The sequence below is a fragment of the Callithrix jacchus genome, chromosome 13, assembly GCF_049354715.1.
Source record: "Callithrix jacchus isolate 240 chromosome 13, calJac240_pri, whole genome shotgun sequence".
NCBI classification, from domain to species: domain Eukaryota; kingdom Metazoa; phylum Chordata; class Mammalia; order Primates; family Cebidae; genus Callithrix; species Callithrix jacchus.
This window is the reverse complement of record NC_133514.1, coordinates 97,312,993-97,434,888: the sequence shown is the minus strand read 5'-3', so window position 1 is coordinate 97,434,888 and position 121,896 is coordinate 97,312,993. Positions and strand designations below refer to the sequence as shown.

General features: G+C 39.2%; 1 protein-coding gene, 1 non-coding gene and 1 pseudogene across 3 annotated transcripts; all 3 read left to right on the top strand.

The window, feature by feature from the left end:
* The first annotated feature begins 10,328 nt into the window (after window positions 1-10,328).
* On the top strand, window positions 10,329-79,995 carry MBD2 (methyl-CpG binding domain protein 2). 2 transcript variants are annotated; one of them, XM_002757252.7, is made up of 7 exons: window positions 10,329-10,947; window positions 28,260-28,419; window positions 43,682-43,819; window positions 65,734-65,824; window positions 67,190-67,367; window positions 71,712-71,850; window positions 76,304-79,995. In XM_002757252.7, the coding sequence occupies exons 1-6, from the start codon at window positions 10,397-10,399 to the stop codon at window positions 71,836-71,838; spliced, it is 1,245 nt and encodes a 414-aa protein (XP_002757298.3). In that variant the 5' UTR covers window positions 10,329-10,396; the 3' UTR covers window positions 71,839-71,850; window positions 76,304-79,995. The 2 variants fall into 2 exon arrangements, with proteins under 2 accessions (XP_002757298.3, XP_035127010.1); XM_035271119.3 differs by lacking the exons at window positions 43,682-43,819; window positions 65,734-65,824; window positions 67,190-67,367; window positions 71,712-71,850; window positions 76,304-79,995 and adding an exon at window positions 30,664-39,105.
* Window positions 13,158-13,286, top strand: LOC118147066 (small nucleolar RNA SNORA30/SNORA37 family). Its single transcript, XR_004733237.1, has one exon. It is a non-coding gene; the product is annotated as a small nucleolar RNA SNORA30/SNORA37 family (small nucleolar RNA).
* Window positions 79,996-116,090: 36,095 nt separating the features above from the next.
* LOC100411114 (ferritin light chain pseudogene) lies at window positions 116,091-116,617 on the top strand (annotated as a pseudogene).
* The last annotated feature ends 5,279 nt before the right edge of the window (window positions 116,618-121,896 follow it).

The following is a 121,896-nucleotide window of genomic DNA, read 5'->3' as shown; positions in this document are numbered from 1 at the left end:
GCGCCTGCCTGCCTAATGCATTGTTTCTTTGCCTTGTAGCTTTCAGTATTGTTGAGAAATTCAATGATATTCTTACTGTCAACCCTTTACATCTGAATTATCTTGTCTCTGAAGCTTTTAAGGCCTTTTCTTGTGATGTTCTGAAGTCTTATTATACTGCATGTAGGAGTGGGACTGAATTTTTCTTCATCATGCTGGCTTCTCAGTGGGCCTTTCAATTTGGAGGACTCATGTTATGAAAAATTCCTTAATTAGAAAAAAAATAATTTCTCTATGTTATGTCTGTTATTTGTTTCTGGAATGTCTGTTGTTTCTGGACCTCATAGTTTGATCTCTTTTTCACCTTACATCTTTTTCTGGGAGATTTTCTTAACTTAATTTTCTAATATTTCTATTGATTTTTTTTTAAAAAATACACTATTATCATTACATTTCTAAAAGCTTTTCCTTATCTGGTCTGGTTCATCCTAAATAATCTTCCGAGTATGTTAATCTCTGAATAATATTATATTATCAGATTTTAAAAAGCTTCTTCAATTCCCGTTGTTGCCTCTGTTTGTTCCAAAGTTATTATTATTATTATTATTATTTGCTGTTTTTTTTTCTCTTGTTCTGCTTTTCCATGTTAACGGCTTTCTTCAAATGCCTGGATATCCTGGCTGCCATATTAAAGAGTGAAACACAGGAAAGCTGTTTGGAAGCTCTTTAAAATGTCTTGAAGGAATAGGGAAATGGTACAATATATAGAAAGCAGGGCTTTTATGTACCTAGAAAAAAACTTGGGGATAAATGCTGAGTGCTGAAAAGTTAGTGTCCTCCAAGAAAACTCTACCTCATATAAAATGGTGGAAGAAACAAGATAGGAAGTAACCAATGCGATCACGCCGACCTGCTCAAGTGTTTGAAAAGTGATCAGCCGAAGGACTTTATCTCTTTAAGACAGAGTGAGAAGGCACAGTAAGAACCAAAGAATGGGACGGTCTAATCAAAATGATAGTGACAGAAAACATTTTGAAGTGAGTTAAGAACAGGATGTTGTGCTGAGGAATCTGGTGATGATACCATAATGTTAGTGCAAGAAAGAGAAGTTAGCAGCCTGCACATTCTGCTATTTCTATGGGGCTGAAAATGATCTGCTCTCTGCTTACGGAAATAAGAGCAGCACCAAAGTATCTATGAGTAAAAGGAATGTTCGAATTTGACATCCTGATTGTTTCTCTTATTTCTACAATCCAGTTATCTGAGCAAGGGATATGCAAAAGGTGCCATCTGTACAACCCAATCCCCCTCCAATTCAGCTGTATCTTGGAAGAGTAAATAACACATACTCTAAAGTCATATTTCTTTGGCAAAGAAAACATGTATTATCATGATGGTCACAAAAGACTCATTTAAAATAAGTATGTTCAGAGATCAACTCCTTATTTTAACTGTTTCATAATAAAACAAGGTTAGGCAAAAACTAGACCTGAATAAAATTATATTTCTTTTTTTGTTTGAGACGGAGTTTCGCTCTTGTGACCCAGTCTGGAGTGCAATGGCACAATCTCGGCTCACCGCAACCTCCGCCTCCTGGGTTCAGGCAATTCTCCTGCCTCAGCCTCCCGAGTAGCTGGGATTACAGGCACGCACCACCATGCCCAGCTAATTTTTTGTATTTTTAGTAGAGACAGGGTCTCACCATGTTGACCAAGATGGTCTCAATCTCTTGACCTCATGATCCACCTGCCTCGGCCTCCCAAAGTGCTGGGATTAAAAGGCTTGAGCCACCGCGCCCCGCCAAATTATATTTCTTTTAGATCACATTACTGACTTTGTTGTGCTACCACTATCTTTACAATACGTGTCCCAATGAAATCTCTAAACTTGTTTCACTTTACTGAAATATTATGGCAATGTCTTGTCCTTCTATCTTTTTGGGCCACTTAGATTTTATAATCTGGTATTCTAAATTTAGTATTAATTCATCTGAATATTTTCCTAACTTCTCAAAAAAAAAACCCAACTCTTTAATATGTAATTTTTTAAAATTTCTTTTAAAATTGTTGTGGGTATTTAGTAGGAACATATATTTATGGGGTAACATATGATTTTGAAACCACATTTAAAGAAACAGTTTTAGCACTCACAAATGATATTACTATTAGAGGGGAGTGTCACCTTTCTACTCTTGTTTTTAAACAGTGTTTTTTTTCTTCTCTTCACATTTCTGATCCCTTTCCCCAATCCCCTGAAGAGCTAGAATAAATGGTGAATTTGGAAAGAACAGGAGTTCAGCTCCTTCCTCTCTTTTCTTCCTTTTTTGGCATTTTCCTGCCTGCTTAGCACATTTGTTCTTGGTTATTCTTGTCCATGTTACAAAATGTAAGAGTAAAGGCAAGACCCCAAGAGGTGGATGGAGAGACTGTCGACAGTATAGTTGTAGCTGGGTAGGTTAGGCCATTAAATTTTGGAATTCAGTGACAAGCCCATTCATCTTTCACACATGCTCTAAGCAACACTTTCTCATGATGGGGTTATTTTGGATGTCACTTTTCTCATTCCTTTTCTTGTTTCTTAATAGTTTCACTACTCAAGAGGGACAGAGGGGTACTAGTTTTGGGGCCTCCTCGAGACCTCAACAGTAGCCAATGAGTGTAACCTTTCACCTGGAAAACTGCTGTAGAGTATCTATAGCATATATAGGATGATCTCCCCAATGCTGCATAAGCCATGTTCTCATCGGAGGGCAAGGGTGAGTTTCTGTGGCTAAAGCTGAGAAGTAGGTGACACTGACCGGGGGAAGCAGGCAGAATAAGCAGAAAAGGCACCTAAAGATGGAACCTGGAAGAACAGATCATTTGAGAAACTATCCAAGAAAAAAGGTATACCAAGGAGAACTGGAAAGTAATAGAAGGAGAATCAGAAGAGTATAATGTCTCATCAGCCAAGGAGAGAAAGAATTTCAAGATGGGTCACCAGAGACACTTACACTTACTAATTTCTCAGAAATCTCATTGCATAGAAAGAAAGAATTTGATGGGGAGACTGCAAATTAGGGAACTTTTTCAAGGAAAAAATTACTAAGGACTCTATTTCACAGCATTGAGTTTAATAATAATAATTACTATTATTTTGAGGCAGGGTCTCAACTCTTGTTGCCCAGGCTGGAGTTCAGTGGCACCATCTTAGGTCACTGCAGGCTTGACTCCCTAGGCTTAAGCAAGTCTCCTGCCTCAGCCTACTGAGTAGGTGGGACTGCAGGCAAGCACCACCATGCCTAACTAATTACTTTGTTTTATTTTTAGTAATGACTAGGTCTCACTATGTTGCCCATGCTGGCCTTGAGTCTTGCACTCCTGAACAGAAGCAATCCTCCCGCCTCGGCCTCTCATGCATGTAATTATATGCATGAACCACCATGCCCAACCTGTGTTATATTATTGTTCTGATGTTACATAAATATGTGAAAGCATAAAACTCATTTTAACCTCATTATGTTTATGGCTCTTATGTAATTATAAAAATTAAGTAAATTTTTAAGTTAAATACAAGTGAAATTATTAAACAGTAGTCAAGGCAAATCGTTTTTATAGATGATTATTTTCCCAGAAACCGAATTATTGATCCCAAAGTGATGATACAAATTGACACTAGCCAAAGAGTTTGGGTTTTGGCCTATAGATGCCACTGTGTTCTTTAGGTGACTAAGTTTTCCCACCACTTTTCTCTGATGGAATGATAGGAAACTTTCATTCAATGTGGCTGAAGTTACTTGGTCTTCATCTGCACAAACTCATTATTTGCATATTATGTTGGCATCTGTTCCTTTATTGTTAGTCAATGTCATTCAAAGTAGCACTGCTTGTTACCAACTAGATCAAGCTGGGGCAGTGAAATAAGGAAACATGACTCAGATACCAGATGATTATGCAGACAGCCCATTGTATGCTTATGTTGTGGCTTAAAAGAAAATAAAAACATTATTATTGCAATGAAAATTTCATGCTAAAATTTTGTGGTAGGGAATTGGCAAACAGAGTCCATCTGTGGATCTCAGTTGGAGAAATACTGATCAAGGCTCTCCTTCCCCATACCTGTTACTCTATTCAGAAAAGAGGATAGCTGCTCTGAAATGATCAAGTTCGTAGGTAATTTATTGGGCCATACCTTCTGGAGCTGGAGCTCGCATTGTGCCTAGCAAGGAGATTAGAGTCCAAGGGACTGCTGCTCCTAAGGGAAAGCCTACTAACCACTCTCCCCCGATCTGTCTCTTTATATTTCTCTCTTGCTTCCTCTTTTACTTTTTGCAATCTCTCTCTCTCTCTCTTTTGTATTTTGAGACAGAGTCTCACTCTGTCGCCAGAGCTGGAGTGCAGTGGTGCAATCTTGGCTCACTGCAACCTCTGCCTCCTGGGTTCAAGTGATCCTCCCTGCCTCAGCCTCCCTAGTAGCTGAGATTATAGGTGTGTGCCACCACGCTCAGCTAATTTTATTTTTTTTGTAATTTTAGTAGAGATGGGGTTTTGCCATGTTGGCTAGGCTGGTCTCTAACTCCTGACCTTGTGATTCACCCGCCTTGGCCTCCCAAGGTGCTGGGATTACAGGCATGAGTCACCGCGCCCTGCCTACTCTTTGCAATCTCTTACACCAAGGTCTCAAGTTTGGGAGCTGCCTGAATTCCAGCAAGATTTAAACAATCCATTAAAGGAAGAAATTTTAACAGCAAAGAATGCTTTCTGCCACACGTATCCAAAAACTAAACCTGGTTTAATCAAACATGGTCTTTCTAATATAAGAAAAAGTCTGGAGATAAATAGTTGCAATACAGTTCAGCTGCTCAGTAATGTCATTCAGCTCTCCATTTTCTGGCTCTGCTATTTTTAGGATGCTGGCCTTTTCGTGTTCTTTGCTTCATAGTTGCAAGACGGCTGTCACAGCTTCAGAAATCATGCCCATGTTCTAGCAGGAACAAAGGAAAATGGGAGCTGCTGATCATGTCTTCTTTATTTTTTTATGTATTTATTTTTGAGGTGGAGTTTCGCTCTTGTTGCCCAGGCTGGAGAGCAATGGCATGTTCTCGACCCACTGCAACCTCTACCTCTCAGGTTCAAGCAATTCTCCTGCCTCAGCCTCTTGAGTAGCTGGGACTACAGGCACCCACCACCATGCTAGGCTAATTTTTTGTATTTTTTAGTAGATATGGGTTTTCACCACATGCGCCTGGCTGGTCTCAAACTCCTGACCTTAGGTGATTCACCTGCTTTGCCTTCCCAAAGTGCTAGGATTATAGGTGTGAGCCACTGTGCTCAGCCCCTTTTTATTTATTTATTTATTAGATAAAGAAGTAAATACCTTCCCATAGTCACTCTTGCTTCTCTCCTGTTCTTGCCTAAGGAGATTGGGAGAGTAAGTATTTATACTTCCTAGTTACTATAGAGAAGGTGGACAAGGGAAACTCAGATTGATAATGGGTGTTTGATTTTGCCAACCAGTGTGTCTGCCACAGATGGTGACAGAGAAAGTTGCTGGGTCACTGTTGTTCCAATCCCCCACCCAGAGGACAGACTTCCAAGCTATGCAGAAGGATATGTGGCAATAACAACAGATGCCTGGAGGGAAGAATTATATGGAATTGTGATTAACTTGTTGGGCAGTCTGGAGGTAGGTAACGATTTGGGATATAAAGTCTGAAAGCGTTTCAGAACAAGATCACCGGACCAAATTATGAACCCTCTATTAGTTTTTAAACTGTGCTCAGAAGCACTACAGATTAGGGATCCATTGGAAATGAGCAAAGCCATAAAGAAAATACTCCGAGAACTTTGTAGATGCTTCCAAAATAAACAAAAAGATATGAGACATGTGAATATATATAACTTAGACTGTTAGGAGGAGTCAAATTATTTGAAGCCAAATGAGCGGAAACATGAATGCAGATAAGTATTTTAATCCAGAAATAGTTTTTTAGAAGTAGTATTTTTGTGATTATCTTCTATGATGTATATTCTACAATATTTTTGAGGATATTATATTACATATAATATTTTATGATTGTCTTATAATCAAACATTATATTTGTAAAAGGAATTTAAGCCTCATTTTTAATTAAGATAAAGTTAAATTCTGGTTGTCTACCCAAAGTTAAATTATTAGAGGTCAGGCGCAGTGGCTCACACCTGTAATCTCTGCACTTTGGCAGGCTGAGGAGGGCGGATTACCTGAGGTCAGGAGTTTGAGACCAGCCTGACCAACATGGAGAAACCCTGTCTCTACTAAAAATACAAAATTAGCTGGGCGTGGTGGTGCATGCCTGTAATCCCAGCTACTCAGGAGGCTGAGGCAGGAGAACCTCTTGAACCTGGGAGGCGGTGGTTGTGGTAAGCCAAGATCCTGCCATTGTGCTCCAGCCTGGGCAACAAGAGTGAAACTCCGTCTCAAAAAAAAAAAAGTTGAAAATCACTGTTCAGCCTACTAAGTGGTATCCGAGGGCTCTAAAACCTAAAGATCATTTTTTGTCAAGTGGTTGTGTTTTGTTTTTTGGGTTTTTTCTGTGGGGGGAGGGGTCGTTAAATAAGCATGTCTCTATTCTTTAATCCCAAACATTTACTTATGACAAATGTAACAACTGACAGAAATTTAAAAAACACCAGATATGCCGGGCGCAGTGGCTCAAGCCTGTAATCCCAGCACTTTGGGAGGCCGAGGCAGGCAGATCACGAGGTCAAGAGATCAAGACCATCCTGGCCAACATGGTGAAACCCTGTCTCTATTAAAAAAAAAAAAAAAAAAACCACCAGATACTTCTTAAATGATTTTCCTTGGTTCAAAATTTATCCCTTCTTGTTTTCTCTTGCTTTTCAAGTAATTAACTCTTCTCTTTCTAGTTTGAACTATTCAGTGCAAGATTCCTCTGTAGCCTTTCCAAGTGGAATGTTATAAAAACAAACAAACAAACCTTTATTTATATTATGCCAGCTGGGGTGTCAGAGCCCTGGCATCAGAAAATGGTTGGCTCACGGGTCATGGGGTAGTAAGAATTTACAGAAGACAGTATGGGTTTGAAATACAGTTTTATTATAAAGAAAATACAGTGCAGAAGAGTGCAGTGGGGCGCCTCAGCAAGAGAGGACTGAGTGGATTGTAGGCCATGATAAATGATAACACTTTTAGGCATTTTGGTTCCTTAATGTCAGCAAGGGTTGCACAATGAGTTTTGACATGCATACATCAGAGATGTACAGAAATTCTAGTTACTTACTAGTTACTTACAGAAATTTTTGGGAAAGATGCCTGGAACCAGATGCCAGGTTTAGATAATAGGGGAGTCTAATTACCTCTAAATTCCTCACATAAGTATTTTGCCTCTGGATGGCCTGCTTGATGGTCACCAGGTGATTTCTACCCTCCTTATACTACAAGCACTTGCAGTTGAAAGTGTCATTTGGCCTCCTGACATGCTGTGCTTGGGAATTAGGTGAGAACAGTAGTTCGGCCAACCTAATGAATCATAAAACCTGTTAATTAGTGCTGGAAAATGTCCCCCCACACCTGCATTGTGCCCTAACTCCTATGTAAGTCTCGATAAATTCTGACCTTACTGTTTTGGAGTCTAAGAGAAAAAAACCTAATGTCCCTGTTATCCCTTGACTCAAAAACGCTCATTGAAAAAAGTAAGGTTTTCCAATATTTGAAACCTTCTTCTGGCTGGGTGTGGAGGCTCAATGCTGTAATTCTAGCGCTTTGGGAGGTGGGGTGGTAGGATTTCTTGAGCCTAGGAGTTTGAGATCAGCCTGGGCAATAGGTAAGACTCCCATCTCCACCAAAAAAAAAAAAAAAAAAAAAAATCAACCATCCAAACAAAAACCAAAAAAACAAAGAACAAAAACAAATGAAAAACAAAAACAAAACACCTTCTTTTATTGAGTATTTCATCACACTCAAAGATTTAAATGCAGGTTATATATTTGACAAAAGACATAATTCTCAAAATCAGTCTTACAGCCTAATAGTCTTTGAAGATTTATTCCCTGAATTTCTTCTATTTTCAAAATAAAAATCCAAATTAACACCTCTCTTAAAAACAACTTTTTCTTTAATGGCTTAACTTCATTCAGCTTTGCCTGGTAAACAAGGGAAAATTAAAGAATGAATCATCTTCTAGGGGTGACAGCTGGTGTTTTAACGCCTGCCTTTACACCTAAGAGGCAGAGATCAAAAGTGGTTGCATCTCTGTTGTTCATTTAGTGGTCCAGATTTCATACATAATCCTCTCTTGCTTTTGTCTTTCACTTTTTCTAAGAGATAAGCTGGCAAAGCTTCTCCATTGTAAGAGAGACAAAATCGAAGATTTGGTCACAGCTTTACTACCTGAGGAAAACAATGTGCTATGCTTCTTGGAGGAATAATATAAAATGCCTTTTCCTAGAATTATAAAAGGGTTGTTATTTGTCCAGTATTTAAAGAGGAACTAAGGGGTCTGTCTCTCAGCTATGTAGCATCTATTATTAACACTTTTAGGTATCAATCTAGTCCCCTTTAGAATTTATCTTTGACTCGGAATATTTTTTTCTTTTAGTGGAAATAAGTAAATGCATTTATTTTTATTTAGAAATATATATTTCTTTTACTTTGCTCTATGGTATCCCAGTAGAAAAATTCAAGTGCAACCAAAAAGCTTTTGAAATGTCTAAATGAGGGAACATTAAACTACCTCTTCTGGGATTTAGCAAATGGAATCTGGTAGTAGAAATCAAAATAGTGACCCTAAAATCCTATGATTTATTTCTTTAAGCATGCTTTTATATCCATTATATCATTTGATCTACAGCCTTATTAGCACAACATGAAAAGGTAGAATTTTCCAAAAGTGTATTTGTTCCCATCTGTTGTCTCAGCTACCTGTCTCAATTACTGTTTCTACTGAGATTTTTTTGCTCATGTTTACACTTTATTTTCAATTATGTGTGAAAATCACTCTCTTACATCATACAAACTTTAATCTCATTTTTTCCCTTTTATTCCTTCAATAGAACCTTAAGTATTGGCATTCCTCAAGATTCAGTTCTTGATCCTCTTTCCTTTTATTATTACTAACCATGCAGGCTCTTGCTTGGAGAGCTTACTTGCAGGGTCTCCTTCAATTGTCACTTTCACAAATGACTTCTAAATGAATGTCTCCAGTACTGACCTCGCTCCTCAGAACTCATTTCTAGATGAATTTTTAGATTCACATTTCAGAATTTCTCATACAAAGCCATAATTTAGTGTCTTTCAACTAAAGTACATTAAAAGACTAAAGTCAGGTTTAGAGACAGACAAGTTTGTGTGTATGAGTTAATGTTTGCATCTATTGCAAAGACAAACCAGAGATTAATTTTAGATTTTTGTTTCTTTAATCAACCTTTTCTATACATTAAACTTGGTCCTCAGTTTTTAGATCATATGAATATAGAAAACCAACATAGTATCATCAAGCTGATAAAAATGTAGTTTACATTTTTCAATCATCCAAACATTTCATAATGTATTATCCTGAATTTCAATAGCATACTTCTATAAATGTTCAACAACTTATAGAAAATATGCATTTCTAAAATTCAAATCAGTTTCCTTAATTGATTTGCTATTATGCTTTAAAATCACTCTTGAGTGAGTTGGCAGACCGAAATGAATCTCACATAGTTTCCTAAAGGCTTGTGACAGTGGCTTAGGTTGGATTTTCAATATAAGGGAATATTTGCCAAATAAAAGGCCATTGATTTTTGTATTAGACAAAGACATCTGGAAATTTCTAGATGGATTTAGGGATTTTGGTCATTCTAAGGAGAATCTAGAGGTAAGCCCCATCTGCCTCACGGGTAGATTCCAAGTTACCACTTCCCTTCCTACATCCTTACAAGATTCCAGGAGAATATGTCAATGGCTCTGAAGCCAGGCTCAGGAGGGCACTGGTATTCAGCGAATGGGACACTTTGCTTCATTCCTTCAATATAAGCTCCCCTGAAAGCTTTGTGCAGAGGCGGGAAAAGGGGCTATCATCCCCTTAAGTGAATAGCCGAGTTAGTGAGTATAAAATATAAGATCTATTTTGCTTGTTATTCATTAATTGGGAAGCAAACAGGTAAAATCACGTAATAGTGGGGGTTACGCCCGCCCCGTTGGGGGACCGGGCCGGAAAACAGCGGCAAGGGGCGTGGCCCCGAGGAGGCGGAGACAAGATGGCTGCCCAAAGGCTTGGAGGACCTAAGAGGCGGTGGCCGGGGCCACGCCCCGGGCAGGAGGGCCGCTCTGTGCGCGCCCGCTCTATGATGCTTGCGCGCGTCCCCCGCGCGCCGCGCTGCGGGCGGGGCGGGTCTCCGGGATTCCAAGGGCTCGGTTACGGAAGAAGCGCAGCGCCGGCTGGGGAGGGGGCTGGATGCGCGCGCACCCGGGGGGAGGCCGCTGCTGCCCGGAGCAGGAGGAGGGGGAGAGCGCGGCGGGCGGCAGCGGCGCTGGCGGCGACTCCGCCATAGAGCAGGGGGGCCAGGGCAGCGCGCTCGCCCCGTCCCCGGTGAGCGGCGTGCGCAGGGAAGGCGCTCGGGGCGGCGGCCGTGGCCGGGGGCGGTGGAAGCAGGCGGGCCGGGGCGGCGGCGTCTGTGGCCGTGGCCGGGGCCGGGGCCGTGGCCGGGGACGGGGCCGGGGCCGGGGCCGGGGCCGCGGCCGTCCCCCGAGTGGCGGCAGCGGCCTTGGCGGCGACGGCGGCGGCTGCGGCGTCGGCGTCGGCGGCAGCAGCGGTGGCGGCGGCGCCCCCCGGCGGGAGCCGGTCCCTTTCCCGTCGGGGAGCGCGGGGCCGGGGCCCAGGGGACCCCGGGCCACGGAGAGCGGGAAGAGGATGGACTGCCCGGCCCTCCCCCCCGGATGGAAGAAGGAGGAAGTGATCCGAAAATCTGGGCTCAGTGCTGGCAAGAGCGATGTCTACTACTTCAGGTACCTCCCTAGGGGCGGGGAGGGGGTGGCGGGGTCAGGCCGGGGTCAGGGGTCAAGAGCGGGCCTGGGTAGGGGATGCCAGGATGAGAGCTGCGGCCCAGGGGGCATGATGTGGCAAGGACAGGCTGGCGTGGTGGTGGAAGGTGGCTGAACCCTTGAGTGAGAGTTGACCCCAGTGGGGTGGGAGGCAGTGTCAAAGGTGGAGGCCCGCGGGAGGGCATCTTAAGTGGAAGGCGTCAGGGGAAGATGGTTTGTGAAGAAAGGGTTACCCTGGCAGGGATGGTTAATCCACTGAAGGGTTAAAAGGAGGTGTAATTCATCGAAACTATAAAACCCAGTCACTGTTGGCTCCTGTCCCAGCCTGTCCCAGATTCATCATCACAAGTGTTTAATCATGCACATGTGGAAGAATTAGCTATCTACGGTAACAAGGTTTCATTTACTTCATCCAAGAAAGTATTGTATAAAGCTGCTATTTGGAATGCCTGGTGTTTTTGGAACTTCCTTGGTGTTGCAGAGTATACTCTTTTGAAGCTGGCATACTGTACTAAGTTTTTAGACTTTTAGACCAAAATTTGCTCCCCAGGAAACATTCGTCAATGTTCTTACACCTGGGGAGGGTGTGATACTGGCATCTAGTGGGTAGAGGCCAGAGATGCTGCCACATGTTCGATAATACAAAGGAGAGCTCCCACAACAAAGACTGATCTGGCCCAAAATGTTACCTGTACTGAGGTTGAGACATCCTATTTTAAATGATTCAAGGTTTTTCACCTTAATCTTGTAATCCTGCGGACATGCTGTTCATGTCTCCCTCCCACCCCCGCAGACGGAGTCTCGCACTGTCGGCAGGACTGGAGTGCAATGGCGCGATCTCTGTTTACTGCAACCTCTGCCTCCCAGGTTCAAGCGATTCTCCTGCCTCAGCCTCCTGAATAGCTGGAATTAGAGGTGTCTGCCATCATGCCTGGCTAATTTTTTGTACTTTTAGTGGAGACGGGGTTTCACTATGTTGGCCAGACTGGTCTTGAACTCCTGACCTCGTGATCCGCCTGCCTCGGCCTCCTAAAGTGCTGAGATTACAGGCGTGAGCCACCTCACCCGGCTCCCAGGTGGGACTTTTAGAATTTTTTTTTTTTTAAATGGAGTGTCACTCTGTCACCCAGGCTGGAGTGCAATGGCGTCGTCTCGGCTCACTGCAACCTCTGCCTCCCGGGTTCAAGTGATTCTCCTGCCTCAGCCTCCCGAGTAGCTGGGACTACAGGTGTGTGCCACCACGCCTAGCTATTTTTTTGTATTTTTAGTAGAGATGGAGTTTCACTATGTTGGCCAGGCTGGTCTTGAACTCCTGACCTCGTGATTCTTCCACCTCAGCCTCCCAAAGTGCTGGAATTACAGGTGTGAACCACCTTGCCGGGCCTTCATGTCTTTAGTTTGTGTGACCCGGTAAGCTCAAGAAAGCTCAAGAAAGTGCCTATGGGTATCAATACCCGTGGACTTTGAAACAAATTTACTAAATTTTGTAATAAGCCATCCCATTGATAGAAGACAATATAAACTTGTATTCAGTGGTTTGGAAATACAGTTTGTGGACTGATTGAAGCATTTTTTCAGGGAATGTTTATGGGTATTGGAGACAATTGTCAGTCATTTAGCCATTGTAATAATGTTATGAAGGATTTCCTGTCCTCTTCAAGTAGTTCTGGGAAAATGCGTCTCTACACATACAATGCTTATGAACTAAGAATACTTTTAACTAGATTGAAAAGGTTAAAGAAATATACGTACCCATATATACATATGCACACACAGGAATGTGATCACTGCTGCTGCAGCCTTTAAATATGAACACATTCCTGATGGTTGCCATATATGGATGAGTAAGTAGTTTTAGTAAATTCACCTCAAGTAAAAAAAGAAAAGTGATGTTTCATTTTAACTTAGTTTTCCACTTGATCTAAGACCCTCATCTTGAAACCTCATATGATAAAATGGAAAACTTATTTTCAATATAGTAATGATAATCGCCTGTGGTCCCAGCTACTCAGGAGGCTGGGGTGAGAGAATTTCTTGAGTCCAGGAGTTCAGGCTGCAGTGACCTGGGTGATAGAGTGAAACCCCATCTATTTAAAGAAAAAAAAGAAAAAGTGTGATAATCTTGTTTTGTATTTCCTCATCAAATATTTGATTTAATGGCAAGAAAATTATTGTGAGCACTTTCACAGGTCCTCCCTCAGGCTGTGGGGCCAGGATTTGGTAGCTGGTGCTGAGAGAAAGCCTTTGATGGCATCCTTGCCCTGGGACTGTGCCAGTGGCAGCTGTCACTCAATGGGACATTTTCTCCTGATAAAATATTAAAAAAAAAAAAAAAAAAAGTTACTGTGGTTAAAAAAGATGAGTCCTCTCAAGTTCATTAGTTTCATTTACTGCTGTTCACAGTTGTTCATATTTTGGTATCTTTCATTACCAGCATTCTGTTTTCTTTCTAAGCAGGCAGTCTGCATAACCTTTGAACTATGTGCTGATGTCTTGTAGGCAATTATATTTGACAAGACTGTTCTGTGTCTGTGATTGAACTCCTTGAGGAATAGATGACTAGTGTGTTCTCAGTAGAGCATCTTAAACTTTGAATTTTACTCGCTGTGGCAGTTCTCCTGGGATATGGTTTGTTTGGTTTGGGAATGATGTATTTTTCAAGCTAACTTTGGCGATTGCAAAACTTTTTGTTTGTTTATTTTCCTCGTCATAGTTGGAAAAGTTATTTCAGGAAGTCAGATTGTTGCAGTGCTCATTTGGATTTGTGGCCACTTAACATTTTCTTGAATGTGTTTTAAATTTTTTGATGTTACATTTTTTAAACAGTATTTTATGTTAGAAAAACGGGTATGATCAATTTCAAACAAACTTTCTAAACAAATTCATCTTAAGGCAGTCGCAAGCCACTATAGGTAGTTACTCCCTAAAATTAAAGTCTTTTTCTGGGACATTGGAGCATGATTTGCCTTTTACTTGTTTATGTAAAATGGAAAGGACACATTGAACAGATTTGTGCCACACCTGTTTAGTTCAGGGCCAAATGGAGCATTGTCTGCTGTTTATTAACTATCTACAAAGGCTTAGTTACTTTACAGGATTGTTAACACCCAGTCTTGGTTTTCTTCTGAAAGGTTGCATTCTGAAGCAGTAACATATACTTAGCATAATATGATAATTGTGATATGATAGTTACTTTGACATCTGACTGTAGCTTTCTGTGATGAATGATAGGCAGTCACTTATTGTAAAGGAAGACAGATTATTTTTCAGCCTACAGTGTCACTGCTTTACGTATTAGTGTCCCTGTATACACTCCATCCTTTAAAAATTCCAGTAGTTCACAGAACACCCACTATCTGCTAGTAGGTGGGTTAAGAGTTAATTTTCCCGTTGGTAATGTGAACACCTGCACCCAGTTGTTCACACAGATTCTAATAATGCTAACCCCTGAATTAGCCTGCCCCTGGGGAGATTAATTTAAACAAATCTGTGTCTGTTAATGTAGGGTGTGGCAGACACTTACTAATTGGACTGAAATTAAGCTCATCGAGAAAGCCTCAAATTTTGGTAGTTTTTTGGCTGCTTTTTTGAAACTGCCAAGTTCTAATAGGAAGAAGGCGTGCCCTTAGTTGCCAGTTAAGCAATAGAATTATGCCTTCTGTCAGGATTACTGATAGTGTTGTGGCAGTTCATATGCTATCCAATGTGTTTGTTTAAAAGGGTGTGGCTTGATTATATCCATTGATATATTTTCTGAAAAAGTTTGTTCCATCATTTGAACCCATTATTTGAACAATAATTTTCTAACTTGTCTACTTGACTCCTGTCATTTCTAGTTTCTTGCATAACATTTGCTGATTGATATTTTTGAAATATTTTCTTCTTCACAGGGTCTTCTTTTAGTTTCCCTCTCTTGCCCTTTTAAAAAATCAAGTATAAATTTGTTCAATTCTAGTCTCCCTTCCTTCCTCCCTCCCTCCTTCCTTCCTTCCTTCCTTTTTCCTCTCTAAAAAAATTCTTTTTACTTTAATATATATTTATATAGACAGTGTCTCACTGTGTTGCACAGGCTGGTCTTGAACTCCCGGGCTTAAGCAATCTTCCCACCTTAACCTCCCAGAGTGTTGGGATTACAGGCATGAGCCACCGTGCCCACTAGAGTTCTAGATTCTTGGTTATAACTGGGGTTAAAGAACTTGGTAATGGTAAACTATAACAGCTGCTGCCATAATATATCATCTGATTGGATATTGGAAACATGTTTTTGACACTTCTGAAAAAAGAAAAAGGTATACTGGGACCAGAGAATTAAAATAATCAAAGGGAGAGATGCATGATGAGAGACTAAAAAGATTTTACTGGCTGAGTGTGGTGGGTCATGCCAGAAATTCCAGCACTTTGGAAGGCTCAGGCAGGTGGATTGCCTGAACCCAGGAGTTTAAGACCAGCCTGGGCAACATGGGGAAATCCCATCTTTACAAAAAATAAAAAAGAAATTAGCTGGGCATGGTGACACACGCCTGTAATCCCAGCTATTCCAGGAGGCTGAGAGGGGAAGACAACCTGAGGACAACGAAATTCCAGGAAGATCGAGGGTTTGTCAATTGGTATTACAACTGACATTTTGTAAAACAAGCCTTAAAATGACTTCTTAATTTTTGCTTTATTTCTGTTACCTGTGGTGGTGTATTGGGATAAAATTGGTTGAGATATTTTATTAATAAAGCTACACATTTTCTAGTTTCTTTCATCACCTATGTGAAGGTACTGCAGAAAGCCCTTTTTCTGGGATTTTGAATATTAGCGATACAGTGAAAATGGTAAATAGGAGGCTCATAGTACATAGACACAAGTGAGAAATCAGCGTTTGAATTTCATTGACTGTAATATAGGCTATAGTAGTGTAGGGTCTTCTGTGCCTTAATTCTATGTGTATTTGTGTTAAACAGCTCTCAAAATTTTGGCAGCTATCAGCATTATTTTGCTAAATGCTTTACATGAATTATCATATTGGATTCTTATAACTGTATGAGACATAGGTACAGTTATCTCCATTTTACAGATGGGGAGTTGGCAGAGGGAAATAGCGTGCTTGGGGTTGTACAACTAGTAAGTGCAAAGTTACAGTCCTGAAGCAGGTGGTTTAACCGCAGAACTAACCACCGTGCTCTGTTGCATGACATAGAGATTCCTACTTGTATTCTCAAATATTGCAACACCTCATGTCTAATCTACTTTATTGGGCTTAGTGTGCCATTAAAATAATGTGATTATTTACTATTGCATTTGTATCCTGAAGGTGTCAAAGGGTAAATTCTAAATCCTATCTGGTAGTGAAGCTATTGTACCAAAGAATGACCCTCCAGCTTTATATAATCCTGGAGGGGAAAGAAATATAATAAATCTACATAATTAAAGCAGTATTGTTCTGATTAATAAAAGTGATCAATTTGTTAAAAAAAATTCTCTCTTTGATAAATGTTCAACCTAAGATTAACCCTGTTATTTCTCAGATATTGAGGCTTGAAATACAGTTGAATAATACCCTAAAGATCAGTTTAAAAAATCTCTAGTTGGAGAAAGAAATCCAATATTTCTTAAGAGCTTCTTGCATATTTCAAAGTTTGGGCTTGCTTTTAGTCTTTTCTCTTGATGTTTCGTGATTGACGCCTGCATCCAGAAATGGAAGACATAGGTGTGGTGGAGATTGTGCTCTGATACATCTTCCTTAGCTGTACCATCACGTATTTTTGTGAGATGCTAGAGGAATTTTTGTTAGGGTGCAGCATTGTCATCTGTCCTACATTTGATTTTTAGAAGCTGACATGCAAAGTCTCACCTGCCGCAACACCCACAATTACCTATTAGAGTAAATAGTATGTATTAGAGAAAATACATAGCTCAAAGGAACTGATGCATATACATTCTAAAAATAATCAACAGAAATTGGTAGGTTTTTTTTCACATTGCTTTTAAAATTTTAATAATGAGATAGTTTTTTTCATAATTTAGTTTTAATGGAATTTTAAAGGAAGTGATGCTTTTTTGAATTTGTTTTTTAGATCCTATAATGGGGCCTATAGAAATTCATAACTTTTACTCATATTTAAAATCTTCTCAAGACTTGCATGATGAATTAGAAATAAATTATTAACTCTTCATGGATTTAGTGTTTGGCTTGGAATGTTAATATGTCTAATAGCTGTTATGTATTGATCTTTCATTGTTCTTTGCCATTTCCAGTAAGAAATGATTAGGAAAATGTTGTAAAATGATGTTTTACTTACTTTTATCAGAACTTCTAAAAACTAAAACTTCCCAAGGAAGGAGAATATAAATATGGAATACAATGAAGTTTGTATAATACCTGCAGATTTCATGATTTCATCCTGTATTCTTTCTCAGTATAATACAAATTCAAACTCATTTGTTTGGGATCTTGATGTATATAAGCTCTATGTGAATATCAGTAATAAAATTTAAAATTATATTTTGAAATTGAACACTTAGCATTTTTCAGGAATAATCGAGTGTTTTACAGATGTGAGGAAGAAGAACTTATCCCCTTTTATTTTATTTTATTTTTGAGATGGAGTTTTGCTCTTTTTGCCCAGGCTGGAGTGCAGTGGCATGATCTTGGCTCACTGCAACCTCTGCCTCCCAGGTTCAAGTGATTCTCCAGTCTCCCCAGTAGCTGGGATTACCGGCACATGCCACCATGCCTGGCTAATTCTGTATTTTTAATAAAGATGGGATTTCACCATGCTGGCCAGGCTGGTCTCAAACTCCTCACTCAGGTGATCCGCCTGTCTTGTCCTCCCAAAATGCTGAGCATTACAGGTGTGAGCCACCACGCCTGGCCCATCATCCCCTTTTCAAGATTTTTTTTTGAATGTTGTATCTTGTTACTCTTTTCTTTTGTTATTTTTACACTGGAAGAATGCATATATAAGCAAGGATGAATGCCCTTAAAATTCTTTTTAACAGGCATTCATCACTTTTAAAAAGCCTTTCCTAGAGTCCCCTAGCAGAAATGGGAAACTCCTATGGCATTTGAGTATAATTCTGTTAACTCTTACCACATTTGCTTTAAGAAATAGTTGGTAAGTCTTTGTTGCACATGAGATTCTGAACCTCCTCAAGGTCAGGAGCTGCGTCTAATTCATTTTTGAATCTTCAGTATCCAGCACAGTCCCTGGTATCACATGGAACATTTTAAATAAATCCTTGCTAATTGAAGCAAATAGTAAATTTCTCTATTAATTCAAAAACCTGTGGTTAATGCTGGCTGTAGCAGTAGGCTTGACTGCCCTTGTAGGGGCTGTTTTGTGTCCCCTACAATTACCAGCATCCTACCTTGCACTAAATCAGGTATAAAAATATTGAATAGCTGAGTAAATGTAATTTTTTTCCTCAGACTTGTGTATATGTAGTGTTGATATATATATATAAAACCTCTAGGCTTTTAGATCAATGATTTATAGGACTTTTGATTTCATTTTTAATATTAAATAATTTTATATTTGCCTGAAAAACATCTATCTTCAGAAATTGCTCTTGTATCATCTTGGGAGGCTGTGTGTCTACCTAATTTTAACTAATTTATTTTTTTATTTGGCTACAAGTGTGAAGTGTTTATTATAGTATCTTGAAACTAGAGTGATCTGTATTAAAAAAGAAGAAAAATGAAGTAAAAGTAGACATATAAAAGACATGTTGCAACTTTTTAGCACCAGATTCCTGAGTCATAAACTTACCCTTCAAGTTACCATGACAGTTTCTAAGTGCTTTCTCTACCCTTGCAGACTTATTCGAAGACCAGTAAGGTTGCGCACAGAACACACTTTGGTTGTCCTGGTTTAGAATAAAGAATGAGGACTTCTCAGTTGAAAGATTGGGGCTTATATCTTGCTTTACTGTGTTGATCTTGGATGGATAAGTTTTTGTAAGCCTTTGTTTCCTCAACTGTAAATCTAGTGTAAGAATTCTACCTTGTGGAATTGTTTTGGAATTAAATGTGTTTACCGTGTGTGATGGTTAGTAGCTCAGTAACATGTTAGCTCCTTTCTTTTCATTTAATTAGTTAGCCAATAGAAATAGAAGCACATGCTTGGTAATTATGTGAAGGTTTACTGTATTTTGTCTATTTTAAAATATGATTAGGGCAGACCTTAGATTATAAAGGTTTCTCAAAGTTTTAAAAACATATTATACATAGGTCAGGTATGGTGCACATACCTGAAATCACAGCACTTTGGGAGGCTGAAGCAGGTTGAGGATTGCTTGAGGCAAGAATTTGAGACCAGCCTGGCTAACATACTGAGACTCTTGACTCTACAAAAAATTTTTTAATATTATCTGGGCATGTTAGCCTGAGCGTGTACTCCTAGCTACTCTGGAGGCCGAGGAGTTGCTCCACTGCAGTCCAGCCTGGCCGACAGAGTGAGACCCTGTGTCTAAACATACACACACACTCACATACTTACATCCTCTCTCTCTCTCTCTCTCTCTCTCTCTCTCTCTCTCTCTTTCTCTTTCTCACATGGGTTATAAAAGTAACCCATGCTCAGTCAGAAAGTTGGGAAAATATAGAAGAGTATAGTGAAGTAATGACAGTCATTATTATAGTCTAAAAGAGAACTGTTTTATCAGGCAATGTTGGTTGTTAAAAAAAAGAGAGAGAGAACCACTGTTAATTTTGACATAGTAGCTTTCAGTCTGGCTTTGGGGCATATTTGTCTAAGTATATATTAACGTGTGTGTATATATATTTGTAAGATATATATGTGGGGTTATATATATGTATACATACACAGATACCTACATACACACACTTTTAATTATGGAAAAGTTCAAACATATGCAAAAATAGATGGAAAAATATAATGAATCCCTGTATAGTCATCATCCAGTTTCAACAGTTACCAGCTCTTGGCCAGTCTTGTTTTATCTATATTCACCCCTTCCCCCTAGTTATATTTTGAAATAATTCCCAAACATACTTAATATCTGACAGTTTCGTAGCAGCGTCCAGTCCCCAATTCAACCAAAGTAACCAGTATTTTTCTTTTTTCCTTTCTTAGAAAACAAATGCCTTAAGGATGAGATTAGGTAGAATTCAACATATATTCATTTTTCACATTTTAGTGGCATACCCTTGTTTTTAATTTTTTTTTTTTTAAACAAAATGATACAGAGCTCTAGTCCCCAACCTTTTTGGCACCAGGGTGCAGTTTTGTGGAAGACGGTTTTTCCACAGTTTGGGGTGGGGGCAGGGGAGAATGGTTTTAGAATGAATCTGATCCACCTCTGATCATCAGGCATTAGTTTAGATTCTCATAAGGAGCACACAACCTAGGTCCCTTGCATGTGCAGTTCACAGTAGGGTTCATGCTCCTATGAGAATCTAAAGCTGCTGCTGATCTGACAGGAGGAAGAGCTTGGGCCATAATGCTCATCTCCTGTTGTGCCACCTGGTTCCTATCAGGCTATAGTTAGTGGCCAGGGCTTGGGCATCCCTGACAGAGAGATGATATTAGCTACAGTAATTTAGTGTGATACATTTTTTTTCTTATTCATACTTTGAAAATAATTCTCCACCCTGCCTCCCTTCCCCACTGCCAAGAAATTTTTTTTTTTTTTTTTGAGGCAGGGTCTTGCTCTGTTCCCCAGGCTGGAGTACAATGATGTGATCATGGCTCACTGTAGCCTCCACCTCCCAGGCTCAAGCAGTCCTCTCACCTCAGCCTTCTGAGTAGCTAGGACTATAGGCATGTGCCACCGTGCTCAGCTAAATTTTGTGTTTTTTGTAGAGACTGAGTTTCACCTTTGTGCCCAGGCTGGTCTTGAACTCCTGGCTTAAGTGACCACCTGCCTCAGCCTCCCAAAGTACTGGGATTACAGCAGTGAGCCACTGTGCATGGCCAGCAAATTCTTTAATGCTCAAATTTACTTGCCCAGAGTCTTGATATATTTTTTTAAATCTTTCCTATTTTCAGGGGATATCTTCAGCTAGCATACTTAATGTTTAAACAAAATATTGAAATTTTCTTACATACACACAAAAGTAGTGGGAACTCCCCAGCTTAAACAATTTGCCAACACATGGTCAATCTTATTTCATTTCTATCTCAATTTTCTACTCCTGACCCAACCTTCATTATTTGAAGCAAATCTGACATCACCTAAGTTCATTCATAAATAAGTATTCACTATGCTATTTGCAAAGATTTAACTTGTGAAAATTTTCTGCCAATGCAGAACTAAATATTTCAAAGCTAGAATAAGGCCAACAGGCAGTTCATGATTATTTGCCTATCATAGGCAATAATTACTATGTGGGTCAGAGGAAGGAAAATTCCTATTACTGGCTTCTGTGAAGGCTTTTTGGAAGAGGTAGTAAATAAGGTGGACTGGTATTTCTGGGCTCTTGGAGACTGGGGCTCATGCATTATGCACTGAGTAAAAGATGTGGTTCTTGCAAAGAACTGTAGAAGCCATTTGGCCTACTCAGAGTGACTAAACCAATATGGCTGGAGCAATGGTCACTAGGTAAGAGGAGTGGAAAGTAGGGTTGAAAGGTTAAGAGCAGGCCATATGAAAAAGGATCTAAAACACAGGCCTAAGATGTTTGGCTGTCTTTTTTGCTAATGGGGTAAAAGTTCACTGAAGACTGTTAAGCCAGAGCTGTGGTCAAAATGTTTTAGGAAGGGCTATGTGAATAGTGTAGACTGCAAAGAGACTAGCAAGGAGAAAATCAGTTAGGTTATCATGGTGATTTAGACCTAAGGTGATGGGAGACTTGATTAGGGCAGTGGCAATGGAAAGGAAAGCTGAGTTTAAAGGTGATCACTTAGGAAGTGATCAGACATGGAAGATATGATAAGAGTAGATAAAATCTATCAGGGACAAGCTGTAGAGAAGGGATGAGGATGGTGCCTTGTAGGACTACAAGGCCTATTTAAAGATTAAGGGGAGAGGAGTTAGGTAGATCTCTCTCTCTCTCTCTCTCTCTCTTTCTAGTAGCAGTGATATACATTCTTTTAATTTGGTGTGTTTCTGATTGTTTTGTATCTAAGTGCAAAAACGATAATTCTGATTTCATGTTTTTAGTCTCAGCTGAAATTTTGAAGAAAATTGTTAGGGAAATGTTTCTTTGAATACTTAATCTTGTAAGAAGTAAGCATTAACTTTTAAAGAGATTTTAAAAAAATAGAAAGTTGGCAGGGTGCAGTGGCTCATGTCCGTAATCCCAGCACTTTGGGAGGGAGGCTGAGGCGGGTGGATCACGAGGTCAAGAAATTGAGACCAACCTGGTCAACATGGTGAAACCCTGTTTCTACTAAAAATACAAAACTTAGCTGGGCGTGTGCATGTGTCTCAGGTGGCCGAGACAGGAGAATCGCTTGAACCTGGGAGGCAGAGGTTGCAGTGAACTGAGATCATACCACTGCACTCCAGCCTGGCAACAGAGTGAGACTCTGTCTCAAAAAAAATAAAAATAAAAATAAATTAAAAGTTGATGTTTCTTTAGTCTCAACATTTCCAGTGCTGTAGCTTACAGAATTTTTGGTGTAGAGATTTTTATGATTCCCCTCAAAGTATTTCCTGATACTGATGGGAAATGATATGCCTCTGAACATGCTGTTTAGCTGTCTAGCTGGCCATCTGCCATCTGTGATACACCTTGTCAATCACAGGCCATTTCATCTTATTCCACCCTGGTGACTGCTGCCCCACAGTTCTTCATGTTAGAAATTGGTTTGAAAATAGAATTGTGTTTATTTAGAGTCCTGTTCTTCTCATAATGGTTTGACTGAACATCATGGTTATCCATGTTACAAAGAAACAAGCAAAAGTATCTTCTGCTATATCAGAGTGGTGGTTTCAGAGTACAGTTTCACATGCAAGCAGCAGGTCTCCTGCAGATATAATTTTATGTCATAGACTGTCAGGGCATATTATAGTTGTCTAGCTCAGGTAATGGTAATTAAAAGTAAGTTCACAGTGCCACAAAATGTGAATACTATTAAATTAAAGTGAACGTAATTTGAGTATTTCTGGTTTCAATTACTTTTTCTTTTTTTAAGATTTGAAAGTCAGCTGCCTTATAAAATTTCCTTCTTTTTGATAATAGACACTTCTTCTTTTTTTTTTTTACGATGGAGTCTTACTCTGTTGCCTGGCTGATTGGAGTGCAGTGGGGTGATCTTGGCTCCCTGCAACCTCCCTCTTGCTCCCAGGTTCAAGCGATTCTCCTGCCTCAGCTTCCTGAATAGCTGGGACTACAGGTGCACACCACCACACCTGGCTAAGTTTTGTATTTTTAGTAGAGACGGGATTTCACCACGTTGGTCAGGCTGGTCTCAAACTCCTGACTTTGTGATTCACCTGCCTCGGCCTCCCGAAGTGCTGGGATTACAGGAGTGAGCCGATAATAGAAACTTCTAATAGAAACATTAAAATTGCTAAGATGAAGTTAGGCTTAAAAATTGCTTTAAATAGTTTAATTGAAATGAAAGGAGGTCAAGACATAGTTTAAGTGATGAAATGTTCTTTTTTGTTGTTATTTTAATTTTTTTTTTTTTGTTTTGAGACAGAGTTTCGCTCTTGTTACTCAGGCTGGAGTGCAATGGCGCGATCTCGGCTCACCGTAACCTCCGCCTCCTGGGTTCAGGCAATTCTCCTGCCTCAGCCTCCTGAGTAGCTGGGATTACAGGCACGCACCACCATGCCCAGCTAATTTTTGTATTTTTAGTAGAGACGGGGTTTCACCATGTTGACCAGGATGGTCTTGATCTCTTGACCTCGTGATCCACCTGCCTCGGCCTCCCAAAGTGCTGGGATTACAGGAGTGAGCCACCGTGTTATTTTAATTTTTAAGTGACGAAATGTTCTTACCTGAACTGGAAAAATACAATTCATGTTTTTGATTTTCATTTAATTAGTATGTTTCTTCAGGGACTTTTTCAGAGTTTATTTAAATAGTGGGTAGAAGAAGTTAAAGGTGTGATCACAGTGGGTTCAGGAATGTGTATCTAGCGGGGCAGTTGATAGGGAATTTTTTTTTGTGGTTGAAAGTGAAATAGTATTTTATTACTGGGATTAGAAGTAATCATTTTGGGCAGAGAAAACTGAAATGACTAATAACCTTCACCGTAGTCTTCTAAAGTTTAAACAGGTTTTTGAACTTCTGTAAGTTTTGAATTGATGCTTTTAAAATAAAAGCTTAGTCACTTTAAGTCTTCGTGTTTCTGAGACCAGGACCTACAGCAGACATGATTGAGGGTAGACAGGGGATTAAACTTAATCAGTTTGGGTAAGAACTAGAACTTAGGTGACAGTCTTTGTGTTAATCTAGCATTTATTCCCCAGTTCGCCTCTCCTAGGGTCTGTACAGATGGTCTGTATCTCATGGGCAGAATTCCTACTTAACCATTCCCTTGGGCCTTGCCCTCCTCCATGTTTGCTTTCATCTCCTGAAGAGTAGGGTCTCTGGCCTAAAATCCCCTGGGACAGCCAGGTTGATTTTCCTTAAAGCACCATATACAAACTTGAACAGGTACGGAAAAGAAAATGGCTTGTACTACTGTTTTCTGAAGGCAGCAGTATGTAGAATAAATGCTTGTAGCTTTCCAATACAGATGTTTCATAGAATTCCATCTGTAAGACAGGAAGTGGTGATTCATTATGAATAAGAATTTACTGGTTACTAGTGAATATTCTAACTTTCTTTTGCATTTGCTAATAGTTAAAACTTCTACCTTTCTTCCTTCATTGCTAATTTAGTTTATTAGTAGAGGATGTCTGACCTTTTTGTTTATAATAAATACCTTCCATCTCATTTTTAAAATCAATAAATAATATGAAGCCCTATTAAACTAATAAACTGCTAATCTAGATGATAAATGTAAGCAATCATATTTCATGAGTGTAGCCTTTTTTTGAAACGGAGTTTCACTCTTGTCCATGCTGGAGTGCAGTGGTGCGAGCTCGGCTCATGGCAACCTCCACCTCCCGAATTCAAGTGATTCTCTTGCCCCAACCTCCCAAGTAGGTGGGATTACAGGCTTTCGCCACCATGCCTGGTTAATTTTTTGTGTTTTTAGTAGACATGAGGTTTCACTATGTTAGCCATGAGAGTATGGCCTTTTAATTGACTTCTTAGGTATTTAAATTATCTTGATTTGGGGGAGAGGTATCTAAAATGAACTGATCTCGAATGAGTTTTGTTCCGCAGAGGAACATTGTAGTGAGGCTCTGTTATGTTTTCAGCTGCAGTGGATAACTGACATTTCAGCTGTTAGATAAGGAACTACTTATTGCAGGTTTAATTTGTGAAGTTTGTCAATTGATTCCCTCATAAGTAGCTTCCTATTTGTCTCTAAGCCATCTACCTTAGTAGTGCTTATGTTTTTGGTAACAGTTACTGCCTGAATATTTCATCTTCTGGAAAATGAGTCTGTTGAAATAAGGTATCTATTCTTGAGCTCAGTTTTTTGTTTTTTGTTTGTTTGCACTAAAGAGATCTATTTGAGGGATAGCTGACTGAGAACTCTCATTTTATTTTGTGGAGAGATTTTGTTTTTCATTTTTTGAGGTATGTTGACTAGTTTACCAGAATCTTGTTTATGAATAACTTGAGTATCTGATAATAAGGACTATATGGCTATTGCAGCTTTTTATAAGTGACATAACAGCAGAGTAATCTTGACTAATTTTTCATATCAATTTAGGTCATTAGTAATACTTTATTTCTTATGTAGTAAAATAGCATAATCGTGAAAATGTTTTCTAGCTTAGTTTTAAAAAATCTATGTAATATAACTAAATAAGCAATAGTATTTATCCCATTGTATCTGCAAATGAAAGCCACCTCCTAGTATTGAACTGATAAGGTTTTTTGCTCTCAGAAAGCTACCTCATTTAGTGCTATCCTATAATGGTATTTGAAGTTTAAGAGTGGCATTGTTGTTTGACTCAGCGAGGAATTATATAGAAATTATTGTAATGAAATAGAATTTCGACGGGTAGTAGATTATTTCTAACTTGAATTGGAGAATCCTAGAAGGCTTCCTAGTGGAGATGGAGGACATTGTAGCCGGGCTTGGGGGATTTAATAGCCTTTTGACAGGCAGGATGTTGCTGTATTCATCTTACCATCTGGAAAGACATGACTGGAATAGTCAAAGCTATATGGCATATTTGGTGCTGTAGAGTTTGGAATGTATGCTACCAAGGCTGGTGGTGAAAGAGTCTGGAAAAAGATAGATAACAGATGTAAAGCTTTCGATGGCTTATTAAGGAGGTGAAGCTTTTTTGTCAGCATTGAGGAGTCTGAACATTTAGAACTTGATGCCGGATGTGTGGCTGAGACATGGGAGCGCTGAAGGATCATAATGTAGCCTTCTAGCTTGGAGAATGAAGTACCAAGTGGACACAGTGCCGTTGACAAGGTGCGGAGTATAGAAGATCAGGTTTTGGGGTGGAACTGTGTGACGGGCAGGGGTGATTCAAGTTTCGGACAATATTGCAAGTGACTTGCTATTTTATTTTGTGACACTTAGTATTCTGGAAATCTACGTTAGAGTTGGAGCTGATCTTTGCTTGTGTAGGATCCTGCACTTTTTCCTCTGGTATGTTCTTGTCTACTTTGTTCTTGTTCCTGGTTGTTATCTTCATCTGCCTGCTGAACTCTATACCTTGAATTGTGTTTCAGGAAGATTTAAGTCTTGTGGTTTTGCCAATGTTGGTAGGATATTCAGTTGTCTTGAAGTCTGTTGGGGCAGAATACCAAAGAGTTTGTGACAAGTCAGGGGTGTATTGGTTTGGATTTGACTCAGAGAGAAGTTTTCTTGTTCCAGGAGCGTATTTATTGCTTGGTTTCTCAGCCTTTTTCCTTTTGTCTTCTTAAGAGTTTTTTTTTTTTTTTTTTTTTTATTGTGGTCACTTGGTGCAAGGGTAAGTTCTAAATGTGACATGTTGGCTTCTTTGAGAAGGATTCTAGAATTCTCACAGTTTTCTTGTGACACATCACACTGACTTTGTTCTAGCACAATTATTTGGTTCAGAAAATTTATTAGGTAAGACTTTGGGGCATTCTTCTTATAAAAATTTCTTACAGATTAATGCCACAGAGGCAACGTTTTTTTAGGGAAGACTAGTCCTCTGTATAATTCTGGTACTTTGTAATTTTCCAGCTTTGGCAGTGTTACTTCCAAAGAAGTAAATTATTCTTCATATGCTTCCCTAAGGGAGGAGTTTGGCTGACAAAACTCATGCCAGCATTGTACAAGCACGTTCATAAATGTTTGCTCTAGTTTTCTCGTTTCAGTAGTATTAGAGAGCATTTAGATATTGTCAATATTTAAGAATTTTTTTTATTATGAGTGTTATGAGTCTGAATTGGTAGCTCAATTATTGTATGGATTCCGCACATTTGTGTGTGTGTGTGTGTGTGTGTGTGTGTGTGTGTGTTTTAAACAAGGATTGCTGACTTTAGAAGAATTTGTTCTCAAGTTTTTTTCTGATTATTGCTAGCATTTTTGTATATGTAATACTTGCAGGGAAATAAAAGCATTTCAGAATCAATTTGGAAAGGAAGTTTGTGAGATTGAAGACATTTTTAGTGTACCTGTTACACTGTGCATGCAGTTTGGAGTTAGGTTCTGTTAGTAGTTGCTGAGTGACCAGTGGGATAGACTGTGGCAGCATGTTATGTGTTTCAGATACCTAGGAAAGTGTTGTATTAGGTGACATGTGATCTCTTCTTACATGGAAGTTATGGAGTTCCTTTAAAACTTTAATTTTCTTTTTTGAGACAGTTTCGCTCTTGTTGCCCAGGCTTGAGTGCTACAGTGGTGTGATCTTGGCTCACTGAAACCTCCACCTCCCAGGTACAGGCAGTTTTCCTGCTTCAACCTCTGGAGTAGCTGAGATTACAGGTGCCCACCACCATGCCCGGCTAATTTTTGAGATACATATATATATATATATATTGTTTTTTTTTTTTTAGGAGAGATGGGGTTTCACCATGTTGGCCAGACTGGTTCTGAACACCTGAGCTCAGGTGATCCACCCACCTCGGCCTCCCAAAGTGCTGGCATTACAGGCATGAGCCACTGCACCTAGCAAAACTTTAACATTTCTTTAAAAAATATGTAAAATTAGCATGGGGTAGCAATTGAGGGTAGAGGAATGCGTGAAGAAAAGGTTTATGTAGAGACCTAGAGTAAATGTTGTTGCCTTTTGTTCAATTAACCTTATTTTTCTTTTAGTCCAAGTGGTAAGAAGTTCAGAAGCAAGCCTCAGTTGGCAAGGTACCTGGGAAATACTGTTGATCTCAGCAGTTTTGACTTCAGAACTGGAAAGATGATGCCTAGTAAATTACAGAAGAACAAACAGAGACTACGAAACGATCCTCTCAATCAAAATAAGGTTGGTTAATTTACCTGTCCCATGTATATGCTACTTTAAAAGCTCTCCAAAAAAGTGTCTCACATTGTAATTAAGTCATTAGAAATTTGGTTGTCCAAATGTCCCATGCATGTCCTCACACCTCTCTCACCCTGCCCTGGCAAGAGAGAGCATAACTAAATTGTGCACAGTAGAAAAAAGCATTTCAGTATCTCTCTAGGCCAGTGTACATCACACTTACTGACCCAGTGGGGCTATTTACAAAATGTTCCTTTGGTGTTAATTGTCTTCCTCTTTTTTTTCCCCTCACATAGTTCCTGTTCTCCAACAAATAGCAAAATTTTAATGTGGCAGGTATCCTCACCTCATAGTTTATTGATTTTCAGATTCAGGTCTTGAGAAAGAGCAATTTTTTTTTGACCTTTGATGATGTTGAGGATAATGACTTTTAGGAATAATATTCTCACTCTAATACTATGTTTGGATATTTTTTTATTAGCTCTTAATTTTATCGAGCTGTTTGGTTGATAGTTTATTGTATAGCAGTTTAAGCAAATGTCATTTGAATTATGATATGGATTGAGCATTCCAAATCTGAAAAATATCTGAAATCTGAAACTTCCAGTCCTAGGCATTTCAAATAAGAGATACTTAAGCCTGTACTAATTTAATTGTATTAAAAGGACCTAGTATCTTTACAAAAAAGCTGCTTTTTCCCTGAGGACAACTAAACATATATGACTGTTTTTTTTTTCTTAGTTTTTCTTCTTGTAAACTTAGGGGATCTGTGTGTATGTGTATTGCTACCACCATTGTCTTCACATTGACAGTGTGAAAATAGTGGAGGGAGAAGTAGGGGCTCTCTTTCTTTCTTTTTTTTTTTTGAGATGGAGTTTTGCTCTTGTTACCCAGGCTGGAGTGCAATGGCGCGATCTCAGCTCACCGTAACCTCCGCCTCCTGGGTTCAGGCAATTCTCCTGCCTCAGCCTCCTGAGTAGCTGGGATTACAGGCACGCGCCACCATGCCCAGCTAATTTTTTGTATTTTTAGTAGAGACGGGGTTTCACTGTGTTGACCAGGATGGTCTCGATCTCTTGACCTCGTGATCCACCCGCCTCGGCCTCCCAAAGTGCTGGGATTACAGGCGAGAGCCGCCGCGCCCGGCCACGGCTCTCTTTCTTAAGATGTGACTAATACAACCTCATAAGTTCCTTGGGAGTGCTGTGTTTATTTTAGGAACCCATTGGGAATGTAGTGGAGTAAAAAGGGCTTTGGACCCAGGAAGGCTTGGTTTGGTGAACTGGCTCTGCTTCTTATTAGCTGACACAGTCATGAGACACTTCCTTAGGCTCCAACGGCCTTAGCTTTCTCATTTGTAAAATTAAGGTAAGAAAATTTTCCTCTTAGCATTGTTGTGATGCGTAAATGGGAATTTATATAAAACATCTAGCAAAGTAAATTTGACCCACATTAATTCCTTTGCTTTCCACACTGCTCTTTCCTAAGCCACCTCGTTGCTGAGCACCAAGCCACCTCAGTGCACAGTGTTGCCTGGTGGCCAGCATTGGAAACTTTCTGACCCAAGCTGTCTTCCCTTTTGTCATTTTACATTTTCTGAGGGGCATGGGGTCTCTGCTTCATACCTATCTTCATTCAGAATTCAGCTTAAATTTACAGTTTAAATTACAGTGCAGTTTATAGTAATGTCATTTCTCATAATTGATACAGATGTCAAAATGTACTGTTTCCTTATACCATAATACTTTGCCTTGGTTTTCATAGGGACATTGGCAGGTCCCTTGTTTAGAGAGGTAGAACGGGAAGAGAAGGCTAAATTAAATTGCCTCTGTATCGCTTAACTATGGGGTGGATTTGAGTTGATCGTTATGAAGATGTTAAGAAAGGTAATAATAGCAGTAGAGGGAGCACAAGTTAGCGAAAGTTAGGACCTTGTGTGTTTGTAAATCACTGTGATTTCAGCTTCAGGAAACCTTTATTCTGAGGTTACTTTGCTTCTTATATGTACAGAGGAGAATTCAGGTTTATGTTTCTAAAACTGCCATCTTAAAACACAGTGCTGGGTACCTATAAAAGGGGCTTCAGTATTTATGAAATGAAGCGTATGTTCAGATTACTATACTGTTGCCAGAACCACAGTTTAGTTACATTAAGTGTAATGTGCAGATTTGTTTTCTGACACTTATGTTTCATCGAAAACCAAACACTAATTCATCTCTTCAGTTTGTGTGCACTTTTCTGCTCTAGCTGCGCTGGACCACTCATCGTTCTGCACCATGGCATGCGCTTTCAAGACTCTGCTTGCTCATATGCTGTTTGCTCTGCTTGGAATGTGCTTACCCCCTTCCCCTCCATCTGGTGAACTCCTACTCATCCAAGACCCAGCTCCATTGTCTCCATCTCTGGGAAGCCTGTCCTGCATACTCCAGGCAGAACCAATCCCTTCTTCCATAATGCTTCCCTGGTGCTTTGCCATTGTATTTGTGACTGTTTGTCTGCTTCAGCTAGACTGTGAGCTCCATGAGGGCAGGGACCATGTCTGTTTTTGTTTTGTATATGTAGCCAAAGCCTAGCACACGGTAGGTACTTAATAAATATTGCTTTATGTTTATTTGATTTACTGTCCACCCCATTTTGGAAGTGTATAGTGGTAATAAATGTTTATTAAATAAATAAATTATATACCAGACATTATTTTGGAAATGCCTTTCATTTTCATTGTTTTCTGCAGCTTTCTGCCTGAATTTCTGGAGTTATGGTTTTTTTTTTTCCATCTATTTTATTTAAATAGAAAGTGGAGTTTTGCGTTTTTAAAATAAGTTTTCTTTGAAAGTAATACAAACAACATATTAGGTATCTCTATAAAGCAGAAAATGTGTTTCTGGCTAAGTAATAACTGTATTATGTCTTTTTTATGATAATACACTAAAGAAAGCTGAGAGCTTTAAAGTAATAGAAATCTGAGGTAATATCTGGCTTTAGTACATTATTGTATGGTTTTGTTTTGAGACAATCTGGCTGTCACCCATGCTGGACTGCAATGGTACAATCTCAGCTTACTGCAACCTCCGACCCCCAGGTTCAAGCAATTCTCCCTGCCTCAGCCTCCTTAATAGCTGGGATTACAGGCACCCACCACTACATCTGGTTAATTTTTATATTTTTAGTGGAGATGGGGTTTTGCTATGTTGGCCAGGCCTCTCTCGAACTCCTGACCTCAGATGATCTGCCTGCCTTGGCCTCCTGAAGTGCTGGGATCCCAGGCATGAGCCACTGCACCTGGCCTGTTTTGTTTTTTTTAAACTCTTATCTTGAAAGAACTAGAGATTTAATTGACAAAATAAACATTGAAACAGGCTAAATTATAATTTACATTAAGTAATTATAAGCTATGATTTTAATATATCTTTCATATCAGGTGAATTACTAGTGATGAGTTACATCTTTAGATGTGATTGGAAAGATGTCTTTTGAAGAACTCTGCAAAGTGGTTTTTAATTCTTTTAGGATGGGTGGGTAGGGTAATATGGGCATTGCCTTTAATCTCCACTACTATTTTTGCAGTACCTGTTTCAGATAATCTCAAACTCAACCTTAACCTTACTCTGAAAATCTGTTCCATTCTTGATTACATTATACCTTATTGATTTTCTTGACACTGCCATAATTATTTCCAGCCACCACCTCCATCTCTTCAGCTGACTTTGTTGAAATAGGAAGCAGGTTACTGAAGATATTCCATTAGGTTAATGGAAAAAGACTAGAGAAAGATTTGGAAGTCATCAAACCAGTTTATATTTGAAGTCACGAGCAGATTTCTTAGAGCTTACTTAAAGGAAAAAATTACAGAGCAGCATATCCAGGAGAACATTCTGCAATGATGGGACTCTTTTCAGCCACAGCCACAGTTGGCTGTTGAGTGCTTGACATGTGGTTAGTCTGACTGAATAACTCAATTTTTAGTTTTACTTTAAATAGCCAGATGTACCTAGTGGCTGTCCTGTTGAACAGCACAGTTCCAGAGCTTTGCCTCTCAATATGAAAATAAAAACCAAACCTTTGCTTCAAAAGCTAAATATTGTTTAGGCATTTGTGTTTCTTTTTAAAGAGGAGATGTTTCAGGATTTCACAGATGTGACTGTCAACATTTTTAGCAGGGAACTGGAAGGAGAGGCAAGATGATATTAAAATTTAATTGGAGTACTCTAGGATTGGATAAAGAAGAGTACAGTGATTCTAAGTGCAAGATATGTGTAGGGGACTTCAAGTAGCTTGGTTTGTCACTAGAAGCTTATTTTAATGTTTTAGATGTATAAACATACTGAATTTGTGTTTCTAGGTCTTAACATCAGATGTTTCATAAATCTGCAAAACTAATAAAATTCAAGTTCCCTAACATTAATGTGACATATGACATATTTTACAAATTGCTTGAAATATGAATATGGTATGAAACAAATTGTTTTTTATTTTGGCTTGAGAGTTCTAGTATCTTGGAAAGACTCAGGTCTTTCATCACATTTCTCTATTCACCCAAAATGGATACATTTCAAAATAAAGAACGTTATATTCTCTTGAATGGAATCAGTTGTATGTTAAGTCTACCATTATTTATTTCTCATGAATTATCTTGGTTTAAAGTGGTAGTATGTTATTGTGAGTATAAACAGACTTGGATTGTGTAGGGCTGTATACTAGGTTCTCAGTCACATGATCCAGAAAGTACTTGTTTTAATTATCCTCAATAATAATAATTTTTGTGGAGAGCTCATCTATTCTTTGGGCAATATCTGTGTAGTCTGAGAAACGCTTGGTGGTGAAGAATCAGATTTGGATATATAGAAGGGGACACAGTATATGGAGACGATTTGGGAAGGGATGAAACTAGAAGTTGGGAGAATAGTTGGCCGTTTTAGTCTAGAAAAATAAGATGGCCTGAATTAATCCTCTGGCAGGAAGTATGGAAAGGTGAGACCCGAGAAATTAGATATAAGTACCTGATGGTTACAGAAAGAGAATTGATGGCTGCAACAATTTTGGCTTTGGTCACTTGGGGCGGGGAAGTCAGGGAATAGGGGAATTAGGGCAAGTTTGGGGGTGGAGTGAGGAAGATGAGTTAAAATAGTTTTTTTCTTGGACTTCCAAAAGGACCTTGGGGACCTCCAGGAATTCTCAGGTCACACTTTGAGAACTCCTTTCCCAGTGTTTTGTCGTTGGTAAAGCCAAGAATAAGGACAAATGAAGTGTATCTTGTCACTCTGTAGGCCCATGGATTAAATGAATAAATGAATCTTGTGGAGAGTAAGAGGACCTTTCAGAAAGGAAATAGAATCAAGAGAATGTGGTACTACAAAAGCCTGGAAAACAAGATTTTTCTTAGAGATCAGGGAGGATAGACGTTATCTATTGGATTTACAATATGAGCAACTGGTGACTTTACGTAACCAGTTTATTATGAGTAGAAAGGATCCGAAGTCCTATCTGGAATGCCAGAAAATTTCTGGGAAATGAGAAATTAGAAACACAATGTGCCTGTTCTTTCAGATGTTTTAAAATTTTATTACTTGGTTGAGTAATTTGGGCACAGAGTGAAAAATGTCTCCCTCTCTCCTGTTTCAGTCCCAGTCCTCTTCTTTAGAGGAAACTTGTTAATGAGACTTTGTGTGTGTTTGTCTAGAGCTTATATGCATTTAGAAACATGTACACATATGTGCATTTTTACCCCTTTCCACAAAAATGGTTGGACTACTCTTAAGAAGCTTGAATGAGTGGTGGAAGAGAGAAGACAGGTATTCAGAAGAGAATGCATTATCAAAGAAACTGCTTGGAAGGAACCAATAGAGAGGCAGGGAGGTTTCTGATCTGGGCAACCATGCCTCAGACCTCCAGGAACCTTTGAATTGTGTGTAAATTTTTTATGTGTGTATACATTTTATTGTTGTTGAGACAGGGTCTCACTTCCTTCCCTGGGGGTAAGTGCAGTGGCGTCCTCACAGCTCACTCAGCCTTGAACTCCTGGGCTCAGGTGATCCTCCCATCTCAGCCTCCTGAGTAGGTGGGGCTACAGGTGCAGGCCACCACTCGTGGCTAATTTTTTGCATTTTTTTGTAGTAATGATTTTGCCATGTTGCCCAGGCTGGTCTCAAACTCCTGAGCTCAACTGATCCACCTGCCTTGGCCTCCCAAAGTGCTAGGATTACAGGAGTGAGCCACTGCATCCAGCCTTGTATACATTTTTCTAAGAAAGCTTATCTTCATCAAATTCTCAATGTAATACTGAAAAATAACCACTTTTTTTAAAATCAGGAGGAGTTGGGCGGAAGATGTGAGGGAGTAGGTGAAGAGCCAGGTCACTTGCTGCAGCTCAGATAAGGCATTTACTTGCCTATGGGTTTTTCAGTTACTGAAGTTAATGCCTTACTGGGCTGACTTATTTCTGCCTAAGGTACTTCATGGCCAGTTAATCACCATCAGAGCCCTGTGGTAGGACCATTGTGGTTACCAGCTCCTGGTAAGGCATAGAGTGGTAAGAACTGCCTCTTGGCTTCTACCTTCCTAGGATTCCTCCATCCAAATGGAAAACAAAGGCTTCATTTATTCCACCAACATTCCTGACCTATGGAGAAAGTAAAATTATTTCCAAAGATACTGATACTTTTTTGTCAGTTGTTAAAGTCTTGCTCAACGGAGTGTCTTATGTTCTCTGTAGATAAATTTGGGGGCAGGGAAGGGGAACGAATAGGTTATAGGTGATAAGTCTAGCATTTCTAGACCCTAAAATCCCTCCAAGGGATAAGTGTGGGCCACTGTTGAGTACAGGTTTCTATTACTTTGATACTGAAATTAAAAATAGAGGTGAGGAGCAAGTAGCTGCTATAGTTTGATGATGATTTTGATGATGATTTAGATACATGCTGCCGTGGAGACAGAAGTGGACAGGTTCTAAATCTCTTGCAAATAGGATTGACTGGTTTTGCTGATGAATTGTGTCTAGCACATAACAGAGAAAGAGTACTTAAAGGTGAGTTCTTGGTTTTTTAGATTAAGTGGTAGAATGAGGTGCCATTTATTGCGGTAGCTTTAGGGAAATAATTTACATGAGTAAATAAAATCAATTTTGAATATTCAAAGTTTGAGATGCTATACAAAAACCAGAAGGAAAAGCTTTCCATATGGTGGGGGTAGCCAGTGTTAATTCCCTAAGGAAGGATGCACTCATGAAGACAAAAAGGTCAGGTTGGCTGGAGCTTAGTCAGCGGGGGAGGAGTACTAGGTGAGGTTAAAGTAGGCAAGCCTGGTCAGAGCAGTCATAGGGCTGTGCCAGCCAGCATAAGGAATAGTATAGAATGCAGTTTGAGGGTTTTATGTAGGGGTAAATATGACTGCTTTGACTGCGTGTGGAAAATGTAGAGATACAGAGGTGGAAGTAGGAGGCCGGTTAGGAAGCTGTTTTATTTGTCCAGGTGGGGGATGATGGTGACTTGGACAGTACTGGTTTAATGAAGGAATAAAGGAAGAAAGGGTAAGATATAGCAAAGGACACTAGAATGAATTTATATTGATCTTGTTCAACTAACTGCCAATTTTGTATATAGAAATAGTTTTAATGAGTGGATATTTATCTTTAGCTGATAAATCTTTAGTTAATGAAGATAATCAGAAGGTTATTAGCTATTAATAGTACTGTTCCGTTTGAGTCATGTAGACATTGATTGGCTGGAGATTGCTGGGAAGCAGAGTGAACAGAAGAATGTTAGCCATGCTAGCAAATAGGCCTGCTGATGGGAATGATTTGTTCGGTGTGGTCTTAGCTTGATCATATTATAAATGAGTGCTTCAAATGTGTCTAAGTGTGTGACAACTTTCTGAGAGGGTCTGTGAAGGTAGATTTGGAGACAGAGTTGTCCATGGTATGTATGGATTTAACAAGATTTGTTTGTATGCCCAGGTGTTTGTTGACAACCAAGGTCTATTTTTCTAACTTTTATAGGTCCTGAAGAGCTAACCTAACTTGTAGACTCCAGGTCAGCAATAGAATTAAGCCCTACAGCAAACTGTTTGTGTCACTATTTCCATAGTTCTCTCAAGGATGTGTATATAGCTCATGCCAACTGAGAAGTCAAGGAGATGATTAATTACATATAACGTAGACTCTAGGATATCTGGTTGAAAGTCTCTGGCATCTTTGGTGATGTCTGTTAATGACCTTATATTAACTAAAGCTCCAATAAGTTATTTCTTAAGCAGAACTCTTGAAAACTTTGTTTTCATTGATGAATTGCAATCCTTCATTCTTCTGTTACAGGTGTAGCCCTTTTTAATGAGCTCAGAGTGTAATCCATCCATTCTATTAATATTTTAATATGCCATTGATCTCCTTTAAAAAAATCTTGTTCTCAACTTAGGATATTAGACTAAGTGGATTTTCTGCATAAACATCGTGGATACCAGATAATTTTTTTTAACTTTTTGTAAAAGCCTGTGAAGTTGCACAAATTAGTTTTATAGAAATCACTGAATTGTACATTTTAAAATGGTTTTATCATATGAGAATTAATTAAAATCTTTTGAAGAATTGTAAGGCACTTCCATTGTTGGCATTTGATTTTGTGGAAAGACATTCACTATGAACTACCATATATGTTCTGGAGCAAATCTGCAATTACTTTTTCAGATAGCCTTGATTTGACATAAAGGTATCACTTGGGCACACCTGTGTTTGAATGAGGGGATAGATTTGTTTCTGGGAAAACTTAACAGGGTAAATTTCTAAATTTCAATAGCATGTTCAGTAACCTGCTTATGTTAAAGAAATAGTTGCTATTTATTTAGAATATGTACCAACATGACTATAAACTATAGACTTGTTTTACTGAGGGCTGATTTTTTTTCCTTTTTTTATGACTATATATTGGTGGTCCAGTCAGTGCCTGGCACGTAGTAGGCACTCGGTATTTGTTCAATGAGCAATTGAATGAAAGCTGCATTTTAGCAGCAGCAGCAGCATAATGTGCGTTATCTTATTTGATTTTTATAAGAAACTTATGCAATAGCTATTATTATTCTCATTTCCAGATGAGGCAGGTGACCTTATAGTCTCTGTTTCTCAAATTGTGGCATGAGTATCTTTTGGGGAGTGTGTGGTACATGCAAAAACCACAGAATTAATCTGACACTTGAATAATACTTGGAAGTGTCAGTTTTATTTGAACATTTTGGGTAGGTAGAGTAACATTTTTACCTTAAACATGGCTAATGTTTAAGGTAAAGGGCAAAATTTGCAGAATTTTAAAGATAAAATGAGTTCACTAGGCTTGGGCCCTGGAATATGTACAACTTGAACTGTCATGCAGCTTTATTTCAAAGCACAGACTGAGAAAAAGTGGTATTTACAATATAGTATAGAGTCCCTGGTGTTCAAACTATGCTGTGTGGAGGCTTTACATAATACACATTGACATGGATGGTTTTAAAAGAATCTGTTTTGATATCTTCAGATTCCATATACACTCTTTCCTTCAGCTGATCTGAGAATGTAACCTAGGATAGAAATATACATTATTTTTTCTGTAATTTTCCTTTTTAGTCAACCTCCCATTTTACAGAACAGCTTACTTCTCACTTGTATGCAATATTGCCATGGTACAAAATGATGGATATCTCATAAAGGGACACTACGACATATTGGATTGAGAACATGAATGCCTCAAACAGTCAATTCTTTCCACAAGTACAGTTTTTGCGTTCTACAAAATTTAGAGGACTTTATGTAGATGTTGACTGATTTTTAAAGTTTTTTGATGGTTCACTGTTACATTCTATCATATAACTCAAAGGGAGTTGAGAGAATTTGAATGACATGGAATAAAATTCATTCTATCTACTCATTTATGTGAACAAGGTTTCTTAGTGCTACATCTATAAAAAAGGAAGACTAGGAGTAGATGCTATACCTTGTCCCATTCTAGCAATTACTAATATGCACTTGAGAATATAAAACTATTTAAAAAATTCTTTTCATTAAGTTATATATATACACACACACAATAAATTTCTATCTTTTATATGTAATTATATATTGTAATGCTTTATTTTGGTCACTTATATACTAATAATTGTAATAAACCAGAAGAAATTTGTTGTTTTATCACCAAGAGCTTTATGGTCACAGAGGGTTAAATAATTTCATGATATATAAATGATCAGTGAAAGATTATCAAGTTTAAAATGGAAAATGACTTTGGAAATGGAATATTCAAAGAGCAAAGAGAACGTAAATTTATAACTATTGAGAGTTTGTTCATATATACATAGGTAATGGTGGGTATCTTTAGATTCTGTTAGAGGTAACAGTTTATTATTAAACTTTTGGCATTTAAATTACTTCTGATAAGTGCATCCTTTGCAACTGATTAAAATATGAAATATTCTTGCTGACTTTAAGATGCAGGTGGGGTATATATGTTTTCACACTTCTCGTAAGGGGTAGAAATACAAAAATATTTGATAACCACTGGCTTGTGATATGTGTTCTTCATCTACCTCTTTAGGTATTCTCTAGTATCCTTAATCATGTGAGATCACTGGAAAGTTACACAATCATTAGACCCTTTCAGACACACCATTACTGAGTTGTTCTTTAAGACTTACGTTCTTGGTTTTTATGGAAAGTCACTGAAAAAAGAAAAAGCATTTGAAATCTGCTTAATATTTGTTGTGAAGTTGAGTGCCTTTATTAATTTTCTTCTAGATTTAATACCTGGACTTTTTTTTGTTTTCCTCATTATTTCGTATGTGTCATCCTTTCTGACCATGATATCTGTATAATTGAATGTTTCTTTTTTTGCCCAGGCCTCTTGAACATTCAGATCCACATTTCATACTTGGCTCTAGTATCACTATTGATCTTTTCAAAAGGATATCTGTTTTTTCCTTGTCCTTGATTTTCTGATTTTAAAAATCAATTTTTATTGTGTATTTTGTCTTTTGGGAGTGTACAAAAGACATATCTGATACTTATTGGAAAGATGGGAAGTAAAATTTTTAAAAATAAGAAAGATTTATCTTTATATTCCTCCCTGCAACTAAGGGAATAAAATAGATTCTCAAGAAAAATATTTTCAACCTAATACATTATTATGAAATTTATTAAATTTTGATTTGAGGGATAGTCTATACGTAGATTTGTCAAAGGTTGGAAACTTAGTTTTGATACTGGAATGTGTTTGCCAGTTTAATTTTGTAACAAAGAATTTCTGCTTCCCTTTTTCTTATGTTGAAAGGGTAGCTTGCATGTACATCAACAGCTTTAATTGTGTCCCATAAAAAAGTGTTTGGCATTTAACTCTGAAGTTGATGGTAGATTGGTTCTTTTGATTCTAAACTGTAGAACAACTCCAGACATACAACTGGGCATAAATTAATAGTGACTCAGGGCAGCCCTCAGGGTAGAGGTAATAGAATTTACTGTTTCTGTGACAGTTTCTGGGAAAACTTGTTAGTCCAGCTTTACAGATTACTCAACTTCATATGCTATTGTTTTAGAATACTAAATTAAAGACATTTTGTTTTCTGTCATCAGAGCTTCTAGGCCAGTTAAAAGGAGAAAAAATATTAACAACCAAAATAAGATTGATTGAAGAATAATGTGGCACATTTTGGATAATGTCTTATTCTGTGCCGATGGGGAATGAACTGTCTTATTAGACAGTGGAAGTTAATTGTATATCTTGAATATTTCAGCCAGGTTTTTCTTTTAATTTTTTTTACTGCACAAAAACATAAGTCGATGGAAAAACATCCATCTTACCAGTGTAGCATCAATAGCATCAATATTGCAGCATCAATAGTTTGGCATATTCCATGCTTCCTCCCAGTCTTTATGGATTCAGGATTCATAGTTTAGAACTGGTTAGAGTAGTTCCTGCTGCCTCCTGTCATCCTTGGTAACAATGAGAATCTCACAGACTTGAATATGTTTATGCATGCAGACAGTTGCAAATACTTCAGTGTGTCTGCTGAAGTAGACAGGGAATGCCACCTTTATTCTAATACCAGCAGAGTATCATACTTTATCAGAGCAAAGGCCATACCTGTAATCCCAGGACTTTGGTAAACCGAGGTGGGTGAATCACAAGGTCAAGAGGTCGAGACCATCCTGGCCAACATGGTGAAACCCCATCTCTACTAAAAATACAAAAATTAGCTGGGCGTGGTGGTGCATGCCTGTAGTCCCAGCTACTCGGGAGGGTGAGGCAGGAGAATCGCTTGAACTTGGGAGGTGGATGTTGCAGTGAGCCAAGATCCTGCCAGTGTACTCCAGCCTGGTAACAGAGTGAGACTTCTCTCAAAAACAAAAACGTTAAATGCCAAACAAGATATATCGTTTAATAATACATACTGATTTTACCTAATTAGTGACAAGAAGTTCCCTATAAGCATTTATGTGTGAATCTGCTGTAGGATTGAATATTGTCTGGTGTCTTTAATAGGTTGGGTGACTTCATTTAGGGCCTCCAAATGGTCTAGATGTCATAAATCAGAGGTGTTCAAACTTTCTTTGCATCACAGAATGACCAGAAGAGCACTTAAAGTGCGTATCCCTGAGCCTCACCCTTTGTAGAGTTGGCAACCTTAGTGGTTACTTTGCAGCTTGTTGCCAAATTTACACATTATATATTTTTTGAAAGTCCATAAAGATAAAGCTAAATACCTGAGAAATAATACTGTTAGAGTCATTTGAGATGAGCATAGTTTTTAAAGGTAAGCAGAGACATTGGGAGAAAAAATGAGATAAAGGAATGACAGGATTGCCCAATACAAACATACAGGAGGGCTGTGTTGTGTGGGGCGGGGTAGAGGTGGATAGTGGATCTAAATAATACTGTAATGGTAACAATTGTCAGATTATTGTGAGGCTTACCTTTCTAGGCACGCTAATATTTTTAAAATAGAGGTCACAGACTCAGTGCCTACAGGCCCAGACAGGTAATGCAAATGTGAGTTGTTGAGGAATGTTGCAACGGTAGACCCTGAGGCCATTAGTGGACAGCCAATACAATCAGTCACGGCCTATTGCTGCCAAACCAAGTCCATATTTCTAGATCTTTCAGTTTTTAAACGAAGCTAGAATTCTGGATTTTATATGAAGACTCTAGATTTTTAGGTGCTGACTTAATTTATTAAAGGCACTAAAAACTGAACACATCTCTGGGTTGGGCTTGATCCACCTGCCACCAATTTGCAATCTTTGTTTTAGAGCTGTGCTTTTCCAAGTGTGGTCCCCTGATTAGCAGCATCAGTATCACCTGAGACCTTAGTAGAAACACAGATTCCTGGGCTTTATTTCAGACCTGCCAAATGCCCAGTGCCAGGGGTGAGACTCAGTCATCTGTGTTTTAACAAGCCCTCTGGGTGATTCTGATGCATGCTCACGCTTGAGAACCACTGTTTTGGAGCATGGAAGTTGATGTTATAATTTCTATGTGGGGTTAGTAGTAAAGATAGAAGTTCATCAAATATCCTGTTAATTTATCAAATTTATTTCTGTGTCAAAAATTTATGAGATGTTTTTTGTTTTCAGGTATATATAACTTTTCATCTTTTTTGCCAGAATCACACACACAACAATTGTGTTTTCTCCCTTTTCTTTCTTGTTAAGAGTATTGCAAAATAACTTAATAGCAGGTCTGTGCTACATTTTGTCATCACTGGAACACATCTTAGACTTGATTTATTGGTTGATTAAAACTAGATAAATAAGTGATGTGGCTTTCAGCTTCAATGTTAAGTCTCCTTTAAAAGTATTAAATACAATATTCAGTAAGTCCTCACTTAATGTTGATAGGTTCTTGGAAACTGACTTGGCCAAATGACGTATAATGAAACCTATTTACTCTAGGCTAACTGATACAAACAAAAATTAAGTTCCTATGGCATATTTCTGGTCACAAAACATCTCAAACTTCTAAATAAAGACCAAAACACTTCTGATGATAAACACTGAAATTAATGTGAGCTCCATGCATATTTAAGAAAGATTAATATAAAAAGATTATTCACCCACTGATTCCAGTTCAGAGTCGTGGGTGGCCAGAGCCTCTTTCAGCAACTCAGGGTACCAGGTGGGAACCCGCCCTGGACAGGACCCCATCCCATCACAGGTCACACTCATACTTGCTCAGGCTGGGACCATGGGGATGCACCACTGAATGTAAAGTTCACTCACCTTCTCAAGGTGAGAGGAAACAGGAGTACGTAGAGAAAACCCAAACAGACCTGGGGAGAACATGCTAACTTCACACAGATGGGCTTAGGCTGGGCATGGATTATTTTTTTTCTCATCATTGTTCTAACAAAAAGACATTGAACAAAACGACATTATTCAAAGACCTATGATATATTAAAAATAAGGAATACTTCCTTATCACGTTTTTGTAAATTGAGTTCTGTTTGCTGGAATTAGAATTTCCATTTCTACTTACCTACTTTTATATGAAAGAGGTTAATTTATGTGGTTTTATGTAAATCTGGCCTCCTAACTGCTGATCAAGTTGTTTATATTTTAATATAATATATTTTAATGCCCAAGTATATCAATATCTTCCTCCATTTGCAGAATGTAGAAATGATTGCTATCCTGAGTGTTATCCTTAAGGTTCTTCCCTGGGTGTCGTGGCTCACCTGTAATCCCAGCACTTTGGGAGGCTGAGGGCTGCAAATTGCTTCAGTCCAGGAATTTTGAGACCAGCCTGGCAATGTAGGGAGACCCCATGTCTACAAAAAATACAAAAATTAGCCTAGTGTTCTGGCACGTCCTTATAGTCCCAGCTACTGGAGAGGCTGAGGTGGGAGGATTGCTTGAGCCCTGGAGGTCAAGGCTGCTGTGAGCCATGATCATGTCATTGTGCTCCAGCCTGGGCAACACAGTGAGACCCTGTCTCTAAACAAACCCCAAAGTTCTTTTTTTGTATAAACCAACAGTAAACATTTGTTCATTTAAAAGTTTTTAGTACCTTGCTAATCAGATATGAACTTCATATAGAGAATTCTCTTACACTTAAAAGTATATAAAAAGCTTTTTATTTATTTTGAGGAAACGTATGCATGTATTACATATTAAGTGCTTTAAATGCACTTTGGAGTATTTAAAATGCTGCAATAGACTGAGAAGTTTGGAATAATTTGATTTCAAGTAATAGATTTTTGAACTAGAAGTCTTCTGATTGTATTAATATTTTAAATAAAAATACATTTATATTCACAGGGTAAACCAGACTTGAATACAACATTGCCAATTAGACAAACAGCATCAATTTTCAAACAACCCGTAACCAAAGTCACAAATCATCCTAGTAATAAAGTGAAATCAGACCCACAACGAATGAATGAACAGCCACGTCAGGTAAGGATCTAATTCATTCTCCAGTCTTATTTTTCAGAAAAATACCAGTATTTTTACCAGACATAATTCAAATAAATTCTGGTTAAAATGGAGCATATTTGGAAAAAAAATTGTTTTATGTCCTTGGCTATTACATGAATGCTGGAGTATGCAAAGTTTAGGTTAAATGTTTTAAGAAAAAATATAAGTTAATTAAGAATGAATCTAATTAATATTATGGACTAAATTTTTAGGCTTTTCGTGTGGTCATATATATCAGACTTGGTTCTGTCAATCTTAGTTTTTTAAAGATTATCTTTCCAAGGATAATATTTCATAGAAGAATAAAGCATGTAGTTTGTGTTGCTTAGTTTCAAAATATTTTCTATAATTTGGGAGCTAAAACTACTTTTTATTCTGATTTCTTATTTCGTGAAATCTGTCCCACCCCTTTTGAAAAACATAATTAGATAAACTTTGTCAATATGGTATATTGTCCTGTGACTTCCATTTTTGTACAAATTCAATTAATTTTTCTCTTTCTTTATTGCTTCAAGCTGTATTCCACCAGAATCTTTTCTTAGAAAAAAAAAAAAGCATTACATGAAAGGCCTCCCTGCTGCCTAATAATGCCATTCAGCCCGGGGAGGGAGACTGGACAAAATGCTTAAACCTTCCAAGTAATCTTGCTTATTCACTCCCTAATTGTGGTCATAAAGCCTAGGCAGTTCATGAATTTTGAGTAGCAATTGGGGTGAGGGAGTGGAGGGAGAAACATCTGTGAATTTTTTTTCCTCTCCTTTCTCTGCCTCCTCCCACCTGAGTCCACCTAAGGATTAGAAACACTGATTTACCTACGACGATTATCTTTTGCTCTCGTATTCCCCTTTTAGATGTCTCACTCCACCTTTTCATTTGAATTTTGTTTTTCACTAGTCCTCCAAGTGTCTCATCTCCAGACTTCATAAAGGATTGGGCCAAAACTTTCAGACAGTTGCTCTAGAAGAAACTACATAAAGAAATTCAGTTCCCACATCCTCTGTAGTGTTTTTTCCTCTTCAGGTGAGCCAGGAAAACAGAAGATATTTGGAGCCACATTGGATCAGCATCTTGCTATAGATGTCTCAAGATTTGAAGTTCTAAACTTGCTTTACTGTTGGTCCCCAAGAGATTCAACAGGGGCCATGTAAGTGTATCACATCCAACATAAAAGATGCGTACCTGCATGTGCCTTTAGGCTCTTGTCACCACTTAGGTTTTCTTTGGGCCATTCAGCTTTCTGTGTGAGGCTTTTCCCTTCTGTTTTACTCCCACACCCAGTGATAGTCACTAAACCACCGGAAGCTGCAGTATATTCATTACAACAGGGAAGGAATTCTGCCATTCTGAACTTTGACCGCCTTGATAAAGCCATTCCCTGGTTGTATTCTTTCTCAGATGCTATCTAAAGTCTTGAACATCTTGTCCTTTGACTTTTTGGTGATTTAAAAATCATTTCCCCGCAAAGGTATTTATTAATTGAAAATTTTGAAAGTATGTAATTGGGTAAAACAGATTTGCTCCAGAAATTCTGAAAGATAAAGAAGGTGGAATGTAATCTTTAATTAAAAATGTTGTTCCACGTTGGAAATTTGAGTTGCCTTACTGAAATCAGATAGTATTGAACAGATTTTATCCTCATCTTTTCTTTGCCAAATCATTCTCAATATAGTCTATAAACCCAAATGTTTTATTTAAACATCAATTGATTAGCAAATTCTGGCCATTTTAACAGTAATTTAATTATTTTCTGCACCTAAATTCAGTCACAGTTTAAAAAAAACTCTAGTATTTATTTACTGGGTGTTTATCTGGCTATAAAGATATTGGTAACTGAGAAGTTTAAAGTTGAAATAACCAGACTAGTTGCTCCTTGTTCTTTGGTATGTTGAATAGTTTTAAATTTTCTTTTATTATGGTGTATGAGATTATTCTCAAATGAAAGGTATGTGTCCAAAACGCTAAAGTTCCATCTCCTCTGTCTCTCCCCAGAAGCTTATGTCATTTCAACCCAGATCTTTTCAGGGTTTAATCTTCCTCTTAGCTTGCATAGACAGGAAGTGTTAAAATTATTTATCGAGCCATTTCTCTAAAAGCTTTGGTTGTTTTTTATTTATCCTTATGGTACCTGGCAATTTTTGTTGGATACTTTTGATTATGCTAAGACATTAGTTGTCTTTTCTCTTTCTTTATCTTCAGTGTAAGAATTGAGGTAATATTTGACTGCTGTCTCACAAATAGGACTGTACATTGGGCAGAATATAGGAAAATAATACAAAGACCATTTTCGTGTTAATGTTTTAAAAATCATGATCTGTTATCCCAAGTATTCCAGTTTAGAGTCAGTTAGTTAGTAAAGGGAAGATGTTGGTTTTAATTCTATTTTGATATACATATGGCAGATGACTGTTAATCAGCTATTGTTATTGAGGAGATAGTTGGCAAAATATACATAGGCAGAAGTGATTCTTCCAGTTTTGCTATCCATTACTTGGATTCATTGACTCAGTCGGTAATATAAATTGCCAAATATTCCATTTGGAGAAGTTATTTTTATCATAGAGTAAATGAATTAGACAATGAGGTTTCTATTTTTGAGGTTTGATAGATAGAAATGTTTTTATTCTTTATATCAAATTCTTTTAATAAGATGCTCAAGATAGTGGTATTATAATTCCCTTTAAAGTGTTGAATTTTGAGGCCTATAACTAGGATGAGGTTTCTGAATCTTAACTAGGCTCTACCATGAAAAGATCTGAAATGTTTAATTTACATGAGAAGCAATCATTAAAAATAATAATTTTGTCTTTTATAACCAACAGCCTATGCCCAGCTCATTTATATGGCAGCCTAATTTGAGCCTAATTTGAATTCTATAAAATATATAAATTATGAATTTTTAATGTATTGACTCCTTGAAAATGCCTTAACTTTAAAAATGCAAATTAGGGTATGTAAAGAAAAGTATTAAACAGAATTCAGCAGTGAGTTCTACTTATAATTAAAATTATAAGGTAGTGATGAAATTTGTAAAACCTAGTTATAATAGGGTAGTAGGCAGCCATTTTTGTATATAGCATCAGAGTATTTGATGATTGCTTGTCTTTTCTTTAGATTAAAAAGAACTCTGTAGTAGGGAGGAGGGAACTCTACCAATTATCAGACTATTGTCCCAAACAGTAATCATTGAGATATCTTTATTCAGCTAGATGCATAAAACACATCTCAAGATCTTTTTAGTCTAATTGAGTTGTAATTTTTGCTGGTAACAATGCCTTTTCTAGTTTACCCACTGCATAATATGCAGAACATGATATCATTTCTGTTTCTTACTTTTTTGCTGCTGTCATCTTTATACTATCTAGTCTCTTGATTGTTTCTTTTTCTCTTTTGGCCTCAAACCAAAGATGTTTCATCTTTGAACTATTACTTCTTACTTTTAATTGTTAGATTATAGAGGGCTAATAGGCTTTTGGTGTTTTTGACAATCTTTGAATATTAATTACGTTTCTTACAGAATAGTCACTTTTTTCGTAGGTGTAATTGTTTAATAGTGAAGAAGCAGGTTTGAATCTTCTACTTGATCTTAGATTTTTTTTTCCTTTTATTTCATTTTCCCAATTCTCATTTCAAGTTTCATATGAAACTTTCCTTTACCCACTTCTAGAAGCCAGCCTTTTCTTTTAGAAGGAATTAAATGTATTAGAAGAAACTTTCCTGATGAAAGATAAATTTTTAAAATGTGCACTTTAAATATATTTTGTATGAAAAATGCATAAAATAGTTCAGCTTTCAGTTGCTAAAACCTGGAGGGTTATTATTTGAGGCATTCTAGCAACATTTACTTGTTTCTAATCTCTAACAGTTATTTCTAGTACATTTTCATTATAATATTCTTAATGAATGACAAATAGATAGGCTAAAGCACAGAGTCACATGGAGGATATTATATTCCTTTGCTCTGTACAGAAAAATTGGCTGCCTGGACAGAGAAAATAGAGGATGTGTCCTATAACACTTAAAAATATTACTCTGGGTAATGTTGGGAAGATGCCATATACCAAGTGCCAAATGAATAGTAGAGTAATACAGGCAGGTGCTATAGGTGTTCAAGAAAAGTAAGGTTACTGTTGCTAGGAGGCTTGAAGAAATCTTTAGAAGAGGCATGAGATATATGCTGGACTTACTTTTTAAATGTAAAAAATATTTTGTAACAATATTTTATGTTTCCTTGGGCTAGATTCCCAGAAATATAATTAGTGTGAATATTTACATTTTTGATACATAGTAGGAAATTGGTTTCCAAAGGGTTATACCAAATTAAAAGACTTATCGAGAAGTTACATCCATTCCAGTTTCAGCTTACCTTCTATAGCAGCAATCCCCAACATTTTTGGCACCAGGGACTGGTTTCATGGAAGACAATGTTTCCATGGACCAGATGAAAGGGAGGGGGATGGTTTTGGGATGAAACCATTCCATCTCAGATCATCAGGCATTAGATTTGTATGAGGAGGGTGCAAACTAGATCCCTCACATGTGCAGATCACAATGGGGTTTGTGCTCCTGTGAGAATTTAATGCTACTGCTTATCAGACAGGAGGTAGAGCCGAGGCGGTCATGCTTTACCTTCTGCTGTGCCGCCCAGCTCCTAACAGGCTATGGATTGGTACCTATGTGTGGCCTGGGGGTTGAGGGCCACTTTTCTATAGCTTTGAGTATTATTAGTACTTGTTTTGGGGGGGCAGGTAATTCAGTAATTTAAAAGGGTATTTTATTTTAAATTTATATTTCAATATGTGTAAAATTAAATAGACTGAGGCATTTGTTTTAAAATTTGAAAATGAGAAACATTTAGATCATTTTTAACCAGAGAGTAGCTTTTGTATTATCCATCTGAACTGAACTTAAAGTTATCTCCTGGTGGCCAAAAGCTATTCCAACATCTGTACTCTGCAGATGCACTCCCTCCTTCCTTCTCAGAGCAGTTACCATTTACCTTCAGCCTGTCTCTAAACTGGCTTCTTCCTCAAAACATTTAAATATATTCAAATCCACCCTTCTTAAAACAAATTATACACCTTACCCCTTCTCCCCTTTTAGCATTTGTTCTCTTTCTTTTCTTGTTAAAGTCAAACTTCTTGGCATTGTGTGCATTTATGATCTGCTTTACCTCTGACTCAATGTTTATATCTCTGAAATAATAGCTTTTGTTCTCACTGAAACTGTTCTTATCAGGATTGCCAATGTTCCTTGTTAAACTGAATGGACAAGTTTCGGTCTATAAATTTCTTGCCCTGCTTTAACATTAAACAATGTGACTACCCCTCTTTCTGAAACATTAGCTTTCATTCTTTGACTCTACTTTCTTGGTTTTCCTCTATACTTTTCTATTTTCTCAATCTCCTTCTTAGGTTCTTCTGTCTCTATCTGTCTTTTAAAATGTCGAGGTTTCCCAGGGAATACTATGCATTCTTTTTTGTATGTAAACCCTCCAGGGGTGATTTCATTCATTCCCCTGGCGTCAGTTATCATCCATATGTTAATGATTTCCAAATTTATGTCTTCATCCTGAGCTTCAGTCATGTCTGTCAATTCACCTACTAACACTGTTCACTTGGAAGTCTCACCAGCACCTGTAATTTATCTCTTTATCTCTCTAAACTCCTTTATCATCCAATCAAATCTGCCTTTTATTAGATGTGCTTTATCTCAATGAAAAGACCACTGTCCACTTGGCTGCCTAAGCTGGAAACCCAAGCATTATCCTTGACTCTTCCTATCTTTCACTTCAAGCATCTAGTTAGCCAGCCAGTCCTATTGATCCTACCTCCTGAATGTTCACTTACTCCATTCTGATACTAGGTAACTATCATTCATTTCATCTCATCTCTCTCTCTCTGCTTCTTGTCTTTTTTTTTTTTTTTGGAGACAGCATCTTGCTTAGTCACTCAGGTTAGAGTGCAGTAGCACAATCACAGCTCACTGCAGCCTCAACCTCCTGGGCTCAAGTGATGCTCCCACCTCAGCCTCCTTAGTAGCTGGGACCACAGGCACATACCATCATGCCTGGCTAATTCTGTGTTTTTTATAGAGATGGAATTTCACTATGTTGCCCAGGCTGGTCTTGAACTCCTGGGCACAAGTGCTTCTTATCTTATTCCCTAACTTCACTCTTCATATTGCAGCCAGGTGTTCCGCTGGGATGATGGTCTAATGGTGTTAATAGTGTTATACTGCTAAAAACTCTTCAGTGCTTTCTGGTAGCTTTTAGGGTAAATTCAGAACACATTAACATGACTGACATAGCCCTTCATGATACGGCTTTTGCTTACCTCTCTGGCCTCACTTTGTTCTCTTATTCTGCATATGGAACATTTTTCAGGTTTTTGAATATATTCATCCCCTACCCCTGACCCTTGCATACCCCAGTCGAATTTCATGCTGTTTCCTTTCCTGCCTTCAGTTGCCTATTTCTTGTTCATCTCTCAAGTTACATCAAGAACTTAGATGTCACTTCTTCTGTTCAGAAAACTGATTTACCAAGTTTGGATTTAGAGACCATCCTTAGTGTTTCATCTTTCTTCTTTTCTGATCACACTGTATTGGGCTATTCATTGCTTTTTCACATTTCTCCATTATAGTGCTTACTATGTAAACTTGTTAAATTAGTGAATTAAATTATTCATTCATTAAAAATTATTTTTTGAGCCTTCACCTTGTACTTTTCTAAACAATGGGATACTGGAGTGAACAAGACAAAGTCCCTGCTCTCATGGAACTTTCCATCTAGTGTGATGATAGGAAGTAAGTCAGACAAATACATGTATATATAACGTATCATGTTGTGATAAGTACAATGAAAAAAAACACCAGAAGAATGACAGAGCATGTCGTCTTCAAAAGCAGAGAAGTATGGAGGGACATTCCAGACAGAAGTTTTAGCCTGTCAGTGGTATGTAGTATGAGGACTGACAGGGTTAGGAGATTATTAAAGAAACTCTTACAGGAAGTTAGGGCATAAATGATAAAGGTGTGTTTTATTCTGGTCATAAAAGAATTGACAAAATTTATTGACTTATCAGCTCTGCCTATATGAAGAATCTTAGAATAAAGTGACTGGGAGAATGATGTCACTGACAGAAATATGGACACACTAACGGGTAGCTCAGTATTTTTAAACAATAATAAAACATGAATTTGAATATTAGAAAATTTAGGCTCTTAAAGTCATTGTTGCATGTTCAGCTAGTAAAAGATGATAGGTTGGAGCCCAAGATAGTCTGGAGATATGGTCAGTCTTTATGGAGGGAAAAATTGTAATTGAAACATTATATGTGGATTTTTAAAAATTAAGGAATGAGGCTGGATGCAGTGGCTCAACACCTGTAATCCCAGCACTTTGGGAGGCTGAGGCAGGCAGATCTCTTGAGGCCAGGAGTTAGAAACCAACCTGGCTAACATGGTGAAAACACATCTCTACTAAAAATGCCAAAAATTAGCCATATGTGGTGGCACGTGCCTGTAGTCCCAACTTGGGAGGCTGAGGCATAAGAATTGCTTGAACCTAGGAGACAGTGTTTGTGGTGAGCTGAGATCAGGCCGCTGCACTCCAGAATGAGACCCTGTCTCAAAAGAAAAGAAAAGAAAAAATTTAAGGAATGCATAGGCTGTTAATTCATAGTTACCAATAATTATAATGTATTTTTCTAGTTCATTTTAAAAACATGACAACTGTCATGTAAAAGCATCTGTGAAATTTTTTTTCCTCTAAGTAACAGGAATACAGATGAAAAAAATCAAATAGTGTTTTTAAAAACGACTTCTCAAAACAGTAGTTTATTACTAGTTGTTTAAGTCTTCTAGGCTCTGCCAGAAACATTTATTCTTAATTCTTGTCATTTCTCTTTACAATTCTCTTCATATTTCGAATTAATTTACTTATTAAGCTCTTTGTTGATTTGAGTCATTATTTCTTTACTTTCCCCAAGGATAGGTGACTACATAGTTCTCTCTCTCTGCCATCATGCTCCCAACCTAGATGTATCGTAATTCTAGGTAAACAGGTTAAATAGTCAGGGTTTACATTAGTACGAATGAATTTTCTTCTGGGTAGGGTAAGTAATGCCCTGCCGTCACCACTCCTCTCTGTCATAATTCTAAGTTGTTTTTAATCATAATAACTGTATGTTAGGTTTTCTAATATAATTATAGTTAACCTTTTCTGATTTTAAAATTTCTGACACATGCCCATCAATGATACTTTCCTTATGCTGCTAGGATATAAATCTGTGGATCAGCAGGGGAGAGTTAATATTTTTGTAATATTAAGTGTTACAGTCCACAAATCTTATATATTCCTCCATTAAAGTTTTGTAGTTTTCAGTCTAATGATCTTATACATCTTTAATTGATTCTTAGATATTTTATGTTACTATAAATGGTATCATTTATAAAATTTTTATATTCTGATTATCTTTTGATAATATTAGAAATAAACTAATTTTTTATATTGACTCTGAATTTAATTACCTTTCTAAATTATTAAGTTGTCTGTGATTCTTTTGGACTTTGCATGTGAATAAACATGTGATCTGTCAATGAGATTTTTCTTTCTTTCCTAGCGATCTTTGATTATTTTTGTCCTTGTTTTATTTTACTGGTTAGAAATTCCAATACAATCTTGAGTAGAACTGACAATAACAGATACTCTAGTCTCATTCATGATACCAGGGAACATTTTTAACGTTTCTCCATTAAACATGATTCTTGCTGTAGGCTTTTTTGTAAATACTCTTTGTCAGATTAAGGAAATTTGCTTCTATTTCTATTTTACTAAGAATATTTCTCATGAATGAATATTAAATTATATCAAATTATTTTCTTCTACCTAGTTAAGCAATCAAATAATTTTTATTATTTATTCTGTTAATACAGTGTATCATATTGATCGGTTTATGTGATTCATTTCACTGCTTGATGTTTTTGAATGTCAAACAGATCTAGAATTCTTGGACTAAGCCTAGTGTGCCTGTAATGTATTATGATTTTTATCACTATTTAGAGTTGCTGTTACTAGGTTTAGGATGCTTTGCATTTATATTCATATTTGAAATTGACATGCATTTTTCTTTTCCTGTAATTTTCTTCTCAAGCTTTATTATCAAGGTTTTTCTGGCTTTGTAAAATGAGCTCAGAGATTATTCTTCTATTCTCTGGAAGAGTTTGTGTAAAATTAGTTCTTTTAAAAAACAAAAAAAAATTTCTTTTTGGAGTAATTAATTGGGAAGTCATCTCAGCCTAATTTTTTATGGAAAAATTTTAAATTATAGACTTAGGCCAGGCGTGGTGGCTTACACTTGTAATCCAAGCCCTTTGGAGGCCAAGGCGAGCTAATTTTTTTCTTTGTTTTTGAGACAGGGTCTTGCTCTGTCACTCAGGCTGGAGGTAATGGTGCGATCACAGCTCACTACAGATGTGCCCTCCTGGGCTTAAGTGAGCCTCCCACCTCAGCCTCTGGAGTAGTGGGGACTACAGGTGCACACTGCCATGCCTGACTAGTTTTTACAATTTTGCTGCTTTTTGTAGGGATAGGGTCTCCCTATGTTGCTCAGGCTTCAATTTTTAAAATAGGTACATGGAAGAATATTCATATTTTCTATTTTTTCTTTCTAGTTATCATGTGTTTTTCTAGGAATTTGTGCATTTTATAATTTTCAAATTTAGTGGCATGCGGTTGCTTATATATTTCTAGTAACATTTTTAATGTTTGTAATATCTATTGTGATATTCTTTTTTCTAATATTGGTAATATCCAAATGAAAAGTGGAATGAAGTATTGGGGAGATCTTTCCTAACAAGTTTTGAATTCAGTCTATATACGAGCTTTTCCTCCTTGAAATTCAAATCCAATTCTGTCAAATTTCTTTTTATAAGAAAACATTTCTTTATAGAAGATATTTCTTTATAATGGATTCTGCCTCGTCTTATTTGGCACTGTTGCCTTGAAGTAATCTTATAGTACTATTGGGATCTTTGTTTTTTTAACGCCTGTATTTGTTTGCTATTTCTTTGCACTTCCTTTTTATTTCCAGCTTTCTGAGTCTCTTTATTTTTCTGTCTCTTGCATAAAACATATAGTTGAGTTTTTAAAATTTGTTTAAAAATATGATCTGAAGGTCTTTTTTCTTAATTGGTGAGTTTAGCATTACATTTATTGTTATTATAGATATGTTTGGTCTTAATTCTATTGCTGTATTCATATACTGTTGTTAATATTTTGTCATTTTTTTGATATTTCTATTTTTGTTCTGTGGTCTGGGTTTTTCATTTGCATGTATACTTCTGATAATTTTGAGGATTTGTAACCTGATTTTAATTTTAGTAGCTGATTAATGTCATATTCCAAAGTGCATATGTACTCTATTTGTCAGTTTATTGGTATTAGAAAAGAAGAATGGCTGGGCGTGGTGGCTTATGCCTGTAATCCTAGCACTTGGGGAGACTGAGATGGGAGGATTGCTTGAGGCCATGAGTTTGAGGCCAGCCTGGAAGTAAAATGGGACTCCATCTTTACAGGAAAATTTTTAAAAAACTAGCTGGCACAGTGGTTTGGGCCTGTAGTCCCAGTTACTCAGGTGGCTGAGGCAGGAGGATTCCTTGAGCTCAGGAGTTCTAGGTTGCAGTGAGCTATGATCATGCCCACTGAATGCCTGACTCCTGCTTTGGCAACAAAGTGATACCCTGTTTCAAAAAAAAAAAATAAATAAAGTAAAGAAAAGAAAATAGTGTCTGTTAGTGTCCTACAAAAAGAGTAGAAATTAAGTTACACTACTGAAATTAGTTTTAAGAAAGCTTTTCTTAAGGGCATATCTTCTTATAAACAACGATTGATAACCCTTATCTGTTAGAGATCAAAGTTCCTGCAGTTGAGTGGATTTTGAAATCATCAATTCATTCATTCCACAGCATATGTTGCTGACTAACAGAAGCTATATAAAGAAGAAAGTCGAACATGTTCCCATCCTTATAAAACTTTGAGTCTAATAAGAAAAACCAACACTAAACAAATAATTCCAAGTATACTGACGTGTGATAAATATGTGAAAAGTATTGAAGGAGCAAATCTAAGTTCCTATATGAACTTATGTATCAATGAGAAAATGATTATAACTTTTTCTGTGGGAGGAGCACGTGAAAAATCTAGGCACCATGGATGATACTCATTCCATGGTCATCTTAGGATAATTGTACCTTTTTAGGCACTTGACAAGTACTGTATGCTCACTGTGTGTAAGTTAGAGAGTATTCATGGAAAAATTTAGACAACTACAGCAAATGGTTACTGCACCTCTCCATGAACGCTGAGACTTGCCCTTTGCTTTTTCATCCATCCTGTTTAGCCCGAATTATCTTTTGCTTTAACAAGAGATCATGTAGTTTACACAGCCACATGAAGGAAGCTTGTCCTTGGTTTATGCAATAATCTTCTTGTCATTTTGCAGCTCTTTCTTCTTAGGCCACCCTTACAAAATAAGAGGATAGCTCATACTTGATCTTTGATGTTTGCAGGCCATGGTATTTAAGATAAGTTGTTTTTGCCGACCATAACTAGACGATTCAGATACTATATGGGGTTGCCTTGAAGTAATCTTGTTTTTTTTTTTTGCTGACCATAACTAGACAATAACTGAATTGTCTAGTTATGGTCAGCAAAAAACAAAACAAAGATAAACTGCTTTGTTTTAAATATTGAAATAAAGCGATTTATAAACTGGACAGTGAATTTCTTCTTGGCAAGAAACACCATTCATCCATGTAGCCCCAACCCAGTGTCTTGTATATTTAACTTTTTGAGAGTGAATAGAAAGTACACACTTTCTAGATTTTGCTTTAATGGACAATTACGTGACAACAGTCTCTATTATTTAATTAGATTTAGTAAATGCCTTATGAAAGTGAATAAGATATTCATTGAATTTATGGATTCCTAACATTAGAAAAAAGTCTTAGTAATTTGATAAAAGATTTGTATTCTCGAAGAACTTTCTCCTTTTTTATTCCTGTTTTGATACCGAGAGAGATCTGACAGTTATTAGAATTTCCAGTTTACTAGTGAAAATATATGCAAAGAGATTAAGTGCCTTGCCCAAACGCATCTATTTAGTGTTTGAGCCAGGATTAAAGAGCATTTAGCTGCCAAACCAGTACTTTCTATCACCCTGTCCTCCCTCTACTTAGCCAGAAATGCATCCCACAAACATCTGAGTGCTAATTTTGTGTCTAGCATCTTGCTCTTGACAGATGTAGATTGCAAATAAAACTCTTAAAATGGTGAGATTTTTAAGGTAACTAAAGCATTAACACTTTTGTCCTCAGGTACTTTAAAAGTATATCACGTATCTTATGCATTTAAATTTTTTTCATTAGAAAAAAATGCTTATAGTCTAAATTTTTGACTGTTAATGTTAGACATTTTAATTTGTTGCTTAATGGTAGTAAAGAATATAGAAGCATACAGAGAACCATCATGAAATGTCCTCAGTCTCCTGACAGCAGGCTAATGTATCAGTGAAGTAGGACAGGGGAGGCTTGAGCTAGGCATTGGATTTGGTAATGAGGTTACTGTGACCTTGGGCAAGGTCGGTGTTAATATAAATAAGAGGGGCAGGAAAAGAATGAATAGGAGGAAAAGAATGAATAGAATGTGAGGAAATAAGATAGAAGATCTCTCCACTAGTGGGAAAGGAAGATAAAGATGGTTTGAGGTGGAAGCAGTGTGAATAAGAACATGTTTTAAGTTGTCAGTGTTTGAGTGCCTTTGTCACTTTAAAGGAAGAAGTCCCAGGAGAGGGAGGGAAAAATGAAAAATGTGAGAAGAGAAGTTGGGCAGATTGATGGGGCAAGGTCCAGAGGAGGTAGAAGATGTGATCAAGAGCACAGGGGGCAATAATCTTAGAAGGGCAGCAGCATTCTTATTTCTCTAAAATGAAAGGAGATTTGAAGTAGGAAAAATGAGGTTCACAGAGGCTCTAGACCTTGAGGCTTCGCACCTGGCTTTTCTAGTCATTCTGAGGTCGCTGCACAGGCTTCTTGGCTTGGGGGTTAATATACAGCTTATGGTGTCTAAAATAAACAATTAAAAACCAGGAGTTTTGATATGTAAGAGTTTTAGATGAACTTCCCTTAGTTTCATTGTTGAAATTCAGCATGTTTCTCTGACTAGTTTATTTTTGTTCTAATGGAGATTATAATTTCAAGAGGGAAGATACATTTTAAGGCAATGCATGAGGACTAAAATAAGTTTTAAGTTTTTGTGTGGCTTGGTTTGGTGAATTTTCTCTGTTTTTTATGTAATAATTACCCAGGCCTGCTGATGGCTACATGCTAATTTAATATGTTCCAAATAAATCCATCTGTTCTATTTTGCTACTGTACCTACATTTGAACACTTAAAGTTATTCTAAATGGAGCTGTGCCTTTCTCCATAGTCAGTGACAGATTCTCACGTGTGGGAACCCCGATCCTGTGGTAAATAAGAGAGCCTCTTCTAAAATCTCTATACACAGACACATTCTAGTTTACAGTTTGTGATATAAAATCTCATGTTTGGAACTCTACATCTTCCAATAGAAATTATATTATAAATGGCGCTAGTGTCCCAGACCCACCCATAAAAGACCATTTAATCTAATGTATATCTGAGTTATTAAAAATAATTACAACCACATTTCTAGCAGCAAATACGTTGACTAACAGCTTTCTGAGGTCTGAAACATTTCTCTTACTTGTGCTTTATCTTACTGTCCAGAATGCCTGGGCTTTCTACCACTCCTAGTTGTCTGACAATAAAAAAAAAGCACCCACCTCTTAGGCATTTAGATTGGTTCTTCTAAGGTCGTGAATGAGAAGCTGGGAGAGACACTGCTGAGAACGGAGAGAGCAGCTCACAGTGCTGGTGCATACTGGCCCTGCTTTCTGTTTCTGCTGTGATACCTGGGTGCCTGCCTTTATAAACCTCCTATATCCCTATCCTTTTTTTCATTCTCTGGACCACTGGTTCTCAACTAGACATGATTTTGCTTTCCCCATTTTCTCTTATTGCCCACTCATTCCCTACCTTCCCACCTGGGCACATTTGCTAATGTCCAGAGACAGTATTTGGTTGTCACAACTGGGGTGGTTCTACTGACATCTTGTGGATATAAACCAAGCAAGCTGATAATCATCTATCCCTAAATGTCAAGAATGCTGAGAAATTCTGCTCCAGATAGCTGCTACTTGTTAGGGTTGTTTTTACCTTTTTTGATTCATTGCAGCGTAGAAATATAGTCTGTGTTCCCTGATTCTCTCCCACCTTCTATTCTTGAAACAAGCTCACAGCTCTTTTGAGGTTTTTCTAAGGGCTTTACTATCATCACATCATGGAACTAGATGGACTAAAAATAACAAGAAAATTATAGTTTTAGGAATTCTTAATTAAAAGCTGTCCATGCTCTCCACTGGACTTTAAATAAAGCAGAATTCTGATCCTTCTCTAGGCTTCAGTCCTTTCCTCCCCATGATGGTTTCCTCATTCCCTGGTCTTCCAACCTTCCTTACCCACACTGTTCCATTGTGGAGAGCCTTGGCAGTCTGTTCATCCCAATGAGAAATGACAGGGATGAAAAATCCTTGCATTGTTTTAATGAGGATTTAAGGGAAAGTTCCTTTGTATTGCATAGATCCAGCCAGAACTGTTTTTTGTTGTTCTTCTTTTAAGAAAGTTTCAGGTTGAGATTACATGCCAGCATTTCCTTAAGTACTGCTGCATAGCACCGGGATCTCCTTTCTCTACTCTTCTTTCCTTCTTTCTACTGCTGCCCTGTACTTGCCACCAATGCCACCTTCTTGGGCATGTGACCTGTGCAGTTACACAGGACCTTGTGCTTACAACAGTGCCTCACTTAGAAGGAAGGGCCCATGCCTGGTTTAGTGTTCTGCTGCTACACCCTGAAAATTCTTAATATATTTTTAACAAGTCTCTCTCTTTTTTTTTTTTTTTTTTTTGAGTTGGAGTCTTACTCTGTCACCCAGGCTGGAGTGCAGTGGCACGATCTCGGCTCGCTGCAACCTCTGTCTGCTGGGTTCAAGCAGTTCTGCCTTAGTCTCCTGAGTAGCTGGAATTACAGGTGCCCACCACCACTCCCAGCTAATTTTTATATTTTTAATAGAGATGATGTTTCACCATGTTAGTCAGGCTGGTCTTGAACTCCTGATCCTGTGATCCGCCTGCCTCAGCCTCCCAAACTGCTGGCATTACAGGTGTGAGCCACTGCGCCCTGCTGAGGTCTCACATTTTAATTTTGTTCTGGGCCCAGTAAATTATACAGCCAGTACTGTTTACCAAAGTACTCCCAACCGACCTTAGGTCCAGGTGAGAGGCAATCTGGTTTGGAGGAGAGGAGGAAGAGGAAGAATTTAAAAATATTTATAGTAGCAAGAAGTCCTCAGCTGAAAGGGAAGAGAGGAAAGGGCAGATTCATATTCATGTGCTCAGACTCTTCATTTGCTAATACTTACCTTTCAGAATTGATTCTTTTTGCTTTTTTATGCTTACCAATTTTAACAAAATGAATAACTACTTATTAAATGCTATTGTATTATCAGCAGTGTGCTACAGGCCACAGGTGAAAAAATATAGTAAAATGATAGTTGCTATATACTGGGTGTGTTCAAGTGTTTATAAAACCTCCTCATTTAGTTCCCATAACCCTTTGAGACTGCTTATATTCTCCCATTCCATACAGTATGAAACTGAAATTTAGAGAGGTCAGTTGTCCAAGTTTATAAAGCTAGTGAAAAAGCAATTGGTTGGTCAGATTCTAAAGCTCAATCCCATTCATTTGCTAATACATTAGATATTCCTGTCCTGAGGGTTGACTATCAAGTTGAGGTCATGAGTATACATGGATAGTCATTCTCATTTTGTCTAGTGAATTTTTTTATAAACACAACAGAGACACATCAGTACTTTTCAAATTGAATATTATAATGATCGATGAAAATAATTCTAGGATATATGGTGTAGATGCTTTTCAATGTGGTCATGAGAAGTAGCTATTAGTATAATTAATCTGAAACAGGATTCTTACAGAAAAAGTTCAAAAGCCTTCAGTTATATATGCAAATCACACCCCTTTTACATTTTTTGAAATGCTTGTGACATTGTTAGTGTCACTTATCTGGAAGTGTATTCTTGGAGTAGGGAGGGTCTCCTTAATTTCTGTCCACCAAATAAAAATTTCATGTTCTATGTGATTGATATTTGCAAAATTGTGGTCTAAGAAAGCTAATTTGCAGATAACATATATTATATACCAATTCTTTATTTTTTATCATGTGAGCTACTTCTCATGACAATTTGATATCCCCATAAAACTCTATGCTGGTTTTAGTCTCATTATGTTACAAGCCTGTCTTCTTAATTCTGTGTAAGGAAGAGGCAGGCATCAGGCATAGATCACTTACAATTGATGACTTACACAGTATCTATTACTTAGCAGTTAAATGGATTAAGACCATCATTCTCAGCAAACTGACACAAGAACAGAAAATCAAACACTGCATGTTCTCACTCATAGGTGGGTGTTGAACAATGAGAACACATGGACATAGGGAGGGGAGCATCACACACTGGGGTCTGTTGGGGGGAAATAGGGAGGGACAGCAGTGGGTGGGGAGTTGGGGAGAGATAGCATGGGGAGAAATGCCAGATATAGGTGATGGGGAGGAAGGCAGCAAATCACACTGCTGTGTGTGTACCTATGCAACAATCTTGCATGTTCTTCACATGTACCCCAAAACCTAAAATGCAATAAAAAAAGAGTAATTTGATAGTTCCTTAAAATTCACGGATCTATTATCAACAGCCTTTGATGGCATGAGTAGGAGTGTCTGAGGCTTGTACTATATAACTTACCAAGAGCCAAACATGTGAACGCTCTTTCAGAGCTTTTGTTGTTACGGGAAGGACTGTTTAATCACACTGACCTGAGTTTCAATTCCAGCTGCACCACAGATTAATTGTGTAAGTTATTTACCTTCCCCCTGCTTCTGTTTCTTTATCTGTAAATGGGAGTAATATCTTCTCCAAAATGCTGCAGGAAAATTTAACTGAATTTCTGTACGTAAAGCACTTAGCACAATGCCAGGCCTATGTAAAGGTGTTGATGGCTAAGTGGTAGTTTTCCTTCTCCTCCTCCCCCTATTTCATTAAGACAGTAGGACTGGGCATGTTTTCACTAGGTAAAACAGAACATTGGATAAGCCCTTTTTTGATTTATACCTAAACTATTAGCTCTACTTTTTTTTTTTTTTTTGAGACGCCGTCTCGCTCTGTTGCCCAGGCTGGAGTGCAGTGGTGCAATCTCGGCTCATTGCAACCTCCGTCTCCTGGGTTTAAGCGATTCTCCTGCTTCAGCCTCCTGAATAGCTGGGATTACAGGTGCGTGCCACTATGCATGACTAATTTTTGTATTTTTAGTAGAGATGGTGTTTCACCATGTTTGTCATGCTGGTCTCGAACTCCTGATCGTGTGATCTGCCCTCCTTGGCCCCCCAAAGTGCTGGGATTACAAGTGTGAGCCACTGTGCCTGGCCAGCTCTACTTTAAAATAAACTTCAACTTATCTTCTCCTGCAATTAGATAATAGAAAGGCAAATGTCTTCTTCCTGTTGTCTGCAAGGAAGAGAATAGAATACTTTTTAAATCCCTAGGCATAATTAAGAATAAAACTTGGAGATCTTGGTGGTCACTACATCCCCCACTACATACACATTACCATTCTTTCAACACACTTGCCTAATGAAGACTGTATGTATGAAGATATAAAACTGACTTCAGTTTGGGAGTTAGTTTTTCTCATACCGTGAACTTCATCAGTCTTTCTCATACCTTGAACCTGCATCAGAATCACCTAAGGTATTTGTAAAAAAAAATTAAATTAGCTCTCTAATACCAGATCTTTTGAATAGAATCTCTGGGGATGAGACCTTGGAATATATATTTAAAATAAGCCACCTCGGTTATTGTTCTGTATAAGATTTTAGAAACGCTGACCTGCACACTCTCACCTCCTTGTCTGTACGATTTCCTGGATTGGAATAGTCGTTTCTCTTCTACATGCCTCTAGAATTTCTTATGCAATTTTCAAAGGCTACCTCTTCCGGGAAGCCTTTCCAGATACTCCCAAATTGAGGTTAATTTTCTATCTTCCTTATTGCAGTCAGCCTTGTAGAGTTTTGCTTGTTTTCCGCCAGACAGCTCCTGGAGGGCAGCAGTTGCCAATTATCCTACCAAGCACCTCTAGTGCCAGAAAAACACGTGGCATATCATCGGCATTCAAAGAGTGTTTGTTGAATATTGTTGATCCTCAAATTGCCTTTTCCTAGCAAACCATCTCTTTTGTTCTTCACTAAAGAGTAGAGATCTCTTCAGAGTAATATTAATAAGCTCAGGGTGATGGAAGTAAATAGTAATAAACATTATCAGCCTCAGTTCCCAGAGCATCAGAATAGGGATTGGTGTCTCTGAATGGTGGCAAAGAGTTGTTTGTGATCCCTGTTTCTTTCTTATCCTCTTTGGATATTCTTCATAAGGAAAGTTGAACAAATCCCTCCAAACCCAAGTTAAATATATAACAATTGCGAAAAGAAAATGCTATCGTGGGTTTGTTTTACTTTCAGTAAACAGATTTGATCACTGATCTCACTAAAGCAGCAGTTTTTGTAATACACCTTCATGTTTGTTCTCCGGGACAGTAAGTGGGGTAAAGTCCATGCAGCTGTGCTTCCATTGACGCCCTGGATGTACTTACTAGGAGAACTGTGAAGAGAAAAGGTGTAGAGATGAACTCCAGTGACTACTAGGATAGTTTCTCCAGAGATGCTCTGCACTGTCACTTATATTTTAGGTACTTTGGTGGTTTTAAGTGACTTTTAATTCCACCTTATGTTTCTCCTTCAATCAGCTGATTTCCTGGATAGGGCATTGCCCAGACTGTTGGTGTTATAAGGTGATACGCATGTGGAGCTAGCCAATATTGTAATATACTGGAAGGTGACAAAGAGAACAAGATATTAGATGAACTCAGAGGGTCTGGTTAGTGAGGACTAGAGGGAGATGTAGTAACTAAGGGCGATAGCACATTTGGGGAGTTTCTCCAAATAGTAAATCACTGTTCCATATACATTAGTCTATTTATTGGTTATTTGGCCTCACACCAGGCAGCAAGATTAAGCTGAGAAAACCACTAGATTTGGCAGGGGAAATCAGATTTTCAGTGAGTAGGTTAGGATTTATGACAGCGGTAGTGCTTATGAAGTGTGGTGCAAAGACTAGGTAGCCGTCATAGAGGGGGACTCCTTACAAATATTTTGAATACTTTGAATATTGCTCATCTTTGAGTATTACTGTCTTTGGACTTCTAATGGTTGAGAAAGTAATAGAGTCGGTAGACCTCCAAGTGAACAGAATTGCGTAGGATAAACCTACTCACCTAAGTGAGTAGATGAGGAAATTTTTAATTTTTAAACTTAGGCAGAGGAAGACCTTTTCCTCCCCATGTCGCTCCAAAGCACTGAGGGCTATAAAGTGGCCAAAGGTAATGAGAGAAGATCATGGAATTTGGTGGGAGGAGCTGACTGACTATTAGAGTACATTTAGTGCAAGTTGGCTAGAAAGTGGGTGGGGTAATAAAGCTGCAGTAGGCTTGAGAAAGGGCGATAGTGCATATTGGACCATGAGGAACAGGCTTGGAAAGAAAAGAAAATGGTCGTTATATAAGCTGGATAAAGTCTTAGTGTATTAAAACCCAGAGAATACAGTCCCAGCACCCAAAGAAGTTGCTTGTGCTGAGCCTTCGTTGTCAGACTCCCCTCCATCCCAGTCTCTGGCAACCATTCCTATAGCTTTTCCTTTTCAGGGTGTCATAGAAGTGGAGTCACACACAGTGGGAAAGACTGACTTCTTTCACTTAGCATAATGCCTGTTGCATGTACATTTAAAATCAAAGAATCCTTGCCCTTGTCCCCCACCCAAACAAATAAAACAGGGAAGAATCTGAGAAGATGGATATATAGAGAGGTGACTTAGAAACATACTGAGATGTAAACAGACATTTACTTCCTGAGGACTGTTTCATTTTTCAGTGAAATTAGGTGAGCTTCTTAGCTTTAAGTAAGTGGTGGAAAGGGTGGAGAGGAAGTGACCTTGACCACTTAAGAGTTTTCTTAATATATTTATTTCCTTGTATTGTTGACCTGTTTATATTGACAACATGTGCTACTGATAATGTGATTAGCAGGGAAGGAGACATAAGGAGATGTTACCATATACCAAAGGCCTTCAGAGGAGAGTAAAGCATTCTGTTGCAAGGTTACTCTTGGTGCTAGCATTTAGCTTATTACAAATTCAGCATATTGCTCTTCTGACATAAACAGAATTACACTACTGTATCTTCTCATTTGTCTGGAGGACAATTATCTGATACTTTACATATATCCAGAAGGCAGAATACAAGCCCCAAATGCCCTCAGAGTGGCCACAGTTTGCTAAAAGCAAATGCAGTAAATCTTGTGCCTAGTATATAAGGGATACTTTATACATATTACCTTGTTTAACTCCCATAGTAATCTTTTGTGATAGCCATTGTTGCCACATTTATAGAAGAGGAAATAAATGGAAGCTTCTGAAGAGGTTATAGACCTTGTCCACAGTCATCTAGCTAGAGAGAAAGAGGGTTGCAGCTGGGATTTCAGCATGGGTTTGTGTGGCCCCAAATCCTCACGCTGAGTGCAGTTGCTCCCATTTTCAGTCATTTCCACAAATATTTTTTCAATACTAACTATGTGACAGGCCCTGGCATCCAGGATTAAAGACAGTTGTACAGAGTCCTATAGAATTCCTTAATCTGTTTTTTTTTTTGGCTGCAGTAAATATGAAGCAGACTAGAAAAGAGATGAGGCTAGAGGACAGTGACATTGTCTCCCTTAATGACTGTCACCTCTGGAGGGTGAGCACAGCACCTAGTAGGAGCTCAATAAATATTTGTTGAATGGATGAGTGATATTAGTGAAAAGTGATAACTAACGAGGAGAGAGAACCAAGTAGGAAAAAGATATAAAATGAAAACCGTAACTGTCTTGGACCATTTAGTGTTTGAATAAGCAAAAACCTCGGTAGCCCCCAGGCTGTGAAGAACCTCTCAGTGTGCTCACTGATGCCCATAATGATGTCTCGGGGCCAGTAAGTGACCGTGGTGACCCGGGCCCTATGCAGCAGGGAGGGAATCGCTCATGAATGTGACATCCAATTGAAAAATAAAGAAGGCATCTAAAACATTTTAGAAAACTTTTAATTAAAAATGGTCTTTTCTCCCTTAATGTGTGCGAAAGGGCTAAACTTCCTTGTCTTGGAAAAATCAGATATTGGAGTAGCTCTTTTTCTAATGATATTGGATAAAGGGGGATAATACATCATATAATTTGTTTTCTTTTCCCTAATAAGTTGTAGCATTAAAATTTCATGCCAGATGAATCTTTAAAAAATTCAAATTATATTCTTTGGAAGATACCCTATAAAAAACTATATATAGTATACAGCATATAACCATCTATAGTACTGTAACAAGTGAATAGTTTACATAAAACAATCTTTTTTGAGCAGTGTCATCTGAGAGGATTATGATGTGTTGAAATAATTCATGTTTGGAATATCATTTAGCTTTTTATAAGGAAAAAATGAGGAAATTATAGGAAATGATCGAAATGATTTAAATTTCATTATTCAACAGCATCGATGCGCTACTTTCTTGTTTCAAGAATGTATCTATTAACAGTGATATTTTGCTTTACAGCTTTTCTGGGAGAAGAGGCTACAAGGACTTAGTGCATCAGATGTAACAGAACAAATTATAAAAACCATGGAACTACCCAAAGGTCTTCAAGGTATTATCGAAGTTCAGTTGAGCAGACATTTATTAAGTACCTACTGCATGCCAGGCACTTTGTCAGCTGCTGTGGCTTCAGCAATGACTGACAGGAGGTTTTTGTTTTGGAAGGTCATATGCCTTGCTGGATGATGTACCTCTTGTGTTTTTGTAAACCCAGGCAGAATGTACATGAAAAATTTTATGTTGCAGGGATGTTTCAGTGTAGTATATTATCTTAGAGTTTTCTCTGTGTAAAAATTTTGGCTTTAGGTTAGGTTCATCATAGACGTCAACTCATGCTGCTTTTAGTGCTAGATGCAGATGAGTAACAGAATTTCTTAAGCTTCCTGCTTATAGCAGCATCTGGGCCTACCACCTGCTCTTTCTCTCATCCTCTTACCAAAAGGATAACTAACAGCTCTCCTTCTGCCCCTCCCTCCACAAACTGGTTCTCTAAGTAGCAGTGGGAACAGATGCACTTTGGTCCAGCAACAGTAGCTAGTGAGATCTGGGGTGCAAAACTCAGTGGCTAGTCTACCTTTCATATTATATGAGAACTCCAAGTTCTAGAGAAGCATTGTTTTTCAAGTATTAAAACTTTGCCATCTAAAGCTTGATACATTGTGGATTGCTCAAAAATCCTCATGATTCATGGTTAGATTATTGCCTTATCCTTTTATTTCTTGGAAATGTTGGCCTTAACTAGTTAAACTGGTTTAGGACTTTAAGGATTACATTTAAATGTGACCATGGTGCCGGTATCTTACAGGTAATCAAGGTGTGCGGTTATGAATTCTCTGGTTTCAGATATTTTGTTAGGTTTTTGAAAAAAGCTGTTAAAGCCACAGGTACAGCTTGCACTGCCTTTTTCTTTGAAGTCCTGAGACAAAGAAGATAACTGTCGAGATATTGCTGGAAATTCATGTTAAAAGCCACAAGAAGAAACTATACCACTGCTCTAGGAATACATTAGAAGGGATGCTTGAGTATACTCGCTTCACAAGGTCTCACCTCGTTAAAATAATTAACATTGCTTGAGGAAATATAGCCAACTTTGAAAAAGTTTAGTACCTTGGAAAATGACATTTTAAAGTTTAGTAAAGTATTATTAAAATGCTCAGCTATGAGATGACAGCAAGAATGAGATTTCTTTTTAAGAAAGAAAATGCTCAGCTATTTTGTTACTATTTCTGTAATATGAATTACTTGGTGTATCATAGCTATTAAGTAGATATGATATTATCCTTTGCTGCTTTATCGTATGTCAGTTTTACATATGTGATCCCAAATGACTATAAAAATATCAGTTGGTTTAGGTCACATAAAGTTTGCTCAGCACATTGAGACATTTCCTTTAACTAGTACTTATTTCTCATTGCAGGAGTTGGTCCAGGTAGCAACGATGAGACCCTTTTATCTGCTGTTGCCAGTGCTTTGCACACAAGCTCTGCGCCAATCACAGGGCAAGTCTCCGCTGCTGTGGAAAAGAACCCCGCTGTTTGGCTTAACACATCTCAACCCCTCTGCAAAGCTTTTATCGTCACAGATGAAGACATTAGGTAATGCAGTTTAACATGACTTTTAAAACTTGGGTTTTTACATTCAGGTATTTTTTATATTGTTCATTAGGTTCAGTGGCATGTCCTGTAAGTGATATATCACCCAGAAAGTGTTACTTTTTTTTTTTAACAGAGTTTTTCAGAAACTGATGGAAGTTGAAAAAAGACAATCATAACAAGCACATGCTTGAAGGAGGTATAAATGCTGCATGCCAGGGCTATCGTCATGGTCATGTCCAAAGGACAAGTACCAGATCAGTTCTATTCCCTATGCATCATTTTTGCAGTGTCCTTTGCAATTTGGGATTCTTACTTTCTACTGTAAAGAACCTCTTTCTGCCAGGCACAGTGGCTCATGCCTATAATCCTAGCACTTTGGGAGGATCGCTTGAGCCCAGTCGTTTGAGACCAGCCTGGGCAACATAGTGAAACCCCATCTTCACAAAAAATTTTTAAAAACTAGCCAGGCATGGTAGTGTGTAACTGTAGTCCTAGTTACTTGGGAGACTGAGAGAGGAGGACTGCTTGAGCATGGGAGGTCGAGGCTACAGTGAGCTATGGTCACATCACTGCACTCCAGCCATGGCGACAGAGCTAGATCCTGTTTCAGAAAAATTAAAATAAAATAAAGAACTCCTTTCACTCAGTCATTCCTTTTCTGATTGCTTCCTTCATTAGTTTGTCTGGAAACCAATCTCTCTTTAAATCACATGACGGTGGTGATGTTTTTAAGCTCACTTGTTACACAGTAGAGCAAGAAGACTAACAAGTAAGAAAGAAGAAGCCACAGGTAAAGCAGTTAAAACAGAGCCAGGAATGAGACAAGACACAAATTATGTCTACTGACATCTTTCAGTCTTTCTAAGGCTGGCTCACAAGTTAGGGTTCAGCAGCACATGGTAAAAGGAAAACATCCAGCTCAGATTGATAGAATCCAGAAAGTAGAAGCAAACCGTTGCACAGGAAAAGCAAAATCACTCCAGTTAGTAAGAACACAGAGCAATTCTTAGATGGATTTTGTGACCTCAATATCATCGTGTTATGGTGATACTGTAGTATATTGCATTTCCTTTAAAAATATGACCTTGTATATACATCACTATTTCTGTCCTCTGAATGTAAGTTTTATTGGAGTATTATTCCTAGAAAAAACCAGCAGATGGCACTTGTGAATCATCTAATTTTAAAATGCTTTATATTTGTATTTATTTTTAAATCCATACAAAGTTGACATGAAAATATTTTTAAATAGATAAGTCTAGCTAGCTTTATAATGGGAAAGCCCTCCTTGGGTTTTAATTATTTTGTAAAGATAAAAAGTGGTGCAGAGTTGTATTCATATGCGGGGATTCTACCAGGTCCTTACGGGTGTTGACAGAGGTTCTCTGAGTTATATCACAGGAGTGTTGATGGCTTCAACATCAGATCTTTTGATAGTTGAGGAAACTATTTCAAAACCTATTCTGGATGATTTCCTTTTCGGGCAAATTTGTCTAACAAATTGCTCATTTGATTTAATTGTCATGATAGAAATTTGGAAGCAAATCCTCCTCCTTATTAAATTAGTACTGTTCAAAATAAATTACTGCAAATGGAACTGTTACTCTTTATCTAATTGTGTATCCAATATTCTGTCTACATTAAGCCTCTGATTGAAGAGCCCAGCAAGATATATCTCAAGTATTTTTGGCATGTTTGATAATATTTGCATTGATGGGTACTTTCATTTTCTAATACTTTGTAACAGATTCTTACAAACTTTGCAGCTTGAAACAACAGCCATTTATTAGCTTGAAGATCAGTGGGATCAGAAGTCTGGGCCTGGTGTGACTGGGTTCTGTGTTTGGGTCTTACATGTGTTGCTGGACTGTGTTCCCTTCTGAAGCTTAGGGTTCTCTTTCAAGCTCATATGGTGGTTGCAGAATTCATGCCTTGTGTTTTAGGGCTGAGGCCCCTGTTCTCTTGTTGGCTGTGGGATGGTGGCTGTCTCAGCTCCTGGAAGCTGCCCCGCAGTTCCTTGTCTCATTGCTCTTCAATGTACCCCTTCGTGCTTCCTTCAGGAAGAGCCCAGCTCCACTAAGGGGCCCTAATAGGTCAGGCTCACTACAATAATCTCTTGATTGACTCAAAATCGGTTGATTTGTAACCTGAGAGAATTATATAAGGAGTGCATGGGGGTGGTGGTGGGGAAGGGGGACTGTTGGGGATCATCTTAGAATTCTGCCTACAGCAATGGGCAAATGATTAAATTTCAGCTTTCACAAATGTGGAAAGTAATGCTCAAGATAGAAGAAATCAATGGCAAATGTTAAAGTTTAAGATAAAAATTCTCCATCAAAATTACTGCACATTGTGCCATTTGTTCCATTTTCCCCGTCTTCCTAATGAGGTTTCTCGAGGACAGCTGTGCAGATTCTTGTACTCTGTTATTAGTGAGAGACTGCCAGTGAAACTGGTGTGTCATTTGTCATAAACTTCGAGTCACTGACCCAGAGGTGAGACTAACCGTATAAGAAATAAACAAGGCCGGGCACGGTGGCTCACGCCTGTAATCCCAGCACTTTGGGAGGCTGAGGCGGGTGGATCACAAGGTCAAGAGATCGAGACCATCCTGGTCAACATGGTGAAACCTAGTCTCAACTAAAAATACAAAAAATTAGCTGGGCATGGTGGTGCATGCCTGTAATCCCAGCTACTCAGGAGGCTGAGGCAGGAGAATTGCCTGAACCCAGGTGGCGGAGGTTGCAGTGAGCCAAGATTGTATCATTGCACTCCAGCCTGGGTAACAAGAGTGAAACTCTGTCTCAATAAAATAAATAAATAAACAAACAAACAAATGTGTTCTACTTGACCCTGCCCCATTACATGAAAATCTGTTAAACTCCAGTTTCTTTTAATATCACAGAGGCTATAGAGCTAAGACTAACCCAATGACAGCTTCTCTTTTTGAAAATTCATTTAGTAAGTGGAAGTCTATACCTTTTAATTCTTTGTTTCAGAGTTTAATAAAGATATCCAACATTTCTGTGGGATGTAGTACATATATGTCACCTTCACTACCTTGGACATAGTCTTATTTGGTCAAAGGGGTGTGGTCTTGAGTAGACTGAATATAACTTGGCAACTGGTTGAGCCCCTGTGGAGTGAATACTCAGGGACCCTTAGTGCAGTCTTCCATAGCATTGCTCCTCTACCCCTCCGCTGCCCCAGGTTTGGGAAGTGCTGCAATCTGTCTTCCTCAATTATTGGTAGAGAGGGTTACTTTTATTTTTCAGTAGAACTCAGTATATTCCTTGTTGCATCTTCATCTCCCTCTCTGCATATTTCCTTATCTTCTTGTCTCAGGAGGTTTGTCCTGTTTTCTATTCTGCTGACCCTCCCTCCTCTGTTTTGCTCTGTTCTTGTTCTCATTGGAACCTTTACCTACCAGTCTTCTCTCCTCTTGTCTTTCTTCAACCGTTGCCTCTCTGCTTGGTTCTGGATGTCAGTTTCTATTTATCCTGCTTTGCTAGCTAGACACGTTTTAGGAATTTCTCTCTTACCCTCTGGGGGAGCTACTTGGGTTTTTTTTTCTTACTTTATTAAGATTAAGCATATATGGATAGCCTTTTTTCCTGTGCTTTGCTCTTCATCTGATGGTTCAGAGCTTTCTTAATGACTTGGAGTTATTAGCCATCACTTTTGGGGTTCCTTTGTAATCACCGAAACACAGATTACAAAGAGAACATGAGAACACGTGTTCTTAAGCAACTCACTCTCTCAGTTGAAGAGAAGCTTTTCAGTCTCTGTCCTCCATGTGCAGGTTCATGTGATCTTGGCTCCTTCATGGTGACCTGTTGCCTACAGACCTGGGAACCCAGGAGAGAACTCTCTTCTAACTAACCTAGCCACAGAATGTCAGTCAAATCCCAGCTTATCATGTCTCTGCTTCCTCCATCTTTCTCAGTGCTTCCATGAACAAGTCACTTTTCCTTCATTATTTATGCTCCCTCCATCTTTTATTCCTACGTCTAAGTTATTTCTAATTGTCTTTATATGAAAAAGCCCAAATCTTGACACAGTTGACATTTTCAAAGTTGAAGGAAAGGTTACTGACGTCAGTCTGCTCTTTCTAGAATTTCATGTGTGATGAGGGATAGCTGCCTGTGTGAACATTCCTCTTTTTGGCAAGGCTTATTGGTGAGATTTGATTTGTGCATAGAAGCAACCTCTGCAGAATCTGAAAAGGCAGTGTATTCTTCTGAGGAATTTAATGATTTTGAAGTAAGGATGAACTTCTATAGCAGCTTCATATTGTTTTTACTTGCCAAATTCTCAGTGCCTTTTAATTCTGTTTTTAAAAAGGAAACAGGAAGAGCGAGTACAGCAAGTACGCAAAAAATTGGAAGAAGCACTGATGGCAGACATCTTGTCTCGAGCTGCTGATACAGAAGAGATGGATATTGAAATGGACAGTGGAGATGAAGCCTAAGAATATGATCAGGTAAACCGACACCAGTGAGAGTAACTTGAAACTTAGATGTTATGTTTTCTTGGCCGGGCACAGTGGCTCCTGCCTGTAATCCCAGCACTTCGGGTGGCTGAGGCAGGCGATTGAGCTCAGTAGTTCGAGACCAGCTTGAGCAACGTGGCAAAACCCCATCTCTACTCAAAATACAAAAAATAACTGGGTGTGGTGTCATGTGCCTGTGGTCCCAGCTATTCAGGAGGCTGAGGTGGGAGAATCACTTGAGTCTGGGAGGCAGAAGTTGCAGTGAGCCAAAATCGTGCCACTGTTCTCCAACCTGGGTAATAGAGTGAGACCCCATCTCAGAAAAAAAAAAAAAAAGGTGTCATATTTTCCTGTTGTTTTCCCTTTATATGCTCCTCAGCAGTGAATGATAAAGCTACTCCTCTGTTCCGGTCATGCATGTGCTGTTGTTTGATTCTTCTCGCTGGATTTAAGGAGCAGTTATTGCATCCATTTGTTCTCATTCTGGGAGGACACTGGCACCCCTGCAGTCACTTGCAAGGGATCTAGTCTCCTTTATTAAAGCCAGGTGGAAAACCTCTAAGGTGTCCCTAGAGGAGAGCAGCAGCAGCAGAAAAAGCAGACTTTGTCAGGTAGGGAGGAATAGCCCCGGGAGAGGAAGGTGGCTGTCATCTCCATCACAGGAGCCTCCTGGGACATACTGCTTCCTCTTTAAAATTATGGTGGCGAAGTAGGCAAAAGCTCTCCCTTTTTCTAGGTTCTCTCTAGCACAGATTTGATGCAGGGAGAACAAGAAAGATACTGAAATAGATAATAAATACTTTACCTTAAAAAATACAGATTTTAGGCTGGGCACGGTAGGCTCATGCGTGTAATCCCAGCATGTTGGGAGGCCAAGGTGGGTGGATCACGAGGTCAGGAGTTTGAGACCAGTCTGGCCAACATAGTGAGACCCTGTGTACTTCTTAATTATGAAAATACAAACAATTAGCTGGGTGTGGGGGTATGTGCCTGTAATCCCAGCTACTCCAGAGGCTAAAGCAGGAGAATTGCTTGAACCCCGGAGGTGGAGGTTGCAGTGAGCTAAGATCATGCCATTGCACTCCAGCCCAAGTGACAGTGCAAGAATTCGTCTCAAAAAAAAGAAAAGAAAAAATACACATTGTAGGCTGGGTGCAGTGGCTCATGCCTGTAATCTCAGTACTTTGGGATGCCAAGGCAGGCAGATCACTTGAGGTCAGGAGTTTGAGACCAGCTTGGCTAACATGGTGAAACCTTGTCTCTACTAAAAATACAAAAATTAGCCGGGTGTGGTGGAATAGCTGCAATTTTGTAATTCCAGCTACTCAGGAGGCTAAGACATGAGAATTGCTCCTACCCAGGAGGCAGAGGTTGTGAGCCAAGATCGAGTCATTACACTCCAGCCTGGGTGATGGAGTAAGACTCTGACTTAAACAGCAGTAACACAAATACACATTTTGATCTTATCTCAAACTCACATTCCAGGCTCATAGCTCTGTGCTGTGGGCATACATTGTGTTCAGAGGGGCACCTGCTGATCTCTAAGGCTTTCTGTGGTCTCTTGCTTCCCAGCTTCCATCCTGCTTTGTTTTTGCAGGCCTTGTCTTCTTTTTTGTACCCCAAAACCGATTATTAGTCTCCTTTGAAGCCAAAACAGATGGAGGGACGGGGGTGCTAACGTGATGTCAAGTCAACAAAGCCTCTCTGAGAAAGTGACATTTATGTTGAGCCTGAAAGATACATAGAAGTGAGTCAAGGGAGGTTCGGGTAAAAGTGTTTTCACTAGAAGGAACAGCGAGGAGAAACTTGGTTTCTTTAAGGAATGAAGAAGATATCCGTGTGTGGTTGGAATGTAGTACGTCTGGGGAGGGGCTGGGGGAAGGTATGGGCGGTGAACCTAGTCACGTAGGAGCTATGGATTGTTAGGGAGATGTATGACTGCTTGAGATTGATCCAGAAAATTAGTAGGAATCACTGAACAGTCAGTAGCATGATCAGATTTGCTTCTTTACAAGAGCCCTATGGCTGCTGCATGAATAAAAGGATTGGAGTAGGGAAAGCTCGGAAGCAAGGAGACCGGTTGGGACGTTGCTGCGGTAGTCTTGCAAGAGGTGATGGTGGCTTTAGGAGGAGGACATGCTGATGGGTTTGGAGAAAAAGAAGATACAGGTAGATCTGAGATATTATCTGGAGAAGGAATCACATAACCAGGTGACAGACTGGAAGTGAGGGTGAGAGAGTGGCCAGGAAGCCTCAGGGTTTCATTTGAGCTGGGTGGGAGGGAATTCTGTTTGGTAGGAGACCAGGCTAAGGGTAGGGATTGCAGGGAGGGTGAGTTTAATTGTTAACACTTCCATGAGTGCCTTTGTCTTAATCAAGGAGTGGATCATGCCACAGCAATACCAAAATCCAGTAATAAATATAATGTTTTACATTTACATGTTCGCTCATGGCAGCACCGCTGGGTCACAGTTTCCTGACCATACAGAATCATTTCAGGCTGGGTGTGGGGGCTCACGCCTATAATCCCAGCACTTTGGGAGGCTGAGGTGGGTGGATCTCCTGAGGTCAGAGGTTTAAGACCAGCCTAGCCAACATGTTGAAACCCCATCTCTACTAAAAATACAAAAATTAGCTGGGCATGGTGGCAGGCACCTGTAATCCCAACTACTCAGGAGGCTGAGGCAGGAGAATTGCTTGAACCCAGGAAGCAGAGGTTGCAGTGAGCCAAGATCATGCCATTGCACCACAGCCTGGGTGACAGGAGCAAAACTCCATCTTAAAAAAAAGAAAAGAATCATTTCAATCCAGTTCGATGCTATTCTATTTTAGCTCTTTTTCTCCTTTCTTGTTGAAGACAGGAAGATGCTGTGTTATTACTTGGATTTTGTTTTCCAAGCTGGCAAGGATGTGTTTATGGGCTTTGATGAGTATACTTAATATGCTGAAAGTCTTTCAGAGGGAAGTCTGAAGTGTGTTTCTACTGTCCACGGCTTCAGCCATGCCGTCTCTGGAGCACAGAGGGGATCTGGATCTTACCTGATGCAGCTTCTGCACCATTCCTTCACAGTGGACTCTCAGAAAGCCCTTCTCTTCTGTTGGAACTTTCTGGTTTTCTTTCAGACTTTCCTCATGAAATCACTTTTTCAGATTATCAAGGGTCACTAACTGAGGTTTTACTAGACTATTGCTTCCTTTACAGATTATTTTGCAGATTGACATCCAGGCTATACCCTTGTTTATGTGAGCAAACCTGTGTTGAAGGCACTGGCACTATACTTACATAGAAGTTGGCAGCTGCTCATTGCCTTGCACAAATGTGGATAATGGCAGTAACAAACTAATGTTGAATGATTAGAATTTTAATTGGTTCTTTAAAAGTAGCCATTATTTTGGCATGTTAAGTAGGGAGAGATTTAAATTATGTATGTCATCTTCTAAGCTTGAGAATGGCATTATTAGACCAGGCCATTAGACTTGTAGATTGGGGAAGAGTTAGATGTACTTCTTAGTTATGAAAATTACATTTACCTTGCTCAGATAACCCCATATATACCTAAAAGGTTTAATAAACTAGAGCACGACCACATGATTTAATCAGCTGTCTATAATGACCTGTGGCATAGGTAGGACTTAATTGGCAAAGGACAGGATGTGGCCATCTTCACGGCTCATGAGAGATAACCAAGGTCCGTTCAGGTCTGCCAGCCTCACCATGCCTCAGCTCTTTCAGTTCCTCCTTATTAGTAAGGTGGATGTTTATGCATTTATTTGTTTGGTTGCAATTTACAGTGTTACTTAAATTTTACAATCCTAGAGAAGTGCCAGGTTATTAGACAGATATTTTAGTAGGAGTGATTACAAGAAGAAGATGACTAAAAACAAAGGTGTGAAAATGTTTAGCTATCCCTGAGATAGCATATCAAAAAGATTTCAATTTGCAGGCACACACTGCCATTTTACCCAGACTAAACGATAGGAAGACTCGGTACATACCTGTCATCTGTAAATGCTCTCATGTAAAAGACATTGTGAAGTAACGTAAAGTAAAGTATGAGTAGAAATTTTTCTACATTTTCTCAAAATATATTTGGATTGGGATGTATCTATTCTGCTTTTTCATTTGTATGACCTTTGAATTCTCTTTTTATGCTGAAGTAGTTAATTGTAGATAGAAATTGTAGATAGAAAATATTTCATAAATGTATAAAAGAATACACATGATAATGAACAGGATAGTAAAGGTTATCATCAAAATAAAACACTTGAAACGTGAGGGGATATGCTGAGCACGTTTTATTTATGAAGTGCTATAACTAAATGCTCACCAAGGCTGTGAAAACATGATTCTAAGTGGAATTCATTCTCTAATTCTTTTTCAGGTATTGCTGACCTCGTAAATCACTGGATTACTTAAGTTTGTTCTTTTTTTTTTTTTAAACAGGTAACTTCCGACCAACTTTCCCCAAGAGAAAATTCCTAGAAATTGAACAAAAATGTTTCCACTGGCTTTTGCCTGTAAGAAAAAAAATGTACCCGAGCACATAGAGCTTTTTAATAGCACTAACCAATGCCTTTTTAGATGTATTTTTGATGTATATATCTATTATTCAAAAAATCACGTTTATTTTGAGTCCTAGGACTTAAAATTAGTCTTTTGTAATATCAAGCAGGACCCTAAGATGAAGCTGAGCTTTTGATGCCAGGTGCAATCTACTGGAAATGTAGCACTTACATAAAATATTTGTTTCCCCCACAGTTTTAATATGAACAGATCAGGAATTCTAAATAAATTTCCCAGTTAAAGATTATTGTGACTTCACTGTATATAAACATATTTTTATACTTTATTGAAAGGGGACACCTGTACATTCTTCCATCATTACTGTAAAGACAAATAAATGATTATATTCACAGACTGATTGGAATTCTTTTTGTTAAAGAGCACACACAATAAAGAGCCCCTCATTTACCTTCCTGATTTACATTCAACTCTGTTCCGTGGGCCTTAGGTTTGAAATGGAGGTGGTGGAACGTAGTGCATACATTTGCAGTATGAACTATTGCCTCTGGACATTGTGAGAATTGCGTTTTCACCAGAATTTCTAAGAATTGCTGTGAAATATCATCTAACCTGTGTCTTTTTTTTTTCTTGCCTGTGACTCGGACTTTTGATAGTTCTGTAAGAATAAGGCTTTTTCTAACCTTGGGCATGAATTACATTCACAAGTACCCTTCAGGTGTTACTAGAAGTTGTCCATGTTTATTGGTTTTTAAAGAATGTTTGGCATTCAGTAACGTTCACTAGCTTACTGAATTAACAGGTGCAAGTCAGACTCTTGGCTATAATGAGAGGCAGCTTCTAGGCAGAGTTGCTTAATGAAAGGGTTTGCAATACTTTACAAACCATTACCTGTACCTTGACTGGCTTCCAAAATATTAACATTATTTTTCTGTTGAAACTCATGAGTGTAACTTTCATTACCATTCGAATTTATTGATATTTAATTATAAAAACTAACATTACTTATTAAATGAGTTCTAAAATGAAAACATAATCTGATACCAAGGAAGGGAGTGAGCGGTCATAAGCAAATTAAAACGAATTTTGAGAGATAGAGAAAAAGTAGAATTATTCTATAAAAAAGGTATATTTATTTCTTCTTGAGTTCTTTTAAAATTAGACCCTAAATGATGCAGTCAGGAGTGTGGCCAGTTCCACATGAGTGTCACCTGTACATTTTATTACCACTACCTCCAGTTCCCAAGGCAGGGAAGAAGAGGGGAATAGTCAAAGCAATATGAGTGGCTAGGTGTGGGCTGCTGTTTTTCCGGGACTTTTATGCCAAACTACATAAATACTTTTTGGAATTTCTGATTTACACTCAACTTTGATCGCTGGGCCCTAGGGCCATTAGTTTCCTTGGAGAAGTCCTGCTGATGGCTGGGCAGGGAAACTTGTAGATTGTGGGATGCTGATTGGTTGAGGATGCCTGCCCTGGCCCCATCAAATTGTCCCAACTGGGGTGGGGTGAGGAGTCATAGGGATTTCTTTTTAAAAAGCGAGTATGACTAGTGAGAATGGATGTCCAAGGGCTTTTCTCTTCCTCCCCCAAGTCCATGATTCTTTATTTGTGATCAGGGTTGAGAGCTTCACCTTGGTGATCATATATTCTTTTTACAAACCAATCCAACCAAGATATACGTGCTTTTATAAACAGCTTGTAAAAGCAAAAACGCAATGTATACACATTTAAAACTTTGATTTTTTTTTCTTATATACTTTGCTCAGGTGGAGAACAAGCTATGAAAGCCATTATATGGTGTCATTTTGGGACCATCCCATAAGTCCAGGGTGTTCCCAATATACCCACAAGACAACATGTTCAAAACGTCATCACCTGATCCCCACAAACCTACCACCCTCTTGCGTTCCTTCACTCTGGTAAAAGCAAGCCATCTTCTCCAGTTGTCCAAGGCAGAACCTGGAGTGAGCCCAAATGCCACTCTTTCCTTTGCTTCTGACTTCTTATCAATCCTATTAGAACTACTGACTGCACCCCACGTCTCTCCTCCATCCCCATGATCACTGCCTTTGTATGAACTTCCTTTCCTGTCCGCTGGACTTTCAGTGGCTTCCTTTTTTGCTCACCTATCCACTTCCTTCCCCTTCCCTCTCTCCATCCCCGCTTTTTTCCCTCCATATAGTCATCAGAAAGATCATCAAAACAGGCAAATGTGACCTTATCATTTCCCTTACTTATCTTTGTATGCAGCTTAGAGTGGTTTTTAAGAGCACGCACTTTGAAATTAGAAGAACCTGTGTCTGAATCCTGATTTTGCCATTTGTGTGACTTGTCAGGTTATTTAATCTCTTGGAGCCTGTCCCTCCTCAGTGAAATAGGAATAATAATACCTACCTCATAGAGTTGTTGTGAGGATTCAATGAGATAGACTGTTTCTAAAGTGTGTAGCACAGTGCCTGGCACATAGTGAGTGCTCACATTGGAGCACACTATTGTCCCTATCCCTGCAGGTGTGAGTTTTACATCCCTTCCAAGAGGCATTTGCTAATAACCCTAACTACCGCCTATCCCTGTGACACTACTTTCTGCCTCAGCACCTTGTTTATTTCCCTTGTAGACATTTCCTAAATGTATTTTATTTATTTGTTGGCTTTTTGTCTATTTCTCTACTAGAATGTAAGCTCCATGAGAGCAAGGATGTGCTTGTCTGATTTCCTGTTACAGCCCCAGCACTTAGCTGAGTGTCTGGCACCTAGTAAGCACTCAGTAAATGTTTGCTTAATAAGTGGAAGAATGATCAAAAGGCTCTTCATGATCTGACCCCTGCTTATCTGTCTGGCCTCATCCTGCCACTATCTTCATTGCACCTTCTGCTCAAGAAAAACCTCTTTACTTGCTTCTTTGAAGTGCCCTTTGGGCCTCCGTGTCTTTGTACCTGTTGTTCCCTTTGCCCGAAACACCCTTGGCCTGCCTGTCTACATGGTGAATTTTTAATCATCGGTGAAGTCTCAGCTCAATGGCTACCTCCTCTGTGAAGCTGTCCCTGATTTCTCCAGGCGGATGTAATTTCCCCCTTCCCAGTTCCCACTGCACTTTGTAAATACCTCCATGGAAGCACTTTATTGTATTGTATTGTAATTTTTTTTGCATGTCTGTTTCTACTATTAGACTGTAAGCACCGTGAAAGCAGAGATTGTGTTTTTTCATCCTGATGTTCCCAGAGCCTAGCCCAGTGCCTGGCACATAATAGCTTGTCATTAAATATTTGTTGAATGCATCTCTGATTGAACAAAGAGTCATGCAGTTGGAAAGTGTTAGAAGCTGTATGTATCACAAAGGAAAGAAATGCCCTTGGTGGCTTCCAGGGTATTTTTTTTTTTTTTTGGTCTTAAAAGGAGATCTAGAGAGTGTTATATAATCTATTTGAATATAAGATTACTCGTTTGGATTATAAAAATAATATAGATCTTCATAAATAATTGCAAAGATATAAAAAAGCTTTGTGATCTCTCAAATGCTATGAAGTCCAAAATAAATATTTGCACTATTAGTATTTCCATAGTAAATGCTATGAGAAAATGTACAGCAATAAATTTTGAAGCTTTAAAAACGTTTGTGTAAGTCATCTTCAATGACTTAATTCATGAAGGACATCTCTGGATCATGTTTCTTGGGCACAGGGGACATCAGACTTCGGGGGTGGGGTCCCAGTGTTCACAGGGTGAACAGGGAACACCAGTCAGTTAAACCTAATTAGCTCGGAGCAGCTGTGGGTTTGGAGTTGGAGCAGCAGCTTGTCAAAATGCATGTCTCAAAGGGTCTGGAGTAGACTTTAAAATTTCAACTTTCATGCTGGTTTTCTCTGTAAGAGTACATGCACATTTTATGGGAAAATAGTTATTTTTTTCAATTATTTAACTTTTAATGATGGGAAAACAAATTTTTTATTTCCTCACATTGATATAGCATTTGGTAATTTATGAACACTTGCCCCTCCATTAATGTCATCTTTGGATTTTAATCACATGTAAGCCATGTAATATGTACATATTCTTCTTAAACTTATTTATGAGTTAAGGAATCTAAGACCCAGACAAGTTAAGTGACTTATCCAAGCCAAGAAGATCCAGGGAGGGAAATCAGAATGTAGAGGTTCTCTGTTTCTAGAACGCCATGCAACCTCCAGTGCTATTCTCCACTCAAGTCGTAAGCTGACAACACAGTTTGCTTTAACAAGTACAGTTTGACTGACTGTGGCCTGAAAGCAGAGTGATTCTTCCCGGGAAATCCGGTTCTTTTGTGAGTGACCAGTCAAAGCTTTTCCAGTAAACCACCCTGCTGAGAAATTTTTACTAGGATTATTTATCTTATAAAAGAGGTGAGACTAGGTAAAGCTTGTTAATCACAGAATGTTGGGAATTATTTTTATCTGATGATTAGCATTTTCTTTGTAGTACTTTCAGCTTTTGCCTCGTAAACTTGTTGCTCTGAGAAGTCTGGCAGCAAGATGCAACTGGACTGTAGGCCCTGGGGCAAGAGTCCCCAACCTTTTTGGCACCAGGGACTGGTTTCATGGAAGACAATTTTCCCAGAGACCAGGGTAGGGTGAGGTGATGGTTTTGAGATGAAAGTGTTCCACCTCAGATCATCAGGCATCAGATTCCCATAAGGAGTGTGCAGCCTAGATTCCTCACATGTGCAGTTCACAATAGAGTTCATGAGCCAGTGAGAATCTAAAGCCACGGCTGATCTGAGAGGAGGAGGAGCTCAGGCATAAATACTTGCTCAACTGCTCACCTGCTCACCTCCTGCTGTGTGGCTGGGTTCCTAACAGGCTGAAGATCAGTACCAGTCTGCTGCCGCCAGGGAGTTGGGGCCTCTGATGTAGGGGATGTGTAAAACCATTCACAGGAAGTGGGAAAATAGCTGACCTTTTAATACTTGTTTTGGAAAATAACTGACCTTTTAATATTTGTTTTTATCTAATGTTTTTGTGATTCTAATTTTTGAGTGTTTTCTTATAAACATATTAGTAGAATAGTACACATATATAATTTGTGTAAATATCCATACATTTGGAAATATGTGTTTGTTTTGGAAAGGATGTGTTGGCAAAGGAGTTTTGAGACCACTGCTCCAATGCAGGACTCCTCATCAGGGGTCCATATTCCACTGGAGTCAAGGAGCCTGCCAGACTCTTGCCATTACATACACAATTTTATGACAATGTGCCTTTCTCCTGGGCTAGTATTAGTAGCTTTTGTAAAATTCTCAATGGAGAATGTATATCCAAGAATGAGCCACTGAGGGCTGATTTCACTCCACTCTTGAGGCAGGATGGCTGGCACATAAAAATTTAGATAATCTGCAGCTTGATATTTTGTTATTGTGGTTGCATTTGTTGGTAGGCTCCAACTGAGTTTCCATTTTGACTTAATAACACTAACAAAATATGTAATACAGTGGCCTGTGTATGATAATGTATTTCATAAATGGTAGCAAGCTCTTCCCTCACAAACAAACAAACAGAAAACACTGGTAAATCATTAGGGATTGGAACATGCTTTTGGGGTAGTTACCTTGATTTTTGTGGACTGGTTAAATATTCCCTGGACTGAAAGAGAACCAGAGCAGGGAGTTAATTGTGGGTGTGTTGGGAGAGATTGACAGCAAACAAGAATATGCTTGTTGAACACAGCATGATTCATACAAAGGCCTTACACCCAACAATAGCTAGTTGTGTGAACACAGAAGCATTTGGAAACTTGAGGGGACTGATGATACAAAGAGCAACATGGTAGAATGTGCTATCAAGAATGAGTGCCTTCTTTTAAGCCTTTCTCTTCCCCTCCTCTGTCTTCTACAAGAGCCGAGTCACTTAGTAAAATTTTACAAATCAGAAAGCTATAACCCTACAACTATGACTTTTATTTTAAGAAACTCTTGTGGCTTTTTGGAACAAGATTTTGGTTTAACAGAAGCTGCTGTGAGAAGAGGATGAATTAGTCACCTAACTCTGAAAACATTTAACACTGGGGGTGGAGTGCTGGGGGAAGGGTGAATGCATTATTACTCAGTGAGTCAGACACACTCAATCTTACAGGAACTTCATATTCATTCAAGAAATGGTCACAATCTTCGTTGTTGTTTTTCTTCCTCTTCTTTTTTTAAAATGAAATTCTATAGGCTTTACTGCCATATTCTTAAAGATCAGTGGAAAGGCACGAGGAAATATGGGTGAAGTTAGAGAATGGAGATAATTCAACCTACTCAGGGAAATTTCCTCCTGCTAGGGTGGGACTAAGGTTCCTGGTTTTTTGCTGACTCTTAGTCATGTGTTGTTCTCAATGTCTAGAGGCTGCCCCACATTCCTTGGCTCATGGCTCCCTTCATGCTCCTGTCATCATTGTTTCTTTCTTTCTTTCTTTCTTCTTTCTTTCTTTCTTTCTTTCTTTCTTTCTTTCTTTCTTTCTTTCTTTCTTTCTTCTTTCTTTCTCTTTCTTTCTTCTTTCTTTCTTTCTCTTTCCTTTTTTTTTCTTTCTTTTTTTTTTTTTTTTTGAGATAGAGCCTTGCTGTGTCACCCAGGCTGGAGTGCAGTGTTGCAATCTTGGTTCACTGCAGCCTCTCCGCCTCCTGGGTTCCAGGGATTCTCCTGCCTCAGCCTCCTGGGTAGCTGGGATTACAGGCATGCGCACCACCATACCCGGTTAATTTTTGTGTTTTTAGTAGAGATGGGGTTTCACCCTGTTGGCCAGGCTCGACTTCCTGACCTCAGATGATCCGCCTGCCTCAGCCTCCCAAAGTGCTGGGATAACAGGCATGAGCCACCTCGCCCAGCCAGCTCCCTTCATCTTTATAGCCAGAAATCAGGTCAAATTTTTCTTATTGTTCCAACTTCCACTTCTGCCTCATGTCTTTCACTCCAGCCAGAGAAAATTCTTCGCCTTCAAGAACTCATTTAATTAGATTAAACTCACCCAGCTAATCCAAGATAATCTTTCCATTTTGAGATCTGGAACCTTAATTGTACTGGCAGAATCACTTTGGCCATGTAACCTAACACGATTACAGTTTCTAGACATTAGGGCATGGATAAGTTTTTGGGGAAAGGGCATTCTGCCTGCCACACAGTTAGCTGCAAGTAACAGAATATCAGTCTCAGATGGTTTAAACAACAAGTAAATGTATATTAAGTGTATCTAAAAGACAATTCTAGGCTACTTTAGTTTCTTAATGGGAACCAGGCTCTAGCTTTGCCTTGTGGAGTTCTCTAGCCATGGCCTCTCCTCCACGAATTGACTTCAGCCTCAGCTCAGTAGCAAGATGGTTCCAGGTAACAGGCCCAGACATGACAATGGCAAGCAAGAGAAGATAGAATTCTTCCTATGCCTGCTTTTATTTATTTACCTTTTAAAATCTAGATAGAGATAGAATCTCAGTATGTTGTCCAGGTTGGTCTTGAACTCCTGATCTCAAGTAATTCTGTCTTAGCTTCCCAAAGTGCTGGGATTACAGGTATGAACCACCACACCCAGCCACATGCCTGCTTTTTGGAAGGCCCCAAATACTTTCCCTTGTACCTCATTGGCTAGAATTGGTTAATACACCCATTCCTAAACTAGTCACTGAGAGAGGGGGTTAGAATTACCTCAGATGGCTCAGATTAATCATCATATGGGAGTGTCAGGGCTGCTGGGGAGTCAACCACAACACCTGCTTCAATCTTCTGCCTCAGACTCCTTACTCTTCTTTTGTGCTTTCCCCTACCTGTGTGCTTTCATTTTTACTCATTTCTCTGTAGAATTAGCTTCTTCTTGTTCTCACAGCCTAGACCCTTTGTTTTCTGTTCTTTTTCTAGATCCTATCTTTTACCTAAGCAAACAAAAAGTATCACACTTCTTTCCTAAAGGCTTGTGAAATGCATTCCTCCCTCCAATCCGTCCCTTCTTAGTAGTGTGACTCTGCCTGATACCTTGTATGTGAGTACATATTGCCTGTTCCTCAAATGCTTTTCATCTTAACTAGGTTATAAGTTCCTCTAAGACAGAAAAAATGACTTTTAAAAAGAATGAATTTTGGCATGAGTTCATCAACTCGTCCCCAAATGAGTTAAGTATCTGGCATAAGCATACTGCAAAGTTGGAGGGCACAGTCCTTCACAGGAACACCCTCACTTCTGACACCACTGCAAGTTTAGGGGATTTCCCAAATCACCCTCAAGTTGGATAACAGGAAGGACTCTCAGGACTTACTAAAAACAATTATGTTCATGGTTATGGTTTGTTGTAGGGAAAGAATACAAGACAGAGAGACACACAGTCTTCAAGATTTCCAAACATAAAGCCCATCTTGTCCTCCTCCCACTGAGTGAGGGCACAGTATTCTCCTAGCATTGATGTGTGATATACATGCGGTATTGCCAACCAGGAAAGCTCACCCGAGCTTTGGTGTTCAGAGTTTTTATAGTACTGCACTTAACACATGATTAACTGATTGAATGCCCACATGATTTTACTCAGCCTCCAGCTATGTTGTCATATATTTCCTAGGCACTCTAAGGCAAAGCTGAGTGAGAATTTAGACTGAGAATCCTAGACTAATTGTAAGAATTACTTTGGCCAGGCCCAGAGGCTAATGCCTACAATCCCAACACGTTGGGAGGTCAAGGCAGGAGGATCACTTGAGCTTAGGCAACATAGTGAACCCTCATTTCTTTTTTTTTTAAAAGAAATTAGCTGGGCATGGTAGCTTGTGCCGGGAGTCCCAGCTACTCGAGAGGCTGAGGTGGGAAGATCACTTGAGCCTGGGAAGCCAAGACTGCAGTAAATGCATAATGCAAAATCCCACCCTACGTCACATGGTTATTATTACTCCCAATATCTCATGGTGCACACCCCCCCTGTGATACTGTTTCTAATACCTGGCGGGGGAGAAAATGATGTTACTTTCAATATCGCCGTGGTATACACCCCTGCCCCCTGTGATATTGTTTCTTATATCCAGGGGGAAAAAAGATGATATTATTCTTAATATCAGAGTACACCACCCCGTGATATTGTTTTTAATATCTGGGAGGAGAGAAGATGATATTGCTACCAGTATCACAGCAAGTGTACACCCCCAATGATATTGTTTCTGATATCCTGGGGGAAGAGAATGATATCACTGCCGATATCGCAGGGGTGAACACCCCACCTGTGATATTCTTCCTAATATCTAAGGCAGAAGAGGATTATGCTACTCCAAATATTGCAGGGGATGTACACCCCCATGAGATATTCTTTGTACTATCCAGAAGGGGAGAGGATGATACTACTCCCAACATCGCAGAAAGTTTGCACCCTCCCTGTGATATTGTTCCTAATATCCAGGTAGGGAGACAATGGTGTTACTCTCAGTACTGCAGTAGGTGTACGCCCCCCTGTGGTATTGTTCCTAATATCCAGGGGAGGAGAGGATGATATTACTCCCAGTACCGCATTGAGTGCACACCCCTTCTGTGATGTGGTTCTTTATATCCAAAGGGAGAGAGGATATTACTCCTAATATCATAGGTGGTGTACACCCTTCTCGTGTTATGCTCCCTAATATCCAGTGGAGAGGATGGTATTACTCCTAATATCATAGGCAGTGTACACCCTTCTCGTGTTATGCTCCCTAATATCCAGTGGAGAGGATGGTATTACTCCTAATATCATAGGCGGTGTACACCCTTCTCGTGTTATGCTCCCTAATATCCAGTGGAGAGGATGGTATTACTCCTAATATCATAGGCGGTGTACACCCTTCTCGTGTTATGCTCCCTAATATCCAGTGGAGAGGATGGTATTACTCCTAATATTGCAGGGGATGCACAACCTACTTGTGATACTGTTTCTAATATCTAGGGGGGAAAGAGGATAATATTATTCTCAATATTGCAGGGGATGCATACCTTTCATGTGTTTCTGATATCCAGAGGGAGAGAGGATGATATTACTCCCAATATTGCAGAGGGTGTGCACTCTCCCTGTGATATTGTTCCTGATATCGGAAGCAGGGGCAAGGATCATATTACTTGCAATATCGCAGCAAGTGGACACTGCCCCCACCCCCCGCGGGATACTGTTTCTAATCTCCAGGGGTGAGAGAGGATGTAACTCCCAATATCGCAAGGTGTGTACACCCCCCTGTGATATTGTTTTCAATACTAATTTTTGAAAAAGATTATATTACTCCCAGTATCACAAAGGGTGTACACCCTTCCTTTGATATTTTTCCTAATATCCAAAAGGGGATAGGCTGATGTTTTTGTTTTGAGATGGAGTTTTGCTCTTTTTGCCCACGATGGGGTGCAATGGTGTGATCTGGGCTCACCGCAACCTCCGCCTCCTGAGTTCAAGTGATTCTTCTACCTCAGCCTCCTGAGTAGCTGGGATTCTAGGCATGCGCCACCATACCTGGTTAATTTTTTGTATTTTTGTAGAGATGGGGTTTCTCCACATTGGTCAGATTGGTCTCAAACTCCTGACCTTAAGTGATCTACCCACCTCGGCCTCCCAAAGTGCTGGGATTACAGGCATGAGCCACCGCACCCAACTGAGATAGGCTGATATTACTCCCAGTATTGCAGGGTGCATACACCCTCATTGTGATATTGTTCTTAATTTTCAGAAGGGAAGAAGGTAATATTACCTCCAAAATCGCAGAAGGTGTACACCTTTCTGTGATATTGTTCCTAATATCCGGGGGGGAAGAAGATAATATTACACCCAATATCACAGGGGGTGTTCACCTTCCTGTTTTATTGTTCCTAATACCTAGGAGAGAACAATATTAATTTCATTATCTCGGGGTGTACACCCATTCTTGATATGGTTCCTAATATCCACGTGGGAAGAGGATAATATTACTCCTAATATCTCAGGGGTGTTAACCTCACCCCGTGATTGTTTCTAATATCCCGGGTAGGGGTGGCAGAGAGGATGATATTACTCCCAATATCACAGGAAATGTACACCAACACTATGATAGTGTTTCTAATATCCAGAGGAGGAGAGGATGATATGAATTCCAGTATCACTGAAGGTGTATGCCCCCCTGTGATAATTTTTCTAATATCCAGGAAGGGAGAGGATTATAATGCCCCCCTGTGATATTTTTTTCTAATATCCAGGAAGGGAGAGGATTATATTGCTCCCAATATCCCAGCGAGTGTACATGATTTCTGTGGTCTTGTTTCTGATATCTAGGATGGGGAGAGGATGATATTACTCCCAATATTGAGGAATTGTACACCCATGCTGTGCTATTTTTCCTGGTATCTGGGGGGTAGAGTATAATATTCCTCCCAGTATCGCTGGTGGCATACACATCATCCTTAATGTTGTTCCTAATAGCTAAAGGGGTAGACGGGGATATTACTCTTATAATCGCAGGGGGTGTACACCCCCTCTATGATACTGTTCCTAATACCCAGTTTGGGGAGGTGGACAGAATAATATTACTCCCAATAAAGCAGCAGTGCCCATCCCCCTGTGATATTGTTCTTAATATCCAGGGGGAAAGAGGATGATATTACTCCCAATACCCTAGAAGGTGTACACCACCCCCCCGTGATATTGTCCCTAATATCCAGGGGTGTACATAACAAGGGATGTATCACCCCTTGTGATATTTTCTAATACTTAGGGAGGAGAGGATAATATTACTCACAATATCCCATTGAGTTTACATGCCCCTGTGAGATTGTTCCAATATCACAGGTGGTGTACAATGCTTCTGTGATATAGTTCCTAATGTCCAGGGGAGAGAGGATAATTATACTCTCAATATCGCAGGGAATGTACACCACCACTGTAATATTGTTTCTCATATCCAAAAACAGAGAGGATGATATTACTCCAAATATTGCAGGAAATGCACAATCCCCCTGTGATATTGTTCCTAATATCTAGGGGATGAGAGATGATATTACTCCCAATGTGGCTGGGGCTGTACACCCACCCTGTGTTAGCATTCCTAATATCTAGGGAAGGAGAGGATGATATTACTGCCCATATTGCTGGGGGTGTGCACCCCTTCTGTGATATTATTTCTAATATCCAGGGCAAAAGAGGATGATATTACTCCCAATATAACAGGGAATATTCTCCTTCCCCATGATATTCTTTCTAATATTCATAGGGAGAGGGAGATATTACTGACAAATATTGCAGGGGGTGTAAATCTCCTTTCTGGAGTGGTCAGATCCTACCCTGACACTGCTGGGTGGAAGAGGCCCTACCCTAAAATCCAGTCTGACCAGGTCACACCCTAAAAAGAAGGCACTTTTATCAGATATGACCTAGAACATCCCCCAGAAGCGGAAGAGAAAGGCTAGTACTCTCTTTAGGCAATGTCAATTCTTTATTCCATACTTTGTGGTAAATATTTTGTTAGTAAATGCTAATTTGGTTATTACTATGGCCCTGAGAAAGGCTCCCTTGATAACCAAATTATTATTTAGGTATTCTAGAATGATCATATTTTAAGAGCAATTAACATTTAATGCCATTCCACTAAAGCTTTATTTTTCAACTTTATAGGAATACGTTCTTGTAATCATCACATAAAATAAGCAAGATAATTTCTCTGTTGCGCTTTCTTCACAAATTATATAAGATAATTAAGACATAATTGCTTTCTTTTTCCTTAATCTGGAGCAAATAAATGGTTCAGGAATAAATAACAAGGACATAGTCTCAGTAATCTTGCCAACACTTTACCTCCTGGAAAGAAAAAGCAATGATCTCCATTAAACCTCAGCAATAACAGTTATTACTGCAATTACAAAGCCATGGGTCTTCTCTATCTTTAATATTTTTAAAATCTTTTTATCCATTTTTGTCCTATATCATATTAGAACTATTTTCGTTCTAATCTGTGACTCTAATAAGAGGTAAACCAACTCAGTGAGGCTACAGGACAAGAGACAACGTCTTGACATATATTATTTCTACAATAAAGTCATCATTATCTGAGTTCTGAGGTTCCAAAGTCGAGAAGGTAAAAAATATCTCTATCCACCAGTCAAAATTACCCTAGAAAACTCCCTAAACCCCTATAAAGTACACCAGATATATTTGGCATACATAATTCTATAAAGTAATTCTTTCTTTCTTTTGAGACAGGGTCTTGCTCTGACACTCAGGCTGGAGTGTAGTGTCCAGATCTTGGCTTACTGCAGCCTCAGCTACCCAGGCTCAAGTGATCCTCCCACCTCAGCCTCCCAAGTAGCTGGGACTACTGGCATGTGCTACCATGCCCAGCTAATTTCTTTCTGAAAAAATAGAAATGAGGTCTCACTATGTTGCCAAGCTTAAGCAAACCTTCTGCCTTGGCCTCCCAAAGTGTTGGGATTGTAGGAATGAGCCTCGGGGTTTGGCCAAAGTCATCTTAAAATTAGTCTATAGCAGTGATTCTCAGTCTAAGTTAGCTTTGCCTTAGACTAGCTAGGAAATATATGACAACATTAAACCATTTTTGGTTGTCACAGTGAGGGGAGAAGAGAGCAGTTGCTACTGACATCAAGTGCATAAAGGCCAGGCATGCTGCTAAAAGCCCTACAATGCACAGGTCACTCCCCCAACATATCAATAGTGCCACAATCCTGGCTTAAGGAAATATATATATATATATTTAAGGTTCTGTGGAGATGTCGGATCATTTCATTTTGTCCTTCAGGTAACTGTCAATCTCCAGAAGTGAATGGAGGGTGGATGGGAGGGGAGAGAATTCTAAAGTGTTCCAGCATGCCTGAAAAGCTGCATACCATTCTATTTTTGTTTTTGTTTTCCCTGGTTGGGGTTTATTTATTGAAGACAGATATTAAGCACTTAACTTATTCAGTTGTGTTTCTAAAAACTAGGCATACTTCAGCGAACAAAGATGACAGTCCTGGGCCTCAGTTCTCTTTTGGGAGTCAGACATTCACAGTAGATATTATAGGCAGACATGTCCACAGAATGTTAAATGTGATGCCCTATCGAAGACTCCTCTAGGTATGGATGCATTTCTCCAAATTCTGACCCCAGGACCAAATATAACATTTAAATAGATTAAGAAAAAATATTTGACATGACTTATCATTCTTTTATGATAACAACTCTCATCATATTCAGTGTAGAACAAGTGTGCCTCAAGCCAATACCGACCTTACTACAAACGCACAAGTAACATCTTACTAAACAAAGACAAGTAAGGCTTTTTCTCCAAGACCTATAAGAAGACAAGGATGGCCACTTTTATCATGTTTGTCAAACATAGCCCTGAAAGTCCAAATCTGAGCCTTTAGAGAACGAAATCGAAGTCATCCAGATTGTAAAGGAAGAAGTTAAAGAATCCTTCTTTGCAGATGATGTGATCTTATATAATAAAAAAATTTAAAGAATCCACCAAAGAACTGTTAGAACTCATAAATTCTGCAAACTTTCAGTATACAAAATTAAAACACAAAGTCAGTAGCATTTCTTTCTTTTCTTTTTTTTTTTGAGACGGAGTTTCGCTCTTGTTACCCAGGCTGGAGTGCAATGGCGCGATCTCGGCTCACCCGCAACCTCCGCCTCCTGGGATCAGGCAATTCTGCTGCCTCAGCCTCCTGAGTAGCTGGGATTACAGGCACATGCCACCATGCCCAGCTAATTTTTTTTTTTTTTTTGTATTTTTAGTAGAGACAGGGTTTCACCATGTTGACCAGGATGGTCTCGATCTTTTGACCTCGTGATCCACCCGCCTCGGCCTCCCAAAGTGCTGGAATTACAGGCGTGAGCCCCCACGCCCGGCCTTCAGTAGCATTTCTATACAGTAAGAACACATTCTCTGAAAAAGAAATCAAGAAAGAATTACAACTACCATAGCTATAAAAAGTGTAGGTAGAAATAAATTCAACCAGGAAAATGAAAGATTTCTACATTAAAAGCCAAGGAACATTAAGGTAAGACATTAAGTAAAGATTGGGCCTGGTGGCTCACTCCTGTAATCTCAGCATTTTGAGATACCAAGGCAGAAAAACCATTTGAGTCCAGAAGTTCAAGACTAGCATGGGCAACATAGGGAGACCTCATCTCTACAACATTTTAAAATTTAGCCAGGTATGGTGGCATGCACCTGCTGTCACAGCTATTCAGAAGGCTGAGGTGGCAGGATTACTTGAGCCCAAGAGGTTTAGGCTACATGAGCCATGGTTGTGTCAGTGCATGGCCGCCTGGGTGACAGAGCAAGACTCTGTCTGGAAAAATATTAAGTAAAAGACAAGAAAGATGTTTTTTATTTACAAATTTGTAGAATTAATATTGTTACAATGTTTATATTACATAAAGTGATCTACAGGTTTAATACAATCACTGTCAAAATACCAATGCCATTCTTCACATATGAAAAGAATCCCCCAATTTATATGGTACCACAAAAACAATGAACAGTCCAAACAATTGAGCAAAAGAAAGCAAAGCAGAAGGCATCACAGTACTTGACTTTGATATATACTAATTGTTAAAACTGTGACTTCTATATTATGTATATCTTACCACATTTATTTTATAAAAATAAACTGGTTGTGTTAGACAATGAGTTAGACATCATTTTTGTCCTTGGCCTAACCCAAGATAATATGGGGATGTGATTTGCCTGGTAATCACAATCTTTGTGGGGCTAAAGAGAAAAAGAAACAATGTAGTATAACGTTAATGATATTCTTATGGATATATAACAATTTTGATATTTATTTCCACATTTTCCTGGTAAGTATTTTTGAGTGACCTTTTTCTTATCTTAGTGACTTTCATCCTTAGAGATCGGAATTTCTATGGCTATCATACTATTAAAAAAATGTAGATAGGAGACTACACATCTGGCTGCAACATCTGCCATACCACAAATCTGCTGGATAGATTCAGCAGATCTGGCCAGAAAAGAGTGTGTTGCCTTTCTCATTTGTCAGTGTTACCCTCCTGAAGCTCTGAGAAAAGGCAGGCTTTCCAGGTAGATCTTGGCCATAGTAGTACAAATGTGGAACTTACGAATCATAATTGCATTTTCCTTACTACATACATTTCAGTTTTAATTTATTTCCTCTTTTGATGGAAGACTAGTTTCTTTGTTTTCTTGGATAGTTTTGGGGACAATTTTTGGTTAATTCCTGAAGAAGAAAAGGTGACATCTGATTTCATCATCTTAATAATCCTCAGTAATGAAAAATTGGTAGGCTGAACTGGTAAGCATAGAAAATAACTCTCAGTTTGACCCAGGGATGTGTTTTCAAAAGATGCAACTACTTTCAGAACCCCATGTGAGGAAACATATGAGAAGAAGAAGGGATATAGGAGGCATGAACCCAGGGTCACTCTTGTGATCAATTTAGGGGCCGCATTGGAAAACGGAGAGAACATCCTGCAATAACTTCCCTTCCTGCCTGGGAAATTACACAGGTTAGACACATCCAGGATGAATATTACTTTCTTGTTTCTTACCACAATCAATTTTTGCTGCCATAGAAAATGTTAATCAGTCCTTACTGGATTGGTGAAATTCCAGAGCCTACCTCATGAAATATAGTTGACTCTGAAATAACGTGCACAGCCAAAAATCTGCACATGACTTTCAGCTTCCCCAAAACTCAACTACTAATAGCGTACTGCTCCTGGAACCTTGTCAATAACATAAACAGTCATTTAACACATATGATATTTGTTATATGTATTACAGACTGTATTCTTGAGATAAAATAAGCTGAAGAATAGAAAATGTCATTAAAATCATAAGGAAGAAAAAGCATTTATTATTAGTTAAGTGGAAGTGCATCATTGTACAGGTTTTCTTTCTCACTGTTTTCACATTGGGTAGGCTGAGGAGGGGGAAGAGGAAGAGTTGGTCTTGCTGTCTCAGGGGTGGGAGAGGCAGAAGAAAACCTGCATGTAAGTGGACCAGTGCCGTTCCAACCCATGTTGTTCAAGGGTCAACTATAAAAACAATAACACCAGATATACATGCTCTTAATTTAGACTCACAATAACCCTACATGAAAGATGCTACTATCCCCATTTTGCAGCTGAGAGAATTGAGTCCTAGAGGACCTTCAGCAGGGCCACTCAGCTGGTCGGCCTCGGACAGATCTTGGACCCCAGCAGCATGGTGCCAGGGTCCACACAGGACACCATCTTCACCTCTCGATTCTCTCTGTGTGGGTCAGGTTAGTATATTGGGATAAATAATGGCATTGGGGAACCACCACAATCCTAGAGACATGGATTGTGTTAAAGGGAGAGAATAACCTTTTTGGCAATAATTATTCTAGAAACTCCAGAATTGAGAGAAGTAAAATAACCTCTAACAAGTGGCGAATGGAGAGTTTGAGAGCAGTAGGGGAATTGGGAATGGAAAAAGAATGAGAAAGGTGAGAAAATGTGGCTTATGATAGAAATATATACATATATATTCCTTCTTATTCTCTATTTTATTTATTTATTTATTTATTTATTTATTTATTTATTTATTTCGAGATGGAGTCTCTCTTCTGTCACCCAGGCTGGAGTGCAGTGGTGCCATCTTGGCTCACTGCAACCTCTGCTTCTCCAGTTCAAGCGATTCTCCTGCCTCAGCCTCCTGAGTAGCTGGGACTACAGGTGTACACCACTATGCCCAGCTAATTTTTGTATTTTTAGTAGAGACAGGATTTCACCATGTTGGCCAGTATGGTCTTGATCACTTGAACTCGCGATCTGTCTACCTTGGTCTCCCAAGGTGCTGGAATTACAGGCCTGAGCCACGTGCCTGGCCCATTCCCTATTTTAAAATGTATATATGGGGCCATACTCATATATACAGGTATACATTCACATATATACAGGGAATAATAAGGAAAAATGATGATTAAAAAAATAACTTGTATCAAAGATTGAAAGAAAATAAGGGCAATAGTCTCATGGTGAAAGAAGCCACATTTAGATACTTTAGAAAATGTTGCTTCGTTAGCATTTTGCATCTTTGCTGTGTTTCTTTAATGCTTCACTTTTTCTAGCCTTTGGTTGGGGAGGCAGCCTCATTACTTTCATTTTTTCCTAGCTGTCCAGATAGCTCAGGTTCAGATGGGCCAAGCAGAGTTAATGACCCAGGCAGGGTAAATGGGAAACTTTCTGTACTCTTGGGAATAAGTCATCAATTTAATATCTTTCCCAAATGCTACATTCTTTCTAAAAATAATATAAAAATATGTGTGCAAATCAGTTTCTGAACTGTTTTTATTCAAGAAAATTTAAGATAAGCATTGCAAGCTCATTCATCAATGTCAGTGAAATACTTAAAATGAAATGTGTTCTATGAAGCAGGCATTAAAAAGTCACTGCTAAATTTCTAAAATAACTCTTCTGAGGTTCTATTCAAGTTGACCACACTCAGACATTTTGTCCTAATTCCTTTACAGTGCTGGTTTGCAATGATTGCCCAGGCTACATCAAAGGGAACCATTTTCTAGGATGAGGTAGCTTTCCTTTCTTTCCTCTCCTTTCTTCCTTTTTTTGAAATAGGGTCTTACTTTGTCACCCAGACTGGAGTGCGGTGGCCTGATCATAGCTCACTGCAGCCTCAAATTCTGGGCACAAGAATCCTCCTGCCTTGGACTCTTGAGTAGCTGGGACTACAGGCTTACATATACCACAATCCCCTAGCTAATTTTTTTTGTTTTGGTAGAAACACAGTCTTGCTATGTGGCCCAGGCTGATCTCAAACTCTTGGTCTCAAGTGGCTCTCCTATCTTGGCCTCCAAAAGTGCTGGGATTACACACATGAGCCACCTCCTCTTTTCTTTCTTTCTTCTCATTAGTCAGCACCATAGCCTGCATAGCTTCATTTCAGAATCTGTTTTAGGAGAGGAGAAGCAATCAGGGTTGGCTCACAGAATTGAACTATTATTTCACTTGAACATACAATTTGGTGTTAACATTCACTTCCTGTCTGCCTGAAATACAGCCCTACCATTACCCTTAATTATGTATGGTGATAGTCTAGATATTACACAGGGAGATACAATCTTTGCCTTCCGGCCAAACCTAATGAATGTTTTTAACAAGGGACAGTCAGTTTTCCCCCAAACATAAATACCTACATCTATATCTTTCATGCTTGTGAGTACTTGCCTATCAATTCTTTTCCTCTTACCATGTAATTGAAATTATCTGGATATGAAAAGCTTCGTATTTATTGCTGACTCATTGGAAGCAATCATTTGTATCTTACATAGTATCACATTTTAATTTAGGAATTCCAGAGCATGTAGTAGTGTTTCAAAACAAGGTCCCAGTAAAATTCGTAATAGCAATCCCAGTAGAATGCACTGCTTTTCTCCACCTTTTTTCAATATCAGCACATCAAAGTATAAAGGAATAAATGTTGTTCTTTTTTGCCACACTTTCCACTTTTTGGTTTAGGGTACTTCATTGCTCCTGCTGTTTCTATTACCCAGGCTCTTGGTTTGCTAGGGCTCCCACAAGAAAGTGTGACAGATGAGTGGTTTAAGCAACAGAACTGTACTTTCTTCTAGTTCTGGAGGCTAGAAGTTCAAGATAAAGATGTCAGCAGGGCCGAGATCGCGCCATTGCACTCCAGCCTGGGTAACAAGAGCGAAACTCCGTCTCAAAAAAAAAAAACAAAAAAAAACAACATGTCAGCAGGGTTGGTTTCTTATGAGACCCTTCTCCTGGCTGGTGGATGACCATCCTCTCTTCCCTGAGTCTTCACTCTGTGCCTGCCTGTATTCAAATTTCCGCTTCTTTTAAGGATACCAGTCGTATTAGGTGAAGGCCCAGCCTAATGGCCTCATTTGAACTTAATTGCTTCTTAAAGATCCTGTCTCCAAATACGGTCACATTCCAAGCCACTGGGGGTTAGAACTTCAACATATGAATTTGGCAGGGGTTGGGGGTCTGGGGACACAATTCTGCCCTTAACACCTTAAATACCTCATACAACATCTCAGATGTTTGTATTTGTTAAGTTTATATGAATGTCTGCTGTGCCAGCATATTTTCACCATAAACACGATTTCAGCTTAATGCAAAGCTTTTTATTTAGAGCCCATGGGCTACGTGGAGTAAGAGTCCATAAACATGCTGAAATCATGTGCCAAAATGTATTGTGTTATACATTAGGATCACTTTTCTATCAGACTCTTAAAATGTTTGTTATGCAAAAAAAAAAAAAAAAAAAAGGAATCTAATGACTGACATAATGGGTTTTTGTCTTGTTCATCTCACAATATCTTTCCAATAAATAACAAGCACTCCACCTTTTGTTTCTGTATTCAACAAACACATCTATAGCATTGCATAGCCCTGACAATGTGCCAGACTCGGTTTTAAGTGCTTCCCTAATAGGATCTCATTTAATCCTCACAGGATATTACTTGAGGGAGGTAATATTTACAGATGGGAAGCTGAGGTACACAAAGGTTAAGTAACTTAGGTCGCAGAATTAGCAAATGTCAGAGGCAGGATTGAAAAGTAGATGGTCTGGGTCAAGAGTGTTCACCACTGCCCTGCACTGCCTCTCCTTTCTCCTTATGCAAGAGAATTCCAAGCCATATTATCTGCACCCATAGAATCAATGATCTTCATTACTGTGTTAGTCTGTTCTTGCACTGCTGTTAATATAAAGAAATACCTGAGATTGGGTAATTTATAAAGAAAATAGGTTTAATTGGCTCACAGGTTTCCAGGCTGTAGAGGAAGCATGGTGTTGGCATCTGCCTGGCTTCTTGGGAGGCCTCTGGAAACTTATAATCATGGTGGAGGGTGAAGGGGGAGCAGGCAGGTCATGTGGCTAGAGCAGGAACAAGAGAGGGGGGAAGCGTCACACATTTTTAAATGACTAGATCCTGCAAGAACTCACCATCCTGAGAAGAGCACCAAGAGGATGGTGCTGAACCATTCATAAGAAATCCTGTCCATGATCCAATCATCTCCCACCAGGCTCCACCCCCAACACTGGGGATTACATTTCAATATGAGATTTGGGTGGGGAAAAATATCCAAACTATATCAATAACTATTGACATAACTCACATTTTTACCCAAAACTTACAGTGAGAAGGAATTTGAAAGTTCTGTAAAAGCCCTTGCCATGTATGCGTCTCACTTTGGTAACTGCTAGTATTAGAGCTCTCTACCTCCAGGTAGTCAATAATTTTGTATTTCCACAATCATGCATTCAAGCACATCCAAACCTCCTAAATTAAACCCTTCTATTTGCCCGGGATGTATGAACAATGATAATTGCATCTAAACGCAATAACTACCAGAAATTGCTTTAATAATACAAATAACAATCTTCAAAACTTTATCAGGCTTTCTAGAATGTCACAGTTTGTTGACCTAAAAGGAAGAAGCAGAGGTAGAAGGTTTATTTGGTCCAAGTTTGAGGACTGCAAGCATAGATTCAAGTTGTCCTGAATATATAGTCCCATTAGCAGATGTTACAAGTAGGTTATTAAAGGAAAATATTTTTTTTTAAAAGGAAAAGACTGAGTTCCTAAATTTTTAATCAAAAATCTAAATTAAAATAACAAGTTATTGATTTTTGTATCACAAATTCCAGAAACCTGAAGACTATGAATGAAACAGCAAGTCAAGAACAAAATGCCTTTAAACAATTGCCTCCAAGCAGGGGTTGGCGGGAGTGGAAGTCCCATACTCCTGTCTTTCTGGGCCTGATAAATGACTAAAGTCTCATACTCATGCCTCTCTGGGACTGATGCATTTTGCCTAGCTCACACAGCTCAGACTTCTCTGGGTTGTTTTTCTTTTCTCAATCGTTTTATGCATACCCAACATTTTGAAGGGAGGGAAAAAAAGATTCTCAATACAACTTAACTTTCTCCTAGGCTTTGAAAGAACAATAGTACTGTCAAAGGGCTTCTTTAAATAGAACATTCTATCATTTGCCTTGAGCTAGGGTCGGGGCAGGGGTTAGCCAGACAGCACTTGCTTTTAGGATTCCAGTGGCTGCCTAATCTCTACTTACTTTTACTTTCCAACCCCAGAGAGAACAAGAAGTGCCTTATTCCCGCAGACAAAAGATGCTTAATTAACAAAACAAACACAATTGACGGGGAAAGTAAATACTAGTGACATCTTTCTGTAATTGGGAAATATTTGTATGTACCCAGTTTTTCAGAAATTATAGCTGTAACCATGCAGCCTTGTTAATACTGCAACTGGCATTCTGATACTTTTTGGAAACTCAATATACGTGTAAGGAAACGGGATACGTTTTTAAGGCATTCGTAGTCCTACATGCCTTAGGACTGTGTCAAAATTCCTTAAGTAAATGAAAACGGGAGCTCCTAGACCGAAGGTTGCCAACAGTGAGGTGAATCATTTAATAAGGGCTTACATATTTATGGATTTCTTTTGCTGAGCTTCTTGGCATACTTTCTGAGTGACAACTGCAGTGGGAAATTGGAAAATTCTGTGAATGATTCTCTTTGAATCTATTGGAGTAAACGTATAGCATCCTAATGGGTGAAAGATGGTGTGGTGAGTGAACACCTCATGGATGGAAATTGTCAATCCAATTATTTCAGCTAGCTCGTCCATTAAATCAGATCACTACCCAATCAATTACTAGATGATCAGTAGTAAAGACAGCCTAAAATTCCAAATGAATAATGCTTGGGCCAGTGTCTAAGGCACAAGTGTAATTTCATGAAAAAGGCAACTGGTTAAGTCACAGGACCAGTGGCTTAATTACTTTCCATGTTTTTATTTTTGCTGTCAAATCAAATGTCTAGACTAGAAATAACTTGATAGTTTTGTAGACCTAAAAGGAAGGGGCTGAGGCAAAACATATAATGTAGAGCGTTTACTTGAGCCAAAGTGAGGACAGCTGTCTGGAAGACTCAGACCCCAGTAATCTGGGCTTCCCTTGGCTTTTCTTATAAGTCCATTCTTAAAGGCAAAAAAGAGGGAAAGGGAGTGGTCTGATATAAAATTGCTCTGTATAAACCCAGGAATTCTCATGGGTTTATAGAAACGACACTGGTTAGTGATTGGCTATACACTGTTAAGCACAGGGTGTGGGTAATCATGGCCGGTGCAGCATTCTTAGGTGAATTATGGCTATCTGTGGCACTAGCAAGCAGTTTCAAGAGATGAATACAGAACTCCAAGTGGGTAGTAGTGCATAATTGCTGCCTTGTTGTCATGTCTCTCTGGGCCTGAGACTTGCACTCCTCAGATAAAAGTTCTTTACTCAGTATTCATTTTTCAGAAAAAAAAAAAAAGATTCAGCCGTATATATACAGGTTTAAAAATGCGTCCTCCAAAGTTCGTAGAGATAAAGAGATTTACCTAAGATTACGTTCTTCAGGCTCACCAATTTTCAATAAATTCAGCCTCTTCCCAGATGCGTGCTCTGGAGAGGCCGACTTTGTTTGAGGTGGTAATGATCACCACCGCTGAGGAAAGGAGCTTTCGGGAAGCTGTTGTGCAGGTAAGACCATTATTACCCAGGGGAAAATCAATCAGGACTCTCACAGGAACTCTTGCATGCTCAAAGACAATCTGGCAGTGAGGATCGCAGACACCATATGCAGCTTCTCCCACTGACCCCAGTGAACTCACTAGGGTGGTTGGGGAGCATAGTCCACTCAGTGGCAATCAGGTGGCCCTGAGTCCTGATCCTAGGCCGGGTGCAAAAGAAGCCACTTTGAAACCAGAGAAGCTGTCTTGGAAGGGCAAGTCTCCTTTAGGTAGAACTGCACTGCTTCACATGTGAAAAAGTCTGTACGTGATGTTTAGAGAGTAACCAAGTTATTGTTTTCAAACTGTTGTTCGCAAAGGGTCTTATAGTTTTCTTTCTTCCCTTTTAGTGAGACTGTAGATAATGTAGATGATATGTAACTGTATAATATAATCTATATAATTATAATGATGGATGCACAGTTGTGGATTATTTGCATTTTAGGGCCCATGTCCCAGTCCCTTTTGGAACTCCTATTCCTCTGGACGGTCTGCCCTGAAGAGGGATTAATTCCTTAATTTTACGGACTCTCAAAATTGTCCCTAGGTCACACTTGCAGACTGGGGATCCCAGCTTCCTCAATATTTCTGATTTCCTCCCTTCCTTCTCCATAAAAGGACAGATCTCTGGATGGCCTGTGGTTAAAAATCAAATTTTCTATTGCCATAAGAGTGTCATTAAGATTCTTGTGAAGGCTTGACATGCCACATTCTTTTTTCCCCCACCCCATAACAATGATGCAGCTTGCTTCCCCTAGCAGAGCTGTGTTTCAACCTAATGTGCACGTGGGCCCTTTGGGAACACAACCTTCTCCTCTGGGTGAGAAATTAAGCCAGATGGCAGTGATAAAGCATTCCAAGCAACCCGGTCTTCAGACAGGGCCAAAACTTCCCACCGTCCTTGTATTGGGAAGGGCCGGACGGGGTTAGCAGCTGGTCGTGGGTCTCAGCTGTCACATGGGGCAGGGAATCAAAGATGCACATTTAAAATGCAAGCGCTTGTTCCCAATGTTTTACTAATATTGTAGCAAGCTTAACTGCTGGCTCTTGGGGCATGAGAAATTCACTGATGAGATTTGCTCCTATTAAGGTGGTTTTAATTGATAGCACTTGGCAGTGAGATCACGCTTTCCTTCTCTTTCCTACTCTTCATACCCTTTTCTATTGTAAGAAAGAAAAGCAACATTTTCTCTTATTGTATTTATTTTTTCCCTGGGCCAAGTGTATAGCAGATTGTGAATGAAAAGGAAGAACCTCTAGGGGTCAGTGCTGCGTAAAAAATGGCCCAGGCTCAGGCCCTGGAGCCCGGTCTTTAAGGTTTCAAGCATAGCTTTGTTCCTGTTTTGCTCTAATGAGGGAACAGTCCCATTACTTCATGCGGAGCCCGGCTCCAGAAACAATCCCCTGGATGGTCATTTTCCTTTAATATAAGTTTAAACATTTGCAATCAAAGGCAGCTCTAATTTGAAATTTAGGATTGGGAATGCTTTTCACATTTTCTGTTTGAACCTAAGGTTGTCTCCTCCCTCTGTCCTTTCGTGGGTTCAGGCCAACGTAGGTGGGGACTGCTGTTCTTTTACTTCCCTTTAGCTGCCCCCAACTTCTATTTCTTTTAGCGAGAGAGCCTTGGTTTTGTGTGTGTGTGTGTCTGTGTGTGTTCTTTTCCTTTTGTATGTATATGCCCCTTTGGCCTTGGTCTGTTTTTTTGAGACAGAGTCTCAGTCTGTTGCCCAGGCTGGAGTGCAGTGGTACAATCTCTGCTTACTGCAACCTCTGCCTCCCAGGTTCAAGTGATTCTCCTGCCTCAGCTTCCTGAGTAGCTGGGATTACAGGCACGTGCCACCATGCCTGACTAATCTTTGTGTTTTTAGTAGAGATGGGATTTCACTATGTTGGTCAAGCTGGTCTCAAACTCCTGACCTCAAATGATTAGTCTGCCTTGACCTCCCAAAGTGCTGGGATTACAGGCATGAGCCGCCATACCCAGCCTATCTTTTAAATTGGAAACTTTCTACTTCTTTCATTATATTATCAAAGGATAGTTCAGTTTAGGGCACATTGCGGGTAGTGTGGGATTTTGTGGTAGAGATGGTAAAAAAAAACACAGGGCATGGGCAACATAGTGATACTCTGTCTCTACAAATAATTAAAAATTAGCTGGATGTGGTGGTGCTCGCCTGTGGTCCCAGCTACTTGGGAGGCTGAGGCAGGAGATCACTTGAGTCTGGGTAGTGGAGGCTGCAGTAAGCTATGACTTACTGCGCCACTGCACTCCAGCCTGGGTGACAGAGCAAGACCCTGTCTCAAAACAACAACAACAACAACAACCCCAAAAGCACAGGACACACCAAAGTGGTAGGCAGGGATGAAGAATTCTGTTGAGATTCCTAGGCAGACATTGCAGACTATGTCACCCAGGCTGGAGTGCAATTACTCAGAGGAAAATCGATCAGGACTCTCACATGCTCAGTCTGGCAATGAGGGTCGCAGACACCATGCAGCTTCTCCTATTGAGCCCAATAAACTTTCCAGGGCAGCTGGGGAGCATTGTTCACTCCATGGGGATCAGATGACCCTGAGTCCTGATCCTAGGCCAGGTGCAAACAAAGCCACTTTAAAACCGGAGATGTAGTCTTGGAAGGGCAAACCTCCTTTACGTAGAACTGGGTTGTTGCACAGTGTGGGTAAGACACTGGGAATTTCTTGAGCTCACTGTCTTTACTCACCAAGGTCATTTCAACTCCTCCCTTTTGCTCTTTAACTCTCCTCAGTTCTGCCCCCTCTAAATCAACATGACAGCTCTCCATGAAATCGCAAATCTTTCATTTCCAGCCTCCCTTTTCTCAGCATGTAATTCTATATCATCTCCTGAGACACCTGCCTCCATTAAACGTGTCTTTCTGATGTGCTTTCTTGTCATTCTTTTGTACCGTCACCTCTTGCTACCTCCTTTTTCTCTGTCAGCCTCCTAAATCCAGGGTGCTACCAATTCCCCCTCCCCACTGACTAACAACCCTGTGAATCCATCCTGGCACCCTGAATGGGGCCCTAGAATCTTCCTTGGGGACTCCCTGCAGACACTACCAATAGATCAATGTCAACATGGTGGATGAACCTCCTTTCCTGCCTCCCTTAACTGTGCCTCTCCTACAGTCCTTGATTCCATTTCATTTTGGTATCCATCCTTTCCGTGGATGATATCATCTCTTCTTGCTGTTTCAATTAGTACTCAGGTGCAAAAACATGCCAATCTTTAGCTTGAGAACAAATCTTTTCCCTGACCTCTAACACTGACAATTGTTAAATTAAGTCAAAGTCACCTCCTTTCATATTTTAAGTTCAGCCTAAAGGTTTCTTCCTACGTAGTGAAGTAACCCAGCTGGATGTGGAAACAGGCTGTAATCTACTCTTGTACCAATCATGGAGAATCTGCCAATTACAGGAGGCTGACTATTCAGGTATTCAGATAAGGGAAATGCTGAGCATAATAAATTCAGCTGTTTCTGTACCTCACTTCCATTTTCTGGACCTTACTCCATTTTTCTGTTCATAAATCTTATCCTACCATGTAGCAGGCCCAGAGTCACTCTGAACTTATTCTGGTGTGTGTGGCTGCCTGATTCACAAATTGTTCTTTGTTCAATTAAACTCTGCTAAATTTAATTTGTCTTTAGTTTTTCTTCTAACATAGTTCTATAACCAGTGCAATTTCTCCATCTGGAACTTCTACAAACATTTTCAATTTAGCATGTCCAAAACCAAGCTCATCATATACCCCCAAATCTCAGTGGCCTATATATTCTCCACCTTTATTAATGGCTTTATTACCCATCTGGTAGACCAAGCCAGGTGCTTCTTTTCCTCTCTTTTGATTCCTCACACTCCTGACCCATCATGGCTTCTTCCTTTCCCTCAAAATTCAACCATAACAAAGGGCATATATGAGGTGCCAAATGAGTAAAATAGGTAATTATTTGGTGGAGAGGGTTTTAGTTATTATTATTATTTTTTTTGAGATAGAGTCTCAGTCTGTCATCCAAGCTAGAGTGCAGTGGCCTAATCTCTGCTCACTGCAACCTCTGCCTCCCAGCTTTAAGCGCTTCTCCTGTCTCAGTCTTCTGAGTAGCTGGAATTACAAGCATGTGCCACCACATCTGACAAAGTGTTTTTAGTAGAGACGGGGTTTCACCGTGTTGGCTGGGCTGGTCTCGAACTCCTGACATCAAGTGATCTGCCTGCCGTGGTCTCCTAAAGTGTCGGGATTATAGGCCTGAGCCACTGTGCCCAGCTGCTTTTTTGTAATCTCTATTAAACCACCCTTCCCATCCAACCATCCTATGTAAACACATTGTAAGTATAATGATATAGTTTCTCTGCAAACTATATTATCGCAGCTTCTCCATGCAACCTCTCGTTTGAGGAAAGCTGCCCATAAACTTTTGTGTAGGAGTTCTGGAGCTTTCTATATAGGCAGGATATCTTAAACATAAATATAGTCATACTACTTCCCAACTTAACAAATCTCTCTCTCTCTCTCTCTATCTGTCTGTCTCTCTCTCTGTGTATATGTGTATCTTTGCCTATAACATAAATCCTAAACCTCTTAGCATGTTATCCAAGGCTTTATCTGGCTCCACGCTCCCTTTCCAACTATATTTTCTGCCCATTCCTTCCCCAACATCCAGATTAATTACATCCAATGTAATTAATTGACATTTTCCAGGACAATTTCCTTGCAATTCTGTTTGGTGTGTCTTTTCCTACTAATTCTCTATTTGGACACTGTGCTTAAAAAAAAAAAATATATATATATATATTTTATTGCACTTTAGGTTCTGGGTTACATGTGCAGAACACGCATGATTGTTTTATAGGTACATACATGGCAATGTGGTTTGCTACCTCCATCCCCCCGTCGCCTATATCTGGCATTTCTCTCCATGTTATTTCTCCCCAACTTCCCTACCCGCTTCTGTCCCTCCTCTATTCCCCCGCCAAAAGACCCCAGTGTATGATGCTCCCCTCCCTGTGTCCATGTATTCTCATTGTTCAACACCTGCCTATGAGTGAGAACATGCAGTGTTTGATTTTCTGTTCTTGTGTCAGTTTGCTGAGAATGATAGTTTCCAGATTCATCTATATCCCTACAAAGGACACAAACTCATAGTTTTTTATGACTGCGCAGTATTCCACTGTGTACATATGCCACATTTTCCTTGTCCAGTCTATCATCGATGGGCATTTGGGTTGGTTCCAGGTCTTTGCTATTGTAAACACTGAGCTTTAATGTCATCTCTGGGAAATCTTCCCCAACTAATTCAAGCAGACCAATAAGAATTAGGTGCTTCTCCACTATGCTCCCCTAGCACAGGATCCATTTCTCCATCATGTGTATCCTGTAGAGTGCTGATTGTTTTCTGCCACCAGATTCAAGTTCCTAGAGGGAAAGACTGCTGCTGAATGTTTGAGTCCACAGCATCTTGCTTCATGTCTAGCACAAGGCAGACATTCATTGTTTTGTGAATGAAGGAGGCAGTGGATGTGCTAAAAGAGAAAATGAGTGTTATTAATGACAAAATGTCATTAGAATTTTGCTTCAGGCCAATCCCTAGTAACGACATTTGAAATCTAAAAGTGTAGTTCTGTGCTCTGCAAGGCACAAAGGAACCCCTTCCACACCCTGAGCTGGGATGAGGAAGAGAATAAGATGGTGTCTGTGGAAGTTTAGACTCTTTGGTCAGTCTGTGTGTGTGTGTGTGTGTGTGTGTGTGCATGTGTGTGCAAGGGAGGATGATGGGGTAGGTAATTCCCCATGGAATTATCTATTTATAAGCAAAATGAACATTTCCCATTGTCAAGAATAATACGACTCTTGATTTTCAAGTGCTGTTTGAGCCGCTCCTTTGGACAAAGCACAGAGTAGTATGTGCAGAGGGATACAGAGGAATGGGACACAGTTCCACCATGGAGTCCTTTACAGCCCAGCCAGGGAGGTGATATTTTTGCAAAGATAGGTTTGATAAGGTGGGTGATTGCATTTTATCAACCAGACTGGGACATTTTTGAGCATATTTTAAATGTTATTAAATATTTTGCCAGCAATACAAGTGCAAACCAGGATTGTTCCACACAAACTGGGGACACCAGGTCTCATTAAGGATGTGGTCCAATGTGTACTATGGACCACGAATATCCTAGGTTCAGAGGAGAAAGTGATCACTACAAGACTGGGAGTCCACAGAGAGAATCTCTGAAGAGGGGTGCCTTGACCTAGGCCTCAAAGAAAGAGGAGGATTTGCTTAGTGACAGGGGGTGAGAGAAAATGTTCAAGTGTGGAAAAGAGAGTGACATAAATTCACTGGGGGAACATAAGATGGTTTGTATGAAGAATAGAGAGCAGAGAATTTATAGAAGGTGGTGATGTGACAGGTAGAAGAGGGAGTGTAGAAGTTAAGAGGGTCGCTGAATGCCAAGCAGGAGCTGGAGAAAATTTTGTCAAGCTAGAACATTTGGATTTTTTATTCAAGTCAGTGAGGGACTGATATGGTTAGGCTTTGTGTCCCCATTCAAATCGCATCTTGAATTATAGTTCCCATAATTCCTGTGTATCATGGGAGGAACCATGAATCATGGCAGTAGTTTCCCCCGTCCTGTTTTCATGATAGTGAGTAAGTCTCATGAGATTTGATGGTTTTGTAAAGGGCAGTTCCCATGCACACCCTCTCTTGCCTGCTGCCATGTAAGAGTAAGATGTGCCTTTGCTCCTTCTTCACCTTTCGTCGTGATTGTGAGACCTCCCCAGCCATGTGGAACTCTTTTTCTTTATAAATTACCCGGTCTCAGGTATGTCTTTATTAGCAGTGTCTGACTAATAAAAGGACGAATGACAGTTTTGACTGGAGTGATTTGCTCAAACCAAGGAAGATATACATATATAAGAAACAAATCCATAATACATATGTAATATATATGTGTGTGTATTTATTTATCTTTTATTTATTTTTTTTTGAGACAGGGTCTCACTCTCTTGACCAGGATGATGTGCAGTGAGGCAATCACGGCTTACTGCAGCCTCTACCTCCTGGCCTTCCGTAATTCTCTCACCTCAGGACTACACGTGCATGCCATCAAGTCAGGCTATTTTTTTTCCTTTTTCTTTATTTTTTGTAGACATGCCCAGGTTGGTCTCAAACTCCTGGGCTGAAGGGATCCTCCCACTTGAGCTTCCTAAAGTGCTGGGATTACAGGCATGAGCAACCACACCCAGCCTATACACACACATACACACACACACATATGTGTGTGTATATATAAATATGTATGTATGTATATATATATTTTTTTATTTCTTCTTTTTTTTTGAGACAGAGTCTGGCTTTGTCACCAGGTGCCAGGCTGCAGTGCAGTGGCACGATCTCAGCTCACTGCAACCTCTGCCTCCCGGATTCAAGCAATTCTTCTGCCTCAGCTTCCTGAGTAGCTGGGACTACAGGCACGTGCCACCATGGCCAGCTGATTTTTGTATTTTTTAGTAGAGACAAGTTTTCACCATGCTAGCCAGGATGGTCTCGATCTCTTGACCTTGTGATTCACCCACCTCGGCCTCCCAAAGTGCTGGGATTACACCATGGCCAGCTAATTTTTGTATTTTTTAGTAGAGACAGGGTTTTATCATGCTAGCCAGGATGGTCTGGATCTCTTGACCTTGTAATTCACCCACCTCAGCCTCCCAAAGTGCTGGGATTACAGGCGTGAGCAACCACACCCAGCCTATATATATTTAAAATAAGGTTAACCTTGCAATATTTTCAGGATGTAGCTGGGAAAAGCTAGAAGTGCAACAGGAGATTGCAGCCATCTAGCCATAAGGCTATAGAATCTTCAGTGGGGTTGTGACAGAAGGAATGAAAAAAAAAAAAGGATGTTTGCAAGAAACTTTATGAAAGGGAAAGAAAGCCCAAATGTAATCTGGAGGCTGTTTGCCTATGGGAGGTGAGCAACAGGGAAAGAAAGAGTCCAGAGACACCTGAGGTTTGATACTGGGTGACTGGGTGTGGCCCCACCATTGACAGAGAGTAAACATGTAGGTAAAATGGTTTAGGAGAAGATAATTAAGCTGAAGGGATTTTTAAGATTTTGTTTTTTGATTTTGATGTTAAAAGTAATACACACTTATTTTAGGAAACTTGGATAGTGCAGGAATTATGGATGAGAATTTTAGTATATGATGATTTTGATATGTCTCATTCCTGGGATATTCCTGATGTTTAACCAATACTGAAGGAATAAATATAAAAAGCAGGTGGAGTGAAGTGAAGCCTGATTTCTATGTAAGTTTTAAGAATGGGTTACCTTCTGTGTTGGGGAAAATATTTAGCTTATAAAATACTTTCATTTAAAATGTATTGGCCCCTTACTCTGTTCCAGACATTGTGGAGGAAATAGATTTTAAAAGTGACGTGGAAAAACCCAGAGGTGAAACGTATGGAACGAGTTTGACATGAATGATGATAAGGAGTTCGGATACCCAACAGAAAAGCCCAATTGAAACATACAAAGCATGAACTCCCGTGGTGGGAATAATTAACACAGTGAAGATGCTGACAGGTATCTTGTATGTTTGAGGTTTAGACAATTGAAGATCTGCTGGGGTTTATCTCTATGGAACCTGGATTGTTCCAGTCTTAACCAAACTCTTTAGTTTCTTCTAGACTTCTTCTGTTTCCTTTGTTCTTGATGTATGTTTGTTCATCCGAACTGTTGCTGCCTTATCAGCAAGAAAATTTATGTTGCATATTGGTAAGCCATGACAATGTTCCAGATGGTGCACAGGACAAATGGGACTTTCTTTATCAAGCCACGTTAGCTTGCTCACAATAGTAGTGTAAATACTACTTGTTTGGCTCTTTCCTGTCCTGCAATATTAGGATCTCCAACAGCTGGTTATTTCTTTTCTCTTTTCGTTTCTTTTTTCTCCCCCTAAGAAGCAGTCTCACTCTGTCGCCAGGCTGGAGTGCAGTGGGATGATCTTGGCTCACTGCAACCTCCACCTCCCGGTTCCAGACGATTCTCCTGCCTCAGCCTCCTAAGTAGCTGGGACTACAGGTGTGTGCCACCATGCCTGGCTAATTTTTGTATTTTTAGCAGAGATGAGTTTTCACCGTTGTTAGCCAGGATGGTCTCGATCTCTTGACCTTGTGATCTACCCGTCTCAGCCTCCCAAAGTGCTAGAATTACAGGCGTGTGCCACTGTGCCAGCCAGCCAGTTATTTCTAGGGATCATCAGAGAGTATCTCATGTTGCTCATGAATAGAATCCTGTCAGCCACCACAAGGCATTTCCATTTTCCTCTTTTGACAACATATCCTGAACTGTTCTGCCAAAGTTGTTGGTGATGTGGACCCCTGCGATGAATGCTGCCTTGTCGCTTTTGATTCTGGTGCTGCCGCTTGCTAAGCAGCTCTTGGTTACCAGTATTTGCTCTTGGCCCCTGAAGTTGTGCAGTGCTAACCATAAAGGGTCCTGTAGTTTCTGCCGTGTGCTAAAACACTGACACTGCTGAGGCTATTTTATGTCCAGTGCCCTTGATGTTATGGTGCCATGCTATGCTGACAGGTGAAGTGAGGGGACATCATTCTCCTAGCTTTGTGTCATGCCCTTTTGGTTCCAGGGCAAAAGGAACGCCCATCTGCTTCCATGATAAACCTGAACTTAAATTATTCTGTTCGAGCAGGTCTCAGCTTTCTAAAATTCTAACAGAAGACCAGAGCTCCCTGGGCCAGAGGACAGCCTCAGTGAAAGATACGTGCTGTGTTCAAAATTATCCCTTGGCGCCTAGAACATTGTCATCAAGTGGATGGGCATGATGGCTTCCACTTGAGCTCTTACCCAAGGGTTCTCCATTTCTCTGCTCTCTCATATCTCATACCTCTGCAGAGCCTACCCAACTGACCGAAAGGCATACCCAGATGTGTCTTTTTTCCTAGCACAACATGATGATCAGGATGGAATCCATACTTTTCTACTAGTTCAATGATGATGTTCCTCTAGTTGAAGGCAAATTTCTATTGAGGAAACCAGAGTAGCAAACTTAAAGTGGTAATCCCATCCTTCCACTAGAGGGCAGATCTGGCATATCTTTTGAAACATACACAGGTTCTGTTTTACAATAAAAACCACGTAGGTAAAAAAAATGTAACCTAAAAATTACGTTCCTGTATCTTTCTCTGCATATCTTTAATATTTACGAACATCTAGAGTATATTAATATATATAATACTGATATCTATCCTGAGTGAATGTATATTCTTATAGTGGTTTTATGCACACAGAAAGGGTATTTAGCAATAGAAATTGTTTTGTATACTATACCCTGGTTTTCCTTTGAAGCATAAAATAGGCGTCATTCAAAAAAGAGATTTTTAAGAAGAAATAAATGTGGAATTAATTGGCATGGCATGCCATTTTGCAAGAATTTTTACTCTTACGTCCTACTTTTGCCTGATATATCTTTGAAACAATAATTCTGATATCCTAATTTTTTCCACTTGAAGATTTTTTTTTCAGCTTGTAGAATAGCTATCTGCAATTTCTAAGTGGCAATATTTTGATTTTGAATATCCTTTCTGTCAATTTACTTCTACTGATTGGAGATTAAATTGTTTTGAGTGCCACGATTGATTTGTGGTTTTAAGGAGTTCTCTAAATCATGTGAAAATGCAAGCTTTACAAGGGCAATATGAGGTATATCTTCTTATGAATTACTCTTTGACTATTGAGAAAATCAAGGTACAGAAATTATTCTGAGGCTCAAAGAGAGGGAAGTTCCTTTTTTTTTTTGAGACAGAGTTTCGCTCTTGTTACCCAAGCTGGAGTGCAATGGCACAATCTCGGCTCACCGCAACCTCTGCCTCCTGGGTTCAAGCAATTCTCCTCCCTCAGCCTCCCGAGTAGCTGGGACTACAGGCATGCACCACCATGCCCAGCTAATTTCTGTATTTTTAGTAAGTAGAGACAGGGTTTCACCTTGTTGACCAGGATGGTCTCAATCTCTTGACCTCATGATCTGCCCGCTTTGGCCTCCCAAAGTGCTGGGATTATAGGCGTGAATCACCGTGCCTGGCCACTGGGAAGTTATTTATGTGCCTGTTTTTGGGCCATGGCTTTTAAAAAATTGGTGCAATGGCTTACCCACAATTTTTCAGTTAAAGATGTATTTCTAAAAATATAGAACTATAGTCTCATAGTTAGTTTCGAAGTTGATACAGTGCTTAAGCCCAAAGGTATTCTGGGGCCTATGCATTCCTTTTGCCTTAGTTCAAAGGAAAAACTTAGCATATCCAGCACCTCACTACTGTTCCAGAAACATCTCAAGAGAGGAAGAAGTCAGAGTAAAAGGCATTGCGTTAATTTTTTTGAAAGAGTGAGCATAGGAAGCTCAGAAGAATGACATTATGTGAGATCAAAGCTAAACTTTTGACCATACCCCAGTTAGCCTGCGTTTTCACTGCTGTTGTAAAATAGGAAGACTCTGCTGGCAATGATAAGGTAGCCAACTCTCTACTCTAAACAGAGTGCCCCCTCCTATGGAAGTGAGGATGGAGATGGGAATGTGATAGGAGAAAACAGGAGGAAACAGAAAACATTTCTCAATGAGTCCCCCTTTTTTTCTGCTTGTTTCATCACTGATATGGTTTGGAAACTTTGCTCAAATATATTTTGTCTGAATATTCAAGTTTCTGATAAACTGCACAGTACAACACATGCTTCTTGCCATTTATTTCATCAGCTTAGCTTAGATCCTTGCTGCTTAAAGCGTGGTGATGGACCACGCTTTGGCGTCAGCACTCAGGAACTTGCTAGAAATGCAAAACTTTGTGTCTCACTCCAGACCTCCTGGATTAGAATCTGCATTTTAACAAAACCCAGGTGCTTTACTTATGAGTTAAAGTTTGAGTAGTGCTGGCTTAGATAATACTTTCTGTTTTTAACTGAGGTTTTCTGGAGCAGAGACTGCCCTCCTATTCTGAGGATTTTCTGGGATGCTGGTCTGTTTGGTGCCAGTGATCCAGAACTAGAGCAACTGATGTCATGAAACTAATGAGTAGACGGCACAGAAAGACAAAGTCCTACATACTCTTCAATATTACTTATTTTTTAAAAATAAATAGATGCAGTTTGTCTTTCTTTCTTTTTTTTTTTTTTTTGAGATGGAGTTTCGCTCTTGTTACCCAGGCTGGAGTGCAATGGCGCGATCTCGGCTCACCGCAACCTCCGCCTCCTGGGTTCAGGCAATTCTCCTGCCTCAGCCTCCAGAGTAGCTGGGATTACAGGCACGCGCCACCGTGCCCAGCTAATTTTTTGTATTTTTAGTAGAGACAGGGTTTCACCTTGTTGACTAGGATGGTCTCGATCTCTTGACCTTGTGATCCACCCGCCTCAGCCTCCCAAAGTGCTGGGATTACAGGCGTGAGCCACTGCGCCCGGCCGCAGTTTGTCTTTCATGAAGGAAACTTGACAAACTCCAACTTACAAGACATAAAACAGGGAAGTGATTATTCACGTTGTAAGAGAGTCTCTGTTTTACAGAGAAATTTTCCAAATTATTTTTAAAAATTGCCTCGGGGTATATGTGTAATAGAAGTTGACTCAAATATTTATTTCACAGTCCAGTTTTTAAGATGGCACATAACACATAAATTGAGACATGATTGTACAGATAGTAGTTTTGTGCACATTCGTTATTAATAAATTTCTGAAAGAGCTCTTAACCAGCCTTCTCATTTCTTTTTCCCATTTCGTCCTAATTTCTCTAACTGTACAATCCAGAATCACTTCTTTTTATTCATCTACCAGCCTACATAACTCTATTACTTCACATCCTTATGAAGCCAAAGACCTCATGAAATTGAATTATCAGAGGAGACGCCTAAAGATGAATTCAAGAAAAATGACCCTTCAGCCTGATGAATAGTAATAGTGGTATTAACACTTGATTTGAGCTTGTAAAAAAACCCTCCCTGGGAAAAGTGAATAGATTCCAGCAGAACACTGAGCAACAGCACAAGTCTATTTCTTGAGCCCCAAGATATTATCTGTAACTGTTAAACCACATTGAAATAGCTGCTCTGATCACCAACCCTTCTGGATTCGCATAGGTCTTGTTCATATCTCTAACATGATATTTATATTTCTATAGTGCCATCTGTGTTTTTGACCATTTCTTCTAGAGTATTTGGAGGTCAAGGAGTTTGTTTTTCTCATTGTTATGCATCCAGTGTGTAGCATGTAATAGTATTTCACACAAGCTTGTTGGATGAAAGTCTTTGCAATCTACTGCACAATTACTGATACTTTTAGAAAGGAGCAAGAATTTGACCTCTGAGCAAGGCAGCTACAAAAACCTGGTGAAACACTGATTTGTTATCTCTTCCCACAGAAGCAGGAATAATGCAGTTCATCTAAAATATCAGATAATAAAAATTAGTATTTGGCTTAGAAATTCTAGCTACATTTGAATGTTAATAACTATGAAACACTGAAGAGGAAGAAGAAACTATGGCTGCTGCACTGAAAAGCTTTGACTAACCAGTTACATCTGAAACTGTTGTTTATCTCAGAGGCTAGCTATGCTTGTGCGTGGAGTTACTTCTCAGGTCGATACAAAGAACTCAGCTCTGCTGGAAACCTTGCTTGTTCACATAGGCAGATAAGGCTTTTAAAAATAGGCCTTCTTTTCTAGGCTTTACTTAGAAAGAATTACATCTTTGTCGTCTAAGTTCTGAACTAAATGCAAAGAGTCCTCCCAGACAGATTAAACATCCTGCCAAGGTAATGCATTAGGAGGCAGGTGATTTTCTGCAGTAACATTCTTCATGCAGTGGGAGCAGTTCCCTTCTGGCGCTAGATTCCTAACTGCTGTAGTCATTTGGGCCCCCCTGTGTTCAGATATCTGTCCCCTATGCTATCTGGAGTTAGCCCTTACTTCAGAAATTTGTGAAGGTATATTAGTTCATAATGATTAAACTCATACTTCGGAATGAAAGTCACACAAGTTTTCTACGAACTTAAATAATACAACAAATCAAAAGCAGGGTCTGGTAGAAAGTTCCTCAGTAAGAAAATGATGAGTGAATGCAAAGGGAAGAGGCCCTATTCATGACTGCTCTGGGCATCTCTTTTTCCATTATATAAAATATGATTATTTTCTGAAGAATTTCTTATATTTTTCCCCCTTATACTCGTGTTTCCAGAGACTTCGGTTGCTTCCGTCATGAAACCCAGTGGCAGAAAAACAAAAGATTTTGTTTTTAAGAAGAAGCAAGATATTCTTTTACTTATACTGCTTGCCTAATGAAGTTTATTCCCCACAGAAGGCTCTAAAAGCTGTTGTTATTATTATCTCAAGAATGGGATGCCAGCTGTTTGTTCTGATCGCTGTTTGATCCTCAATCCAATTGCTTTCAGGGCTTTGGCCATTTTCCCTTGTATTTTCCATGATCTACCCTTAACTTTCCCTACTATTGACAGCAGAAGTCACTTTCTGATCAGTGTTAGAACTACAAATGGATCTTCTGTTTGATAGACATATGGGCACCAGGTGCTTTTCATGCACCACTATTAAATACATCCCCTCTTGCAACCGTCTAGTAGTGCTTCTCTTCAAAAAATTCCATACCTCATGGGGTTTTGGAAGGGCAGTTACAGAATAAGATAAAATATCATCAGGTTAAATCTTTGAGGATAATTGAGCTGGCATAGGCAAACGTCCAAGGGCACAGATTTCTCGTGAAAGGGAGAGTACAGAAAGTTAAGGCTGTCTCATTATTGATGCTTGGCATTACATGACAAGCAATGCTCCTTCTTCTACCTTGGGAAATGGCTTACACTTGGAGATGTGAACCTTGTTTGGAACATTAACTTTACTCAAGTTTAAACATTTTTTTTAATTAAAAATATTTTTTAGAGATGGAGTTTTGCTACATTGCCCAGGCTGGTCCCAAACTCCTAGGCTCACGTAATCCTCCCGACTCAGCCGCCCAAGCAGCTGGGGTTACAGATGTGTGCCCAGTTTTTTTTTTTTAAAATATGCATTTACTGTCACATTTACTTGAGCATTTCAGAAGTGAAACTAAATATACCATTGACTGATTCGTTGCAATGTCAATCTCCTTTGTGCTTGGATGACACATGGATAGTGTATGAGAATGCGTGCTTTAGTTTAACAACAGCAAGGGAGGGAGGAGCTTTTGAGACAGGTGCCTCAGTCCTTGGTATTTTGTCTCTGGAGCTTTGCAAGCTGCCTGGTTTCTTGGATACCTGAATAATGCAGTACATCTAGGGGCCTTCTTTGTGGCTGTTGGAAGTGTGTCCAAAATGTTATGAAATATAGCTCAAGCAGTTGACAAGTTAGGAAAACAGTTGATCCCTTATCTTTTATGTGCTGTTTTAATGCGCTAAGCACTCTCTTGAAGGAGATAGGAAGAAAAGCTATTGATTTTTGCTCTGTTTGGGGTGGGGTAGGCTTCAGTTGTATTGACAGATGCATGTCGCCAGGGAGTTTGTGGGAGGAAAAAATACATCTCTTCCTTGGGTCAGACAGGCATTTTCTCCAGAGGCTTCCAACTAAGAGTGAGCATGGAAGGATTTCTCAGGTTTGTGTTTTATAATACAAAGGAATACCACCACTTAGCTGAGAATGCTGGTTGTTATGATTCGTTTTACTTAAAGGATTTCGAGTTTTGGGGATTATCCAGTAACTTTCGATCATCAATCCCAATTATCTAAAGATTAGAACCTCTTGCCATAGGCTGGAGTAATAGGGGAAAACTGTCCAATAATGCTCCTTGACATCGACCAGCCTATCTAAAATTATTGGATTATAATTGTTGGTCTAATGTTCAGACAGTTTCCAGCCTAGAAGCTGGGTGGAGCGCATGTACTTCTCAGACACATTTTAAGAGAAAAAAATCAGGCAGTTCGGCGGTCCAGCGGATCTGTCTCTTTCTTTAACAGTGTTTGGACGGAACAGATCCCGGGGACTCTTTCTTCCAGCCTCCGACCGCCCTCCAATTTCCTCTCCACTTGCAACCTACGGGACCATCTTCTCGACCATCTCCTGCTTCTGGGAACCTGCTAACACCGTTTTTGTGGTTAACTCCTTTTTTGTCGACCAACCATGAGCTCTCAGGTTCGTCAGAATTATTCACCGACGTGGAGGCAGCCGAGAACCGCCTGGTCCATGTGTACCTGCAGGCCTCCCACACCTACCTCTCTCTGGGCTACTGTTTTGACCGTGATGATGTGGCTCTGGAAGGCGTGAGCCACTTCTTCTGCAAACTGGCCAAGGAGAAGCGCGAGGGCTACGAGCGTCTCCTGAAGATGCAAAACCAACGGGGCGGCCAAGCTCTCTTTCAGGGCATCAGGAAGCCGGCTCAAGATGAGTAGGGTAAAACCCTGGATGCCATGGAAGCCACCATGGCCCTGGAGAAAAATCTGCACCAGGTCCTTTTGGATCTTCATGCCCTGGGTTCTGCCTGCATGAACCCCCATTTCTGTGACTTCCTGGAGAGTCACTTCCTAGATGAGGAAGTGAAAATCATCAAGAAGATGGATGATCACCTGACCAACCTCCACAGGCTAACCGGCCCGCAGGCTGGGCTGGGCGAGTATCTCTTGGAAAGGCTCACTCTCAAACATGACTAAGAGCCTACTGAGCCCAGCTACTTCGGAAGGGCCCTTGCAAAACAATGGGGCTTCTGCCTAAGCCTCTCCCTCCAGCCACTAGGCATCTTTCTAACTACCCTAACAAGCCTTGGACCAAATGGAAATGAAGCTATTTGAAGCCAAAAAATAAAAATAAAAATAAATAAATAAACAAATCAAACTGTAGCATATTGAAGGAAATACACAGCCAGATTTGACCCGAGAAAAAGCAAAGGGGGAGACAAAGTTCAACTTCAGCAACTCAGGTATTCTCAATGGATATTAATTTTTCTTTTCTGTACTCCCCAGCTGCGGCAGGAATGCACAGTTGTTTTCTTTTTACCTTAACAATAAGATTTGAATACTTTTCATATCCATCAATATACATATTCATTAACAATTTAAATGGTTGCTTAGTATTCTATTGTATCTACTATTCCGTGGTATTCTATTACATTTTCTCTTCCTTGTGTTAGGGATACAGTGTTTATAGGCTCTCCACATATTCCTATCAAAATCAGCTTTAAGAAAATTCTCTGATTATAGATAATAGGTTGATCTTGTTAATTCTTTTAACAGACAATTGTGGAGCAAAGTATACTGGTGTTGAGGAGGGAGTAGAGGCAAGAGAGAAAGGTATTAGAGGAACGGGTAGGAATGAGATAAAACATATCCTCAGTGCTTGAGTTATGTGCTACTTTTTCTAGAAAAGTGTAATTTTTTTTTTATCAAATATGACTCCATGGTCTTGTTTTCTCTTAAAGAAATCTCAGTCTTAGTTATAGGGGAAGGGTAGGCTTGTGGGAATAGAGAGGTTTTCCAATCACGTGTTACTTTTGCAAGTGAGGCAACTATATGATAGTTAGTGGAGTAGATACATAGCTGCATACTTATTTGTTAAGAAAGGTGCCCTTTTTTTTTCAAATGTCATCCCTATAGTTTAAAAATTACAAATATAAAAACTCATTGCAGAAAACTAAAAAAAAAAGAATATAAAAGAAGAGAATGAAGATTAGCTCTAATTGCAACATCCAGAGGAAAACATTTTTAAAGTTTTGAGAGATTATGCCTTTTTACAAAGATGAGACTATAAATCCTCTTGTTTTTATAAAAAGGCAGAATCTCGGAGACCCAGCAATAGCAGCATTAAAAGAGATTATAGTGCTAAATGCTCCCATCAAGAAGAAAGACCTCAAATAAACAAACTGACAAAACTGATATTAAACATGGAGGAACTAGAAAAACAAAAGCAAAACAACTCCAAATCTAGCAGAAGAAAAGAAATAATTAAAATTAGAGCTGAACTGAATAAAATTGAGACATGAAAAACCATACAAATATCAACAAAACCAAAAGTTAGTTGTTTTAAAGAATAAATAAGATTTATAGATCACTAGCTAGAGTAATAAAAAAATAGAGAAGATCCAAATAAACACACTCAGAAATGACAAAGAGGGCATTACTATCGACCCCACAGAAATAGAAAAAAACCCTCAGGGACTATTACAAGCACCTCTATGCATACAAACCAGAAAACCTAGAAGAAATGGATAAATTCCTGGAAACATACTACCCCACCAAGATTGAACCAGGAAGAAATAGATACCCCAAACAGACCAATACCAAGTTTCAAAATGAAATCAGTGAAAAATGCCCTCCAACTGGAGAAAGCCCTGGATCAGACAGATTCACAGCCAAATTCTATGAGATATATAAAGAAGAGCTGGTACCAATCCTATTGAAAATATTACAAAAAAATGAGAAGGAGAGACTCCTCTGTAACTCCTTCTATGAGGCCAGCATCATCCTGACACCAAAACTTGGCAGAGACACAACAGAAAGAGAAAACTTCAGGCCAATATCTCTGTGAACATATTTGCAAGCATCTTCAACAAAATACTAGCAAACTTAATCCAGCAGCACATCAAAAAGTGAATCCATCACAATCAAGTAGACTTTATCCCTGGGATGTAAGGTTGGTTCAACATATGCAAATCAATAAGTGTGATTGATCACATAAACAGAACTAAAAACAAAAAGCACATGATCTTCTCAATAGATGCAGAGAAAGCTTTGAATAAAATTTAACATCCCTTCATGGTAAAACTTCCAACAAACTAGGCCATGAAGGAACGTACCTCAAAATAATAAGAGCCATCTATGACAAACTCATAGTCAACATCTTACTGATTGGACAAAAGGTGGAAGCATTCCCCTTGAGAACTAGAGCAAGATAAGGATGGTCTTTTCACTCCTGTTTAACAACGTGGTACTGGAAGTCCTAGCCAGAGGAATCAGGAAATAAAAAGCATTCAAATAGGTACAGAGGAGGTCATACAACCTTTCTTTACAAATGATATGATTTTATACCTTGAAAACCTCATAGTCTCTGCCCAAAAGTTCCTAGATCTGATAAGCAACTTAAGCAAAGTTTCAGGATAAAAAATCAATGTATTAAAATTAGCAACATTTCTATACACCAATAATGTCCAAGCTGAGTGCCAAATCAAGAATGCAGTGCCACTCACAATAGACACACACACACACACACACACACACACACACAATACTGCATTGGAATATAGCTAACTAGGAAGGTGAAAGATCTCTTCAATGAGAATTACAAAACACTGCTCAGAGAAATCAGAGATGACACAGACAAATGGAGAAACATTCCATGCTCATGGTTAGGAAGACTCAATATCATTAAAATGGCCATACAGACCAAAGCAATGTACAGATTCAATGCTATTTTTATCAAACTACTAATGATGTTTTTCACAGAATTGGAAAAAAAAACTATTCTAAAATTCATGTGGAATCAAAAAAGAGCCTGAATAGCTAAAGCAATCCTAAGCAAGAAGAACAAAGCTGGAGGCATCACTCTACCAGACTTCAAACTATGCGAGGCTACAGAAACCGAAACAGCATGGTGCTGGTGCAAAACAGACGCATAGACCAGTGGAACAGAAGAGAGAACCCAGAAATAAGGCCACACACAACCATCTGATCTTTGACAAAGTAGACAAAAACAAACAATGAGAAAAGGACTCCCTATTCAGTAAATGGTGCTAGGATAACTGGCTAGCCATATGCAGAAGATTTAAACTGAACCCCCTCATTTAACCATATATAAAAATAAAGTCAAGATGGATTAAAGACTTAAATGTGAAACCTAAAACTATAAAAACCTACAGAAACAGAATGGGAGGAAATATTTGCAAACTATGCATCTGACAAAAGTCTAATATCTGGAATCTATAAGCAACTTAAAATTAATAAAATAAACAACTGGATTAAAAATAAGCAAAGGATATAACAGACACTTTTCAAAAGAAGAGATACACATGGCCAACAAGCCTATGAAAAAATGCTCAACATCACTAATCATTAGAGAAATAAAAATCAAAACCACAATGAGATACCACTTCATACCAGTCAGAATGACTATTATCGAAAAGTAAAAAAATAACAGTTGCTGGTGAGGTTGCAGAGAAAAGGAAATGCTTATACACTGTTGGTGGGAATATAATTAGTTCAGCCACTGTAGAAAGCAGTTTGGAGTTTTCTCAAATAAATTTAAACAGAACCACCATTAAACTAAACAATCCTACTGCTTAGTATATACCCAAGAGAATATAAACAATTCTATCATAAACACACATGCACGTGTATGTTCACTGTAGTGCTATTCACAAGAGCAAAGACATGGAAGCAATCTAAATGGCCATCAGTGGTGGGCTGCAAAAAGAAAATGTGGTACCTATACACCATGGAATACTACACAGCCATAACAAGAAATGTCCTTTGCAGCAACATAGATGAAGCTAGAGGGTGTTATCTTAAGCAAATTAAGGCAGAAAGAAAACCAAATATGGCATGTTTTCCCGTGGGGGGCAGACATTGAGTACAGGTGGATACAAAGAAGGGAATGACAGAAACCAGGGCTTTCTTGAGGGTGAAGTGTGGGAGGAGGGGTGAGGATCAAAAAATTACCTATCAGGTATTATGCTTATAACCTGGGTGACAAAATAAACTGTATACCAAACTCCCATGACACACAGTTTACCCATGTAAAACCTGAATGTGAATATGTACCCTCTGAACCTAAAATAAAAGTTGAGAAGAAAAAGAAAATATATACTATTTTGTTACCTAATTGTTTTACCTTAATAATACATCCTCAATATTTTTTCCAATAAAACCCACCTATCAATCAATGATTTCAATGGTTGCTTATTACTTTATTGTATATCTGTATATAACCAAACCCTAACTGATAAGCATTTATTTTACTCTAATTACTTGCTCTTCTTTAAAATGCCTAGATGAGGCTGGGCGCAGTGGCTCATGCCTGTAATCCCAGCACTTTGGGAGGCTGAGGTGGGTGAATCACGAGGTCAAGAGATCGAGACCATCCTGGCCAAGATGGTGAAACCCCGTCTCTACTAAAAATAAAAAAAAATTAACTGGGCATGGTGGCGCACGCCTGTTGTCCCAGCTACTAGGGAGGCTGAGGCAGGAAAATTGCTTGAACCCGGGAGGCGGAGATTGCAGTGAGCCGAGGTCGTGCCACTGCACTCCAACCTGGCGCCTGGTGACAGAGTGAGACTCTGTCTCAAAAAAAAAAAAAAAAAAAAAAAAAGCCTAGATGAGCATCTTTGCATGTACAACTTTGTATCCTTATCCAATATGTCTTTAGGGTAATCCCTTCTCAATGAAATTGCTGAGTTAAACATTTGAACACTGATTCATGTTGCCAAGGTGCTTTCCCGAAGGGGCCAATACACATAACCATAAAAAACGTATCCATGTCTGTTTCCTCCAAACCAAAACTTGTACTGGTCTTTAGAATTTCTTTCATCAGCTGGAGAAATAAAATATAGTTTCTTAACATTTCAATTTGTATTTTTGATTATTAGTGATTTTAAACATCTTTTTACGATTTCTAAGAGCTCTATTATTTTAGCTCTTACATTTAAGTCTTTGGTCCATTTTGAGTTAATTTTCTTTTTCTTTTTTTTTTTGAGATGGAGTCTCGCTCTGTTGCCCAGGCTGGAGTGCAGTGGCACGATCTCGGCTCACTGCAACCTCCAGCTCCCGGGTTCAAGGGATTCTCCTACCTCAGCCTCTCGAGTAGTCGGGATTATAGGCATGCGTCACCACATCCAGTTAATTTTTGTATTTTTAGTAGAGACGGGGGTTTCACCATGTTGGTCAGGCTCATCTCGAGCCAATGCACCTGGCCAAGTTAATTTTCATATGTGGTGTGAGGGATG

What these genes read in the sequence shown, in the direction of transcription:
- MBD2 (XM_002757252.7), top strand. Translation starts at nt 10,397, where the DNA reads ATGCGCGCGCACCCGGGGGGAGGCCGCTGCTGCCCGGAGCAGGAGGAG. An exon ending in ATCCTCTCAATCAAAATAAG is followed by an intron (nt 28,420 to 43,681) that starts GTTGGTTAATTT and finishes TTATATTCACAG; the next exon opens with GGTAAACCAGACTTGAATAC. An exon ending in GTCACAGATGAAGACATTAG is followed by an intron (nt 67,368 to 71,711) that starts GTAATGCAGTTT and finishes GTTTTTAAAAAG; the next exon opens with GAAACAGGAAGAGCGAGTAC.